General features: G+C 37.0%; 3 protein-coding genes across 5 annotated transcripts; 2 read left to right on the top strand and 1 right to left on the bottom strand.

The window, feature by feature from the left end:
* The first annotated feature begins 19851 nt into the window (after positions 1 to 19851).
* egln2 (egl-9 family hypoxia-inducible factor 2) lies at positions 19852 to 48289 on the top strand. Of its 2 annotated transcripts, none has more exons than XM_065281575.1 (6): positions 19852 to 20066; positions 20679 to 21887; positions 40324 to 40443; positions 40559 to 40695; positions 44958 to 45025; positions 45314 to 48289. In XM_065281575.1, exons 2-6 carry the CDS (start codon positions 20904 to 20906, stop codon positions 45364 to 45366), a joined length of 1362 nt encoding a protein of 453 aa, XP_065137647.1. In that variant the 5' UTR covers positions 19852 to 20066; positions 20679 to 20903; the 3' UTR covers positions 45367 to 48289. The 2 variants fall into 2 exon arrangements, with proteins under 2 accessions (XP_065137647.1, XP_065137648.1); XM_065281576.1 differs by having other exon boundaries at positions 20753 to 21887.
* Positions 48290 to 55080: 6791 nt separating this feature from the next.
* tmem160 (transmembrane protein 160) lies at positions 55081 to 59020 on the top strand. The gene is made up of 4 exons (XM_065281577.1): positions 55081 to 55338; positions 57052 to 57076; positions 57328 to 57420; positions 57535 to 59020. Exons 1-4 carry the CDS (start codon positions 55132 to 55134, stop codon positions 57834 to 57836), a joined length of 627 nt encoding a protein of 208 aa, XP_065137649.1. The 5' UTR covers positions 55081 to 55131; the 3' UTR covers positions 57837 to 59020.
* Positions 59021 to 70407: 11387 nt separating this feature from the next.
* Positions 70408 to 119542, bottom strand: npas1 (neuronal PAS domain protein 1). 2 transcript variants are annotated; one of them, XM_065281578.1, is made up of 12 exons: positions 119165 to 119542; positions 108830 to 109005; positions 104542 to 104780; positions 89381 to 89448; positions 86296 to 86385; positions 76129 to 76303; positions 75825 to 75937; positions 75547 to 75743; positions 74906 to 75012; positions 74496 to 74643; positions 72964 to 73076; positions 70408 to 72638 (listed from the first exon to the last, which is right to left on the bottom strand). In XM_065281578.1, the coding sequence occupies exons 2-12, from the start codon at positions 108922 to 108924 to the stop codon at positions 71677 to 71679; spliced, it is 2307 nt and encodes a 768-aa protein (XP_065137650.1). In that variant the 5' UTR covers positions 108925 to 109005; positions 119165 to 119542; the 3' UTR covers positions 70408 to 71676. The 2 variants fall into 2 exon arrangements, with proteins under 2 accessions (XP_065137650.1, XP_065137651.1); XM_065281579.1 differs by lacking the exon at positions 119165 to 119542 and adding an exon at positions 118445 to 118559.
* Between the last annotated feature and the right edge of the window lie 2354 nt (positions 119543 to 121896).

Raw genomic sequence — 121896 nt, forward strand, 5'->3', positions numbered from 1 at the left:
TGTTTCTTGTCTGGTCATGCTCCAAAATCCAACATGTCATGCTAGACAATGCATTCTTACTGTACATGAAGTCAGCCAACACACAGCAAAACCAAAGAGAGCCAGGAGGCTTAATATATTGGTATAACCATGAGTAAAACCGCCGAGTTGTGGCATGTTGGAAAGGCTGTGATCACAGTGAGAAAATTGTGCATTTGTCAAAATCATTTCTAAAGATTTGTGAGTTTTGTATGTGTGAGATTAAAAGCCACAGTCTTCTTTTATTCAGGATATGCAAAAAGTTGTGTTTTACAAAAAAAGGAAATTTATGTGTAAACCATTTTCATTTATGGGGGATGTATTACTATTCTCATTTTAATAAATCATTGTAAAATTGATTCATTTCGACACATGCTGTTTGCTTTTTGAAATATGCCTGAAGGTGTTTGCAGCTTATCTTTAGACATTACCCACATGAGCGCTGCTCCAGTCCCCTAAATCCAGTTTAATCTCGCCTGAGCTGGGCTTGAACAGCATGTCTACTTAAACGACCAACAAATTTACACGTTGTAACTCGACTCCCTCCCTTTCCAGAATGAGTGACTGTGCTATACTTCTCCATAACACCAGCTGAACGTGTGTCTAAAATTAAAACTGTACGTGAGTTCAATGATGTTATTTCATAATGCTAAGGGTAAAGTTAATTACCAGGACCTCTGACTCGGCACATGAGGCAAATCCTAACCATCTGATACCACACTCTTTTGCATGAAAACTTTCAACAGAGACAAGACAACATCCTTATAGTTTACAAGGCAGTTATTACAGTACTAAAATGAAAAGGAAAATTTTAACTATTTACACATTTTACACTGGCTTCATGATGCCATAGAAGAACCATTTTGTGCTAAATGGTTTCACAAAAAAAAATTAACATCTGGAGAAAATTACTGTTCAGTTATTTTTATTTAATCAGGTTAAAACTCATTGAGATTAAAATCTCTTTTACAAGAGTGACCTGGCCAAGAAGGCAGCAACACATAGTAAAAATCTACAGTTATACAGAATACAACAAAACATAAATACACACTCATAAATCACAACAACAATTTACCAAAGGATCAAACATGTAATTTGTTAAAAGCAGCTTAAACTCATTTAGTGACGGTAACGTGTTGAGCTTTAAGGTATCCTGTAGATAATTCCAAGAGGAGGCGGCATTATGTAAAACCTTTTTTCCCTATCTCTGTTCGAACCCTAGGAACTTTAAGATGCATCAAATCATTTGAGCGAAGATGGTAGCGTCCGTTAGGGATTGAGAAGTAAAGAGACAAGTAATGTGGATTAAGACTGCAAATCGACTTATAAATAAAACAATACCAATAAAAACTTCTTCGAGTATACAAGGATGGTAACTCTGCCTTCTCATATAAAATGCAGTGATGCGTTTGATAGCTACACACAATAATAAAACGCAAAGCACTATGGAAAACTGTATCAAGTTTTTTTAAATACTGTGTTTGGGCATTCATATAAAGTATATCTGCATAATCCAACAAAGGTAGAAATGTTGCAGATACCAGATATTTTCTAGCATTAAATGAAAATGAGGTTCTGTTTCTGTAATAAAAGCCAAGTTTTAACTTAAGTTTGGAAATTAATTTGTCAATATGTACTTTAAAACTTAACTGACTATCCAATACAATGCCCAAATATTTATAACTCATAACACATTCAATTTTAGTTCCTTGCAATGATAAAATTTCAGGAACATTTTTTGGTTCAGCTGTAGAGGTCAAAAACATCATTAATTTGGTCTTATCTATATTTAAAACCAGCTTAAGTTCACAAAGGCGATACTGAACAGTGTTGAATGCTGACTGTAAACATTTAAGAGCTTGCGAAGCTGATGAAGCACAGCAATAAATAACAGTATCATCTGCATAGAGATGATATTTAATGTTTGGAATGTTATCACAAATATAACAAAAATAAAATAGGTCCCAAAACTGAACCCTGAGGGACACCCTTTAAAACTGATAGGACAGATGACATAAAGTCTTTCAAGACCATAGACTGTTTCCTACCTGATAGATAGTTAGCAAACCAATTTATGGCAGAATCAGCAAGTCTAACAGTGAAAGTCTTTTTAATAAGATGCCGTGATCAACTGTGTCAAAAGCCTTTGATAAATCAAATTTTTTATAAAAATTCTGTTTTAGAAAATGTCTTTAGATTATTAAAAGGTATTAAAGGGACCAAAATGGTTCTTCTATGGCATCGCTGTGAATAACGTTTTGTGTAAGGAGGCTTTGTTTCTGTAGTGGTTTAAAGGTCACGTTCTTTCTGATCCCATTTTTTAAATCCTAGTTAGTGTGTAATGTTGCAATAATAGCATAAATAATACCTGTAAAATGATAAAGCTCAAGTTCACTGCAAGGCGATATATTTACTTTAACATAATTCGCCTTTCATACAGCGAACGGCCGGTTTGGACTACAGCCCTCTACTTCCTGCTTTAATGACATCACTAGAACAGTTTTTTGACCAAACTCCGCCCACAGGAATACAGGAATATCGCCAGCTAATCTAATGGCAAACTAAGCTGCTATTAAATCACAACACACTTAACAAACTACACAATCAGAACTCGATACGTATTTCTGAAGGAGGGACTTCATAGTACAAGGAAGACAGCGCTATACAGATAAATAAATGTAAAAAATACAGCATTTTTTTTACACATGAAACATGAACACATGTTATATTGCGCAATGTAAACACAATAAGCTTCAAAAACACAGAAAGAACGGGACGTTAAATGTCTGACACATGTTTCCGGATCAGTAAATACCATCTGCTAACGCACAGTTTGGTGGTCTGTTTTTGGTAAAGTTTATAGCAGACCTGTTTGTGTGTACGTCTGTTTTCATAGTTCCTTTTGTCCTTTTTTATGAGAGTGTACTTAATAAAAAGCTGACATAGTCGAATAAGGAACTGCAAAGTCTTGCAAAACAGTTTATTTATTAAAAATGATACAGTATTCATTTGTAAATGTTGTTATTCATTTATCTACCAGTTTTCTACACACACACACACACACACACACACACACACACACACACACACACACACACACACACACACACAGTACAGCAGACAGAAATAGCCTTCAGCGACATCCGTATTTCACTGGTGTCTGTCTAGCACCTTTCTCCACTTGTTTTAGTGTTATGCTGCAAGCTGTCAGGATGAAATATCTGTTGAACGTCACTCTGTTTTTTCACATTAAGATCCAACAATAGCTCATGTCAGTGGTTATCATCAGGTAGATCGCAGTCCCAAAATGGGTGAAAAAACAAAGCTAGATAGAAATAATAGAAAGCAATTACATTTCAGGACAGTAATACAGTACAGTACGATACAATATATGATAGCAATTTGATAAACAATTTTGCCACTGTACTGTTTACAACCCCACATATATGTGCGCAAACCCCCATCTGAATGGGATCAATCAATAACAGGGACTGGAAATAACGCAGATTTGCATTTTATATTCATAATTTCCTTTATTTGCTTACTAGGCAGCGAGATCAATACACGCGCTTACACAGACATGATTAGAGGTTGCTTAGGTCATGTGATGTTGTCCGAAAAACTCTGCATGAGACTCAACACGCAAGAAGGAATGTCATTGATCTCGCGCCTCTTATCTCAAAGCAGTGCCCTCCATCCCCCCGTGTGACATCTGCAGCGTGTCTATAGCTCACGCTTGAAAGAACAGGTGCGTCTACTATATTTACTATACTGTATATAGACACGCAGTGTTTGGAAAATGTATGGGTTTAATTGCATAATTATCCCAAGTGACTTCTTTAAAGAAAGTATGCATTTCTTTGTCAGAACTAACTTGACTTGTCCCAGGATCATTTTAGTGGAGGTCTTAACCACATATAGTTTATGTCGTCATCTATAGTTTGACAATTATTTTACAGTTTATCTAAAGTTGTATCTTTTTCATATCAAAAACAATTCTAAATGTTTGGTTTGTATAGTGTCTTATATCCACTTTGATTTTTGTTATCTAATGCAATGCCATTCATACATTTTCAAGTGTGGCATATGTGTTTATTTTTCTGTATGAAAGTATGAACAGAAATGCATGCGGCACACAAAACACATCCTGCTTTTGTGCCGTCTAATGTCTCTGTAAAAGCGCTCCCAGATTCTTTCAAGATTCAAAGGACTTCTCTGTTACTTTCACAATCTCTGTCCTTCAGTATTTCAACATGCACAAGGATATCCTGATATCTCTCATCCCCCTAGCATTAGCACAGGGATGTTTGCCAAACCGGTGTACTGAGAGAGTTCTCGTAACAACTGGCAGAACATTTTCTTGCGGTAATTTTGTGGTAGAGGAAAACCTGTGTGCCTCATGGTTCGCGGGAACACGATCTTCTGAGAGGATGTCATGGAAAGCGCAGTTGCTGCTATGTGGTAAAAAGAAGCAACGTGATTGGCTGAAGAAAATACACCCCCCCCCCTTCATACCTCAGTTCCCGGAGTCACACGATATCATTATATTACAGCAGACTTGAATCTAGAGTCTACATTTGAATGTATTTACAAAAAGGTAGAAGAGAAATGTTCTTGTTTGCAAGTCTGCAGGATATGTAGGGCCTGTAGGCGAACCGGTCTGAAAATGAAATGATTAAAACCATAAGTGAATGTAAAACATCCACTCCCAGTAACAGATGACGTGGAGAAACATGTTGCAATACTTTGGCTAAATTACAGTGATGTGAATTGTATTGAAAGACTATTAATATGAAATGGGTTCTGTGTTGTTTATGGAAGAAATAGCTAACATTATTTATAGCCTTTTATCAACAATGAGATTTATGGAAAGGAATTGTTTTACCAAAACACAAGAGCAACAAAGACGTATCCTAAAAGTAGTCACTACAACTACTATTAAACCCTCAAAGTGTGTCTGCATTTTTATGTTTGGGTTCAGTAATTTTATTTCACAAATGTCACTTTGGTCATTGGATTGGTATTTAACAAATTTGACTTTGAATTGTGTATTTCACTGCAAAACCCTCTAAGTGCATGCAAAAATCTCAACTTCTAAAAAAAGGGTCACTGTCCACTGTTCTTTCTGATTTAAAAAAGGCTAAAAAATTAACTAAATATATCCTAATATATTTGGTAAATCTCATTTAACCGGTTCAAAGCACTTGCATTTTGACGTATGTTCATTAAGTTCTTCTTCTGTTCACTTAGAGGACTTTGCTGAAAAAATCATTATGCTTTTAATGGATTTTGCCAACAAACCGGTATTTCTAAATGGCCTGAGGCTGGGATTTGAAGTGAATCTTAAGTATTTGATGATTATATAAACTGTGCCAAGAGCATTCTGTCAATATCATCTCATTTTTAACAGAGGTGCCATTTAGTGACTTTTGCTTCTGAGCGCTTCATTTGTTATTAAAATAATGTCCTCAACTGCAGCTTTTGAAACTCATTTAGATCACGTCCCAATTTATTTATGATGTCATCATTTCCACAGATAATAGAAAATCACACGAGGTTGAGAAAATAATCACAAAAATAAAATGTTTGGGTAAATTATTTCAAGTTTTATATAAATTGTACACTGTCAAAAATAAAGGTACCAAGCTATCACTGGGGCAGTTTAAAAGGGTCCTAATATGTACCATTTAGGTACAAATATGTATCTTTGAACTCCAAATATGTACATTTGAAGTACTAATATGCACTCTTTGGGTACAAAGTTTTTTTTTTTTGAAAACGTTTTTATCTCAGTAATCAAATATAGCTTTGATGAATAAAAAATAATATTAAAATAATATTGAAACTCTTATTCTATAAACTCTTGATTGATTTATGACATAAAGTGTAAAATTTTAATTAAACAAAACTGATAATAATTAAATGATACTATGTAGTGCTGTTTGTTAGTAGCCTTATTTTACTGAGGTTTAATTACATAGAGTTTATTATAAATTAATGTATTTTATAAAATGTCATAAAACTGGGGCCCCTTCAAAGCCCCCACTGTTGTAAACCATACAGTACTGACCCTCTCAGCCAGATATAAACAGATCAGAACAGAAAACATACTCATGTCAGTGTCTGTAAACACACATATGCATGCTAAAAGAAACACATAGCATGCATTGTTTCTGTCATGTGGAGGCGTCACTCGCCATCAATCAAAATCTCACAAGACCTGATCATAAAATTGGAGGGGTCCAACTTCCTTTGGGTCACCTTATGTTAGTATGTGCAACCTATTGTCAGGAGACTGATCCAAAATAACCTGCCATGTGTAATGTGACATAATCTTCATGATTGACTTTGTTATTGTGACTCTTTGACACTCTTAGGTTGAGCAATGAATTTTCCAAGTAGCTGGAATATAGAATGTACACAAACATATTACGAAACAAACCATTTTTACTGAAAATACAGTACAGTATAATAAGACTGTAATCAGATTTGGTTAAGATGCTAAAAAATACTTTTAAGAAAAGAAACATCTAAACAGTCGAGGCATCATATTATCTTTTGTGCTACGTCAAGTTAGATGGTATTACTATGGTTACACTCAGGGCTTGACACCCGCCAACCCGCCAAATGCGGGTAGATTTCGGCTGTGGCGGGTAAGACCAATTCCACTAGCCACTTTGGCAGGTTGAATATATTTTTTTAATTGCAGTTTTCTTAAAAGTTATGCCAAATGATAAGCAATGCGCAATGCGACATTGGAAACTACAACTCCCATGAGCACTCTGCACCCAGCGCAACGCACAAAGACCGTTTGACCGTCCGTTGTTTGCTCGAATTAAAGTCATTTTAGGATGGCAAAGTCAAGTTTAATTATATACAATTTATTTTACCAGCAACAAAATTATGTTGCCAGTGAAATGCTGAGTGGCTAGTAACTTTGGAAAACAACTAGCCACTTTGGCTGGGGAGCAAAAAAGTTAATGTCAAGCCCTGGTTACACTGCACCAATTGCATCCTCTTGCTAACCTTTTCAGGTTGCTATAACCATATCCTGTCACCACAATGATGGTCAAAATCCCCCTAGACCTGAAGTTTTGCATCTTTCTCAACCTTGTTTATGTGAAGACATATAGCTATACTATCACATGTTATTTGCACAATATATTGTGCAAAGTATGCACATTTTCTGCATAAATAAAATACCTGGATTACCAAATGTGCACAGACTATTTACAACAGAGACCACAATTAAAGCTACCTGCTGAATGCAAATAATAAAGTCATGTGGCACCAGTGTTGCTTCCTCTTGCTTAAAATATCATTGCATACTTTCATTATTATGAAGTGTCTACAGTATATGTTAATATTTAGAGGTTATTGCTTTATTACTGTCTAAAAAATCTCTTAAAAGATCCTAAGCAACCCTGACCCTAGCAACCACATAGCAAAATTCTGGAAATCATCTAGAACACTTGATAGCATCATGGCTGATGAGTTTTTCATGGGCATAGAAAAAGTACAATGGTGTATTCAATATATTTTTGCTCTTAATTGTATTAAGGTGTCTGCCATGAATCTAAAATATTCCCAGATGTTCCTCTTTCTGTCCAGTTGGCACATCCAAGGTCAGATTCCTAAACTTCGGTCTTGGAACCCTTTTTAATTTGTTGTAAAGTATAGTAATATATCTATAATGCAGCGACTTAAACATTTAGGGGCAGTTTCCCAGACAGGGTTTAGATTAATCCAGGACAAGACTGGTGTGCATCTTGACGCAAAACAATGGCACTGATATATGTTAAGATATTCAGTGCATGGTGTTTTTAAATTAAGGTAGCTCATACATGCATTTTAATCTGGGACTAGGATAAACCCTGTCCGGGAAACTGCCCCTTAATGCTACATAAGTTAAAAGCTAATAAAAACTCAGGGAGACGCTCCAATTTAATTTGTTTTGTTGTTTTTATCTGGCCCTTGAGAAAAAAAATAATGAGCAAGACCTCCTGGACTCCTGAGAAACCGGCAGGTGAACGACTCTGACCCTGCAACAGATTTAAAACCTGGCAAGTTGTTATTGACTTTATCCAGTGAATGAATTATCTATGGGAGTCTGTCAGTGTACCAATGATACAGACTAGTTTGAGAGCTTGTCTCCTACTGCGTTGATTAAATTCCTAAAAAGCTATTTTATTATTGACCTTTCTGTTGACTGATGCTCACGTCATAAAGACCACTGGACTTTGGGTCCAAGTTTTTGTAAATAATTTGGCACAGTTGAATGTTTCCCTGGAGCACAGGCTTGGCCAGTTTGCTCTTTGATAATGAGTAGATTGTAGATTAGGGCAATGTCAATTCCCCCAGTCCCCTAAAACAGACTCATTTGGCATTTTAATACACTGTAGGAGGTTACAGACATATCAAATGCGTTTGTTCAGGCACCCTTAAACTCCATGCATTTCTGATCAGGGAGAAGTTTAGTATGCATTGCATGTTAATTGACTAGTTAAACAGGAACAGTATCACGCTCACTTAATGAAAATGCTTTAAGAATCGTATTTTATGCACATATGAAAAAAGTATAATAGTTGTACCTTTTTGTCACTGGGACAGTACATTTTAAAAAGATCCCCTTTAAAACCCTGCAGTGTATACTTCATATACAGTGTGAGAGAATTTGGGACATTCATCTTGCATTTATATTCTGTATTTGTTTTATTATCATATGGTTTCATATACTGAGAGTTTTGAATATTAATATTAATGTGTCTTCTGTCACCTGAATAGAACTGTTTTGCTATTAAGTTTCAGTTCACCAAAAGGACACTGACACATCAGTATTTTCATCAGTAAGGGGATTTCTAAGTGGGCTATTGACAAAATTTCCACCAAATGTAGCCATCAAGCCAAATATTGAATTCATACAGATTGGATTCAAATCAGAACATTTAAGTATACAAGTTGGGTCATAATAAGTGAAATGACACAGGGAATAAATATTGAACAAATGAAGAGAACAAGGTGCAAAATGGCATAGAAAGCCAGGAGATCACCTGAAATCTGTCAGTAATGAGAGAGAAACCCTGCCCCCATCAGTATTAATTGATATCAGCTGCTTTAGTCCTAATTGATGGCCTGTAAAGGCTTCCCATTACTCAGGAAACACACAAGAAAGACTTCAAGATGGGTAAAAGCTCTCAAGATCTTTGTAATCTTATCTTTGAAAAGCATTTTGATGTAGACTCATCTCTCTTAGCGTTGCATTTCCAGAATGCTGAATGTTCCTGTGAGCACTGTGGGGGCCATTATCCGGAAATGAAAAGAGCATCCCTTCAGTATAAACCAGTCACGATCAGGTGCTCCATGTAAGATACCTGTCCGATAAGTCAAAAATAATCAGGAGAGTTCTCTAAGAGCCAAGAACCACTCAGGCAGAACTTCAGGAAGACCTTGCATCATCAGGTACTGTTGTTTCAAAGAAAACTATAAACAATGCACTGAACCGCCTTGGCATCCATGCACGCTCACCACACAAAACTCCAATGCTGAATGAAAAGCATGTTGAGGCTTGGTTAAAGTTTGCGAAAGAGCATTTGGAGAAACCTGTGGATTATTGGGAGACTATAGTATGGTTAGATGAAAGCAAAATTGAACTTTTTGGCATTCATTCAACACACCATGTTTGGAGAAGAAATGGCACTGCCCACTACCCCAAGAACACCACACCAACAGTTAAGTTTGGGGGTGGAAGCATCATGGTTTGGGTCTGCTTTTCAGCAAGGGGTACTGGCAGACTTCATATTATTGAAGGCAGGATGAATGAAGAAATGTACCAGGACATTCTGGATAAAAATCTGCTGCCATCTACCAAAAACCTGAAAATGAAAAAAAGGTTGGACATTTCAGCAAGACAATGATCCCAAACACAAGGCCAAGAAAAACAATGAAGTGGTTTCAAAGAAAGACAATCAAGTTGCTTGAATGGCCCAGTCAATCACCTGACCTAAATCCCATAGAAAATCTATGGAGAGAACTGAAGATCAAAGTTCATAAAAGATGCCCAAGGAACCTTCAAGATTTAAAGACCATTTGTGTGGAAGAAAGGGCCAGAATTACTCCTGAGCAATGCAGATGGCTGGTCTCTCCATACAAGAGGCGTCTAGAAGCTATAATCAACAACAAAGGCTTTTCTACAAAGTATTAAATAAAGTGTGTTCAATACTTAATCCCTGTTTCATTTCACTTTATTTATTATGACTCAACTTGTATACTTAAATGTTCTGGGCTGGGTTTCCCGATAACGTTGTCTCTTAGCATGCTACAAAGACTCTTAAGTTAAACCTTAACTACAAGTATACCTTTTCTAGGCGTGTTTCCCGAACTGTACCTTAGTGGGTTTCTTAAGGTATACTTTTTTACATACAATGTTACCAGGTGCTGTCCATGGCTATGGTGCTGAATGGGTTGATATCGATCGCTCGACAGTCAATTGTTCACTTTATGTAATAGGTTTCGCTGTGTTATGATATAGCGGTGTTCTTTTTTAAAGAAACATTTCAGAAATAGTTTAAGTTAAATTTATTAGGAATATCTAACAATATTTCAAATTGTAAATCCAACCTTGTATATTTTATTTTATATCAAACCTGTGCAAAACCCGCAACTTAATTTCCAAACGTATCATGCATAAACTATTGCAATGCATCTGCTATGCCTTCACTTGAAAGGATCATTTATATTAGGGGTTCATCCCAATAAGTGCGTTGCACAGGAGAATAAGGTGGGTCATGCAAGTAACCTGGCTTGGCTGTGCATTACACTTAAAATATATAAAAACAAACTGTGGTTCATTATTTCACGCATTTATTGTGCTTGGACACTGGATGCGCAAGCAGCGCATTTACAATGCGGAAAAAGCTTAATGGACGCATTTCTGGAGCCGCACCTGTCTGTTTACCTTAAATATAACATAAAAATATATATTATATAATATATAAATATATATTATGATTGCTTTAGACTTAGGCTTTGATTAGTTTTAATGTGGAAAATTTGTTGACCTTAGGAGACTATACAAGTAGTAATCAAGTCCGCAATTTATTTTGAATGTTTATAAAGAATATGCCATGCAGTTGCCTCAAAGTTATAAAACAGTTTTTAAAAAATGATGCAAAGTTGAGTTAACATCAATAATAATAATTAGGAAAATCAACAATTATGATTTTGTGATGAATGCGCTCCCGTGGCATGCGATTTTTACTTGACTTGTTTACTTGCAGCTAAAATAGCCAGTAAACTAAAGATTTAACTGCACAAATTAAATAGATTCACGGTATAGCTGCCTGCCATAGTTTCACCAACTCCTCCACCCAAAATCATTTTTTTTTTAATAGTTTCTTAAGCCTGTAATAATAGTTCGCAACTGATGTTCCTGGAAAACATAATTAAAAATCTAACAACCATCAGTGTAATGATGTCTAATTATGTGAATGTTTTATCCTTAAATTAAAAATTAGTTTACTTGAACATTTGTACTTCAACTTTTTTTTTTTTAGATATTTGTTATATAGACTGCAATCTACACAAGCTTTTATCACAGTCAGGTTTAGTTTGGGTCGGGTCAGCTTACGTGCTACAGACCAACCTTTCGAACGAATGATTACAGAAGGGATACATAACTAAGAACGTTTCGGGAAACATGTGTTAACGTTAAGGTACAGCTTAAGGTACAACTTAAGAACGACTTAGAGCTAAGAAGGTTTTGGAGAACCCAGCCCAGATTTCTTTATATAAATTTAATATTTGGCTTGATGGCTATCTGATGGAAATTTTGTGTCAATAGCTTAGAAATCCCCTTACTAATAAAAATGCTGATGTGTCAAATACTTATTTTCCCCGCTGTAACTTGCCCTGTAACAAACAAAGCAAACCTAATTGCTGATTGGTGCAAAATTAAAGGTTGAAAACAAACACAGACAATTGGTTAGGTTAAATTAGCAAATGTGACAGATGCAGAATTAGTAGCTGATAATATGGATAACATTGAGTCTGGGTTTTAAAAGGTGTTAAAAAACAGGAAATATGTGTTTGCAAGCTTGCAATGAAACTATAAGAATAGGGATTGGGGGTTTGGAGAGTGAGTTCAGCTGTCATATTTCTTTGATGATCATCAGGCTGAACCAGTATTGCACAATTCTACAATTCTTTACTAAAACAACATTATTTTACATATCTCTCTACTGTATCCATTATTTCATCTGAAAACAGTTCAATGATCTCATTATTAATTGTTTTCTTCTGTGAAAAAGACGCATGAGGGGCCAATCACCTATTTTCAGACTCTGTAGGCGAGGAAAGTTAAATCTCTCACAAATCTTTGATCTAAACTTAATTTCTGACTGTTTGTCGTTGTTACTTTGATCTCAGCATATAGCTCAAGTCCTCTTTGCAGCTTGTGAACAGCACTGCAATTTTTTATGAAATGTGCACGGGATGCTAACTCTTAAACTGCATAATAAATCTCTGATAGTGATGTGACATAACATTGTTTTGATGCAGGAAAATGTGACAAAACATTTTCTCCTATTGTTTCCCATTCAGGAACCCTATGGCTCTTTAATCTCTTTATTCAAGGCGATGTGACAGCCAATGCTGTTACTCTAACAAGTGGCCCAGTTTCAAGCATTAATCCTCATCTAATACTACCACCATGGCTAATGGATAAAGACCCATGTGTACATTTGTTCTACATTTTAGATGTATTGTTCAGACCTTAAAAACCTAGTAGAGAAGACATATATGCTTGATATCTTTAATATTAACTGAGCAAGATCACGTCAAAGATTAAAATTTGAGAGGTTATTCATATCCAATTTCCAACAATAGGAAACCTATATTTAGAAACATAAAGATAGCATTAATCCCACAACTTTACTCTATAGCAAGTGAGATATAAAAACACTCAATGTTTATTTTTTTCCTCTTTTGACTTTGTTTGTAACAACACAAAGATGAGAAAGTTCATCTTTATGCCCAGTGTGTAGAATAAAAAAATTTGTGACAAATTTTAAGTAATTTTACAAAGATTACATATTAAATTGGTAATTACCTGTATTAATCTGGCCTAGATGGCCTTTTCCCATCAAATAAAGACAATTTAGTTATTAAGAAACATATTGACACGCTTTTTTCCAAAGTGCATTTTAGGTTTATTGGTGTCCATCAAATCTGTGACTTAGCATTGTCCAGTTAAGTTGCAGTATGTAATTGTGAAAAATGATATAACACAACAAATACCAAGGGCGTACAAGAAAGCTTTCTTGGTAATGGCTGTAATATTCGTTAAATGTGGGAAGAGTGTGGAACAGTGGAATGTTGAGATGTAGGAAGGAGAACAGTAAGGGGTCACCCTGAGGGTCACTCTGGATCTGAAGGGATTTGATGCTTAACTGCTCTGTCCCATGAGAACAGGCACCTAAAGCTATTAGCTAACCTCAGTAAAACCCACAGAAAATATAAAACTGAACAAAACTTCACTGTCTAAGCCTTTGCCTTTTATGTATCAATAGGTTGCAGGCATTTAGAAAAAAAAAAAGAATATTATATGTAACATTAAGAAAATAGAAAAATGAGGCACTCCTGATAAATGTTAAAAAGCCTTTAATCAAAAATGGCTATTGTATTGTATGGCTATTTTTTGATTAAAGGCTTTTTAACATTTATCAGGAGTGCCTCATTTTCCTATTTTCTTAATGTTATTATAGGCCCTTTTTTAAAGAGCACCCTGGATTTTTTTATACATTTACATAAATTTTTTGACCCAGAGAAATATTCCTTTATCTTTTTTCTAGAATATTATATGTGTTGGTACAAACTTGCTTTTACAAAAAGAAATACAAATTGTATATACAAATTGACACCTCCATTAATCTCGATGTGAAACTAATAAGTTTAACAAAGTTGAATAAAATTAATGTGTAAAAATGCCAAAACATGACTCTAGATCACTATTCTGAACATTACATTTTTCCTGTCTGTTTAATAAAAATTTGAACAATGTTTTAAACAAATTTAAACATAATTTAAACAAATATCTTCATATCTGACTCTCTAGACAGGATAATTATAAGTGTAGGGTATGTTACTAGTAATATTTTTAGTTATCACTACTGTAACTGTGATATTTGAAATACTTTTGAGTTTAATGAGTTATTATCTTTAAATGTTTCAAGCTGACACAGAGGAGGAACTGTGGCCAACGGTCAAACTTCTAGATGATCCTTTTATAATTTGACATAATTATATCTTACCAAAATTATTTTAATGGATTTAATGCTGTTGGTCAGATTTCTTAGAGTAATAAAGAAACAAATAAATGCTGGGTTGTTTCAACCCATGGTTGGGTACAAACCTAAAACTCATTTTATGAATGATATCTTGTTTCTAATTTGCCTACAAATGCTTATAAAAATTATTTCTTTTGTACAGCTCAAAATGAAAGGAATTTGTTTACCTGAATTAGCAATATGCTTACTGCGAACTTTAATTCTCAAAAGTTGAAAAACTTCACATGAGGCAATGAAAGTTTATTTAAAAAGCATATAAAACCACAGTATTTATTCAAAATGCAAAACCTTATAAAACAAATATCATGCTTGTTATCCTAAATTGAAATAATGATCCATTTCAAAAAATCATCTAGAATTATAAGATAAATATATACACAGTTTATCTATTTACGCTACATGCTATTTTTATAAAACAAACATTCCTGCTGGCACAATGGTGATTCTTTATGGCTCACAGCTTGTAGTGTTTGAACCTACAACTCTTTGTTTAACAGCACCTGTGCCGTACCACAGCACCCTTATGTGAAGCAGGAAGTTTCCTCTTAGCTTAACCAAAACATAAACAAAGTAACCGTTGATCAAAAATGAAGTGCACATGTGTGGACAGTGAATACTCAGCATGCTAAGGGTGCATATTTAAACAAACACTGTGCATACTTGCACATAATATTGGCACAAAATAAATACACTAAAAAATGCTGGGTTATTTCAACCCACATTCAGAAAATGAAGTTGCCACTGGGGTGTTACCTTTTTATAAAGTACACTTTTGTACCTAAAAGGTACATATTGGTACCTCTAAGATTCACACTGGTACCTCATAGGTACAAATTTGTACCTAAATGGTACATACAGTATTAGGATCTTTTTAAAAGATACTGTTCCAGTGAAGGTACAATGTCTGTACCTTCATTTCAGTGCATGATTGGCAAAAAAAATCAAAATTTTCTAGTTTAACTTAAACCAAAGTTTGGATTTGGTACTTTTGTCATTTTTTGAACATTTGTACTGGTTCTAACTACTAAGTGTGGAGATGTATTAGACCAAGTGTAAAGTTGTTCAATGCTGCAGGTCTCTATTTGTTCAATATTTATCATACTCTGCCCTCTGCTGGATGATCTTGTCGGTGCAATTTTTGCATATCACCGTACCTGTTGTCCTATGCAAAATTGGTTAATGCCTCATATTTGTTCTTCATCAGCTACTGTACACCTTAAGGGTGTTTATAATTGTATCTACAAATGTCTACAGATTGTTTTGCTTGTTTCTCTATTGTCATCCCAATATAGGATCCCAACTGGGTTCCTCTCCTCCAGTTCAGTTGTTGTCTGTCTTCTGTGGACGACTGATTCACATGGAAACCTTCATCTGGAAAGGTCTAAAAGGAGAAAAGAAGAACTGGGAATAGCATACGAGCAAGCACTAAGCTGGGGCTTTTAATGTCTGAAATGTTGTGTTTATTTGTAAATAGTACATGTTTTATTTTGTTTTTCTTGGCCTTGGTTCTGAAGAGATTGTTTTTTAAATTTGATATTTTGGCAACAAACAATTGTGTTTATATAATTTTAGATACATTGTTTGTATTTTTGTTTGTTTGACAGAACGTCTTTTTTGCATATTTAGCTGTAAAAAAGTTAGTTCTACCTAGAAAAGTAATTAACTGGTTGCATTAAAATTTTGGTTTATTAGACTAATGTTAAGTCATATTTGATTTGTGTAAAATATGTATTACTTGTGTTGACCATAAAACTTTCATTAGCACTATGACAAGAAAATGTAGGGTAATACATAAAATGCTTCTTGATGTCTGCCTGCATTTACGGTTAATAATGCTTCATTATAGAAGGTTTCATCAGCCACAGGCGCGTTGCCGCGGTTACGCGTTTAGCCCAAAGTTAACTTCCGGTATGTGCTTGTTTATGTTTATGTTTATTGTCTGGCTATTACACTGACTTCTGGAACAAATACCTTGTGGAAAATAAAAACATTTTGGTTTCCAAAAGACAGTGAGCATCAATCACTGCTGTGCAAATTTTTGTTATTGATTCTGAAGTCTACCAAAAGTTACCCCCTACGAAAATTAACCATGGTTTTATTGTGGTATAAGTGTAGTAACCATGTTTTTTATGTATTGATTACTATCAGCAAAACTATGGTTTTACTATACTAACCATGGTTGGTTTTTGAAAACCAGTTCTCAAAACCATGGTTATTTTGTGCTTAACATGGTTTTACTACAGTAACCATGGTTTTTTTTAACTGTAGTGAAACCAGGGTTAATTTTCCGTAAGGTTGAAGCTTGGTCCACAAAAGGCGTTTGTTTATTTTAAATTTAAAATAAAGTTTTTAGTCCAAATTTGATGACCATTTGTTGCAATACAAGCAAAATCCAGTAGATGGCGCGAGACTGCAGTGTTGTATTCAGTTCACCGCTGCGTTGACATGAATAAGGCAAAGAAAAAGGCAAAATGTAAAAAAGGCACAGCAAAATAAATAATTAGGAACAGCGTATTTTTTGTCTTTGTTTTTTTACACACATATTGGTATGTTATTGGATATGTACACTCTAAAAAATATATTTTCATTTAGGGTTGGGTCAAAAAGGGAAGAGCCTAGTGATTTTATGATGTCAGCATGTCTCTAAGCATTTTATGAATTTATACTTGAAAAGCACCCAAGCCCTTAGCACACTCAATATATAAAAATATAGCCTATAAGAGCAGAAGTGTTACATTATATAAACACTTTATGTATTTTTCTTTGTTGGATGAACTATGATTGTACGCCAACACCACCCCTTGCCAAATGCAGAATAAGAATTTGCGAAAATGAGAGCCGTCACTGGGGTGGAACACTTTTATAAAAGTACACCATTGCAACTAAAGAGGTCATAATATACCTTATCTCAATCTGTACATAAATAGTACATATTAGGATACAGCAGACAACTCTGGGCCTGATCCGCACTAGATCTGCGCCAAAGTCAGCAGCTCCGGTGCGGATATGGCCTGGAGTCACATGCTGTCTGGTTGGTACTGCCTCAATGACAACTTGGGACCATGTTTGACCTTTTTTTCTGACAGTGTAGTAGATAATTTCAAAGGATTACAATAAATACATGCATTATCAAATTCCTATAATATATAATGTTACATGCACATTATACAGTACACACAAAATGTAATATTTCAATACATATCTTTTCTTTTAATTTATTTTAATGGACCATCGCAATCGAGTGATTTTTCCCCACATGAGATTCTAAGAAATGAAGGTTTCCGAGAATTGAAATGTTTCTGTGTCTGTTATGAAAACCTTTACGTCTTCAGAGAATTTAGCTCTAATGGTCAGCAGGACAACAGTCCAATGTTCCCCAGTACATATTAACATGACATGAGAAAACATTGTAGATAAATATAATGACAGCAGGTGAATAATTAGAGTAGTTTACACATCTAGGTCAGCGTTAGGCAATCCAGTTGCCAAGTCCCAGAAAAGTGCTGAAAGTGCATCCAGTTCATACATTTGGTGTGGGAGTCATACCAGGATTTTAGTGTAGCTTTAAAATGAATTACATCTGATGTGTATTCAGATAAACTATTGCACATTTCAGTTTATCTGTATTATTCAGTCATTTAAATTGAGTAAACATAAAAGGTTTTTGCATTTTATTAACTTGGATGACATAATTTGGTGCTGGTTATTATATATTTTTGTTACTTCAATATTCATTTGTTCTAAATTAACATTTGTTCAGTAAGGGCTGATTGATTAAATGAAATGTCCATTGGTAAAGAAAAACAATTCATTGGAAGGACAGTGATATAATTAGTGTGTGGTATATATTGTTTGTCCGTTGTTTGACCCTTATCATCAAGCTGTTTTTAAAGCAGATAAACAGCAATGTCAGGGTCAATGCTCTTTTGCAGCTGGACTGATGTTCCCCAGATGCACTAATACTGAAGAGGACCAAACTGCACATAGATTTATACAATGACTTTATTAGCCTAATATAGGTGACTCAGCTTGTGGAAACCCGGCTAAAGTCATTTTTTTTTTGTGTGTTTTGCTGTTTTCTACATAAAATCATCATATAAAGAACATTTGGAAATACAACCTTGATATCTTGATATATTGACTGAGTAAAGTCATGTCAAACATTGAAATCAATGTGAAATCAAATGTTGATGCTCTTAATCTCATAATTTGGCAAAGTAAAAAACATATTCCACATTTATTGTAAGCCATAAATATATGAAATCATCTCAAGTACATTAGATAACTATTAGGCCTACACCACTTACTACTACACTAGGCTTATTACACCCACTGTTTTTTTATTTAACCCATGCTGGGTTGTTTCAATTTAAAATGTTGGGTTGATTTAATCCATTGTGGGGTCATATATAAACATTTTCTGGGTCAATAAATCACTGTTCTGTGTATTAAAAAATATAGAGTGAGAGCAAAGAAATGGTTAAAACGTGTTAAAGTACTGTCCAAATAGCTGCTTTTCAGATTAGAAATTTTTTGGAGAGGCTGCATTTTTACATTTGGATAAGATCTTTAGAAAAAAATAACTCATGTTGTTGACTGTTGAGAGCTGAATTGTTTTGACATGACACTTGATCTTCATTCATCTTGCAAACATGAGCGTGAGCCACTTAAAGGAGCCATTGGAGCCACTAAAAACAAAAAAGCAAACCAGGTGCAATGTTTGTGACACAATAACTGTAGCCAATCAGCAGTCTATAATTGCCACATGTCATCTAAACCAGGGTTTTTATAAACTGTAGGTGACACACATGGTCAATTGGCTGTTGTGGTGAATGACATAAACAGTACTACTGATGACTTAGCAGTGACATGGCTTTGATACACCATAAGATATTTTGGAATTGCTATTAAAATAATTGTATTAATAAAATTACAGCAAAATAAAAACTATGAATATGTATTTTTGCACCATATTTCCATAAAAAATATTTTGGTTACATTAAAAAATATATTACAAATGTATTTATCATACAGTGTTAGCAACATTTTTGGTCTGACTTTGACTATTTGACTGCATTACACAAATAAAAATGATAAATAGTAAACACTCCTTTAACACTAAACTATTTTGTATATTGGCAGCATATGTAATCGATTATTTCTTTCCTTTGCAGTTAAATCATGATTTTCATATAAATAACTAAATAAATCTGCATTAAATGAAATCAAACTGCTATAAAACACTCGAGGAGATACGATCACTGTTATCTTGTTATGCGCATGGTCACGTGACGTGAATGTGCGCACGTGTAAGTGACAGAGGCGCTCATGGAGAGAGAGAGCGAAAGGGAGGGGCCGGAGGCAAGTTTACTAATCCTACTATTGTGAAATCTTCACTCATGAATATTAATTATGCTTCATGACTGGACGATTCAGGAACATTTTATGTTAATATTCATGAGCTTCGCCTTCGCCATAGTAGGACGCGCAATTTCGTTACCAGCGCAGTGTTAGAAGAGATACGAGGGCTACTTACTCTTTGTTTAGCAAGAATTGGATGGACAGAAATCATAATGTTTTATATAATGGTTTCTTTAAAAAATGTTATTTTAATAAGTGTTATTGTTTGAAGGCAGTCTGTAAGGACATGGATGGAAGCCCGGAAATTCAGTGTAACCGGGGCTGGTCAGTTGATATTGTTCAATGGTAAGCGGACTTATTTGTTATTTTCTTATAAAATTCGAGTTTGTACATTTGTGAGTGTTGTGTTATGAGAGTTGTTGTCTAAAACACCTTGCCTAGATATAACCTTGTAGTGTAAACTTTGTCGCTTATGCAGTAGACTACATATGCGTGTAATATAGAAATAAAATAAATTGAAAACACAACTGATATCTTAAGGAAGACTGTTTGACCTGTTTAAATAAAATATAATATTGATAATAATAAAACAATGAAAAGTAGATGATTTTTATGATGGAGTGTTCAGTTATATTCCGTTTTATATTCTTCATAGCCATAAATTTGCTTTTTACAACACACTACTTGGTAAACCCCACTTATTTATTTCAATGAATCGCATTATTACGATTTAAATAAGTTTAATAAGCATTTCTTGATGTTGGTATAAAATAAATGATGTGATTTAGGCTACTTTTTTGCATTTGCTACTTAATGTACAACTTCTGTTATGTTTTAAAGACATTAATAAATGTATAGCCTACTTTATACATTGATTATTGTGTCGATGCTTGCTAGTTTAGTTTAACGTGTATTTTTTATTAAGTAACCAATACTTCGTTTTACGTTCTTCTTTAGGCATTCACAAACCTATACCATGAGAAATAAACAGCCAAAGGAAATATGTTGACATGTTATTCTGTATTAAACAGCTGAAAGAAACACACACTGAGCTGTATTCGGCTGTGAAAGTTTTGGAGGCTCGTGCTAATAGCTCCGCTGTCAGGCATGTGCGGAGAGGATCGTGCGGAAAATGTGGCTTGGACGTGAGCTACGTGCGCACCCGCGGGTAGACGACATGACATGGAGATGTTGGAAAACAAGGACCTTATAAATGCACACGTAACCGAGAGTATCCGTTCAGCCCAAGAGCGAGTGCCGAATGGCTGTCCCGAGTCTCACGCAGTGAATAAAATGGGTCTTAACACGACCACGCCGGGTCACACGTCCAGATCGGTTCTGAAGGAATCGAAAACCGGTTTGCCATTGTGTAATGGAGAAGGATTAGGTTCTCCATCCACTACTACTGAAGGAACTTATTGCGATGGCCCACAATCAAACGGACTGGTGGAGACCCCAAAGCTCGGTCTCGCAACTCAACCTGATAGGTCTCTAAAGAGACCTTGTGGAGATGTGAGGTCAAGACAGGTCCAGCATCAGAAGAGAAAAGACTCAGGGTTAGGTGAAATGGGTTCTAGTGGTACTTCGGATACGTCCCATGGATCGAACACATTGCTCGAATGCAAACGGAGGAGACTAGAAACGGACCCCAAAACCGACAACGGCAAAAGTACACAGATCATTTCTTCCCTTGTTTCCAATCACCAACATAAAAACTGCACTCCTAATTCGGTCTATCATAACGGACACAAAGTGTCAGCCACAAAGCATGCATCACCCAGGCAGGTCGAGGTGCAGTCCGCTCCATCTGGGGTGACCACCAGTGCCGGATGGTCTCCAGAACACATGGCTCAGCACTATATAGTGCCCTGTATGAGGTTTTACGGCATTTGCGTCAGAGATGGCTTCTTGGGTGCTCGATTGGGGGATAAGGTTCTGGAGGAAGTGGAGATTTTAAACCGCAGTGGGAAGTTTCGAGGCGGGCAACTGGTGAGCCAAAAAAACATACCCTCTAGGAACATCCGTGGAGACCAGATAGCCTGGGTTGAAGGCAACGAGCCGGGGTGCGAGAACATCGGCTGCCTCATGGCTCACGTCGATGAGGCCATAATGCGCAGTGCAGCCAATGGACAGCTGGGTGATTATGTCATAAACGGGCGCACTAAGGTGAGTTCGAAGAGATGAGGTCATTCATGTGCTAACGCTTGTCAGTTTTTTTGGGAACTGTTTGGATATGTTAGTGTCATTCACCAGTTGTTATTTTGGGGATCATCAGTTCAAGGGCAAAATGGGCACATGCCAACCATCAGTGCACAGCTGTCATCGACAAGTTGTGTAGGGTTTTTATATGTAAGGAATAATTGACGATGGGCTGATGAATCCTAAAAAAATAATGCACACTCGAGGTGGTAATGCATACATTTTTGTTTTTCAAATAATTCAAAGGACCAGAATCAATTATTCCCCTTATACCATGGTTACTTATACCAGGGTTCTGTCCTGATTACTTTGAGGCGATGGTCCATGGGCGAGTCGCTAAAACACAATGATTGGTTTAAATTGACGCACACTAATATTATGTCACAATACCACTGCTTGTGTTATTAGTAAATATGTTACGCAACGTTTTGTACATGTATATGTAAATGCTTTGTCAGATATTTCAGAGCAATTGATGAAATAAGCTAGCCTGGTTAGCCAGACCTACATCAAGATGTAAGGTCTGGCAACTCTTCACACAAACGGCTCAATGCAAGGGGCGGGATATAAGGTTGTCCCTCAAAATGCCTCTGCACGCAATAGGATAGCGCTATGACGGATCAGAGCAACGAAGAAGGTGACGTAGTTACCGTAACCAGTCGGCAAAACTCCAAACACATCTTTCTTGCTTAAAAAGGACTTCAGTAGGGTTTATTTGCTCTTCTCTCAAAGAAAAACATAAGTCTAAGTCCTCCAGAGTCGCGGCCAAAGCCGCTTCAAAAGATAGCTGTTCGCCAGCAGCAGCAGCCATTCTCTGTTTTCAAGTAGGAACCGTTGCAGCTCTGTCGTCATCATGTTAAGCCCGCCCCACAGACGCTACACACGATGTGATTGGCCTGACCAAATTTTGGTTTTTGGACCGGTTAAGTGTATTGTGAGTGCCTAGACTAAACCCTGGCAGCAAATATATTTTGTGGCCGCTAGGGTGCGTCTAGATTTCTAGGCTAGAAATAAGCTTGTGCAACTTTCACATGCTCGCAAAGTGACACAAAAGTGCAAAGATGCAGAGAGCAACCACTTTAAATTTAGTGATGAAAGACTGAAAATATTGAAAATATTGAAAAAAAGTAGAAAATATTTAACTTGAGCGTAAAATTCGCATGACACGAAGTTAAATCCCGCGAGTAATCTAGAGTGAGTAACACGATGCCCCGCATTTTGTGTGTACGTAGCATTAGTCTGGGACGATGTAAAAACATTGTGCTCAGTACATCACACATTAGACCAATAGGCGGAGAATAGACGGTCCTTTTCGAACACATTCAACCACTTGCGCGTCTACACCAATAAAAGCAATCCGGTCGAATGTGTTTTCCACTATCTCTTAACGGGTGGACAAGTTCAAAATGTTTTACACCTCGTTTACGCCTGTATTTAGAGTCGTCCACTTGCGATCCGATCGACCAAAATAAAGCAATAAGCCCCAAGAAGCAGTGGGTTACCAGTGCATTTTATAACATCTAAGGGGCGTTGTTAGGCACAAGTGCCTAAAACCCCCTTAGATGTTATAAAATGCACTGTAACCACACTGCTTCGCGGGACTTATTGCTTTTATAAAACGGTTACTTCATATACATAGCAGGATTTCATAAAATAAAACACAAATAAGTTGTAATTACGGTACATTAGTACAAATATTAGTCTTCCGCCAAACAAAGTAGTTCCTCAGAATCAAGTGTGGCTGCAACAGAGCGCAGTTTACAATCAACACAGACGCAGCAAACACACAATGAAAATATGATTTAAGACTGTGGTGTTTATTTTATAAATCAACATTCATCTAATTTAATTTATACATTACGCAGCAACAGTGGCGCAGTGATACTTCTGTAAAGCGGTCTGAACCGTGAGGTTACCGGGGTATTTTATCCCGGCTTAGAACGCGTTTCAACCAATCAGAATGAAGAACCAGAACGAGCCGTTTTATAATGCATCTTAAACCAGGTGTAAACAGGGACAAAGTTACTGTCATACTATTTCACTGTTTTCAGCCTGTGTTTGTCTTGACTCTTGACCTTCATATAACTGTCAGCCCGAGAAAAGCTTTCCTATCAGATCTAAGATCAGTGTTTTTCTAGCCCATACACAACTTATTTTTCTGTCATGAAGGTGCGTGCAAGGGTTAGCATGCATGTGTACGAAGTCTAAAAAAGCGTAAACAGCAAAAGAGACTTGTATCTTAACATGCAAAGTTACTGATCAGATAAGATGTGAAACAATCACGTGTTCATGATTAAAATGAAAAACAGTTTATTTAAAAAATATGTGACAAATGCTGAAAAAGCCAAAGATGTATATTTTACATTACATTTATGCATTTTGCATGACTTTTTTTCAATGCTCTACTAGTTAAGCCACCCGGTAAAAGGAACAGATGTGAGTAAAAACATATCTCATGGCGTGCTAACATAACCATCAGTGAAATTGCTCAATTAGTCTGTGAAAATAGTCTCTCATAAGATTTACATAATCTCATATGGAGTCATCGACCTTTATGCTCTCTGAATCTTGTCAGCCCATAAATGCGTCAACTGCCCCTATGACGCACGTCTGGTTATTTGAGCTGGCCCGGTCCAATGGTATGTTACTGTATCATCTTCATGCTGTGTTGCTTACTAGATACAAATCAGACAGATGTATCTTTAATAGTTCCCGAGCTGTTGAATGACTGTTTATTTTGGTTTATAGCCACAACACCCAATAGCCCAGGTCCATGCAGCCATTGCTGTCCATTTCTATAGCCGTGAGAAACCTGAGCTAGATGACCTTCCTGTGAATCTTACAGTGGTGTTGGTGTGATGATCTCAGATGTTTTATAAGAGTGAGTCAGTTTGGAATGAATCTCCACAACTCACATGAATCTTCCGGCATGCAGTTACCGTACCAGCGTCAACCTTAATCTGCAGCGAATACTTTATAATTTGCAAGTGCTGTGTTAAATTCTTGAGTCGAAATAATGCTGATATCTTTCGTTTCTGTGTTTGTGAAGATAAGGCAGTCTGAATACGGTTTAGTATGAATAATCAGGTTTAAGAGAGTCATTGTTGATGTGTGCAGATACGGTATCAGTTGATAATATACAGACTAGACTAAACTAATGTAAAATACATGTAAAAAATGTATTGTAATATGAATTAACATTTAAAATTAATTAATATTTTCATGCATGTTATTCTGCATCTTATTTAAAATTCAAATCGTATTGCTTTCCTGCAGACGACGTAAACATTGGATGCTAAATAAATAAAAAATGCCCAAAAATGTATATATAAAATAAATGTAATACAAACATTACAATATGATTATATGATATTTATATAATTCTGGATGGGGTGACCGTACAACCTAAATTATGTTTATGATATCAGTGATGGTATGAGTATACTGTAAATAAAATATAGTTAAGTAGGAAAATCAACATAAAGGGCTTACTAATAGTGATTATTAAATATATTATTATATATTTAATAACAATACCACATTTTACAGTCTGATCAGAACAGCCTGTATTATTATTTTTTTCTAGTAAATGTCTTCTCAAAGCAAATAAAAATAGTAACAGGAAAATATACAAATGTAAGCACAACTTTTTTGGAAAGTCCCAAAAACCCAGTCTGTGTTATCCAATTCTCATAAATTGAGACCAAGATCATCAAAGTTTGATTTTAATCCTTTGAAATGACCTTACTTGGTCAATATTAAAGCTATCAAGGTTATATTTTCACAGAAGTTTTTTTTTACATTACGTAGGATGATTTTATAAAGAAAACAGTAAATCACTAAAAAGGAACTTTAGCTGGGTTTTTAAAGATAGGGTCACACACCCAACACTTGCAGAATAAAAATGTACACCCCTATATTTAAACACAATATTCCCACTTTGTTTAACTCTTCAATGCTGGTTGCATTAAGACTCCCTCAACAGGTTTTGTTTGTTCAGCTGCAAGATTTCTCCATCTTTTCTGTAGCTTTGACCTTCATGTAGTCGACTCTCTGCATTTATGTATTTTATTTTAATAAACCAAAAGTCTAGAAGGGAAGCCATGTCAAGCAGCTTCTGGTTGAATTAGTTTGAATATTTTTTTATTCATATAGTCCAGGGGTCTTCAACCTTTTTGAGAGCAAAGGCTACCACAATGGATAAAACTGTTTTACTTGTTTTTATTTTACTTGATATGTTTTATTATTGTTTAAAATGTTAACATACATAAAAGAAGCCAAGCTAATATAAAAATATGCAGAAAATAAATTTTACAATTGAGACTATTAACAGAATGTGCTTTGGTGGGCACTTCAGACTCTGTGCGGGCACCATGTTTGAGACCACTGATAGTCAATAATGGTCACCTTGATACCCTTGGTGATGTCTTTATAGATGGATTGCGCATATTCTTCTGGTGGCTTCACTTCTCGCTGTTATGTTAGCGTTCTATGTGCGAGTCATTTGTATAGATCAGTGGGTGTTATCATCCTGTGAGTCAAGAACCTGGTTATTGATTAAACGAAAAGATTAAACACGGTTGCAAGTATGAAACGCTTATGTACCGTTTCTCATACACGGCATCTTCACTGAGAACTCGATGCTGTCTTTACAGATTTAGGAACATCCATATCTTGCCATGTTCGAGCCAAATGTCTGGTCTTGTTTGCAGGTGTTGTGTTGGCGCTTTCTCCTGCTTTATAACCCGATTTGATCTTTTGTTGCATAGAGCCCAATCTTGTCTTAGTGATGAGTTCATAATAAGCAGGAAAGCATAGCTGTACCTGAGCGATGGCCAGTTCACACTGTATTTGAGAAGACACTTATGACTACTTTAACACCTCTTTCTGTCTAGATATATTGAAAGAGACGAGGGGTATGAGTAAACATGATGTAGCAATAGCTGACTATTACATTTTACAAGGAAAGTAATATACATTTAGAAATGTTTTATAGTTATTTCTATGTTTAAGATTTATTAACAGGATTGACAAATAGCATTTATACTTATTATTATTATTAATAATATTATTGTTATTAGACACCAATGTCTAAATGAAGACAATAGAAACGTTTTTATTACTCATCAAATTGTTCAAAATGAAATAGTGAATTGAAAATGTGCCCAATAGAAACACTGCGATTTCGCATAAACTCCCGGGTATCGCGAAAAAGTTTTTGCACTCAGGTGAGGTGGTTTTTCAAGTAACTTAAAAAATACATTTATTTTACAAAACTGCAATGGAACACCTGCAATTCACAGGTCACTTGACGTGCATAAAAGTCACATGATCATTCTTTAAATATGGCGCATATGTTTGATTGGAGGAAAATACAGAAGAGACCGTGAAGCACATGACGTTAAAATGCGGTCTCTCGCAGTATTTTGATGGTTCCCTTATGATGGTTCCATATTTTTTGGAATTAATTATCGGGACACAAAATATCATGTTTTAGTCGCAAAACATTGGTCAATGGAACGGCACCATTTCGCAATAGTTTTTATTGATATTTAGAAAATAGGGCAACATTTTTACGCAAATCTTTAATGGAAACTAGTGGCCAAAACATTTTAAGCTCACTCAGTTATTTAGTTGCTTTGCTTTAAATTTTGTCGCATTGTCAGTGGTTGCATTATCCCTCATGCGTCATTCCCGTGTGATCCTCTGGAAAGTAGGAAGTTTGCAGCCTGACTTATCTTTGATGAAGTGGATTGTTAAGCTCATATATTGGTGTGTATTTTGGCTTGTCGACAAATCGGTTGTTGTTGCAAAGCGTAAAACATCCCAATGCTCCTTTTTAGTTTCCCCTTGGCATTCTCCATACAATCCTGGCAACTAAGGTTCACTACAGTGCTTTCGGCTCGATATCGCATACCTCAGATTAAGAGTTTTGAAGGCATTGATCCTCTCTTTTTCACAGTGTAAATCGGTGCCTTTCCAAATATACAGCCCTGGATAAAATGGAGAAAGTATACATTTTTCTTCATACTATTATACATTTTACTATTTATAAGTATGTGTTTAGGTAAAATTATAAAAAAAAAATTATTCTGTGAACTACTTACAACATTTCTCCCAAATTCAACATAAAAAATATTATGCATTTATTTGCAATTAAATTTAAAATAAAAACTGGTAAAAATAGCAGAAATATGCAATTTTTCAGATCTTAAATACATTTTGAAACAACACAACACTAATGTTTTTACTTGTGGTTAAAAAATATATTTTTGTATGCTTTCACGTTGCTGTTGGACTGACTTAATTTCAGAGGTTTGCTTTTGTTGAAATTCAACAGACAATGAATAAAGGGCAAATTCGGAGTGGTAGTCCTATTTGTTTCCAAAGCTTTAGATTATTTGCTGTTATTTCGGTCTCCTGAGCTTTATCATATGAATTGCAGTTGGTAAAATAATTAGTCAAATTAGTTAGTTTTCGAGGTAATTGTTGTTTTTCCTCCGAGCACATAATTTGACCTTCTTTTACTTTATTTTAAGGTGATGAAACAGGTTGCTTGCTAGTAAGTACATTCACATAACATAGTTAACAAATCGCATTTTGTTTTTTCTTGTCAGTTTTTTTTTAAAGGGAAAGTTCGGCCAAAAATGATATTAAACCCATGATTTACTCACCCCCAAGCTGTCCGAGTTGCACATGTTCATAGTTTTTCAGACAAACACATTTTCTGATATTTTAGAAAATGTTTTAGATCTTTCAGTTGATTAAATGTAATGTTATGGGGTCCACAACCTTCAAGTCCAAAAAAAGTGCGTCCATCCTTCACAAATTAAATCCAAACGGCTCCAGGACGATAAACAAAGGTCTTCTGACGGTAATCAGCGCGGTGTTGTTGTAGAAATATCCATATTTAAAACTTTATCAACGTAAATAAATACCTTCCGGTAGCGCCGCCATCTTAGACTCCTCTGTATTCAGGAGAGAGTATTAGCGTAGTGTACGCACTTTTCTTAGTGACGTATGACAAATTCGGAGGGCGGGGGCACAGAGCAGCAGCAGAGTAGCCTCCGTAGGCTGCGTAAGCTCTCATCCTGAATGCGGACGCGACTAAGATGGCGGCGCTACCGGAAGGTATTTATTTTCGTTAATAAAGTTGAAGGTCGTGGACTATGGGTGGACCCCGTTACATTACATTTAATCAACTGAAAGATCTAAAACATTTTCTAAAATATCCGAAAATGTGTTTGTCTGAAAAACGATGGACATATGCAACTCGGACAGCTTGGGGGTGAGTAAATCATGGGTTTAATATCATTACCATGTCCACACCACAGACATTTCTTATCATCTTTTAAAAATAGGCTCCAGCTCCGGATTGGTTTTTGGGATCTCCCGACTTCCCGTGTTTCTTTCACTGATATTTCTCAGTGTTGTCTTGTGTGCAGCATGTCGCTCGGTCTCATGCAGGAGCCAATGCATGAGTTAACCACACCCACTTATTTACATTACGCGGTATACAAAAATAAAGCGAAACTAAAGAGCGTTTGAAAGCTGGGTTGAACCTTTTCCCACTGCATCAAAATAACTCTTCATGACTCTTGGGGCTAGTAACTCTCTTGTAGCCTCTCTGGTGCATTTATTGTTCCTGATCGCCCGCCTCTTTTGTTCTCTTTTTCCTCTCCTGTGCTTTATCAGATGCCTCGCTTTCTAGCTGGCCAAAATACTTTCCCGGCGTTGCCCTGGAAACAAGACGATGTAGTGCGTTGTATACTGCGAGAGAGTGAGTGTGGGAGCCTGTGGCCAGTTTGCTATACCTTGCCTTTCGTTTGAGTTTGTCTTCATCCTTATACGTATAATTTAATCTCTGCAATATGCCGTGCAGGGAAACGGCTGCAGAGGAAAGTTGGATGCGGGGGAATGAGGATAAAAATAAAGGGAACAGTGAGTGCCAGCATTCAGTCTGCAGCAGACCTCAAATGCCCCCCCTCTCCAGAGGACAGCATGTGCACAGAGAGTAACGTGCTTGTACGAGACTCGCACAACAACCATCTGTCCGCCCCTAAACATCACCAGAGTGCTGTTACATCAGTATGCATGAGGTACTGTAATGTACAGACTGTCTGTAATAACAATCAGGAACCCAAGGGCATTATGCAAAGGTAATGAGACTGTGGAGTGAATGATATGAAAGACATGGCACCAGGAGCAGACATCACCTTAGCAGACCTCACATTACCCCTAGAGGATAGCATGTGTGCATGAGTGAACTCTGCTTGTATGCGCGCACACAACAACCATCTGGGTTTTAGTCAGAACTGTGTAATGTTTTCTACCACCAAACACGCTGACACACAATGGAGAAACATTTTGGAGATTGTGAATAGTGTACAACTTTAGGGACAGCTGCAAAGTGTTATTTTAAAGTTGAACACACAAATAAAAAGGCATGCATGTGCAAGAGAATGTACACCAGTAAACCTTCCAACAGTACATTATTTTTAGTAGAAGCAAAAGTCTGCTATTTTAAAGAAATAGGAAATACCTTTACAAAGAACTGCCTTACTAATGCTACGTACGCACCAAACGCGAGGCACCGCGTTACTTGCTCTAGATTACTCGCGGCCCGCGGGATTTAACTTCGTGTCATGCAAATTTTGACGCGCTTGAGGGGAATAGCGCGTGTTTTCGCGCTAAATGCGCTGCCCATATTGCGTAATTCGCATCGCCCCACGCGAGGACTCGTCTGATTGTGTGTTTGCATTGACTTTGTATGTAATCTACTTGGCAAATAAACCACTAATGCCCATAGTCTGGTTAGGCCTTCATTATAAAAAACTGTCTGTGATAATAATGATGTGAACTTTGATTTACATGTATTTATTTTAGTTTCATTTTTGCAGGGGTTTAATCGCATCACAGTTGATCCGTAATCTGTACAGATCCATACGGCATGCGTTTCGCCGATTAATTGCAAATTTACAAAGTGAAAGTTTATCATTTGCACCTGTTTCTAAGTCTTGCAAATGTTAACATTCAAGCTCAAGAAGACACTGAAGTGCACACAGAAAATGTATTTTACATGCTTGTCAATTTTTTTATTGTTTTATTTTATTTCTCCCACCCCTGTTTTTGCTTATCAATGACTCAAAAACCATGATGTGATGTGAATCGTGAATTTTGTGATCCGTTTAACCACTAATTTTTAGTCATTTGGCACAGTAATTCAGTTAACGATAAGAGCCTCATTACCTACATATTTCAGTTTGTTGCTCTGGTGTGTTCTGGAAAATTTATGAGATGAATACATTACTGTCCAAAATGACTCAAACCCAGCATAATAAGTAACTATCTAGTTTATCCAGAAGAGAATTTCATAAAAGGAATTAAGTCATAATTTATTTGGAGTATGCTAATTACATGAAGCCAAAATTCAATTCATTAAAGGTGGCTGCTTGTAGTGATGGGCGATATGCCCCATTGTGAGGGTACATGAGCGATACATGATAGTATTGGGGGTGGGGCAGTAGTTTACCTATTTATTTATTTATTTGTTCATTTTTTACTCATTTATGACAAGCTACTTGCTTGGTGGACCAAAAAAGAAGCTTGTTTACTCTAAGGGCAACACTGTCAGGACCACAACCTTCTTAAAACTGATGCCATTAAGGAGTGGGAACAACTTACTCGCTGGTTTTAAACCCCTGCGCGCTTAACAACCTCTCTAGTGCAAGGAAATGTCAGAGCTATGCGTATTGCAAGCTCAGGTGTGAGGGTGAGTTAGAGTCATGCACATTACAAGTTCAAGTGCGAGAAAGAGTCTGTTCCATTCACGTTAAGGTCATAGCAAGAGTCCAAGACGCGCACATTACAAGTCCGGATGCAAGAAGGAATCCATGCAAGTGAAGCCCACAAACCCTCTCATGTGATGAAAAGCACGCAATGCGCAAGTTAATGTGAAACTATGATAATAGTAATTATAATTTAAAACTATAATGGGCACACATGCCAACTGTTGTCATGATGGCTCGCTATCAGCCATATGTCTTGTCTATCGGCACAAGCCTAGCTACTAGCATTGACATCACAATCATACCCATTCAAATCGCCATCCAAAGCCACGCCCCCTCCAAAGCACATGACACGCACAGACCAGGGGCCTCATTTATAAACGTTGCGTACGCACAAAAGAAGGCGTACGCCACTCTCTACGCAATAGTTGTTATTTATAAAAAGCAAACTTGACGGGAAAATGTGCTGTCCGTCACGCAAGCTCTGACCCAGGCGTACGCACAAAAACGGGTGAAATGAGAAATGGCGACACAGTCGGCAGATGGAAGAAAGAGGAAGAAACACGTGAAAGTGACAACAGTGCCTCTCATAAATAACATGAAGACTTCACAAAGCAAAAGTCTTACAATTAACAGCCTTACACGAACACCTGTTTGATCGATCAGCAGTGAAACAAAAAAATAAAGATATCGAAAATTACAACAGAAATTCAAATGAACACATATATATTTGCTAAAAGAAAAGTGAAATATGTTCTGCAATAATATTGGCATGTTGTGCAATTCATCCTCATAAAGAATATAGTTCACAGAACGAAATAATGTACAAAACTGATATTCTGGCGGAGCAGATATAGATGCAATTACATAGACAGATAGATAGATAATTAAGGAGATATACAGATAGATAGATAAATAAATAGATAGATGTATTAATTGTCCACTGGGGAAAGTTGTTTTCATAGTAAACCATATCTTCATAATCTACGGAATTATGGTATTCATGCATATGCCTTTACTGTGTTTTATTTTTGATAAAACAATGCATGGCGTATGTCTAAACCATTCAGAAAGCAACAAGAAATTACATTTGCGCTAAACAATGTCCCCTTTCCCCAACCCGTGGCAGACACACTCTGGCGATGGAGTGCTAGACGTTTTTGTGCCTCGACTTTGATGTCCGACCATTTCTTTATTTCGGCCACGGTCCGAGGTTGTGAGGCTACAGCATTTACGGAGTCTGCCACCGTTTGCCACTCAAGTGCCTTTTTTGGCATTAGTAATGCCCACACTGTGCCCTCCAAACAACATTTTTCTCCTCTTTTCCACCTCGCCAACGATAACTTCTACTTCACATTGAGTGAAGTTACGTTTTTTTGATTTCCTCTCTGTGTTTGCCATGATTTCGCAATCAATGCATATTAAATTGTGGGCGTTTCACGGACTATTTATGGACAACTATGGGCGTGTCATGAAGCCGCAAAAGCTGCGCTACATTTAGAATTGATTGTGATTTATTAAGGGAAAAATGCGTAGGATGTGCGTGCGCACGGTTTTATAAATCCGATTATTTCTGTGCGTACGCTCGTCCTATGTTTTATCCGTACGCCACTTCTGACGCAAATCCTACGCAAAGTTTTATAAATGAGGCCCCAGAAGCCTACTGTGTCATGTCTCATTCACCAGTTAGAAAACTTTGCAAATAAAGTGAATAACATAAACAATCAAAAGCAAGATCAGATGCAGCAAGTTTTCAGTTGTGTTGATGCAGTAGTAGTGCTTTTAATAAAAAAAAAAACATAAACTTATAAATATTGTTATGGTGATTCTTAAAGGTACACAAACTACATAAGCAATATAATGCGTTACTAAAATTGCAAAAAGCTAAGCAAAATTGCATTCATCCAATAATTGCATTCGGTCCTAATGCAACGATTAGTTGCAAATTTTTGATCTACACCTTTTACCGACGATACATATTTATATAAATACGCTTAGACAACTTAAAGGCAGGATAGGCAGGAATTATCAAAAAAACTTTTTTACAAATTTGTCTTTATATACCAATACAGCTCATTTTTCCATTCGGGACAAAACAAATGATTGGCTTGCGCGACTATCACTCTCTCACGTGACCATGGCACCACCCCTGTTGCTATGGGATCTGCCCACACATGCGCACACCCGATTGATTTGAACATGCACGAGGCACTCTAGGAAGAGCAAAAGAATGGCAGAGAAAGTGCATTCAGAACTCACAGTACCTGCATATCCAGTCAGCGAAGGCAAACAAGGCAAACGGAATAAACGAAGCAATCAAACGAGAGTAAATATCGCGTGGCTTTTCCTCGAGTCAACGATGCGGTAGCGGTATTGTCTCCAGAGTGTAGTCCTCATCAGAGTCAACAATGCTTTCATCACGGAAACTCTTCCATGTAAAACACTGGCTTAATAGTGAGTACTAAAAGCCATCCTATTTGTTTATATTCATAGTGATAAAGTTAGGTGTATTATTACATGCGATTGTGACATGATGTTACTACATGCACCGCGCTCCCAGCAGAGCCGGTCAGTGTCGCGCGTTCATGTGTTTTGGGGGCGTGGCTTTAGAAGAAACCCAGAAGGGAGGGGGTGGAGTGGATGGAAAAATGAGCTGTGAGATGTCTACAGACACTCGATTTTTATACTTTCTTTTTCAGAGTACTTACATTTTACTTATGCATTGGTATATAAAGACAGTTTAAACAAATTTGTAAAAAAGTTTTTTTAGATAATTGCTGCCTATGCTGCCTTTAACATAGTGATTTTTATTAGGATGTGAGGAGAGTAATCAAATCACCAACACTTCATTTAACTGTTTACTGTACCTGGTAAATGCGTTATCCAGAATAAGACATTAAATTCTTAATTTTTAATTGTAATATTGCTGTGTTTATTATAAACAATTTATCTGTGTAAGTCATTATTATTTTTTAATTGATCAACTCGGACAGTGTACTTCCACCCTCTTGTGAAGATCATTCTCTGGCGACATCAGCTAATCTGCTGCCAGTTCAATTTCTAAATGAAACGCCTACTTTTCTATATCCAATCAAAGTACAGTGAAAATACAAGTCACGGCCACCATTTTCCATTGCAGTATTCCGTTTTACTCGGAAATACGTCACAACATGGAAGTAAAGTCTATCACAACTTCCTGTTTAAGGGGACTTAGCAGTGCATGTAAATTGAGATAGTCATGTTAAAATTCAATAAATGTCAATATGAAATAAATATCATCTGCTTGACATGCAGCAGACGCTGTGCGTGTCCTTATCTTACCCTGATGTCCTACTTATCAACGGCTGTCTCATCATCAGGTTTACGCTGTTTTATCTCAGCACAGCCTGTGCTCAGTATCTACCTCCTCATCTTGACATGAAAGGAAGTTAAATGATGAAAACTATATTGTTTTGAAAAGCAGTTGCGTAATAACTGTAAATGTGAATATCAAATTGCTCATTAACAGATCTTGTGTCCCTCATGTGTGATATTAACAAATACAAAATTACCACCAATTATCATTGTTGTTTTTGTAAACAGTGATGATGTATTTTGTGGGCGTTTGTCATTCTTCTCTTACGACACAATGCCATGACCCACATTTGTTGTTTATCTTAATGCATATACCCACTGTGATACATAATCAGGTGGTTGACTATATTTTATTTTGGTTAGTAAGATAGCAATGCTAGGTGTTTGATTCTCAGTGAACACACAAACGTGTAAAACAAAATGTATAGATTGAATACACTTTCAGTCAGTTTAAATAAAAGCTAGCTAAGCAAGACTAACTACTGTATGGTCATAGTGTCACCTTATGATCTGTGGGTGTCTGAGATAATGTTCTCCTACATATCAAAACTAACAGTGTTGATAAGACTCTCAAAGCTTTTAAACGTGACCCTCAACGGGCACGGTCCATATCTTGTTAGCTCAGGCTTGTGTAACACCGATCATGGGTTTTGTACATGTTTGCTTGGACATCTACCAAAGTGGTATTGACCGCTTCTTTAGATATCACCAGACGTTTGTTTCATCCTATGAAAGGTCATGAGGGTTATTCTGGGGGATGAATATTTTGGGAAGTGAAAAACAAGGAAAGCATTAAAGGTTAATTCTTCATTCTGCAGTACAGAGCACTCCCAGTGCACTAGAAAGGATTGTAGTGGAATAATCATTCCTGGAAAATCTGTGCTTATTTTAAACAGAAGCAGACATAAGGTCTGCAATACGCTTTCGAAGTACGAATTCAGGATGTGAAAGGGACTGAAATAAAAGAGCAATAATAAAGAGCAAAGCTATAACCTACAGTGTACAGGTCACAAAGTGAAAGCATTGATGAGTAATGCAGTTCCTGTAAAGCTGAGTAGCTCTCTATTCACTATTAACATTGAAAACTTGAGTCGTCGGTGAGTCATCCTAGCTAGCTATGGTAATAGTAGCCTATAGTGTGCTTGCTGTAACTTTCATGATGATCCTGCCTCTCTTGTTCTTGCTTTTTCTAGTTTTGTGTCAGGAACATGACAGTCCCATGTTATGTGTGGAAGCACATGGCCATTGTTTGTTTTGGTGTGCCATGTCCTGTCTGGTCTCATGGCCCGCCCCCTCGTTTCCTCGTTAATTTGTTTTGATTGATTCATGCCCACACCTGTTGCCCTCATTATTTGCTCCCCTATTTAATGCCCTTGTGTTTGCTGTCCTGTGCTGATTTGTTTGTTAACGTTGAGTGTGATACCTTGTCCTTGAATAGCTGTATTAGCATTATAGTTAAGCCAAGTCTAGTTATATCAGTTTAGTGTTTTTATGGGCCCTATTTTAACGATCTGAAACGCAAGTACGAAGCGCAAAGCGCAAGTGAGTTTGTGGGCGGATCTTGGGCGCTGTTGCTATTTTCCCGGCGGGAGAAATAACTCTTGCGCCAGGCGCAAATCAATAAGGGGTTGGTCTGAAGTAGGTTCATTATAGGTGTGGTTTGGGCGTAACGTCAAATAAACCAATCAGAACGCTATCCAACATTCCCTTTAAACGCAAGGGCGCAAGTTCCATGGCGGGTTGCTATTATTATGACGGATTTACCAGGCGCACGCCAGGAGCGGTTCACAGCCGAGGAGACCCACGTTCTTGTAAGAGCAGTCAAAGACAGAGAAGTTGTTTTGTATGGGGATGGGAGAAACCCGCCCAAATCAGCGTCGGTTAAACAGGCGTGGGAGGAAATAGCCATAATTGTCTCATCAGCAAGCTGCAAGCGCTACAATGATGTCAGGAGACGGGAAATCAATTTTTTTGCACATATACGATTAAGGTCTGAACTTCCTATAACCATTATTTTTAAAGGATTTAAAAAATATTTCCTATTGATTTATTAAACATTTTTAGATTATCATTATTAAAAATTATCATTACCGCAACATGATATAACATTAAATATATGCATTTACAAACTCATATTTCGGTAATGAGAACTAAAAAGTTGTCTAGGTACTATGACAAACAAAATTTCAACTTTTATTTGGAGAGAAAAAATAAGAACTGCTCACCTGGTAGCCATCTTGAGTGTCACAGTCAATTATGTCCCTTCCAACAATTTTTTTTAATGTAAGTTCCATGAGGGCTTAAACAATGATTGAAAATTGTTGCGGAGGATGAGAAAATTGGTCTTGGACACATTTATATTCCTTATTATTCTCTTTACATTTACCAATGATCACCAAATACCACATGTTTCTTTACTGTAAATGTTTATAGTATAACATGCACTGAAGCTTTTTATATTATAGATTTTTTTAATTTATAAATATTTCCATGTCAAAAAAACCAAATACAGTCATGGACACATTGCGGTAATGAAAAGTTTCCCCTTAAATGTGGAAAAAACAACAAAATTGGTTTGTATGATGTCATTTGAAATCATGTGCAAATTAGTACATGAAGAGATGTTTGTAACTGTATGCTTCTTATTTTGATACTCTTACTCTGCATTTGCTTTTATTATCAAAATTTTTCATGACACCTCATAAGTCAATTTTGCGAGAATCACCCACCTGTCAATGTTTAAATCCTTTACGAGCATCAAGAATAACCTGCAGCAATCGGGCAAGCAAAACTGCATACGTTTGCTCAGACCCTGATGTGGCGCTAAGCACTTTCCACGTCAAAGACAGTTTGTATAAATATGGACTTTGCTGTGGATTTTTGAATACTTTACGATCAAATCTCTACAAACGTACGCTTTATAAATGAGGCTGCTGAGCACCCAAACTAAACCTGAGATATGTGGATGGTATTACTTTGATTAGACTGATCAACACATAAATACAAAGCTAATACAACTCAAATTATGGAGAAATTTATTTTTAACACAACAGTAAACTAAGTGCAGAACAAAATGTTGATGCAGGGCTGCTGCAGATAATACATCACCTTGTTTTTTTTAAAGAGGTGCAATTGTGGTTATGAGATATAATCAGGGTGCGATTTGTGAAAAATCAGAGGCGGGGATGATTTTCTCAAAGTTTATGAAAATAAACTAGAAGCCATGGGCTTATATTGATTATTCATGGTATTAAGCTATTTCTTGTAACTATTGAAATAAAATATGTTTAGAAATGTAACCAGTCCTACTCAAGCATTCTTATATTCAAACCACACATTTTAACTTTTACCACTGCATACAATTTTGTGAATGTGCATTTAATCTTTAAAAAACAGGAAGAAATGTAACATAAGGATTTAACTGTTTAAGTGTGATAGATAATTCATCAGACGCAGGGATATAAAGACCAAAGAGGGAAAAGCAAATCGCACCCTGGATTTTTTTATATTTAATTTCAATAACCACAACCAAGTTAAAAAAAAAATGTGACAGCCCTAGTCACTGTAAATAAACAGTAATCTATGTAAATGTTTTTCAAGATAACATTTTTCTCGTATTATTTGTTGTTTTATTCAAACGACATAATTGTCATCATTGTGTGAACTAATACAAATTTAGCATGCCGTAATTAAAACACGATGGGCTTTGGCTGCGTAGGAAGAAGCAGAGATTGAGAATACCAGCAGCTTTTGTCGCTCAGGGCTGTGAAAATAAGGTGGGCCGTAAATGCTTCATCCGCTATCTGCCCACGTGACGCACATCGTGTTTACCACGATACTGTACTCCGGTGATAAACTCTTAGATAACGGCTCGAGGGGTGGGGGGTTGGGGTGTTTACTCCTGGCCTTGATAAAGTCCTGACCGTATCACAGCTGGCAGCTAACAGCAGACACTGATGGCTCACATTCCTTCTGAACCCAACCGCTGCCTTGCCAAAACCAAAAACGTCACGAGCCGGATTCGAACTGGCGTCACCCGCATGTGCACCTAAACTTGACGTGTCGGGACATGTGACTCGTAGGCTCTATTGCCATGGCAACAAATGCAACTGCCAAGTCAAACACAACTAAAGTCTTTAACTCTGAAAGGACGAAGCAGCACGGTGACAGCCAGATTAAGTTAGCAGGATTCTGTCGAGGAAAAATCATCCTTAAGATTAATCTATGGTGGACAGGTCATTTTGTTGCTTCATCTAAGGTCAGAGCTGGGTGAAACGAAGGAATGTGGTGATAAACCCTTATAAACTGCACTGTCATAGGGAGTCTATCGGAGGCTGTAAAGCATTATGGACCCTCCACGTACACACCATACAGCACATGCTTTTTTTAAAGCATCAGCGTGCGTGCATTCTGGCAGGTGCCACGGTGAAATGCTTTGTCATTCTGCGGCATTAAAGCTCTTAAAGGGCCAGCACCTCGAAACTAAAGTAAAGAACCTCTAATAGTGTTTTAAAGTTGTCGATTGTTTTTAAATGCTCCTGTATAGCTCATTGGTAGAGCACCATGTTAGTAGGGAGAAAAGGTCATAGGTTTAAACCCAGGGAACCACATGCTAAAAAATATATTTTGTAATGCACTGCAAGTCGCATTGGATAAAACATCTACCAAATGCTTAAATGTAATGTTAATGCAAATGTATCTTTGTACAAAAGGTAACACGCTTATTGATGAAATGTATACCACTGTATGTCACTTTGGAATAAAAATCTGCCAAATCGTATTTTCTTGGCATTTCAGCTGCATGTACGCTTAAAGGGACACTCCACTTTTTTTAAATGTGATCGTTTTCCAGCTCCCCTAGAGTTAAACATTTGATTTATACCATTTTGGAATCCATTCAGCTGATCTCCGAGTCTGGTGATACCACTTTTAGCATAGCTTAGCATAATCCATTAAATCTGATTAGCACGATAAAATATAACCAAAGAGTTTCGATATTTTTCCTATTTTAAACTTGACTCTTTGCTTGGACTTTGCTGCTGTAACATGCTTGCTGCCGTAACACTGCTTGCTTCAACTTTCCGAAACTTGTAGGAAAAAGGAGGTGTGAGTTTGACCCAGAAATACTCTGTCACAAGCTCAACTGCTTTTTTGAAACTTTGCTTTTGTTTAGCATTAGGGTTACAACTCTTTAACTGTGTTGATAAGTCAGAATGCATGAATTAAAATTAAACCCCTCTTTAATCTCTGTTATCTACCAGGCCATGGTGGCGTGTTATCCTGGTAATGGAGCAGGATATGTAAGACATGTGGACAATCCCAATGGCGACGGACGTTGCATAACCTGCATCTACTATCTGAACAAAGACTGGGATGCGAAGGTATGATGTCACTCTTTCTCTGTTCTCTGATTGGGCATGGGTGTTACAATTAAGCAATATCATGAGCATGTGCAAACCAAACTGTTGTGTCTTTTGTGTGTGTCTGTATACGCAGGTACATGGAGGTTTATTGCAACTCTTCCCCGAGGGTCGTAACGTTGTCGCCAACATCGAGCCTCTGTTTGACCGGCTGCTTATTTTCTGGTCGGATCGGCGAAACCCACATGAGGTCAAACCAGCTTTTGCCACACGGTGAGTTTATCCACAGCTTCTGAATATCCTGGTAAACATTAGATTCAGGTTAAAGGGACGAAAGCCATTTGTTGCGTGCTCCTCTGGGTTCCTCTGGGCTCAAGGTCCACATTTGTAAACATTTCCTCTTTACACAAGCTCATCATAACCTCTCATCTATTAGACCGTCGTCCAAACACACACTCGCATACAGTATGCTAATGCACTCGTATGACCCCACTTCACGTGTCCAGCACTATTGTTCCCAGACCATTACAAACACAATTAAGATTTTATTTGATCCTGCTCTATAAATGCCACACCTGGTCAGCTGGTCTTCCTCAGGAAGGGTCTCTGTGTTGAAATGACACTTGAAACCTCTATTTTTTTATGACATTCCTTATTTAAAGACAGAAGAATGCTTTGCATATTTCCATTATGTTTTACATTACAATGTACATTGGGTGCATTTCAACCCATATCGCAGCTGGGGGCAAGGCGGGGCACAGGATGTACGCGTTTCCTGATTGTGAGAGCCTGTCGGGGTTGTCTGTAGCGTGCCGGGATGATAGACGCAGGAATAAACAAACCATCCGAATTGAGAGGCTCAGCACTCCGCGTGTGCTTCGCCTTAACCCTTACTGGGCTTCAATCTGACAATAACCCAAAACACAATGCCAGTGAGGCAGATGGGGTTAAAGGGGACATTTCAAAAGAAAATTTTAAGATGTAAAATAAATCTATGGTGTCCTCATAGTACATATGTGAAGTTTTAGCTCAAAAATATCACATAGATAATTTATTATAGCATGTAAAAATTACTACTTTATAGGTGTGAGCAAAAATGGGCCGTTTTTGGGTGTGTCCTTTAAATTGCAACTGAGTTTATCTCTGCACTAAATGGCAGCGGCATGGTTGGATAGTGCAGATTAAGGGGTGGTATTATCCACTTCTGACATCACAAGGGGAGCCAAATTTCAATGACCTATTTTTTATATGGTTGCAGAGAATGGTTTACCAAAACTAAGTTACTGGGTTGATCTTTTTTACATTTTCCAGGTTGAATTATAGCACTTGAACATGGAAAAAGTCCGATTTTCATAATATTTCCCCTTTAAAGATATCATTTACAGAATATATTTTTTTACAGAATGTTCTTTGAATTATGTAGGATTTTATGTAGACAGTACACCACAAATAATGACTTTAGCTGGGATTTCACAAACTGGGTAACAAGCAAGTAGAAAACAAGCAAAATATCTGCCAATGGGGTGAGAAAATTTTGCTTGAATTAAGTGTCATTCACCCCATTGGCAGATATTTTTGCTTGTTATAAGCACAAATTCACTTAAATTGTATATGTTTTGTCTAAAAGCTAAACTTTTTCTCTTAGGTAATTTTGCTCATCGAGAAAAGCATCTTTATTTAAGAATTTTTAGATATTTCTAATGAGTGTAATTATGTTTATGTAAGGGATAATGTGTAGGCAGCAGGTTGTTATCGCAGAAGTAAGCCCCGACAGTGTGATCATGACCCAACGCAAAGCAGGGCTTATTTCGTGATACACCTGCTGCATGTACATGATCACACTTATTACACGACTTATTACACCGCATACGTAAGGAGCATTAAATATGGATTTGAAATATTTGATTTGCTCATTTTTAATAAATGCTGACCTTCCATGAGGAAAACCTGCTTTCTTTTGGTTTTAATATAAGACAAGACGTTCAGATGTTATGAACACACTATTTGGTTTAATAATTTGTAAATTTAATGGGTTACCGTGTGTTTTGAGCGGTAGTTATCTGAAAATAACGAACCTTGGAATGTTGTGACTGGCCAATCAGAATCAAGCATTTTAGAATGACGTTTAATAAAGGTTATATTTTTTCATCTTCAATAAAAGTCCCCCTTTGCAAAATGGTACACCTGCCATTTTATCAAGCAGCTTAACTTCAAATGAAAGAACAGATCCTCTGGTTTCAAACTAAAAAATCTGGGTACGTTTCTTCAAAAATAGAAAATTTTGAGCAAAAAGCTGAGATAATTGCATTTTTGTGAAGGACTTTTGATAGAGATCAGATTCAGAGCGATCATCAAAACATACAGGAATTGTTTGCACTGAGGGAATACTTTCGGTTTTATAAGTTGGGTAAGAGAGGAATAGCGGAAATACAGATTGCCGGAAAGACTCATCGGCAGGGAAGCGTTTTCTCTTAATTGACGAGTAAACTAGTCAGTGGCGGGTAAAGCGTTATTGAAGTCTCATCCTGAGATGATTTCAAACAGTATTGAAGGAGTTTTTAAGCTCTATAGTTTTCAATTTGAACAAATATATATTTTAATCATCATCATACCTTGCAAAATGACAGCGTTTCCATAACGATGTTATACGACTACAATTTCATTTTGATGTCTTGTGAGAAGTCATTCAAAAAACTATCGATTTCATACGGCACCACGCGGACCAACATGCGGATGACATCAAAATACAGTGAGAACGGTTTGAGAACAATCGATTCCCGAATCGTTCTTGTGGTATTTTTTATGTTCTGCACTTCTGTGACGTCAAATGAAATCGAACACACCTCTTCCATCTTCTTCCTCAAACCACAAATACCATGCCAGTTTTAAAGAATAATCGTGTGATTTCTATGCACATCAGGTGAAGAATAGTTTCCATTGCAGTTTTGCGATATATTCCTATTTAGAATGTGTTTCTATTCAGAGTAATAATTATAATAATTAGTTACATTTATATAGCGCTTTTCCAGTGCTCAAAGCGCTTTACATATGACAACCACCACCAATGTAGTCATGGGCAGTAGTCATGCCCATTGAAATTGAGGGGGCATGTCCCCTCGGTTTTTTGAGCCAAATGGATTTTGCATGCAACCTCGAAATCAAAGAAGCGTCCATTAATCTGTTACTTTTGTTTAATCTGTTTAAAATGCCCAAATTATCAATTTTGTGCCGCATCCGTGTCACTTTTCAGAGATTTTAGCGTGTTTTGATTGTGTTACCTTACTTTATTCTGGGGGCAGGCGCTGCAGGCAGCGCAGTCGCATACATCATCACGGTGCATTCACACGGGGCGTAAGCGTTGACGCTTCCCATTCACTTTTAATGGGTGACGTCAAGTGTTGGCGAACTGAATTGTGGATCCGTCGGCGACGCGTCAGTGCCGTTGCTCGCGGCAGAAGTTGAACATTTCTCAACCTTTCAAGCGGCAACGCGTGCGTCAGCCAATCATATCGCCTTATGCAAATAACCTAGGCAGAGCCAGCCAATTACGTTAATGGAAGACCGGAGCTTGTGTTGTGGCCACAGTAATTGGCTGTTGGCCACGCTTCAGACAACCCTTCCGTTAAGTGTTAACGCTTACGCCCCGTGTGAATGTACCGTCAGTGTCTGAGCGCGCTCGCAAGCTTTGCTGTTGCTGCTGCATTTGGCTGTCTGAGGAATTGAAATGTGTAAGAAACGCTTACAACATTTCCAAACCCCAGTTCAGTAATGTGTAGAAAATGTATGGTTTAAAATGTGACCGTCTCGACGTTATATTAGTAGAGATTTCTAGATTCATCTTTCATAGGATAATGCAGTTGTTGTGCAAAATGCATAAATGACACAATTAAACAAGTCAATAAACAAAAAGTAACTAAACAAAACGTGCCGTTTCAGAAGTAAATATGATGCCAATACAGTATGTCATTAATCCGATTGAATAGTGTTTGATATAAAAGTTAGTCAACACTTTTATTTTGGAGGTTTTTGCATTGAGGCAGGGACGCTCAGAATGTTAGAAATGTAAGTGCCATGGAAAAGACTAAAATATAATATAATTTGTTTGATGTGTATGCACAAATTTCTGTGAGCTTTGCACACTGTGACTATTGGATGCATTTTCAATTTGCTATTTCAATTTGCACAATTTAAAGGGTAAAGGTAGTGCAGCTACAGATTAAAAGATTTTTAATATCATAAGTAACATTTCATTCAACTGACACTAAACCTTGGAATTATACTTTACATTAACCATCAGTAAATGGATATATGGGCTGTGCCAAATGCAAGAATATAAATAAGGTAAAATATGTAATATTCATAAAAAGGTCATTTTGGTACTTGTGAGAAGCTAAATATCTCTTAATTCCGTTTTATCTCTAATTACTTAGTAAATTATGGCATTAACCCCTGCTGTTCACTCCACCAATTCCCAAATTGGTAGTCAGTCAACCATCGAACCTCTTAACTGTAATTGAATTTCTGTTTTCCCACAGCTACGCTATCACCGTTTGGTACTTCGATGCAAAAGAACGAGCAGAAGCTAAAGAGAAATACAGACTGGGTGAGTTATGTTCCTTTAAAAATAGACCTAATACCTGAATAGAGGATATGAGTGGTTATTCACACCAAACAACTTAGGTTTATGTTTTAGTTGAGTTTTGATTTTGCATTGCTTTTGATGGTTATAATAAAGTCAGTGAGCAACTGATTTGATTCTTAAAGAATCAGTCAAAAAGATTCACAAATCACAATCAAGCTGTGATGAGTTAATTTTATCACCAAAACTTTTAACCAAAATTATGTTCTTTACTTTCCATCCACAATATTTTTGCTTTCTCATCCTTCTCAGCTACAGGACAGAAAGGAGTTAAGGTGCCCGTCACCCAGAGCAACGTGACCTGAATTACAGCCAGCCGAGATGAACTCTACTGCAGCCCGCTCTTGTGTACAGTAACACACCCCGCTGCGCGATTGGCCGAAGAGATGCAGGAGGCCGATCCAGTATGGATCTGTTCGTGGCTTCAAAACTGCCAATCACACTGAGTGTACAAAATAGTAGACCACTAAGTGTCAATCCAAACTCTGGTGGTCATAGCTCTGAAAGGCGGAAACTTTTCTCCTCCTGTGGAACATCAGCGACATGGAAATGGACCTGTACTGTTTATCCTTCTAATACGAATTAAAATCTGTAAGCCCACCAGTTGCTTTCTACAACCGTACATCCCTGTGTATGAGTGAGTTTGAGCTTTCAGATGGCCTTTGCCCATCCTTCGATCGACAGGAAGTGAGTAGGTGAGATCAGCAGACCCGACGTGTTACTTCCTGTTCAACCTGTTCTTGAATGTGTAGCCAGCTTAACGCTGAGTTCAGTTACAGCACTGACAGAAATAACATTATACAGCAATGCTTGTAAGTCTTGGCTTGTACGGCTCAGGCGCTGGGAATTTAACTAAAAATAAATGGCGCCTTTTGATAATGTTGTATTTGCTTTGCTTTAGAAATGACGCAAATATGGTAATGCCACAACCCTCGCTCACAAAAATATGGAACCCAATATGCACGCCACAATTCTTAAAAGTTGTGACGAATGACGCAGATCATAGCTATTTATCCATCATTTCAATTTATCAATGTCAATTTAACGTCAGTAAAACGTTGCATTTTGGTTGAAAATGAAAATCAGGTCGATGTCAAACTCTGTTTAGCTTTTGGTCACCTTACTTCAACCATTCATACTATGGACAATAACTATAAAGTTAAAAAAAATCTCTAAATATAATCCACTATTTTAAAGTCTAAATTTAAAATAGTGGAGTCCACAATAACGACACCCAACTATGACAATAAGAATACAGAGGGACGACATTGTTGGAATCACTCGGCGATAAAATGATCGGATTCCTGAACACTGTTGTCCTTTTTCAGGATGCTTGAAACCGATATTGACTACAAATCCCTATTCGGACGGGATTAGTTTTACAGGGGGACCTCTGAGAAAATCGTGCTTCTTAGAGGTCCTCTGTGTTTTTAATCCCGTCCGAATCTGCCATGTCTGTGTTTTTCTCTGACGACTTCCGGAAGAATTCCAGAGCAATTTACTTACTGTTTTTCGCCAAACTCAGAGGTCCTTTGAGAAATTTAATCCCGTCCGAAAACAAATGTCTATGTTTTCCCGCAATATCTTTTCATGAGGTATTTTGATCATTTTACAGCACAACTATCCACAGTATTCTACATTAAATGACAATGGCATTATTAAAATGACGTGAAATCAACCAAATTTCAACGTCTTTGTGACTTGCTGGGCTGAATTTTCTTAGACATATGCCAGTTTATAACGCCAATTATTTATTCATCATTTAATGAATCATCGCTTCATTTATACCCATGCATGGTACAGCGATATACCAGCGCATGCACTGTCTGACGAATTTAGGTAGTTCGTCAATAAGACAGAAGGTTGCGCTGAAAAAAAAATGAATCCCTCATCCAGGTTGTATCTTTAGATCATTGGAACCCATTGCCGAGAAAACAGGGTGTTTGTGATCTTTTTTTAATCTTTGTATGTATGTAAAATAATGAAAGACAATATCTTAGTGACTCCTCATGGCTTAGCCTTGCCTGTAACAGTGTTTCCTGCATACTAGATACAGAAGCCTCTCCCTTTAGGAAACACAGGCTGCAGTATAGTGCTCGGCTTGCGTATACTCCTTGTCTATAGGGATGCACTTAATTCAATCAATAATTTTTGAATGAGAGCTGACAATCTCGTTCTCACCTCAGTGAGGTGCTATATAGTAAAAGAGATAAACACAGGGCTCTCCACAAGTAATGGCAACATTTCTTATAAGGTGACTCTTATATCAGTGTATATTTGTGAATGGCTGTGTTCGGAAAGAAATACGACTACTGTAGTGTACTGTACTGCATACTCCAAAGTACACATTACATGCTGGTTTTGTAGTAGCGATGACCAGTTTAAACAAAGTTATGCTTCAGTGTCATCACATTAAAATCTCAGAAATTATTTTGCCGTACCGATGTCTTCATTTTTGGTAGACCGATCGAGTTTGACTACTATATTGATTCTGATTGAAGTTTAATAGATTGTGGAATACAGTTTCTTAATATTTTGGGAAATATTTTAGGTCATCTGTTTATCTTTTCATAAACAAACACTATGCACAGTGTACTTATTTTACTGACTGGTATGGTAGTATGCTTTTCCGAACACAGCCACAGTCTGAAAACTGGGAGCATTATAATGGAAGAAAAGAGTTATGCAATGAACTGGCACAGGACACAATATTCTTATTAAACCAAGGGAACAACTGGATCATTTTTCTTAAATCTTTCCATAAGAGAGTGAGAATATTGTACTGACCTGTGCTATGTTTGAATCCCATTGGCGGTCAGAGAAAGCACTTTATAACAGTGTGTGTGGTGTCTGAATGAGCAAGTAAATGTAGAAGATGTGGGAAGTAAATGCTTTTTTGCGCCATTTAACAGTATGAATCTTTAATCAACTGAGAACAAAAAATAGATGTTTGCCTAATCTTTCTAAGTTTTACAGTATTTAATTAAAGCGTGTTGGATTTTGTAAAACTGACATTTGTGTTTTTTCTCTTTTACTTATTTAGATATAACAATATCTAATTATTGAACGAATATGTAGGGATCAACAAATATGAGTCAACTCTTAAACTATTACCCCGCCTGGTCCTAATTATGGTTGTCAAATCTTATATACCAATAGCTAATTATAATTTATTTATTTTAATATGACTGAAGGCATACCTAATAAAGGCTTTTTTCATTCCTTCTCCTTTTTTTTTTTTTGACTAAGTGACTGGTTTGCCTGGGACCTTCTTTTTTGTCTTTGGATCTTTCCCTAGAGCACCTATCACGAACTCTATATTCTACCTGAGCGCCCGGTTGAATGCTTGCAACCAATAGCTAATTATTGTTATATGTAAGCAATACGGTACGAGAGGCTGTGCTGTATTGTGAATAAGTAACGGCTGAAGGGCGTTGTTAGGCACGATGCGAAGCGGATTGCTTCAGCCGTTACTTATTCCCGATACAGCACTTGTACAATAAGTACCTTTTTGCTTTTATAAAATGGTTACAACACAATATTAGATTGAAAAAAAATTAGTGCAACTTTCATGAAGTTAAATCAATAAAAAGCATTCCTTCCGCTAGAAAAAATAGTCCCTGACCATGAACAAAAATGTGTTTCAATCACTGATCTATATAAATGACTGGATTGCGCATAGAACGCCTAATGTAACAGCGTGAAGCCAGCGCAGAGTTCGAGCGGGCATCTTGGTATACCCAACCGGCAGAGGACGTCATTGACTTCCATTCAAAATCAGTATCTAATTTCACCCGCTTTACAGCGTATCAGTCACACAATGTTAATTTTTAGGATATGTGTACGTAAATTAATAGTTCATTCTGGTGTTATTTGCAATGTTTTAATCGGGCAGGATAATGGATTTATAAAAAAAAAACGTTAAGGTGAGTGTGTCTGTTGTATTCTGTTAATGACACGGGTATAAATAAAGTTTTTTTGACATTCAGCTACACGGTCAGTGTTATTTCTCTGAATAAGTTAAGGTAACTTAAGTTAAGATAACATAATTACAAAACCAGCAAATGATTGCATGCACGTATGGTACAAAGTAGGCTATGATTATTTATTTAGATTTCAGAATGAGCACGTTTATTGTCATTAATACTAAATATGCTGCGGTCTGTCTGCTGATCTGATACTGTAATAAAGATGAATGTATAATAACGGTTTAAAAAGCAAAATGTACAACTTTCAGTAAATAACTATGTCCATGCTTTGGACGTTTGTGTTGTAATAATGTACAGGGAGACTTCAGATATAAAAACAGAGACTAGTAAAGTGATGTTTTATCATTAAAATCTGATAACGTCCATTGATTTAATAGAACGTTTGGGTATACCAACATGGCGGCGCGGTGGCTTCACAGTTGTGGCGTCATGCGCAATCCAGTCATTTATATAGATCAGTGGTTCCAATGTATAAAAGCTTAAATAAAAACAACACACCGATACGTGTGGTTGCTAAGGGTGTTGCTAAGAGCGCAGTGATAAACAGAACCGTTGGGTGAAGCGGTCATAGCAGTGTTTTATCGTGAATAAAGGATATGGAACTAACCGTTTTATAATAATCTTTAACCTAACCTCAAAGTTGTACATTGTTACGTCCACAGGGCTGTTGAATGCTTTTTTCTGATTGGCTGAGAATTTTTTTTATTTGTATATAATGCACACCTGTGGTGTAAGGCATTACCACCTTGTGTGTGCGTTATTTTCAATTAATTCAATGGCCCGTCATCAATTATTCCTTACTTGACTTGATAGGTTGATATTTACATTTACATTTAGTCATTTAGCAGACGCTTTTGTCCAAAGCAACTTACAAGTGAGGTAAACAATAGAAGCAATTATGGCAACATAAGAACAGCAATACATAAGTGCACTGGAAATAGTCTCATCAAGTCCAACACAATATACATAGCCAAGGGGTTGTTAGTAATTGTTTTTTTTTTTTTTTTTTTTGAGTATTTCTAATGTGACCCTGGACCACAAAACCAGTAATAAGGGTATTTTTTATTGAGATTTATACATGATATAAATATAAGCTTTCCACTAATGTATGGTTTGTTAGGTAGGATATGCTAAAAAAATTTGGCTGAGATTCAAATTGAGAATCTAGAAAATATTGAGAAAATCGCCTTTAAAGTTCCAAATAAAGTCCTTAGCAACACATAGTACTAATAATCAATACATTTATATAGGAAATTTACAAAATAACTTAATGAAACATGATATTTACTTACAGTTTTTACCAATTGCTTACACACGTTTTCAAAACTAAGTCTCCTTTTTTCAAAACTCTACACACAATTCTCAAAACTGCACACACAAAATGCAAAATAGCACATATCTCCTTCAAAATGCAACACTGCATTCAAAATGCCACAAACACGTGTCAAAATGAAGCATTTGCATCAAATGGCAAACACTTCTTTCAAAATAATACATTTTTGGATATACCATGTAAACACTGCTGTTCTAAATCTAAAGCTCTTTGGTCTTTCATGGGCTTATTTCTACATTTTAATACAATGTTCTACAGTGAAAGTAATCTGCCGAGAGGGGTAAAAAGTACACCGGAGAAGCCAATGCAATGTAGAAACAGAAAATATTTATTAGTCCAAATATTACTGTTGTATACATTAGCATACAACAAAACTATAAACATGTAAACCAAAAGTATATTCTTTACAGTAGAATACAGTAAATTGTGTGTGGGGTCCTGTTCCAGGAATTGGCAGGGGGGCATGCAGATTGACAAAACAGTGACCTTTGACCTATTTATAGGCATATCTATACTACTGTAAAGTAAAGCAGTGATTGGTTAGTGATCAGTAAAGCATTTAGTGTTTGCACATGTGAGGAGTGTGTCTGTGTGACCTGGTGAATGAGTGTAGCATTTTGATTGGTTGTGTTTGGAAAAGGAAAGCAAGTGACTTCCTCATAGATCTTTGTGTTTTAGGTAGAGAATTGTGTGTAGTGTTTTGAAAAAAGTGTTTTATGCAATTGAAAACTGAGTCAAAGGCTGAGAAATAGCTTATGGTTTTGAAGATTTGGCATGTAGTTTTGCACTTTGAGTGAGAGGTTTTGAAAATCGTGTGACATGAAAAGATTTTGTGTGTAACCAATCGTAAAAAACTGTAATATACTTAAGATTTTTGGCATAGGAAAATCGATAATTTTGACTCGTGCAATGTATTGTTATTGCTACTTATGACTGGTCTTGAGGGTCACATTATGTCACTGAGAAGATACAATTATTTATGTTTGCACTGAAATGAAGGTTAAAGAAAACACAAAATCACAACTTTATCAACTTGTCACATGTAAAAGAATATTGAACCTGCATGGTGTAGTAATATTAAGAAAGGCTGTTTCAGTTTGAGCAATCTCGCACTGACAGTGCTTGTGTTTTAAAGAGGATGCAGATGATCCTTGGTCAGCATAGTTTTAAGATGTAGGAGAGATATTAGTCTTGGAATGTGTCGACAAACAGGAAGTGTTTTCCTTATCCGGTCTGAATGCTGAGAGAGTTGACAGTCATTCATCTTATCCACTGTGTGTGTGTGTGTGTGTGTGTGTGTGTGTGTGTGTGTGTGTGTGTGTGTGTGTGTGTGTGTGTGTGTGTGTGTGTGTGTGTGTGTGTGTGTGTGTGTGTGTGTGTGTGTGTGTGTGTGTGTGTGTGTGTGTGTGTGTGTGTGTGTACAGTACTCCCCTTTGTTTTTTGATCTTAAATCTTTGACATTACAACAGAATACTTCTTTGCAGCTTTCAGATTGTTATCTTCTAAATGTCAACAATGTGAAATAAACAAGAAACAAACCTGTTGCCAGCTCTAAACAGAAACATATAATGCAAGTACACACTGGGAAATAATACATTTATGAATGAAAACTGTTTAGTGACCAAAACAAATGACTGTGTTTGTTTCTGAATTCAAATATTTTCACAATTTTAATCATTAACAATAACAACCATAAATGGAAATTGCACAAGAAAAAATTTAATGCTAGACTGTAAAAAGTGAAAGTTGGTTTACCTTAAATATTTATTTTAATTGGTAAAGCCTAAAAATGTAAATTTATTCAACTTAATTTTTTTCAGCTGAAGTGAAGCAAAACATTGTAGGTGTTTCCAAAAAAAGTACTTTTTTTAATTGATCCAACTCTTCACATTTTGCAGTTTATTTATCAAAGAGGAAATGTCCTATATTTCATTTTAAACATGCTTTTCTATAGAAGACAAATTTGATTTTAGGGGGTAAATGGTTTGTATTTTTATAGTTTATTAGTTTAGTCTGCAACAAAAAAATACTGTACTGAACATAAAATGCAGAAAATCATTCATACAGCTGCCTTAAATTTTTGAAGATTAAAGGGCACCTATACCAAATTCACTTTTGCAAGGTTTTGGACATAAAAGTGTTGACAGTGTGTTAAAACAAACACCCTACAATGAAAAAATCCTACCACTACTTTTTTTGTAATCCTCATTAAACCATAACAGTCTCATTAGACATGCTGTTTTGATTCTCTTAGCAATGTGATGTCACACTGATAAAGCCCCGCACATGACCGCTGACTGACAGTCTTGTACTACCAGTTTCTGCCCTCTGCAAGTTATATTCTGACATACTCAAGCTAATAAATTTGTCTTATGATATACAGTACTGTGCAAAAGTCAAAATGCCACCATCAGCAGCTTTGTTGTTTTATCAATGTTTTAATGTCCATTCATATTTTTTTTCACTCTTTTTTAAGATACAAACAGAAAATACAGGAAATATGTACACAAAATTAAAAACAAAACAATTTTCAGAACTAAATGTTTTTTTCAGGCATCAGTCAGTATTTAGTGTGACCTTTCTTGGCACGAAACACATCTTGAGCTTTTTTGAGGAAACTGAATTCCTGAAGTCATTCGATTAGAATTAGAAATTAGGATTTAATTTCATTTAGGTTTAAGAGATCCTGCAGCTGCCTGCTATTGATCAAGTAGAAGAAGAAGATAACCCTAAATACTTGACACTTGACATTTCTGGTTGTATTCTAATAAAAAGACTGAGAAATAATTATATATGATCATTATACAATTGCAAAAAAAAAAAAAATCTAATGGTAGCATGGTGGCCTAAGACTTTTGCACAGTACTGTATATATTATTAAACTACTTTTTACTACGTTTCCCCATTTTTACAAGTGGACAATGTATCGTGACAACCTTGAGGTTCAGATCTTTTTTTTTTTATAACAAAGGGAACTCGTTCTTTTTAAACATTCCTCACACACTTACATACAAACACTCACAGTCCCGTCTTTCCTGTGACCCCCCTTCTTCCTCTCCATGCTCCTCACGCTATACAACCATCAGGTTATTCAGGCGTGGTGACCCACAATCTCACAGGATCACATCAAAACAAAAGACCTCAGCAGTGAGAGAGGCGGCCGGAAGGGGCCAACATGCACACACTCACAAACAAGTGTACACTATGTACAGTATGCTCTCAACAACCCATACCAAATTCATTCAAACAGGTTTTCTAATGTTTCATTGCACTTATATTACAATGCAATTTAGACAAAAGTTTGTTACTCCAAAATTGAAAATATTTAATTTGACTAGTTTTTCTTAACAGATTGTCCAAGTTGATGTTTTAATACAATGAAAGTAAAAGATTTGAAGTAGGTTTAATATTGACAAATATTTATATATAATACTTCTCTGTTCTTTGGCCACACAATTGGTGACAACATGGTTACAGAAAACTGCATGAGTTGTGCAAACATATTCTGTGATGCTTGTATGGTCTTTCTTCTACTTTTTGCTTGACAACCCCTGGTTTCACCTAATTTTATTATATGGAGAGGAGCTCAGAGGAACGTTGAAGAAAGAAAGTTTAAAACACAACAGTAAATAATGAAATGATTTTCATTTGTTTGGGTAAATTATCTTTTAAAGTATAGACATGGACATATGACCTTTGACAAAGTTTCTAAATATTTTTTGGAAAGGCAGAGTCTTTATGCAGTACCTATGTGCAGTGTAAGTCCACTGATATTTATCGGTCATGTGAAAACTCAGCTTAGTTTTTTTTTTTTTGTGATTTATTGTTTTCCACATAAAATCATCTTACTGGGTTGAAAATAACCCAGCATTTTTTAGAGTGTAAAGAACAGTGTGCATAAATATAACATTATCTATGTAAAATATTAAAATAATGTGAAATAAATTTTTGACATCAAACTTTTGATCTCATAATTTATAATAAGACTTGTAATAAACTTTAAACATAAAACATTTTTTCACATAAAAAACGTACCATAAAAAATTATATAGAAGTCCCGCCTTACAGTAAAAGGGCCAATCATCAATCGCCAAAGACTGTGAAGTACTTACCAACATGTGCGCATGCGCAGTTGCTGCTGCACATTGACTTTTTAGCGCAGTTTGAGCTTTAAACGCAGATTTCACGGTACAGTTTATGTCATATTTAACAGTTGACGAGGAATACGGTGTTATATTGTCACATTAGGGAGAGACTGTAGAGAAAACAGTCTTCACATATTCAAGAAGATAGGTCTTGGTCTTGTAAGACTCAAAACTGCCCGAATGCGTTAAAAATATGTCCGACAAATGTGATGACTTGTTTTAATCTGGACTTTGGTCCCACTGAGGACACGAACCTGAATGTTTATTGTGTTTTGGCACCATCTGGTGGACAATCTATTTACTGGCTTACAAAGTCATTGCTAACCTGTATAACGTACCTAACCTAATTTATTATTATTTTTTAAACATAATGGTATGCGGCAACAAATGTCAAACATTTAACTACAATTCACATGAGATATATTTGTTAAATATACGATATGTACATAAAACACACAAGGAAGAATACATAGATGGCGCCACTCAAATTCACGCGCACTAATGTGTACACGTTTACGTCTTTACACGCGCACTTGTCTGCAGTGTCAAAGGTCATAGGCCGTGTAAAGGTCGTGTTTTGGATTCATTTTCCTATCATAAACAATGGCCTCTATAAGTTGGTTAACGTGTAGGCGACTCGTTTCTCCGTTCGCCCAAATTCTGCGGCGGCCGGTATCACAGTATGTTTGGGCTCCGGCACGCTCCGTTCACCGGTCGAGTGCGCGCCGCGCGGTGGAGAAAAACCCGCTCAGCCGAGCACGAGCACCGGAGCAGCAATACCTCACTGAGCTGGATAAAGCCGATGCGCTGGTAAATACATAAACACTTTATTCTCCTTTTTATTTGTTACTTTTAATGTGTTGTTTACATTTACAAATAGTTATAGCATCGTGATAGAAATGTATTTGACTGGGACAAGGATACAGCGCATATGAAAAATTTCATAGTAAGTTACATATTAAAGTGTTTACAATAGTAAACTTTTGTAAAATTCCTACATACTATCTGTTACAGTATTTTTAAACCTGACTCTGAACAATAAATGCATAGGGCCGTAGCAGCCTAGTGGAAGGGGGTGAGCCTTTTTTTTGTCAAAAGTGGTCCTTTTTTCAGTTTTCCTCTTTTGTATTATATTAATTATTTTTATTATATATTATTTTAAAATTATATATTGTTATATTATATATACTGCTTGGATAATTTTTTATTTTGGGGATTAATTATTGCAGGGCTCAAAGCTAAATATTTTTTCTACTGGTCCTGTCACTTGCCCCACTACAAAAAACACCACTACATTAAAACAAGCCTTTTTAGGCTATTGTTTTAATTGGTTTTGACCCGTATCAAGGTCTTAACCTTATTATGTTCACCAAAAACTAACGAATTTTTTAGTACAATAAGAACAAATAATCAAATTATGAGCAACAGCACAAATAAATACAACGGAACAAACATACAAAAAACCCCATAAAACAAAAATATTTTTCAGATTAATTTAACAATACACTTAAATTGAATTGAAAGTAATCCAAAGTAAAGTATAATAATATTTCATTCAATGTATAAATTAAATGTTGATATATTTTTAATAAAGTAATCCGGCAATAACAGCGAGTGATCTTTTTTTCTTTTTTCTTTGGTTTATCTGATCTGCTGTATCTTCAAGACCTGTAAAACACGGATTCAATACTGCTACACAAACAACATTTTATTTCTGAATTGTTCACATTAACTTAAGACAACAGACAGTGTTTATTAGGATTAGGGATGCATAACGATTAATCGCGATTAATCTATAGCAGAATAAAAGTTTTTGTTTACATCATATATGTGTGTGAACTGTGTATAAAAAATTTGTATAGATAAATGCACACACATGCATGTATATATTTAAGAAATGTTTACATGCATATATACATTTGTATATTAATGTATAATTTATATTATATATAAATATAAATACTTAATATGTAAATATATATGTTTCTTAAAATTATACATGCATGTGTGCATATTTATATATACATAATTATTATACACAGTTCACACACATATATAATGTAAACAAAAACTTTTATTCTGCTAAAGATTAATCGCGATTAATCGATATGCATCCCTAATTAGGATAAATGCGGCACTTTGAAATCATTTTGTGTATTGTATCAGATGGAAATACCATGATATGCGAGATATGACAGCATGCAGTGACATCCAGTGGTGCAGAAAGGATCCGGAATCCGGATGCTCCGATCAGGATTTTTGCAGCCCATACCGAGTACCGATTTATTGTCTTCATGATCAGCCAATACCAATGCCCGATACTGATTCCTTAAGCTGATATGCAAGCTCTGTGATGACTGTAACTGTTAAAATTTCGAGTCATTTAATGCAAAGATCCATGTTCAATTCAATTCATTACTATAACTAGGAAATATCTTGTTATTCAGTGGTGTCCATACTGTTTTTAAGATTTTTTTGTGTCTTAAAACTCTAGATCTAAATTCATTTCAATTTCTTTTTTAGATGCTGCGGAAGTCTCATGAAACAGGTGAGAATATCTTATGTCCAAATGATTATTGTCAGATAAAAGATCCCATAAAGCAGATGTAATGACCCACATGTGAGATCAGAATTTAATCTGAACATAACAGAGCTATACTGGTATATATATATATATATACTAATATATGTGTGTTTACAATATAAGTCTATGTGGCAGCAAAACTGTTTCAGATGCTGTCGCTGCTCATATGCACCCTTTTGATGAATTTAAGCAAGTATTGTTTGCTTGTATTGCAGGGTTTTTATCGTGGTTCAGGAATGGTTTGCTGGCGACAGGGATTGGAGTTATAGCCTTTGTACAGAGTGATGTGGGCAGAGAGGCTGGATATGGTACGTAACCATCTCATGTTTGTGCTTGCATACAAGTGTACTTTTGGGTAAACCAAAGTGCTCAATGAAGCATCTATGAAGGTCTGCTTTCTGAATAGTCACTTCTCCCCACAGCGTTCTTCATCCTGGGCGGAGTGTGCGTGTCATTCGGCGGTGCATCATACGTGGGCAGTCTTCTGTCTTTGCGGAGGATAATGCTTCTCTCGGTACCTGCCATCCTGCTTCACACAGCTGTGGTTTCCAGCGTCGCCCTCTTCTGGCTCTGTGCGGTATCGCTGTATATCGGCCGCCTGGAGGTGGAGATTATTCATGATGACGATGAGGAGGAGCAGGGGGGAATTGAAGGCGAGGAGTGCGCCGACTGCAAGGCCCGACGCGAAAGACGTGGCGCTGAAGAGAAAGGCCAGGAGAAGTGAGACAAGAACTTAAATCACTGACCGAGGACCAGAACTCTTTATTTATAGGCTGTTAAAACTGCTTTACTAGAAAAGAAGAAACCGGTCTCAGGTCAGCGTAGAGTGCTGGCTTGCCTTCCACCAACATTACTTTATTGGTTTCAGTGAGATTTGGTGATTATTATTATTATTAAACATGAGCTATTAAACATATGCTGTCCCATTGGTTTTAAAGGGTGAGTGCCATACATGTATATTTTTGTTGTAATATTATTCTCTGGTTGTGAGATATGAGTGTTTAAACATGAAACGTTTAATCTACAGTATAGCTGAGCGCTCATGTATGACAATCAGGTTTAGCATCAGTTTTGGTTGTAAGATGCTCACAGTTATAGTGACAAATAACTTTGATATTAAACTAATAGTTTAGCCAAAATTGAACAATTCTGTTGTGATTGATTTATTTCAAGGATTTACCAAGCTGATCTTTTCTATACAGTGAAAGTCAATACAGCTATGGTCACAATTAGCTTTCATTGTATGGAGAAATTAAGCATCTTGGTTTGTGAAAACATTGTCATTGTTGGTTAAACTGTTTCTTTGTCATAAATCCTGTTTGTTTAAACATTCTTTATGTGTTTAAGCCCTGCTCAGGTTTCGAAGATTCAATTTTAAGTGATTCGCTCATGTCTGTCACAATTCATTTCAGATATTTTACTCTATTGAACGCAGTCTGACTCGATAACATCACGCCATCAAGAGTTGATTAGAAGAGGCGTATTCTCCATTGAACTCTTTTCAGTGGTTAGATTAGAAATCCTGACATCTTCATCTCATATGTCGTCATTTACTTTTAAAGGGGTATTGACGCATAAAAATGTGTTCATTTATCATGCATGATTCCAAATTGTACATGTTTCTTGTACTGTTTTTGTTTTTCAGCTTTTGTTTTAATGCATAATGATTTGAGAGATAGGCATGCATGTGTGTACAGTACGAGGCCACACATGTGTATATAGACTCACTCTATGAGAGTGTTTGGTTGGAGTGTTTCTACTCCTCTGTATGTTTACGTTTAATGATCGCACATTGCTTTGATTTCTTTAAATCTGTTTTTTTTTTTTTTACAAACTATGCTGGAATACAATACAAGCCATGTTCCTTTTTTCAGTTTAAACTGTTGTCAAATACATATATTAAATTGCTCATTTTTACTGTCTGTTATTTTGGTAAACCTATTAGTGATGTTTAATGAATAATCTGGCTTTAAGTCGAGCTGTGTGGCAGCATCTTAAACAATTTGTTGATTATTACAGAAAGTAGCATTGATCACTGTTAAAAATTTAAGTAATCTCTTTTCCTTAAATAATATAAAAATATTAGTTAACTAAAAAAGTTGTGTAAAAATGTTAGGGCTGCAAAAACGATTAACCGTGACTAATCGTTTGCAGAATTAAAGTTATTGTTTAGATCATATATGTTTGTGTACTGTGTATATAATAATTATGTATATACACATGCATGCATATTTAAGAAATATTTACGTGTGTGTATAATTTATATTTTATATATAATTAAAAATACTTAATATATACATACATTTTTTGCTTAGTTGCAATTAATCATTTTGCAGCCCTGATTTTTTGTCAACCACATTTAAAAAAAAAAAAGTTGAATTATCTAAAAATGTTAAGGCAACCAGGTTATTCTTTTAAGTTGAACCAAACTTTTGTTACAAGCGACACAAACGTTTTACAGAAAAGTGCTCACAATGGAAGATTAGGGTCAAAACAAAGCATTAAAATAATTTTCTGGTCTATAATAATAATAATAATAATATAATGGTAACACTTTACAATAAGGTTCTTTAGTTAATGTATTACTAACATGAGCAAATCATGAGCAATACATTTGTTACAGTATTTATTAATCTTTTTAAATGTTAGTTAATATTAATAAAGTTTTTAATTGTTTGTTCATGTTAGTTCACAGTGCATTAACTTACGTTAACAAGATTTTAATAAAGCATTAGTAATTGTTTAAATTAACATTAACAAAGATGAATAAATGCTGTATAAGCGCAGTTCATTATTAGTTTATGTTAACTAATGTTAATTAATGAACCTTATTGTAAAGTATTCCCAGTAAAATTATAATTTTATTATTATTCCTGTCTTAGGCAAAAAGCAAGAGTTTACATCGGAAATATTTACACAAGTTTAGTAAGCAATTTTACACTGTAAAACCTAAAAGATAACTCAAAACATTTAAGTAAACCGTTTGCATTAGTTTTAAAACACATACATTTGAGTACTGTGAACTAAACAAATTGAGTCATATGCAGTTATGCACTTATATTGAAGTTCACACTACTTAAATATAAGTGCATAATTGCACATGACTCAAGTTCACAGTACTTAAATTTATGTGTTTTAAAACTTAAGCAACAGGTTTACTTAAATGGTTTGAGTTAAGTTAACTGTTAGGTTTTACAGTGTACTGTACATTATACTTTACATAAATGATTTTGCAGGTTTTTGGGAGCCTCGCTCAGGAATGTAAACAACAAATCATTAAAAAAAGAAGTGTTTATGCTTTACTTTTTCATAATTTATTGCTGTCATAAGGTTTTATAATAGTTCCAGTTTTTCTTACAAATTATCAAAACTTTAAATCTGGTTCTTAATGATAATAATAAACATTTGTGCCCTAGTTTACCTTAATATTAAGCTTGCTTTTGTGAGAAAAAAAAACATTTCATAAAATGTAACCAATACAATACATATGCTGTACATAAATCTTAACTTGTTTCGAATTTGGTAGCTTTTTCCAGTTCCTTCCAGAAGACAAGGCACCGGGTTAAATCATCTTGTTTCCCTGTATTAGTTGTTAATTAAGGCTGTGTAAGTATCAAGTAAGTTAAAGAGTCAAAAGTGAAATGAAACATGAGTGCAGGTTGTGTCAGATATCAAGGGCAGGTGTCTCCTCTAGAGGGAGATATTCATCCTAACAGACAGACTGTGATGATCTGTATTCGTGTGATGTGTTTTAATAGCGTACTGGGAATCTGAAACACGTGAATCGTTTCTTTCATTACTAGTTACACTTTTGTTTGCACATCTTCAAAGGGCTGCTTATTTATTTGATTATATATTTTAATTCTTGTCATCCAAAGATTTCTTTCTGATTTCTTGTCAGAGTTTTCAAAGACCTCGGATGAATCCTCAGAGAAATTACAGCACTTATCTGTCAGCATCTAAATAGAGTTAGAAATTGTTACTGGTTTGTTGTATTGTACTGAAACACATTTTGAATTTTGTCGGGGTGTTAAGACGTGCAGAGAGAGATGATTGCTCGTGTGACTTTACATCTAAAGTCTGTCTGAAAAGGCATTCATACACATGTTCCTTTATCATAATAAATGTCCTCTGTTTTTCTTGCCGAGTACCGTGTGACTATGTAATGCATATTTATATGTAAATGCGTAAGAAAATTATATAAAATCCATCATTCTTCTAAAACCGATGACATTCATTGTATGTTGATTGTGGACGTTTATTACGAGGTTACAGACTATTTGTTTATGCATGACCTTCAGTGCTATTTACAGTAGATAATGAGTCTATGAATATGTACATAAATGGGGCTAAAGGGCCAACTATGCAAGCACATTTGTCTCCTGCAATTTCTGAGAAGGACAGGACCGATGTTTTAGGGGTGGTGTGAATTCTCTGCTAAAGGTAGAAATGTCAGGTTAGTGGGCTTCAGAGGTTAAGCTGACAGCTTTGAAACTCTTGTTTCCCAAGCTACCAGCAGTTCACAATTTAAATTAGATAAACTACATTATTAATATAGTAGGACACTGTAGATAGCTAAGGTGTGGGTACTTACTGTACATCACACAAAGTCATGTCTGAGGTACAATGTTTGCTTTAAATGCCTCAGCTTAGATTATACCATCAAAATATGATGTACGTCAGGGTTCCCCAAATCTTTCCCTGGAGGGCCAGAGCACTGCAGAGTTTAGCTCCAACCCTGATCAAACACACCTGAGAAAGCTAATCAAGGTCTTCATGATCCAAGGAAATCACAGGTGGGTCATTTTGATTAGGGTTGGACCTAAACTCTGTAGTGCTCCGGCCCTCCAGGGTAAGATTTGGGGAACCCTGATGTACGTATTAGGGAATCCCAGTGTTTATTTATAAAAATGCATATAAAACAAAAAAAGACTTACAGGCAATAAAGCATACATTAATTGTAATTTTGTCTGTTTTTAATATTTGTTGATCCTCTTTTGTGACAATATTTTGCAGTCATTAGCTGGGTTTCCATCCAAACTTGATGCGAATCTTTCGAAAATTCGCATAAAAAAAGAAAAAAAAAATATGTGCGTTTCCATCAAGTTGTTTTGAGCGAATGACGGTGGTATTGGGTAACCTAGTAACCAACCGTAAACAAAACAATGTACGCGTAGAAAATGTAGACAGGACTACATGTAGTCATGATGGTGCATTTTATTAATTTATTAAGCTGCACTGCTACTAAATTAATAACTTGCCCCATCGTGACTACAATTGTTCCCATTTTCTAAGCGTTCTTGTTGTGTTTTACTGTTGGTTACTAGGTTACCGATACCACGTCGCTCGCTCGAACAACTTGATGGAAACGCACCTAATGTGCATTTCTTTGTTTTTCTTTTTTTTTTGTGAATTTTGAAAAGATTCGCTTCACTTTTGGATGGAAACCCAGCTATTGTCTCATGTTTAATATTTTGCCAAGTCTCTTTTCATAGCTGAGCTTCAGTTTATACTTCAAACACACCAATATAACATGCTTACATCTTTTTAAGGCATCTTTAATAAAATATAAAGAGTTAAGATGTCAATTGTTTAAAATTGGACTTTACTTTGTCCACTACTATATATTCACTGCAAAAAAAAAATGACTTTTTTGTCTTGTTTTCTGTAAAAATATATAAAGAATAAGTTAAATTAAGATGCATTTTCTTGATGAGCAAAATGACTTAGTAAAATAAGTATATTATTTAGACAAAAATATAAACTTTAAGTAGTAAATTAGTGCTTAAAACAAGCAAAAAATCTGCCAATGGAATAAGAAAAATTTTCTTGAAATAAGTTTACTTTTTTCATAAACACTTAATTAAGAACATTTTTCTTATTCCACTGGCATATTTTTTTTTGCTTGTTTTAAGCACTACTATTTAGCCTACTACTTAAAGTTTATTCACAAATTCACTTTCAAGTTTTATATTTTTTGGGTCATTTTGCTCATCAAGAAATACCTCTTAAGATATTTTTACTGAAAACAAGACAAAATAGTAAGAAAGTCATTTTTTGTAGTGTTGTCAATTTGTTCGGGGGCAGTAGCTTTCAAAATACAGAATATCAATGTACAATTGTTTACATAAATAAAAAAAATACTTTTAATTGCTTATAAGTAGCAGCATTTATGGGACTACAAAAATCTATTCTGTGTATAAATAAACATCATGAACCATCGAAACTAATTCACTAAAATAAACAAGACACATAAACCATTATTTGGGATGCGAATATTTTAGGAGCTTGTGTGTGTGTTGTTCCTTAAGTTTTCTCATCTGTACAACTTTCGCAATCCGGTGTATTTTGTCACAATACTGCATTAAATTTTAAATAATACACTTCTTTTGATCAATTTCATATCAACATGTTGTATGTTACTAAATAAATTTATTTTAATGCCACCAGAACACACTTTGTCCAGTATCTTAATGAAAACACATCTAAACTTCACACACATCCAAACTTTTCATGTCACAGATTCACAGGAGATTGTCTTCTGACATTAAAGCTATGAAAATTACCCCACCCTCAACCCATCAGAGTAACATATGTCCATCCTTTTTCATACAAACACATGAAACGTTTGACTATAAATGGTGTAGGGACTTTTCATAGTGACGAATGACAAATTCGAACGGTGGAGGCACAGAGCAGGGAGCTCATTCGTCTTACATCACTACAAAAGTGTGTACACTACGCTGAAATTCTCTCCTGAATCCAGATGGCGCCATTACCGGAAGCTAGTTATTTCCGTTTGTAAAGTCTTTATTTATCCCCATGGAGCTATGTGGATTACTTTCGTGAAGGATGGATGCACATTCTGTGGACTTGAAGGATCTAGGGCCTCATTTATCAATCATGCGTACGAACAGAAGTGTGAGTAAAGTGTGCGTAGAAACAGTTTTACGCAAAGTGTGAAATTTATCAAATTGCACTTACACGTAGAAATGTGTGTAAATATACGCACACCTCGGAGCATGCGTACGCACAGAATCTAGTGGTAAAATAGCAATACATAGGATCATCCCCAGTATGTAAAGAAGTGTGCATTTATTATCGACAAGCAGGTTTTAAAAACAATTAGTGTTAATATAGTAACAGCAAACCAGTGTTGAAGTTAATGATTTATTTGTGATTTGTCGTCAAATTGGTGTCTGCCACTATAAATGAAAGCTCGGACAAATGCTCGCAATGGCTTATCTTGCGTAATTGGAAGACTTGGCAAATCATCCATTCCACCGGGAGCACGTTTTCAAAGATCGGGCCGATAATGCTGGTTATATGCGGCTGTCCAAGGTGGAAAGTTCTGTCGTTGTCTGTCCTCGGCAAATTTGTTTTCTTGTGTTAGTCATTCCTCCCGCACTTAGTGAACCAAACAGGATGTGTTATTAGGAAACTCGATTTCTTTGTCTGTAAAGTTCCTCTTTTTCGCTCTCTTTACCATTATTACGGTGAGGGAAAAAGCACAACCACGTGACTTATAAAGGGAGTTGTTTTCACCATATATGGTTCATTGGAGGCGTTTCGGAATGCAGATGACCATGAACGTGCACGAGCATGGTGCTTAAGAACAAATTCGATTTATCATCAAGGATTACTGCTAATGTGTGTACGAACCACGTGTGCACGTTTGATAAATCATTTTCTACGCACTGTTGATAAATGAGGCCCCTGGACCCTATATTCATCCATTATAAAAGCTAGGACATTTTCAAAAATATCTGAATATGTGTTCGTATGAAAAAGAATGGATGTATGTAACTCGGATGACTTGAGGGTGAGTAAATAATGGGATAATTTAATTTTATCCAAACTATCACTTTAAAGACCAGGAAAAAGTCATTTCCGACAATTGTTCCTAATGTTAGTACATTTTTTCCTTATTCTGTGTTCAGGATTATTTGGGCGGGGTTAAAAGGGTGGCTCGATGACACACTGAAGCCACCGAGCATGGCCACGCCACTAACACAACCACGAGCATCGATTCAAGTTGTAGTGTTATTTGAAAGTTAAGTGAGACGGCAGCGTTTGAGAGCACAGTTTGCTCGGTTATGTAAAATAGCTGTGATACAATGAACCCTGTGTTAGTTTGTGCCCCGCTCACCCCCACTTGTTGCCACAAAGTAGCTTGTTAATAGATAAGCAAGTCTGTGTAGTTCATCCCTGACACTGCAATACAAAAATCAAGAAATAAGTAAGTCAGAAATTCCTCGTTCTTATCTATCCTATTTTAAAACTCCTCATTCTGTGGTGTTTTGGTGCAGTTTGTTAGTTACTGATTCCGGGCGTGTCTCAGTGCAGTTGGCCCGCGGTCTGTCTGTTTCTCCCTAAGTGTGCGCTGCTCTGTTTCACATTCAGGGCGTTTGCAGGGGCAGACACACGGCTAAAGGGCACAGTAGCCTACCCAAACACGCATCCCTGCCAGCCAGACTTCACGCACCTGTGTTACATAAACTGAGTAACACACAACTGCAGGTTGATTTTGTGTTTGTGTAACTTAAGATCACTAAAACCTCATCGGTTTCCCGTACTACGCCTATAAAATCTGAATAATTCTTCTTTATATGTCAGTCTCATCCTGAGAGACGGGCGTGGAGGGTATTTTAGAGGAGAAACTTCGAGCTATTGTATGCACACGCACACGGTCCGGCCATTCGCCTTTTTCTTCCCAACAACTCGGCTGCTTTAGTATGCAATTCCTTTACTCGTCAAGAGGGAATGATCTTCACACTAATGAACTGAGGCCTGCCACTTGAATGTAAAACAGGTTTTAACCCGTCTTCAATGTCAGAGCCCCTCCCTTGGGTTTCCTGAAACAACACAACATCACCGCTAGCAGCACGCTCCGCGTTTCAATCACAACGTCTGCCTTTGTCTCGACCCTGCGGCCTATTACTGATGGCGGACCGCTTACCGACTTCGCTTCAAAGACACGGACAGAGAGTTATAAATCTGTACACGGATTATGATGAACGCCACTCAAAAGACTTTATTTGGAGCGGAGAGGAAGAGTTGACAGTTTCGGGTAGCTTACATGTGTTCCCAGAGGGAGACGATGTAGGAGCGGCTTATCACATCAATCCGATCCATTATCTTTCATCTTTTCTTTATTTCACTCTTCTTTTGAACTTGTTAACACGGGCCGGTGTGGATTGCAAAATTTACACTAGATAATAGCTTGTTAATCCCTTTCGAACGTTCGCTTTTTCAGTCCAAAAGCAATTCCCTTTACACGATTCGAGGCAAACGCTGGACTTCAAATGTTTATAAGCCTGCAACTGGTGTTTGTTTTTCGACTTTGTGGTTTAAACTGATACATAAAGAAGTATTTCCCCCCAAAACTGACTTTTTGTCATTCATGTCGTTCTTAACCGATGTGGTTCAGTATGACTTTACTGTATATAATAAAAATGTACAGAGACCAGAATTGTTTAAATATATAAAGTAGCCCATACAACCTTAAATATTCAACATTTTGGAGGCCTTACGATAGCTTGTGTGAAAAAGACGAAATATTTAATTCATGTCACTAATTCAAATTCTTCGCACCTATAGTTCCCAAAACTTCGTGGTTCACACTTACACAAACTTTGGCACATTTGGTGCATACAAAAAAGTGTGATGTATTTAATGTGTTTAATTGTGTACTTACATTATCCCAAAAGTTCCCAAGGATTTGTAAATCCAGAGAAATTGCTGTTTTAAATAATGGTTTGTCCCTTGTCTCCTTTTATTAATTGTTACCCTTTAAGTTCCCTTTAATCCACACTATCCTCACTTAAGTCCATGCCTCCACTCTTTCGCACCACCTCAGACCATAGATACAGTGGCAATAAAATGTATGTGAACCCCTAGGAATGAACTGGTTTTCTACAGTGATTTGCCATAAAATGTAAGTCACAACAATAGACAAACACAATGTGTATAAGCTGACAACACACAAAGCGGCATAACTGTAATTCTGACATGTCTACATTTGTTGAGTGCACTTAAATGTGCGCACACACACAGACGGAGGACGAATTTCAAGCGCCGCTACGGGAAGGAGGTGCAGCATAAACGCTCCACATAAAGTCAAAATTACGTTGTTGTTCACTGCTTTATTCACCAAATGTATTTTAAGGGACTACAGTATGAGACACAGTACCGCAACTCCCTCTCAAATTTATACATCAAGAGTTATGATCTTTGAAGGGCGAAGTTGGACCGGACACATTCAACCGCATGTGCGTACAGAAAATTGCTCACTTTAGTGTCTTTTAGCGGTTAAATTGTTTAAAATCACTTAAGTGTTAACATTTGCAAGCCTTCGAAACACGTGCAAATGATCAACTTTCACCCTATTTAAATTTACATATTAATCCGCGAAATGCATGCGAGCAGAACGGTGCATCGTGATCTATATGGATCACGTATAAACTGCGATCCGTTATACCACTAATTACTATAAAAAACAAACATCTTAAAATACTTGACAGCCTACAATATTTCCCTCTTATGATTGAGCTTTAGAGACTTAGGCTTGAGTAGGCTACTTGCTGGTGGCAAACTTCTCATTTCTCCGATGAGTCAACGACGACCGGAAGTGATATTCATCGAGTATTTGCACAGAAATCTTGTCAAAGAACGAAAAAAACCCTTTATTTTAAATAAACGTTTCTGTTCCCGAACATATATTTTTTGAAAGTTTTTGGTTACGTTTCTTTTCCTTGCAAAACATCAAAAGTTTCTGGTTTTCTTTTTCGTTCCATGAACCGGTTCAAAGCCTTGCTCCTGGGTTCTTCTTGACTTCACTGAGTATTCTGCGTTGTGCCTTAGAAGTCATCTTGGCTCTGCGCTCACTTGTAGGAAGAGTAGCTACAGTATTAAATATAGACAATTTGTCTAACTGTCGACTGATGAATGTCTAAACATTTTGAGATTGTTTTGTTTCCCTTTTCAGCCTTATTGAGGCAACAACTCTTGATCAGATATCTTTGGAGAGGTATGGGTCATAAGAGCTGATGCTTCTTAAGGACAGCAATCTTAAAATGTTTGAGTGTCTTTTATCAATCAAAGTAGCACTAAACCACACCTTTAAACTCATTTTATTAATAATGTATTAATTTGCCAGTTTCTGACACAAATTAGCATTCATTAAAGTAAAAAGTCTATGAGTTCACTTAAATTTTTCTCCAGCACTCTGAATGTTTAATGGAGGTTTTTTTTTTAAAGACACAAGGAAACTAAACTTATTTGTTTGTTGTCAGCTTATGCACATTGTGTTTGTCAATTGCTGTTACCTAGATGAGGATGAGATCACATTTTATGGCAAATCACTGTAGAAAACCAGTTCATGCCTAGGGGTTCGCATACTTTTTCTTACCACTGTATATATCTAAATAGATGCCACATTTGGCAGATTCAGACACATAGCTGCTAAGTTCGGAAACCAAGGCGATTTTAAACCGTAGTAATGAGACTATCTCCAATATTGAAAATATTCAGCAACGGTGTTGAAGGATGATTTTGCACATGGCTTGTATTAAAACATATTAAAAACAACACATAGACATATAACAATAAAACAATAAATACAACATAATAAAAACCAAGTATTCGATGAATCTACTAGCCGACTATTATGACTCATACCTTAAACGAAGGTGCCCAGCATATTGTCAATTTCAAAAATCACACATTAATAAAAAAATGCATGTGAAATGCAAAAATACAGTAAAAAAATGTAAATAAAAAAATCACTGGAGATAAATGACAGATTACACAAACAAATGCTCCATTATTGTAATAGAGTTTATTGTTGTGGTTTGGATTATCATAATAATCATTTTTACAGTGTATCGTTTTCATTTAATGCTCATGATGCTGTATTTCTACAAACCTCTCATCATGAAGAAGTTAGATTCACAGTGGTTCAAGTCAAGAGGACATCGGCTCATGAGGTGATGCCTCTGGATTGACTCTTACTCTCTCTCTCTCTCTCTCTCGATTATTTACACGTTCACCCGCAATCACAAATAGAAATAAAAAGACCATCTCACATCATTTAGTGCTACTAAAACCCACTTATATATGATAATACTGCATGGCCAGAAAAACACACAAACATACACAACAAAAAACTTGGAATATGTGCACATGATGAAGCAATGAGGTTTTGTGATCATAAATGCAATTGCATTGTGTTCTCTTCAGTGTGGTTTCATCAGAAATTGATATAATTTTTATGGTCCGAAACACCTGATGCATAAAGTTGTTTTGTTTTCACAAGTGATGCTGGATTGCTTTCTGTTGCTTTCATGGTTCACTTTGTTTTTCATCTCCTCAACTTTATGTGAGTCATTGAAAACATATAAACATGTACTGTTAGGTTCCAAATTTACCGTTAAAATAGCAAATTTGAGATGTAAAAGCAGAAAATAAACTGAAAGTGTTCAATTAAAGGTACAATCCTTAAAGTTACATCTGAGGAAAAGTTGGATTTCATTAAAATCAGAACACCCACCTCAAATAAAGTTGTTTAAAACCAGACAAACACACACGGAAACACCCCGTTTTTATTTCTTGAGCTTTCCTGTAAAGTCTTTGCCCATCATATACTGTGATTTTTGGTGAAATCTGTCATCTCTGACTTTCCAAATTCTAAAGGATACCTTCCAGAGATTCACCGATAGTAAATTTTCCCATCGATACCGATAACCGACTGATATCTGCCAATACTGATGCCAATAGTTTGGTGGTTATATTAACTTGCATTAATTCAATTCTGAAGATTAAATTTTCTCAATGTTATTCTTTCGTATAATGACCATTAACATTAAGCATTCATCTAACGATGATTCTTTACATTTTCTATACACAAAGCTCAAATGTATTGCATTTTCCTGTTCTCTTCTGATTGACAGGATATATTCGCCATGACTATCAACTGCTTTTAAGAGGGGCATGAACATCAAAGTTTTTACGCCGGTGGCTGGCATATGTTTTCAATTGATTCCAATGGAAGCTTGGCATTTATCAAAAAAGCCAGCAGCTGGCTTTTTTTCACACTGAAAGCCAGCGCTCAGCGTTTTTCCGCGCTCAATGCGAGAGTTGAAACACTGAAAAAAATTATTCATTCAATTTACTCAATTTTTTTAAGGTAAGTGGTTGCAATCAATTTATTTAGGCTACATTTAAACAAACGTTTTTTTATTTTATTTTACTTTACTAATTTTTTTTGTTTAAATGTATAGCTTAAATAAATTGATTGCAACCACTTACCTTTAAAAAATTGAGTAAATTGAATGAATCATTTCATCACTAAAACCAAGCAACCCATCATACAACGCGATTGATAAACAAAGAAGTATCACAGCAACCAAAGTCCTCAGCTAAAGAAAGATGGCAGTCAGTGTCCACCCCCCATTTTCATCCGCATTTAAAAGCTTTGGTGTGCACACCCTTAAACTATCAACCGATACCAATTATTGAATGAAATATTGGTGCATTCCTAATATATTCCATTTTAGCCACTGCAAATCAGGGTAAAAGACTGGGATAAAGTACTGTAGTGACATTAAGTTACACAATTTTAACTTGTTTTTATATTTAGTTTTCAACTTTATAAATAGTAGGTTGAATTGATTTCCAAACCAAGTTGTTTTACCTTCATGCTGCATTATTTTTTACAGTGCACTGGTAAGTTTGCGTGAGGACAGTTTGCATGACATTCACATATTTGAGATTTGATTTGAACATTAAAGATTGCACCTTTATATAACACATGACAGTGTTCTCCATGCTTCGCTGGTTCTGCCACAAACGCTGTAAACTTCATTCATGTGGCTTTACAGTAGAAGAAGAAGAATACAGGTTGAAGTGCTAAGTGTCTGCAACAATATATCATAAGTGCTTGGACGTGACATATGACAAAAAGACACACATAATCACCCCAAACCCAACAAGTCCCAAATTACAAGAAGGTTAGTCCATGATTTCCGCTCATGACTTCTGGAGTATTTTGGAGCCTTTGCATGTATGAAGTCTCTAAATTCAGTGTCGTCTATATATGGCTATGACCTGGAATGAGTTTTCTTTTCAAGTGATTCTTTCATATGTTTAAAGACAATTGTCCTTTTTATAATTTTTTACAAAAAATGAAAATTATATAGTGTTCAAAAGTTTTCAGTATCGGTACGGTCCCTGTAAGGGGACCTCGGCTGTGCTTTCTCATTAGGAATATCTGTTTTTGGCAATTGCCCACCATGCTGATGGTCCATAATTGCATTGTTTCGATTCAAGGGACGCACGCCTGGGCCAAATAAGTACCATAGAGGGCCCAGGACAATGTGTAATTGCATGATGTCCTTCATATGTTCAGTATGGCTTTAACTGCTTGTCTAGAGAGAGGAAGACAAATAAACAGAGACCAGTGAGGATTCTGGGAAGACTGGCAAGCCTCAAGTTCTCCTCTAGTCCCATTTGTAGTGTTATTTTCTTATTTAATAGCACCAACTCTTTCTCTCTCTTTCAATCTCTCAGTCCTCTTCCATTCCAGCCGCACCCCTCAGTCCGTTCATACAGAAAGGAAGAGTCGGAGGGAACGCTGGTTCGGTCGGAGAGAAGCCACTGAAGGGTGGCAGAGACGTGATCCTTTGCAGGTGAGGAAAGAAAGCTGGAGTTTTGGCCATGTGATCTGAGCGATGACCTTCAGCGTGGCCCGTAGGCATCTCAGGCGGGGCGTAGCGAATGGTGCTGGGGGCGTAAAGACTCTGAGGCCCTTGGGGTCCGAGAGCAAGAGGGTGAAAAAGCACACGTCCCGCCGCTCCACTCGCAGTCAGTCTCTGGAGTAACTCGAAGTCCGGAGCGCGTCCTCCGTGAATGGACCGATCATCTCTGAGAAGGGGCGAGGCGGAAATGGGTGGAGACAGAGTCGGGGAGGGTGGGTTGAACAGAGACTTGGGTGGAGCTTCTGTTGGAGGCTGGGAGGGCGGACTGCTTCCATTGGTTCCTCCACTTGGCGCATGTGTGTTGGATGGGGGCTGGCTCCATCGCCCCCCATGACTGGCTCCCATTACTTCCTGTTCAGTCTTGATATTTGATGCTGAACTGGCTACCACACTCTTTAGATGCTGGATCACGGCACGACCGTTATGGATTTTACCTGCCGCATTGGTACCGTTGCCTTGTTTGGGAGACCCATCCTCATTCTTCACATGTTTGCTGCTAGGGGGATGGTTCCATTGACTTTCTCTCTCTTCCTCCTCCTCCTCGCTGTCACTGGCTTGGTCCGATGAGGTACATGGGCTGTCCTCTCTCCGACGGAAAACCTCAACACGCCTCCTGGTCTCTGGAGGACCGTTGTCAGAGTCAGTATGGAGTGGTCTCTTTCGGTTCTCCTCTGATTGGCTAGAAACAGAGTGGGCGTAGGTTTCCTTCGCTTTACGGTCTGGTTCGGCCCTGGCCGGATTGCCTTTTAAGGTCTGTGTGACTGTGGAACCTGAAGAAAACGTATGAGTGAACTTTAAATGGTTTTAGCTGTAGATCATGTAGATCAAGTTCTCAATCCTGGGAGAAAACCAAGTTACTTTTAACTTGAGAAGGTGCTTTACTGCATTTTAACATGGCACCAGACGTGACAGGGTTGATAATAAAAATGACTATAATATACAGCCCCAGAGTATATATTATATTGCTTTTTTAATGACTTAATAGATGACTTAAGGGAGTTCACAATTACGTTTTAGTTGTCCCAAAAACCTTCTTTACCTAAAAAATGGATGGCGACCCAAAAAACCTTGAGATCCTCTGGCTTTGGTACATACCTTGTGCCTTTGGAGAATGGTGGCGTGGGGAGGAGCTTACTTGAAGCCGCTCTGCCCTCAGGCTTTCTGGGAGTTGTAATAAGTCCAGAGGCATGTCTGCCAGCTCCGGTCGACTGAAAATACAGATCAAAGAGAGTAAGCGCTTCTCCTTCGAGAGTTTTACGCATTTAATCATTTAAATGCTAAACCTTGCATCAGTGTTACATAGAAACTTAACTATAAACATTACGCTGCTTTACATAATGTTTCTTAATGATTTATTACAATTAAATCACACAATAGAAGGTCTGCCAGCTCTTAAATAGGCTTGCATTTTTACCTGTATAATCCCCAAACCTAGAAAGACAGCATTTTAAGTCATCTTAATATCGTGAAGGCTAGATATGACACTGAGTTTGGGCAGCATTGCATGCCTCCATAGGAGAAGGCTATCCCAGCATGCATTACAAAATTTACATTTAATTTATGCAAGCAACTAAATGTTGCATTTGATGTATGTGTTCCCTGGGAATTGAACCCACAACCTTGGGGTTGCAAGCTTCTGAGCAACAACCCATGATTGGGTAAATGTGGACAAACTCAACCTTATGGTGCTTTTCCATTGCATAGTACCCCATGGTTTGGGTCGGGTCGGCTTAATTTTGGGGGCTTTTCCACTGGGTGCAGTACACAGTACCCGATACTTTTTTAGTACCACCTAGGTTGGGGTTCCAAACGAGCCAAGCTGATAACCAAAACATGACGCGAAAAAATCATCACTGCCAGCGTCATCGCTATAATGTAAAAGATTAGCTTTACCTTCATGGTAGCTTGCGCTGTCTCGAGTAAACCTGTTGTCATCTGTGCTTTGACAACCAAGAACACCATACCAGTTTGTGGCGGCACATTCGTGACGCGCCCATCTGCATATATGATTAAACGCAACTTAAATGAGGTGACCCGACCTAAACCGTAGGGTACTATGCAATGGAAAAGAGCCATTAGGGTTTAAATTAACCAATGCTGGGTTGTCTTAATTTGAAATGCGGGATTGTTTGGGACAAATAATGTTAATTTTAACCAGTGATTGGGTTTGTACATATTTGACCCAACCATTGGTTAAAAGAACGACCCAGGATCTTTTAGAGTTTAGGCAACAGGGCATCTCATTAGGTTTTGAAACAGAGCTCCAGTGAAGCGAGAGGTACACATTTGTGACACCCCTTTCCAAAAAAGCCCTTCTGAATGAACATGTCTCCAGCAGGGTGCTATAGAAGTTAATTAGCTATCGTAATTACAAAACTAATTAACTAAAACACCATTCAGCCAGAAAATGTTGACATCCATTTGGTGTAATTATATATCACTAGTCCAATTATCACTGAAATTCAGCCAATTTTTCTGACTCCTGGTCGTGTAGCAAAGATTAAAACACGGGGACGAGACGAAGAGCGCTGACGACAACCTTTAAAAGTGAATTAACATGTTTTATACTGTAGCACAACAATTCAAAACACAAGCACGCGAGATCAGCTGAGGTCAGTGAGTCTGACCTGAGTACATAGTTGACCCAGATGACGTTTCGCTCGTGGGGCGCTTTGTGGTTGATGGACACGGTTGCGCAGGACTGAATCCAAAGATATCCCCCTCGCCTCTGCAGCCAGCGATAATACCCTGTGACAACTTGCCCCTTACGCAGCACTACGGAGAAAAATGTAAGACATAAATGTAAGGAGCTTATCAAATTCAAAACACAAATAGCTTTAAAAAGTCCAATACACAATTTGTTTATATGGGTAGGGGGTGCTGTTTTAAAAATGTAAACAGCAAATTTGGACTACTCTATGATCTTTTTTAATTATTCAGTTCAAAATAAACATGGTTTAATGTACAGTCCCTGACAGCTTCTCTTGTATCACCATTTTTAGATACTATGCAGAATATAATACCCTGACAGACTTACAGTCTTCGTGACTTTGCCTGACGGTGTCCAGATCTTCTGCATGAATGAAGTGATAGCAAGTTTGTCCAACCACATCTGCTGGACTGAGGTCCATATACTCGGAAATCCTGCAAGATGCACAAAAACAGTGTTAAAGGCTTTGTCTAAACATAACGTTCAGGGTTCAACAATAAGGACGGCCAGTGTGAAGGATTATATACGTATATTAAAGGTGCAGTGTGTAACTTTTAGAAGGATCTTTTGACTGAAATGCAATATAATATCCATAACTATATTATCAGTGGTGTATAAAGACCTTACATTATGAACTGTATTGCTTTTATAACCTTAGAATGAGACGTTTTTATCTACACACACCGCGGTCCCCTTACATGGAAGTCGCAATTTTGTGCCGCCATGTTTCTACAGTAGCCCTAAACAGACAAACTGCTTTACAAAGCGCATTTTGTCACTACTGTATTTTGATTTAGACGACAACATGTTTGTCCTGTGGTGGCTACCGTAGCTTCTCTATGCATTTTTCGGTAAACGATGGACTGGTTGCAATTCACGATCTCACTGCTAGATGTCGCTAAAATCTACACACTGCACCTTTAAATATTAAAGTACTACAGATACTTAAAGGCATGCTGGAAAGTTACCTGTTTTCACAGTAGGTGACTTGTAAGTCCATGTTGACTCGAAACACAAACATTTGACTTTCCATGCGCACCTCATTAAGTGTGGAGGGCGGAAGCGTGTGAGCCAGAGCGACTAACCCCATTGGTCGATGCAGGGGGCGGGAGGAGCCTGGCACGAGGGCGGGCCGACAGCGAATTCGACCTGTTACATGAATCACCTGATGAGGAATAAAATGAGCAGTTTAACTCATTACGCAAAATAGATATCCTTTGCTAATGGTGTATGTCACAGGACTCACTTTATAACCGGAGGATTTAACATGGAGGCCGCGTTTGGTAAGGGTGGATTTCATCCGGATGAAGAAGCCGCGTTCTGACAGTTCACTGACCGGAGAACAGGGACTGGACGGTGCTACAGGACAAAATATAGAGATTTGAAAAAATATGCTGACAAGAACTGAACAACAAATAAAAAACAATTGGCGTCATGCATTTATATTTGTTACAATATCATGTTTATCGATCCATCTAAAAAACAAGTTTTATGGGAAAATTATCCAGTGCATTCATGAATAGAGCCGTGGACTTCTGATGATGTGTTACCTGGTTCTGGAGTTCCTGCCAGTGAAGATGTGGAGGCGGAGCTTGAAGCACTCTCGTGGGACGTTTGACATCCCGCCTCCGCCCGGAGGTGTGGCCTAATGCCAAGACGCTCAGCCATTTCGACATGATCCGCAGGGTGGATGTAATCGAACACACTGCTACCAGTCAACTCAACCTGTGCACGTAATAGCACATTAATACACATGAAAGATAGATCAATACAATAACAGTCATAGGATACAGGAGTGCAGTGCATATATAAAAACATGACACAGGATCACTACATATTGGCTAACAACCAATGAGAGACCTTGAAGAACATAAAATCATTTATATAGACCTTACTACATTTGTAATGCGCCAGTGTACAAACACACACATATACACACACACGATCAATCCAAAGCAAACATCAGAGAGAGAGAGAGATAAAAGCAACACTACACATAAAACATTAATTTCAGCGCAGCATGACCTACACTAAATATTCTATCTTCTGCACATTACAAAAAATATATAAGAAACTCTGAAAAGATGAGCTTCATAAAATATACAAACTGACTGTCATGTCTAGCCTATCACACAAGGCATACAACATAAAAAACAATATCAAAATCAATAAGATTATTAAAAAGAATGAAACTTCTGTTAACATTTATTCACCCTCATGTCACTTAAAACCTGTGTTACTTTCTTTTCTGGAGCACAAAAGCAGAATCCATTCAAGTTTTACTTTTCTGCTTTCTATACAACTGCAGTGGATGGCAGACCGGCTCTATCGAACTCCAATGACAGCAAAAAATACCCAAATGCTTTACTATACTACACTAAATAATATTTCTTCTGAGATAAAGATCAACATATATCACAAATGTCTCATCTGGAGTTTTAAAAGTGATCTCAACAGTCACAAACATGATTTCAGACTTGGCAAATCTGAGCTCAAAGTCAATATTGAAGATATTATTATCAACTCAAAAACTTCTTATCAGAATTTTCCCAATCCAGATTTATTTCCCAGTACAATATATAATATTTTTAAACTTGTAACTATATTGTCTTTTTGTTTCTCTTTTTTTTCTCCTAGGCAATTTTAAGAAAACATTGACTAAAGTGCAATTTATAGTCGTGCGTAGGTTTTGTAAGCTATGCGTAGGCTATACGTAGCTCTGCGTTGCCGGACAACTCGTCCATTCTATGCGTACCGCAAGCGCTGTGATTGGTCCGCTAGAACCCTCCCATCAGATCATCATACGTATTTCTGCTAACGACGGTAAAAACTAAAGATGGGTCAAGTTGAGGAGTGATCAAATCAAGCTGCAACAATAATCGCTGTCCTTTTACCTCCATCACAGCAAATTTTTTAAAATCTTACACAACAAACTGTGGCTGCTGCTTCTTCTTCTTCAGAGGGTTTACTGGCCAATCACCAATTCTTCGTCTGTTTTAATGGTACTGTTGTTACACGCATGGATACTTTCTACTAGCAGTCTGCATGTGTGTTTACACGTCAACCTGGATGTATATATGAAAACCTACTGTACGGCGTCGAGGCTACACCATAGGACTTACTCACAACTATAAAGAGCCCTTAAATATGATATGGTGTCATGAAATTATAGATGGTTTTAGCGGCCACAATAAAAACAAAAAAAATTTGTGGCCCAAACTTAACTTCCGGTACACTTCTGCAAATCAGTAACAACAGCAGTGATCCATGTTTACTGCCACTCCTCTTTTGAAAACTAAACTTTTTTCCACAAGGTATTTGTTGTCGCTAGTCAGACCGGTAAATAAGCACAGATCAAAAGTTAAAGGGAAATTCCGCTTTTTTTGAAAATATGCTCATTTTCCAGCTCCCGTAGAGTTAGACATTTGATTTTTACAGTTTTTAATCCATTCACCCGATCTCTGGGTCTGGCGTTACCACTTTTAGCATAGCTTAGCATAATCAATTGAATGTGATTACACCATTAGCATCACGCTCAAAAATAACCAAAGAGTTTTAATATTTTTCCTATTTAAAACTTGACTTCTTTGTAGTTACATCATGTATTATATTAAAAGTTGTTATTTTCTATGCAGATATGGCTATGAACAATATTCTCATTTTGGCGTATTAATCAAGGACTTTGCTGCTGTAACATGGCTGCAACTTTGGGCCAGGCGGATAATGTCGACAATGCATGTGCGTCTTATTAAATTATCTATACCAGTGGTCTCCAACATGGTTCCCGCGGGCACCAGGTTGCCCGCACAGAGTATGTAAGTTGTCCGCCAAAGCACATTTTATTACATATTTTTATAATATTGGCTTTTATTATGTATTAAACAATGATAAAATATCAACAAATAAAAGAAAAGAAAATCAACAAGTAAAACTTTTGAGTAGACTATATATACAAAAAGTAGCCATCCAGAACTGTTTTATCCATTGTGGTAGCCCTTGCTCACAAAAAGGATGGAGAACCCCGGTCTATACTATACTATTTTATATACCATGCTATGCTATGCTATACCATACCACACTATAATATATTATGAATAACTTTGCTGTTACACGTTTCTAAACTGCTTTGGATAAAAGTGTCTCCTAAATGTCTAAATGTAAATGCAACTATATACCTGTACATGGTTACTTACCGCACCATACACTGTTAAAGTTTCTGTGTGCGACACACTTAAAATTAACATTAATTTCAACTTTCTTAACTGGTGAGGAGTTGCTATAAATAATCATTTACATTTATTTATAGCAACCCCTCAATTAGTCAAGAAAGTTGAAATAAATTGTATATTCAAGTTGATTCAACTTAAAAGTTTAAGTGCAACAGAAATGTTTACAGTGTACTTAAAATTTGCTGTAATTATGCAGCTGGTTGCCAGTAACTTACTGTAGAAGATAAAGACTGAAAATGTTTCACGTTCATTTAACTTTGAACAAACTGTTGCCAGTAAATAACATAAATTAAAATCTACAGTAAGTTATTGGCAACCAGCTGCCAGAAATACTGTAATTTCTACAGAAATGTTTTACAGTGGACAATATTAACAAAACTGTGTTATTATTATCAATGTTGTGTTAATACTACAGATATGATAATATTGTAAACAATAGCGGATTGTTTACAATGATTGTTTCAGTGATCTTTGTGCACATCCACTTCCAGTGGATCATAATGCCAGTTCTGCTGGTCCAGATTGAACTGAAAAGTTGTTAGGATAGGTATGTAAAGGAATGATGAGGTTGTAGAAATGTTGTAAAGTAAAAGTACAGATAATTTGAAAACAAGGGTAAAAGTCAAAAGTATGCACTATAAATTCTACTTAAGTATAGTACAAATACGTGGAAAATGTACTTAAATACGGTAACAAAGTATTTGTACTTCGTAAACTTACATTCCACCACTGCCTAACAGGATTTTAGATACCTAACCTAACTGCGCCGGAAGTAAACATGCACAAAGTTGATAAGTCCCGCCCACGAAACACAGAAGCGTGATAATCCCCTATTTAGCAGCCATTTAAAATTTTTCTTTACGAGCCACAAACTCTCTTTCTGCCTCCCTACTGTATAAAAAATTACTTGGCCAAAAATAAAAAGTAAACAAGACTAAAGATGAATTTGAATGATAGTATTGTTTTACACCTCTAAAGATATTGTTTAAGATATATTGTAATATAATTCGTTATCATGGGTTCTTTTGATATTGTGACAGCCCTGAAGTGTTCTGAACCATATATAGAAACTTGGTGTCAGAAACAAAACAAAGATTAAAAAAAACTTGTATAATAAATTGTATTTCATATAAAACTAAACATTAATTATCTGATAAAATGCAGCTCTTTTTGTATTCCAAAGAATACAGTTCATTGACAGAACTACTCCTTTAATAAATACTTAACTAGTACCTTACTAGTAAGAATGAAAAACAGGTAGGATTTGCATTCACGTGACCTCTCGATCTATAAAAACTAATCTGTGTGGGTCAGATTTCATTCCATCTTGATAAAAGGCCGGTTTCTCCCTAACACCCTTGTCTGTGGGACACAGCCATTTATTATGGGATTAGATCCATTTACGGAGGGATTTTAAAGGATTTTCCGCTGGCCGTCAAGGACACTAATGTGTGTGTGTGTGTGTGTGTGTGTGTGTGTGTGTGTGTGTGTGTGTGTGTGTGTGTGTGTGTGTGTGTGTGTGTGTATGTGAGGTGGGTCGGGTGCAGACAGCGGGAAGAGCAAAGAGAGAAAAGGGACTGAGCGGGCGAGCAAAGAGCCGGGCTGTGTAATGGGGGATCAGTTGAGGGATGAATCGTGAAGAGTCTGGTTTTAAGCCCGTGTTGGCTAATTGAGAGATAAAATTAAAGGTAAATCTAACAGGCAGGTGGTCCAGATAGGGGAACTTAATCTGCTCTATAATGCCTTGGAGAGGGATGTTTAACCTGTTGGAGAGACCCTGTTATGAGACCTTATGAGGTATAAAAAATTCATCAGACAACATGAACCTAGAACCACACAGAAAGAAAAGATGGAGATACAGAAGTTAGAAAAGATTGTTGGTACAGTAAGTGGGTTAAGAAGAGAGAAAGAGAGCGATATAAATAATAGCTAGGCTTTAATATGTATGAGGCGTCCGGGCAGTTGTCCACAACACTCTCTCAGTGTGTTTCTGACTGATGGGCGAGGAGCGAGCGAGGAGGAAGAAGAGGAAGAGGAGGGGAGGAGGCATGATGATGGGTCTGAATACTAATCGGCCTGAGGGATCAATTTCCCACCCCATACGCTCCTCTGTATTTCCCTGATGGCTTGGCTTTGGTCAGTGGGGGGGATGAGAGGCTAAGCTCCCAGACCTCCATCTAGGCCTGGAGCTTTTGGTTTTTCAGGACGAGCAGGTATATCATTCCGTTCTCAAGGTTTCTGACCTTGTGTAATCCGCCTAAGGAACCCTACTGTCTTTTGAGAGGTCATGAGGATTAACGAAAGTAGATGGGTTCATCTACAGGGGCATATGATATGGTGTTATGACCTTTGACTCAAGGTAACAAGCTGGATCCTATTGTTTACAGTTAATGTATTCATTTCTCTTGTGTTGACCTCACAGAAGCCCACATACAGGTTGAAATGTATATGGACAGCAGCTATTTACACTTAGCGCCAGTAGTGCTAGATACTATTTACACTAAGTGCAAATAGTGATGGGGCACAATGTAACTACTTTCCATAGTTACACAGGGACGAGCAATCTGTGTTTTTGGTCTTTTTCTCTTACGGCCAGAAGATGATCTCCTGTGAATTTGCAAAAAGGTTTAATGTGTTTTCGGTAAGATATTGAACAAAGAGTGTTTTGGAGGCATGAAAGTAAATCCAACATTGTGTTCTACGAGACATATCGCTACTGTAGATGCCACTAAAGATGTTGAGTTTTGTGCGTCTTTTATAAACTTCAGTGGTCCAACCAGACATTGGTGGGTGCATATCTAAATACATAAATAGCGTTTGCCAACAAGGGACGCTAGTGTAAATAGACACTGATATAAACGCACGTGACATTGCAGTGAATTTCCAGTCTGGCTAGTGGCGAAACTGATCTCATACCTTGTTGGAAATAAAAAAATTGGTTTGCTAAAGACAAGGGGAGACAACAAGCATGAATCACAAGTGTGCGGAGAGGTTTGGCAGCCAGGCAAGAATTCAAGGACCTGTACTGTAGCTAACATTAGTAACATTAGCTCAGTGTAATTGATGATCTCATGGAAAGTCGTATTATAGTCACAAAAAAATGTATTAATTTATTTGTGTCCATGGCAAAAAAATTCAGCTTTTTTGTGCCTTGAGCACGAATGTCTTTTTCGTATCTTATGATCGCACAAATTTCATGTCCATGGCATGACTTTCTTTTTCATGTCATTTTATGTATTGTTTTCTCATTGTTTTCTCCTATTTTCTTACCATTGTCGCTTGGGGTTGGGGTTATCACTTTCTGTTACATTTTTAGATATCCAAACTGAAACCCCAACTCCAGACAAGAATAGTTTTAAAAACGGAAGAAAAACATGTATAAACCAATACATAAAAGTGAGACTGTCCTCCAAAATATAAAGACCTCATAGGCTCATAGGTCGTTTGTGCAAGCACCTTATTACGAAGTTTGTCCTCTAGCAGCAGTAGCTTTTACAACCTGTTGTTACGTTTTAAGGTTTTCGCATTATACATCATATTAGACACCTTTAATTGAATGAATTTGTAAATGTAGAAACGGTTTCATAAAAATGTATGGTTTTTAATATATTTTTATGGGGCATCTAACCCCACCCTCACCCTTACCCTAAACCCAACCACTTCTCAATCATATAAACCACAACACGCAAGTAAAAGTACAGTCAGGTATTTATTGCATAAAACAGTATAAAAGTTTTACAAACCATTGGCGCTGCAAACCTTGCGAACTGAAGCCATACGATTACTTTATTTGAAGAACGCACAGTCAGATCTCATTCAAACATAAACCAGCATGACATAGTCGCTCACAAGATCCAATAGCGCTTCACATTCTTAGCTGACGTAATGATGCGATCGGTCACGAGACACACGAGAGCCAATGCCGTTTCACAATCATACATGACGTATCATCGCTTCTTCTGGCGGCAGTTTTTGAATCAGTGTACGTCCGGATCTGATATTTACATCGGATTGTCATCACTTTTGCATCTTTTCTTCAAATAAATCGATCGTTTGACCTCGGTACACTTGGAATATTTTAAGTATATTTTTAAAAAGTTGTGACTGTTTTTGTATGCTGTGTTTATATCATATAATAAATAAATGGGTATGTTATTTGCCCTACAGTAAATGACTGAATAGTGTAATGTGTAATAAAATGCAATTAATCCAGTTCATGTCATCATAGCAAAATCATACCCCGAAATATCATTTTATCCCCTAATATATTAAGTTTCACCTGCTGCTGCTGGAAGAGGCGCTAATTTAGTAAATGCATCTATTGGTCGTATTTGGAGAAATGGACAAACGACCAAAGCAATCGCATGGGTTGGATAAAAGTACATCCTATCCCAAACCCCAAATCTAACCCAAACCCCAAGCAACAATGTTTTAAAAATAGAAAAAAAAGGCATAAAAACGACACGAAAAAGAAAGTCGTGTCATGGACACAAAAACTATTTATAGAAATTCGTGCTGAGTGACACGAAAAAGACATTCGTGCTCAAGACACAAAAAAGCTGAATTTCGTCCCATGGAGACAAATAAATTAATAAAAATTTTTGTGACTATAACACGACTTGCTGTGAGATCATGTTGCGTTAGATATGATATATGAGCAGAGGTTATTTTACTTGTCATTTATTTATCTTGTTATCATAAATAAACTTCTGTAAAAGGACTCTGTTGATATTGATTCTATATAGAAGTCTACCGAGAGTTGCGTTTAGTCCACAAAAGCTTTTTGTTTATGTTGTTGCTGCGGAAACCGTCTATATATAATATTTAAATGTGAATTTATGAATTTATTAAAAACTTTTGATTTGAAAAGTTATTTTTTTAATTAAAAGATAACTTTAAATAATAAAATCTAAATAAAGTATTTTTTTAAAATATAGCTCCTGCTCATAATGGAGAATCAATTATGTTTCGGTTTGATGTCCAGCTGGTTTGGCTCTCTTCAGTAAAGGCCGGGACATTGTAGATTAATCAGATTGATCTCTGTAATAACATAATGCACAACAGCAGGATGCCCCCAGCAATGACACAACTTAAATGAACACACAACTCTTCCTTTATCATGTTCTCAATAGAGTGCTACAGACCATAGAGAGTAAAGACTTTAAAGAGAGATCTAACATGAGCACAGAGATTGTTAAGTGATGATATATTATGTGCTTCTGTAAAAACCATAGATCAGGGACTTCCACATCGATCTTAAAGAATGAAGTCCAATTTTCACAATTTCTGATGAAATACCACACAGAGAGATCATGCTGGATCTTCCTACATGTCAAATGCTGATAAACGAAAAAATAAAAAATCTGGCTGCACCGGAACATCGACAGCAACTGTCACCTGCCATGAAGCACTGCAATTGATGTAAGAAAGGATCTGTTTAGACAACACTAGCTATATTTGGCATACATGACAATGGCATTTTGGGGGCCTGGCAATGCAAACTTTTGAAAATGGCACAGGTTTTTGAAAACAGCAGTTCTGTCGTCTCTGTGTAAGCAAAAAAAAAAAACAACGTAAATTTGTGAAAAGCGATATCAGGGGTTTCTGTATAAGACAATGTTTGACGTTGACATGCATAATATAGTGTTTTTGTAGATCCACAAAATGCTGTCACCTGTATGGGACACTTCAAAAACACAAAGGATAAACATTTCCATTTATACTACATCATTACGCTATCATATGTGTGAACCGGGATCGTTTTGATAACATTGCTATCAGTGCGTTAAACGTTTAAAAAACGCAAAAGAAAAACGTTTCCGTACTTTTATGTTATATATTGCATCATTCCAAAAATGTACTGTACACTCTTACAATGGATGTGTTAAAAACAACACATTAGTGTTGATTCTGGGACAACACACTAAATGCGTTGTCCCAGAATCCACCCATCTTTGTGTTATTATTGAAACAACACATTTTGTGCTACTTTTAAAACAACTTGTGTTTTATTTCAACACAAAATCAACACAATATGAGTTAAAATTACAAATAATGTGTTAAAAACTTAACACAAAAAGATGTGTAAAAAATTAACACATTCTTTCTAAAAGTTTATGCTTAAAAAATACTAGATCAAACATATTTTTATATTAAATTATGTCACAGCAGTGTTTCACTGATGCATATTTCATAATAGAATTTAAACACACCATACTGTAATTTCTCAGATATTTAATAGCTTTAAACCAATGTTTGTGTTGTTGTGATTCATTGTGGAGTTTGTTGTTTGGTATAAAGCTTAAAATTTGACCTTTTTTAAAATCCATAACAAGTGGTCACTGTTGTGCTCAATACCACTATCTGAGAACAACCCTTCTTTTCCTTAACCAACCAACCAATCCCATTCGCATCTATTTTCCCTCCTAAACTCACAATCTGCCCCCGAACGTGTCTGAGAGTGTGTTTGTGTGTGTGTGTGTATTCTTTTTTTGACACACAATCAATGTGGCTTTTAAGATGTCTATCGATTTGTTCCCGAGACAGACCCCGGCTCGCTGGAGCGACGCTTTGATTGCTGTGCGAGTAATTACTGTTATTATTTATGCATCTAGGTGAAATGGCAGGACTTAACATTCCCCTGTACAAGAGGCCACAGGCAATCAACCCGGAGAAAAGCACCTGGAGAGGCGCCGGGCTCAAGAGACAAAAGAGAAATGAGCACAGGGACACAGGGAAATTTTAACATACCTTGTTTATACGCTCTTTAATTCTTTTTTGCATTCGTATATAAATATGAAGCATACATTTATATGGGAATGTGACATGAAATACTTTTGGGAAGTTACTATACTTTAAACTGCATCTAAAACAACGTGTAAAGTTTAAGATAGTCCAAGTCTTTGGAGAGTCTAAATTCTGGGGGAGCCTCATTTTAAACATTTGTAAAATAAATCTTTGGTGTCTCCAAAGTAGTTATGTGAAGTTCTAGCTCAAAATATCATATAGATAATTTATTATATCATGTTTAAATTGACACTTTATAGATGTGAGTAAAAATGTGCCGTTTTGGCCCTTTTAAAAAGCAAATGAGCTGATCTCTGCATTAAATGGCATTGTCGTGGTTGGATAGTGCCGATTAAGAGGCGGTATTATCCCCTTCTGACATCACAAGGAGAGCCTTCAATGATCTATTTTTTCACATGCTTGCAGAGAATGGTTACCAAAACTAAGTTACTGTGTTGATCTTTTTCACATTTTTGAGGTTGATAGAAGCACTTGGGACCCAATTATAGCACTTATACATGGAAAAGTCAAATTTTCATGATATGTCCCCTTTAATGGTCTTCATAGATGTTTATCTAAATTATAAAATGTACAGTACTTTTAAAACTTCATTTGTCACACCACAGAACAACTTTAAATGTTTAATGTTCCATGGGCACACTGTGTGTAATTATTCATATGTAGCATGTGTTTTCTTCTCACCTGTGAAAGACCAAGATAGATGGACACAGTCTCTGAAATATAAAGGAATCTGCCTTCTTGACTGACCACAAACACAAATCCATCCAGAGACTGCAAAGAGAAAGACATACCTGGCTAAAACACACAGACTGAAAAAATCTTTATTATAGAAGTCAGGTGGATCACACTGTGTAACATCAATTTTTTCATTGATAGCAAAAATGTTGTTTCACACAGTCAATCATAATAAAACATTATTTTCTTCTTTCCAACCACTTGCTGAATACTTTCCACTTTCGTGACCCACTCGATTCCATATAGAAAATGTGGTTTCACTTTAAAGTAAGGTTGTATTTGTTAACATTAGTTAATGCATTAGCTAACATGAACAAACAATGAGCAATACTTCTACAGTACTTATTCATCTTAGTTCATGTTAATGTCAACATTTACTAATACCTTTTTGGTAACACTTTACTTAAAGGAGTGTTCATAAGACTGACACAACACCTTCATAATCATGACACGTGTCATGAACATGAAGGAGATTATATGCACGTTTATGACAACGGTCATTAAGTTTCATTTGTTCAGTTATGTCATTTTTAATGCAAAGATGACATTGTTTGACATTTGTTATGACAACTTGACATAAACCAATACATCATAACTTGTCATGACTACTTGAAATTACCAAGAAAATATAACATAAATATTAAAATATATAAATATTAAATAATAATAAATATTACCAGTGATAAAAATTGAATTTGTCATTAAAATGCCATTAAGTGTTAATACTCTATCAAATAGTTTTATAACAGCGTCATGAATATTTTTCTTGACCTCAACTACAGTGGTACAAATATAATTTGTCATTAAAATCTCATTAAGTGTTAATACTTGTCAAATAGTTTTATAACAGTGGCATGAATATTTTTCAGTTCATAATGTTTTTTTAAGCTTTCCTTCAGGTGTTAGAGGAATAAAATCTATCATCCAATAATAATAATAACAATAATAATAATTTTTTTTTTTATAAAATTATGTTTTATTGCATCTGGAGACCGATTTACCTAAAATTAAACGAAAACAGTACAATAATGAGTTAAGCCATACAGTGTTGGGTCCATATCCCTCAAAAACAGTTTGTGTAAAAAACATATTGTGCAAAAACAGTTAATTATATTAAATTAATTTAATTCAATTTAATGTTTTGTTAGTTTTTTATTTTATGTAAGAAAATTTCATAATCCCCTGCGTGAGGAAGAACAAATTCTGTTAGTTGTCAGTTTTTTCATGTATTGTGTATATAAATAAAGTTAAGTTAAATCTTTTGACGTGTCTGTTGCATTATGTTAAGGTATTTAAATTATTTGACAGAGTATTAACACTTGTTGACATTTTAATGACAAGTTCGATTTGTAGCTCTGTAGTTGAGGTCAAGAAAAATATTCATAATGCTGCTATAAAACTATTTGACAGAGTATTAACACTTAATGACATTAAAATGACAGTTTAACATAAATGTCAACCGATAAAGCTAGGTAGTTTCTTAAGTTTAATAATTATTCTGCTATGTCATGTTTATGACATTTATGACAAGTTATGTTGATTGGTTTATGTCAAGTTGTCATAACAAAGACATTTCAAACAATGTCATCTTCACATTAAAAATGACATATTTGAAGAAATGACACTTAATGACAGTTGTCATAAATGTGCATAAAATCTCCTTCATGTTCATGACACGTGTCATGTTATGATTATAAAGGTGTCATATCAGTCTTATGAACACTTCTTCAAGTAAAGTGCTACCACATTGGGAAAGTCAAACACTGTAATTGTTAAAATTAGTAATGCACATTGAACTTACAATAACAATTGTATTAACATTAATAAATGCATTTACTAACGTTAACAGGCACAACCTTATTGTAGAGTATTACCGAAAACATTTGACCTTTTTCATTTCTTTTACTTGTTGAATATCCCGTTCACACATAACATCACTTGAGTAAAATTGGCCTTTTCATGTTGACTTTAAAATACAGTTATTATACACATTATTATGCGCAGTGTGTTGGATTTTGGATCAATGAGATTTTAGTGTGGGCAATGCAACTCAAGACTTGTAATTTTATTGTGCTCCTTCACACGTGTAACACTTCAAATGTAGTTACGACTAAAAAATATATCCAACCTGAGCACTAAAACCACACTTCACTGCTCACTAAGAAAAATACAAAAATGAAAACCCAAACATTTAGAAACTAAATGTGTGGTCCATTTGGTCTGTTTTATATCCCTCATTATTTATCATCAAGTAGAAATGTATTCAGGCTCATGCTGGTTAAAATAAATTGTTGTACACCAGGACAGCAGTCATAAGCGTGTGTATGATTTCATATACAGTAGCCATCACATTAAAGAACTGCTTTAAAGAATCATATTAATTGTAATAACACACAGGGACGAGTAAGAAGCAAAGTGGCCACTTTTGATTGATGTTGTGGCAATGGTAATTTATGCAAGTGACAAGTTCACTATGCAAATGAGAGTGGACGCAATGGTGGAAATAGAGAGCAATTATCTAGTTATTACTGACAGAGTACCACACAAAGAATCATAAGTGTTCATATGAGTTTTATCAGCACCCTTGCTCTCTGAACATTTAACAGTTTTCTCAAGGTAACCTTCTCATTACAATGCATTTGCCCTTTATCCTTTTTAAAGATTTACAGTAGCCTATTTATTTACAGTAAGTTTATTTACAAGAGTGAATTAAGTGTCACATAATTTTGAGGACATAATGTAACAGTCACAGTACTACATTACACTTAAAAAAAATAATACTATGGTTCATAATCATAGGCGAACCAATTTAAGTTCTTTATAGCCATATAGAACCATAAGCATAGCATGACAATAGCATCACTATATTTATAGCACTTAAAGTGGTTCCCTTATAATTACGAGCCAGTGAACCACCTTTAGTGATTTATTTAGCACCATTTTTTTTTGTGTTTAATATAAAAAAATTTATTTTTCTCATTAAAAGCTTAATTTGCACATCTGTATAAATAAATAATGCAAGAGTTTGTACCTGTAGAAGATGAGCTCCCAGGTGATGCTCAAAGATATCAGTGGCCAATGAATGACTTGTTCTTCGCACTACAAATAAAAAGTCATGGACATTATGAGAAAGCAGTCACATGAGTTAAAAAACACTTAAAATAAAAAAAATCATTTAATATGAGATTTTAGGAGATTTTTATTGAAATGATGTATAATTAAAATTTTAAATACAATTTAATACATAATAAATATTTATTCCTACATAAAACACACAACAACTTAAAACAACGGATCTATTAAACATTCAAATCAGTTTCAAATGTAATTCTTAACTATTATTAATATTACATTTTGCAAAAATGCCACTTTTGCAACAAATGTAAACAGTGAATTAAATTAAACTTAATATAACTTCCATAAACTTAGATTTTAGACAAAACAAAATAATAAATAAGATAAACTATAATATTGTCAAAGCGTCTTGCAACCATTTTAATGGCAAAGTCACACTAGTATTACACTAGTATTCATAATAGAAAAAACTTGTGTAAATAGGATTAAACAGCTTTCAAAACACTCTCCCCTTTTCCTTACTGGTTTTTAGATAAGCCACTGCTGTTTACTGGGCTGGTGACAGCCGTACACACACATGCTAATTTACTAACACCACACAATAGCAACCTGGGCCGCCTGTCATCACAAAACAAACACATTTACAAATCGCACAAAATGACAATCGTGGTGCATTTCAAACATGCCTCGCTCTGATCTTACACAGTGGAAGCCCAGTTGAAATTCCCTGCACACACAGCAGGTTGTCTGTGTATGCGAGTGTGCGCATGTCGCTCTGATGGTTGTGAAAATCAATAACTGTTTTGAGTGGAGAATACAGCGACCAGACGGTGAGCTCACTTCACGGAGCCTTTAACTGTTTCAGTCAGAATATAACCATGCATTTCCGTGAAACACAAATGGAGACGGTTTGTAGAATACACTGGACGCTATTTTCCACAAAATAGAAGTTAATAGGACTGTTAAGCTAAAAATCTAAATAAAACATTTAATCAGGTCATAAACTGTAATTGTCAATCGATTACAATATATTGGACTTTAACAAAGTCAACGTACACCGTAAAAATGCTGCAAAACTTCAAAACAAAAAAAGTTTTATTAAATAACATAACATTTGAAGGAAGTTGAAATAGTTTAGCTTAATTTGTTAAGTTAGGTGGCTTTCACACTGACAGTATAGTATGAAACGGGGAAGGGTTCGTGTTATTGATAATGTGAATTTTTAACAGACCCGGAGTGCACTGGGATACCGAACCCAATGCTACCTGTACGAGGAGATCTAAGTTTGTTTACCGTGCTCGTTTCAAGTGAATGTAAAAGCTGGCACTCGGGTGCGGACTCGTCCAGTAAGTAAAGTAACCTTGCGCATGATGACATCATTCGTTTCCACAATGCATGATTACAATGCAGGTACCAAAATAACTGCATGATGGAAAAAGGTTGGACTGGAGATGCAAATGAATTTCTTGGCATTAGCTGTCTCCTTAAAAAAAAGTTTGAGAACAGCAGAAAGCTGCTTTCCCATGGTCAACTGATGAACTACACATTGCGATGCACATACGCCAGTTGATCTCAAACTAGGAGACGGGAGATGGTCTAAGGGGGACCCAGTTTTTTACATTTTAAAATACATGAATGAATCATAAATTCTGTGTAATTATACCTCAGAAAAATAACGCTACTAACCAACTGCTCTACATTGCATAATTTAATGTTTTGCTTAATTTAAATTCTAAGTTTGAGATTTTTGCATTGTCAAGATTTTTATTTGGGGGAGCGCACTGCAAAAAGTTTGAGTACCACTGACTTTACTACTTAAATATCATTCCTTATTTATTGTGCAAATTGCTATCATATGCTATTCTTTTTATAGCTTTAAATGCGTTTGTAGCTTTTTTGGCATATGTGACGTCCTCTGCACAATGTTTGATTGATTGTAAGAGCAACATGAACATTTTTCAAAATTCTATTTATGTGTTAAACAGAGGAAAGAAAATTGTACAATTTTCAACCAACGATGAAGGAATTTTCATTTCTGGAACAACATTTGGACAAATCACACATAAACAAACACATTACAGAAATGTGTCCCTGGTCACACACCCCAAAATGCAGTGGAGATATAAGAATGGGGTCCCGTCACAGGAATATCAATGAGTCTGCCACATTCAGAGGCCTGAAAAGGGGGTTTGGCGCAGCAACCAGGATCACTACTGTGTAAGAGTGTGTGTGTGAGGTTGGGATAGTACACAGAGCGCTGCTTGTTCGTCTTTAGGGGTCACATGCACGTTGGCGATTGAATAGTTAAGCATCCCCCCACCCGAACACTGAGGGTCTTCCCACAGACTTTGAGTGATGCAGTCCAGCTATAGGGCAGGGCTGACAGCCACACCACCTGATGGATGGACAATGGCCGGCCCTCGTTTCCCAAAGTCAGCTGCAACAGTAGAGGCTAATGCGAAGTCGAACCCGACCCAATAGGGTGGACGGGGAGAATAATGACGTTGTTTCTCAGCCTTAGGGTAAACAGGATCTATTAGTAAAAGCATATCGAGCATTAGTAGTGAATTCTTTCTAACTATTTAGGTCTTCAACAGGGGCATATATACAAGCATATATTGTTTCATCACCTTAACTCTTTCAGCGCCAGCGTTTTTTTTTAAAGTTGCCAGCCACCGCCAGCGTTTTTCATGATTTTCACCAAAGTTTAATGCCTTCCAGAAAACGTTCTTCTTTAAATATATAAACATACAATATACCAAATGAAAGAACAGACCCTCTGCTTTCAAGCAAAAAAAAACCGTTTCATCCTACCTTCAGTGGTTCTTTTGTAATCAGCTTTTGAATATGGGTAGGTTTCTGCAAAAACACCACATTTTGAGCAAAAAGCAGAGATAATTCCATTTTTGTGACGGACTTTTCATAGAGATCCCATTCAGAGCGATCTTTAAAACAGACACAGACATGCAGCCGCTTGCCATAGGGCAATACTTGCGGGTTTAAAAAGTTGCCACCTGGTGGATAATAGCAGTATTGCGGAAAGACGGAAAATCTTGTCATTGGCGGGGAAGCGTTTTCTCTTAATTGACGAGATATCTCGTCAATGGCGGTGAAAGAGTTAATAGTTTCACCTTATATATTTTTTTGTAAAATAAATTTTAATGTGAGTTAAAATAAAGCCGAAACCAAAACTAAAGTTCAGCTATGCAACACTGAACATCAATTAATGATCATACAGTAACACGTTATAGAAATACACCAATACGGTACGTTATTGTAGACCGCATTTTTATAAAATTTAAATTGTAAGGAAATGGGGGGGTTTGCCCTGCCTTTATATTGACTGAGGGGACCCTGATGCAAGATATTAGGGTCTTTAATCTCATTTGGAAAATGAATGAGCTTCCCCCATGGAAAAAAGACAAAATCTTTTCTTTTTAAATACCAATTTCTTCTCCCAGACAGCAATGAGATTACAAGGAAACTTTTTGTCTCCTGCTTTTTAGATGCATTTTTCTGATAAACAAATCTCACACGTGTTTACTCAAGAGAGTTTAAGAAGAGACCGACTCTACAATGTGTCAAATTATACTCAATACAATTTTGCAGCAAATTAAATTATGCAGCAAATGCATCCAGCTATCAACATACATTTTATACCTTTATAAATTAATGCTAATTAAGTCCAAACCCCTAAAATATTGACAAACTCAACTATTGTGTTTAAGCTATGCTGGGTTGTCGAGTCAAGTATGGACGTAGGTTCATTCAAACCAATGGTTGTTGGTTTGGTCCATAACTGACCCAACCATGGATTGAAACAACCCAAGATTTTTTACTCTTTTACTCTCAACAACCGTCTCATTTTAAGAAGAATTTGCAAAGATAGATTTGAAACAAAGCTAAACCCTATCTAAAAACTCCTTACTTCTCAAATAATAAAGTAGTCCTATTTAATCAGAGCTTGAGACATGCGGGTCAGCTTTGACGAGGTGCTCCTATGTTACCGCTCTACCACAATAAAGAGCAGAAAGACTAAAGTACTTCTCATCCACACACAGTGCAAGCTCAGATCTCGTCCCTTTCATTTCTTTACCCCCACCGAGCCAACAACCTTTTAACCAAGTTAGAAGGTTACTATGGGAACTGCAAGGTTGGCCTTTCATTCCACATTAGTTTGCTCAATCAAGTTGGCTGATGGGAATCGTAGGCCGATCACCTAGCAACTTGTTTACAGGGCGGTGGATGTGGAGTGGCACACAGCCCCCACCTCTAACCTCAAGGATAGAGACAGGAGCAATGATTCTCAGACAGGTGGAAAAAAGAGAGAGAAAGTGTCTCCAATCGTAACGTCCCTCTCCATGCTGCAATTATCCTATCACTCTCTCTCATTCCCCCTCTCTCTCTCTCTCTCTCTCTCTCTCTCTTTCTCTCTCTATCTCAGCTGTTACCTCTCTCCTAGCACGGTCGAACATAATTTGAGTGCAATTAACGTCCCTTAAAAGCCCTCAGTGCTTTAAATGCTTGGAATTAGGGGAGGGAGACAGACACATAGAGCAGACAGGAGAGAGAGACTAAGAAATGAGCAAGAAAGAGAAAGACAGTGTGAAAGTCAAAAATGAGACAGCCTAAGAGAGAGAGAGAGAGAGAGAGAGAGAGAGAGAGAGAGAGAGAGAGAGAGACACAATACGAGGTTCTAAACTTTTTCTCTCTCTCTTTCTAATGTAAATGTAAACTAAAAAATTATATCAACATAACAGCAATAATCAATGTTGACATTATTACTTTTTTACAAAACAAAAACTTAATTACATTCTACAACATTGATGAAAGAGTTGTCCTGATAACTTTGCTAGTATTTGCTGCACAATTCATAGGTTACATATACATTATTTAGCGTTGAAAACCAATATCAACATATTGACTATATTGAGTGGGGGGTTAAAACATATATGTCTAAATGGCTATGCTCTATCTTTCAATCCCTTATGAGATTTTTATGGGATCATGCCCCACGTGTTATTATAAAGGGTCAATAGTAAAAGTGAAACTAGACTAACTAACAAGGAACCATACAAAAATACTGAAATGGAATTAAAGCGTGCTTGTTTTGAACTTGATCTGCATTCACTGCAGGCTAATATATGTGCATGTATCCTTTAAAGGGCCATGGATCTGACGGTCTGACATAAAAGGTTTAATCACCCCATTATCCATAAAGACTTTCATTCCCGCAGCGGAGCCTGCACAACTACACACTCACACACACATGCCTACGATGCATGCATACGCGCAGCGCATAAAGACAGATGAAATATCACTTTTTTGTGCCACAGCCATTTTACTTTTCCTCATGTCGCTCATCGTCTCTCCATTACTCCTGGACTGCCCCTCCCAATCCCTCATTCCCTCTCTCTTCCTCCCTCTTTTACTCTCGCCCCGTGTGAAGGTCACGCAATTGATTTTTTTCTGTCTATTCATTTTTCAGTCCTGGTTTTGAAACGTGGGAAGCAGACAAAAGCTGTTTCCCCCCAACCAGCGCACACAACCTCCCCTTCCCCCTCACGCTCACGTCGGTGTCACCCGATTACTCCACCCGGCCAGAGCGCCGGTCCAGGGTTCACATTCCAGCGGTGTGCCGTTACTGTAACAGCTCGTGTTTGCTATGGACAACTTTTATTTACTAACAGGTGTGACTCCAAATAGTCCTGTTATACAAAGCATATTGAATACTGTCTGCATGAACGAATAATTAAAGTCAATCTCCTATCTGTTCTCACAATAGCAGTGAATATCACCTGTAACCATAGTAACATTGACTAAAGTCACATCAAATACGATGACTTTCATAACTATATTTTTTCATAATTGCACAAAAATGAACCCAGCTGGTGTACATTCACTAGTTAAATTTTTTACATTACAAACAAAACAACTGAGCATCTGCCATTTATGTGAATGGGTATGCTAACTGATAGCTCTGTATAGCCATCATAAACCTACTTGATCCTGATTTTATGCTGATTTTCAAATTCTTTCTCTGTGATACTATTCTTTATTACATTAGCTCATCGGAATGCTTGATTCTGATTGGCCTGTTGTGACATTTGCAGGTTTGTTATTCACAGATAACAACCGCTCCAAACTAATAACAATCAGTTAACCGGATGTTGCAAATAATTTTGACCGGTACAGTTTAATATTACACAAAAATGTTATATATAAATATATACAGTATATGACATTATATTTACAAATGATTAAACAAATAGTGTGTTCGTGACATTTAAACATCTTATCTCAAATACCTTCACATAAAATCCACTTTATCCCGGCCTCAGGCCATTCAGAAATAATGTTACCATGACGGTTTTCCAGCAAAGTCACAGAAGAGGATTTGGATGAGCGACAGCATATTTACGTGAAGGTGCAAGATGGTTTTTTACCTGATTAAAGGAGCTTTACCAAATATATACTTTTTATAATATTAAATATTTTATTTTATATAATATTTGTTAAGTACCAATGAAATGACACAAGTACATTTGGGAAAATAAGGCATTTTAGGGCGTACTCGCACTATCCAAACCAAACCGAGCTCGGCCGCTCAGCGCCGTACAGCGCTGTTCTAAAAAAAAAACGAACACATTTTCTGTGAGTGTCCGCGGCGCCCAGCTATGACTCAGGAAGTTGCTCAAATCCCTATCGTGCCACTCACATAGTTTAATATTCATCATCAACGATTAACATTAGCTGCTAACTTATATTTTGCATTTTGAAGTAGAGGCTATCTGTGTAAGCTCGCGCTATTTAATGTGCACTTCCGGTTCTACGATACCTCCGAGTTGTCCTAGACGCGACTTGATGTGGCGCTGAGCTGCGCGTCTGGTGTGTGACACCCTTAATAACCTTTTCATTCCAATACGGTATGTCGAACGTCACGTGACCAAAAAACTGGGTTGAACTGTGCATTGACTTTGATAGCTCCTAAAGGCTTCATCTATGAAATCAGCACCATGTCAGCGTAGAGCATACAGAACCGAAAGCAATCTACTATGTTTAACAAGAATGCGGAAGTAAGTTATAATATATATATATATATATATGTATACCCTATTAAAGTGAAATTACTGAACCTAAACATAAAAGCCTATACATAAACAAAAAAATCAATAATTTAAAATGAAAACGTGAGAAGCACATAGGGGCAGATCACACAAACCTCGTTTATGGCAATTGCAGGCACCTTTTTTGAATGATTTTCTATGGGCTGCGAGCGTAATGCAAACTGTTTATGCCTTGCGTTTTTTGCCGCCTGCCGCAGAACTAGGGCTGGGCAAAAAAATAGATTTTTCGATTCATCGTTTTTTAAAAACGCCACAAATCGATTTTTTTTATGAAATCACCTGTTCCTGATTGATCAAGGAATGTGACTGTTTTTACTCTTTTCAGCATATTGTGCATTTTTCATCTTGAATCAAAATTGTATTTTATTTACATAATTGTGTGCATTTGAAAATTAGAGATGGTTTCTGTTTAAATGTACCCAAGTGTACCTAAAAAATAAAAAAAGTGTAATATACAGGTTGGTGGCAATTTTTTTTCTTTTTATTATTTACCCACTTGTAAACTTCTGTTCACTGTTTTTTTATAAAGTATTTGTATTAAATCTATATTTATTGAGTTGAATCGAGAATCGAGTATAAAAACCAGTCCGATAATCGAAATCGAATCGATCCGATAGCTTATGAATCGAAATCGAATCGATCCAGAACATCTGAATCGATACCCAGCCCTACGCCGCACGTGTTTTTGAAGGAACGCTGAGATCGGAAAAGCAGACGACGTCATTCACATCTTTCCATTGTCCAATCGAATGAGGGGCGGGCTTCCGTTGTGGTGACGGACGTTTACAGTTGTTTGGAACAACTGGACTGCACTTACTTATTGTCTCCTGGGTGTTTGAACACCTCTCACCCTCGATCAAGGTCTTAGCAAGCATCCTCTTATTAAAGCTTCTGCTAATATGACAGATAACAGCAAAGAGCAATCACACTTGAATATTTGACTGACAGGACAGCTGCCTCGGTGGTTGCCTAGCAATATAAAAAGCCATGCCGCACTGCCCTTTTTAAAGTGACCAAAAAAGGGCAGTGCGTTTCCAGGTGTTTAAAATATGTTTGGTGTGATTGGACCCTTAGAGGGTTTTGCATCTGAGACCTTCTTTTTATTACAAACATTCATGTCATCATAGACTCTTTGGTTTCATTCACTTTCTAACAGGTGTCTTTTTCCACACAAGCACACTATACACAGCCACACACATTTTCACACACATCTAATTGTAGCAAAGTTGTTTCCCCTCAGTAATAATGGCAATTAGACAACCCATGTAATTATGTTCCCTTCGTTATATAGTTAATTTCTGTAATTACAAATCACACAGATAATTTCTTTCACCCTTTGTGTGTTTTTCTTCTCTCTCCTGCATTACTACATCTGACAGAGTGGGTGTGGACAGAAGCTGTGTCCTAAAATACAGAATATACAGTGAGTTGCTGACTTAGACAGAGATGTTACTCGTTATAAGTACACCTAAGTTTACCTTTTGACTAAATTGTGAGGCAGCATTGCATGTATATTTTATGGAGAGTCAAATCCCAGAATGCAATGTACTGTAACAATGTCAGTGAACAATGGACTAAGATGAATGCTGAGAGTGTGAAAGAGACTAACTGTGCGTTCACACCATGGTAGAGGCGACAAAAACGCGTTATTCGCGCGTAGTTGGATGCTTGAGCATTTTGAGTTTACTTGCTTCATTCACGCGTGAAATTCTAGTCATTCAAGACATTCACGTGGAAATCCACGTAATGGGAGGGGCTTCTGCGACTCTGTTCGCTCCCTTTATTCAAGTCTCTACTAGAGCAAGCTGCGAATATCCACCAAAGTTCATATTTTTTAACTCGCGTCTTCTGTGCCATGCATTCTGCGCCATTTGCACATACCGCGCCACAGTATGCCTATTCGTGTCTTTGCATTGACTTAACATGTAAATAATCACTTGCCGCCTCTTTCACATCTGGTGTGCAGTGTTGTTTTCAATGCATGTCATTTCTGCATATTTTGCGTGAAATCTGTTTTTAGCTAAAAGGTATCAGCAATGCTGCCGCTTCCTATCCTTGTTTAGGGTCAACACAGTCTCACTCACGCCCACCACCCGGCTGCCCCCATGCCGCGAACGCGCACCAGATTTCAAACAACAACACACCTGCGGCTGTGGCAAGTTCGAAGGACCGCATATAAACTGACGCCAATAAACTGAAACGACGAGATGATTTATGGACATACTTTCAGTATAATCCATCAGACAGAAAAACGGAATGCATATTTGGAGACGACGGTAAAAGTGGCCACAAACTAGGTGGGAAGAATACCACCAACCTCAAGCGGCACCTGAAGGCTCATCACGCTAATATTTTTTAAAGGTAAAAAAAAGATCTTCTGAGGGTAATCCACGCTGTGTTGTTGTAGAAATATCCATATTTAAAACTTTATTAATGAAAACAAATACCTTCCGGTAGCGCCGCCATCTTAGTCGCGTCCGCATTCAGGATGAGAGCTTACGCAGCCTACGGAGGTTACTCTGCTGCTGCTCTGTCCCCCCGCCCTCCGAATTTGTCAAACATCACTAAGAAAAGTGTGTACACTACGCTAATACTCTCTCCTGAATACAGAGGAGTCTAAGATGGCGGCGCTACCGGAAGGTAGTTATTTACGTTAATAAAGTTTTAAATATGGATATTTCTACAACAACACCGCACGGATTACCCTCAGAAGACCTTTGTTTATCATCCTGGAGCCGTTTGGATTTATTTTGTGAAGGATGGACGCACTTTTTTTGGACTTGAAGGTCGTGGACCCCGTAACATTACATTTAATCAACTGAAAGATCTAAAACATTTTCTAAAATATCCGAAAATGTGTTTGTCTGAAAAACGATGGACATATGCAACTCGGAGAGCTTTGGGGTGAGTAAATCATGGGTTTAATATCATTTTTGGCCGAACTATCCCTTTAATCCACTAAAACTTGACTAAAACCTTTTTGTGTTTTCTTTTCGTTGACTAAAACTTGACTAAAACTAACAATTTTATAAGTGACAAAAATGTGACCAAAACTAAAAGCATTTTCGTCCAAAAGACTAAGAATAAAACTAAAAGGGCTGCCAAAAACAACACTGCTGGTGTGAATTCCACATTAGATGAATGCCGTCAGAGGCGGGATGTGGGTGGAGCTAAGGTGTCTGGTTGCTGAAACCACGCCCGCCTAGCTCGACTGTAGTGACAGCAACAGCAGTTCACCTGTCACTCAAGTGGCCATGCCCTTAATTATGCAGAACTTTAAGGCTTAATATATTTCAAACTAATGAGTTACAAAAAAAATTCACCCCCTCACAGTTGTCATGAAGGGCAACATTAGCTATATAGACCAAAAACCCTTTTTATACCAGGCTGTGAACATATTTATTTCTGCTGTAAAGTTAGGCATTGGGGGTCTATTGGACATGGGATTGACTCCCTTTTGTCTTTAGAGGACAGTCGATGCTTTGCAGTTTAAGTTGCTTGTCCCCTACCATTCTCTCTCCAACTCCTTGCTCTTCTCACAGCATCCTCACCCATTTAAGGTGCATTTTTCCAAATGATGGTAAGGTAGACTAAAGTTGAAAAAGGGAGGGTTCGTGACCCTTAAACCAGATTCCAGACTGTGAGATAAACTAAACACTAATGGCTATTTTTAAAGGGAGGAGGAACAGCTGGATATATTTTTGTATGTAGTTATGTAAGATCAGAAGTTATGTCAACGTATTGAAATAGGTATGCATTTCTTCTCTCCACTCAGACTACAGCATTTGCGTTACTGCTTATGGAGAAGGTTCCTTACGTCACTTATTTGAGGTTTTATTTCCATCAGTAAGTGACAGCAAACAGAGTTTAAAACAGAGCCGGTGATATATACAGACACAGAGAACAAAAAGAGACATTCGTCCGAGTATTTTAACAGGACTGAACTGCAGGTATAATGAGGTTGGCAGGTGATCTTTGTAAGGACCATCTCTCAGAAACAGACTTTCTTGCTTTGGCCACTTGTTAACAAGCGAAGACTCTTTTGTTCATCCCCACTAGCTTTCGCAGAGCCCTACGCGCAGTATGCCACTAATTGGCCATTAGATCTATTGTTCACTACACAATTGAGATAAGAATGCAATGAATGACGGACTGCACATGAGAAGCCAAATGGCCCCGCTCGAATTAAACTCAAATGAATGAGCCCCCCTCAGAAGAGACATAGGAAACAAATATGATGCTTTTGGCTGGTTCTTGCTTCCACAAACAACGTGACGGTGTGCGTCAGGAAGTTGATAGCAAACCAGCGAACGCCTCATTTCAGATGAGTCGCGTTTAACTCTGCATGACTCGAGCGATTACTCTTGTGGCACAATCTCAATTACTTTTCTCTGTGTGTGTGTCGTTCAGCGTGTGCATGTTTAAGCCTCCTCTCGCTCTATTCTCTGCATTCTTCTGTGCGATTTTCAACGTGAGAGTATCCCAAGCGACGTACATAGGCGACCTATAAGACAATAATAGCCTATTCCATTTAAATTCATAATTTAAATTAATAACGCATTTGTATTCACCGACAGGCCATCACCGCTGTGTTCGAATTGAGTTTTGCTGTGGTTCACTTGAAGCCATCTCCTCTTTTAATGGTATCTCAAATACAAATCGACGGTGAGATTGATGCATTCGATAAAAGCGTCACATAAATCTGCCTCAAAAATATGTGAAATATAGTGGAAGACCTCACATTTTAACATAGTCGTATTAACATGCCAGTCTTGTTCAAATATACCATAGCACTAAATTAATTTGCATAATCATTTTAATGAAAATTTGAGGCACAACTTTAGATATCTCTGTAAGTAACACTGTTGCCTCACATCAAGAAGGTTCCTGGTTTGAGTCCCGGCTATGCCAAGAGGTCTTTTTGTGTACCTTACATGTGTTCTCCCTGGTTACTGCTCTTTCCCCAGAGCCCGCATCAGGTGAATTAAAGTCAATCAATTGGTGAGTGTGTGTGTCTGTGAGTGCCCTGTTTGTCATTTATCTAAGGTATAGTATATGCCTGTACTTTAAGGAACTTGATGCCATACGATATTAATCCTTCTTTGCACTGTGTCAAGCAATGCCATTACTAATGTATATTTATAGCCACAGGTCTTCATATGTTTTTGGCTATTAGAGTATTGATTAACAGCATCGATATACAAAAACGTATGGCATTTAATCTACTCACATGAAACTACAAATATGACAAACTTTCTGCACAAACACTTTCTAATAAGTTTGAATTTCTAATATTAGTAAATGGCATTAGCTAACATAAACTAAGAATAAGCATAATAGTTTTCTAGTGTTTATTAACCTTTGTTAAAAGGATCCAAAAATGAAAATTCTGTGATCATTTACTGACCCTTATGTTATTTTAAATCTGTATGAGTTTCTTTAATCTGTTAAACATAAAATAAGATATTTTGATATATGTTGACGGTACCCACTGACTAGAAAAAACAAACAATATGTAAGTCAGTGGCACCGTCAACTATGTACTTATCTATGTTAGGGCTGTCACTTTTTATTCGATATTCGAATATGCATTCGAACATGACGTGAAATATCCGTATTCGAACTTTAAATAAACCATCCGGTTTTTAAAATGACATGTTTAGCGCATTTTTCACAGTAACACCTCGTAATGGGAAGGAGGCTGAGAGTGAGACCGACGACAACAACTGTGCGCAAGAAAGGGAATCAAATTGGACCAAAAGGAACCTAATGTGCATGTCAAGATAGAATTATAGTTTGTATATAAAATGACATATTGTTTATAGTGTTAAATAGTATAGCAGAATAAAAAGCTTGTGTTAATACGTTCGCATTATGAAAATAGCATGTATGAAGATAATTTCATCATTTTTACAACGCAATGTAAACTTTATATTAAACAACAACACGGATTTGTCTTGTAAACGGATTTGAAGTGATCATGTGCTGACTGTCGCGCGTCACATAGACGACAAGTGAGATCTGCTTAACTCAGCGGTAAGTTTAATTTCATCTCAAATATTAAATGGTTTGTGCTCTCTATCATTAAAAACGGGCAAGGAAACAGCACGCGCAGGGTTAATGTACTTGTCAATGACGGCTCACAAACCCGCGGGATAGGCTATGTATGGGTGCTTGTTGTCAATGAGATTTCTTCTCACAAACACGCTCAAGCGCGTAATATGTGTGCTTGTCAATGACGGGCATTACATCCGCGGAATTCCGCGGAGTTTTCTGCCGAAATCTGCGGGCGCGAATTCCGTTTGGGCTTGGCTATATGCCTTACTTATGCTGCTGTTTAAGTTGTCACGTTATTGTTTGTTACTGTTCTGAATAAGTTTGTTATTCATAAGTTGATAACCTGTTTCAAACATTAAGTAAAAAAAGTAATCCAGACAGCCCTGTTTATGACTGGCACTGTTAATAATTTTGTGATTGAATCTCCATTAGGGTTTTTTTATGCGCGCGGGGGGGGGGGGGGGGGGGGGCTAGATATTCAAATATATTCGGATACATTGCATGATATCCGAAATCCGTTCGAATTTGATTTTTCTCAAAAGTGACAGCCCTAATCTATGTGCTTACAATAGGGGTGCAACGGATCACAAAACTCAAAGTTCGGATCACATTACGGTTTTTGAGGCACGGATCGGATCATTTTTTGGATCAGCAAAAAAAAGGATGGGAAAAATCTAAAAAAAAACAAGAAATTATAAACATTTATATAAAAAAACAAAGTTGCACATTAAAGAAGGGCTAAAATCATAGGTAGAGAAATCAAATGAATAATAACACTGCATTTATTGTATTAATTAAATATAATATTTTTTTTTAAAGGTTCAGAAGTGATTTTCTCTTTGTCTTGGGTTGTTTGATTAACATTAATGACAAAAACTTAAGTATGTTAATTGAGGTTACTGTCTCTTTAAGACCAAATAAGCACAGACTGGGTTTCTGCCTGTAATCTATACATACAGACTTTAGACATAAACAAATGTTTTTATTAGAAAAAGAATACTGTGGAGATCATTTTGTTTGTATATGCCCTGTCAAGAACAGAAAGATTTTATCTCCGTGTCTGCACTATTGAGTGCCCTTTAACGCGCGCGCGCGCACACACACAGACAGAGTTACAAACGGCGCAGCATAAACAGTCGTCCCACACAAAAACGTTACGTTGTTTTTCATTGCTCTATTAGCCAAATGTATTTTAATACACTACAGTATGAGAGAGAGTAGCGCAACTCTCTAAAGTTTACACATCGAGAGTTCTGATTTTTGAAGGATGATTACGTCTGACTCAAGCTGGACCGGACGCATTCAACTGCATGTGTGTTTGTGGGTAAAGTAAACTGCTCATTTTAGCGCCTTTTTGCAGTTAAATTGTTTAAAATCACTTGAATGTTAACATTTGCAAACCTTTGAAACCCGTTCAAATGATAAACTTTCCGTGTTTAAATTTACATATTAATCCGTAAATCACATGCGAGCCGAACCGTTGGTCTTGATCCGTTGCAGCACTAGCTAACAATATCTTCTTTTGTGTTCAACAGAATTGGTGAGTGTGTGTGTCTGTGATCATTGCTGATAAGAAAATACGTAAGAAATAATTGACGACAACGACTGATATTACCCACAACTCAGGGCGGAGTTTACTTTAGCTACAAGGAATTAACAAATTAAATAAATTATGCATCACTGAATCAATAAATTAAACTACAAAGTTAAACATGTTATGATAAATAATGAATGAAGCACTGCTTAAATGCAACGAGTTGTATTATGATGTTTGATGTCAGATGTCGTCACTTCCATTTCACCTTGATGTGTCCCACTGTGTGCATACTGTGTTATTCTGCACACAACAGTATGCACTTTCCCAACACAAAAACTATGGCATAGTATAAGAATGCGAATTGGTACCCAGCTTTAGCGTAATGAGGAAGCTTACCCTTATTGCAGTTGTTCTCACCCTCCAGTAGAGGGCTCCAGGGCGGGTCTCCTTGGCTGGCAAAGTGTCTCATATGCAGGTAACTGATGGTGAGTCGGATGATGGAGGCTTTGTCCAGCTGGCTTGTGATTGCTCCGGGAAGGGGGAGCATTTTCGCCAGCTCAAAGAACTCGAAGTTCTCTTTACCCCGCCGTGAACGAGCCGCATTGCGTGACTTCTCCTTCCTCAAGTTTTGCAGGCTAAGAAGAGATGACGGTGATTAGACAATGATAAAGTATGATACAGTTGATTCAAGTTGTTTTTCTTTGCCCCTAAAGTAGTGTAGTGAGGAATCCACATGCTACAATCCCTTCACTCTATTGTGGTACTAAAACATTATTTAGTTTGACTGGCACAACTAGCTCGACATAACAACACTGCCACAACCAATTGCGAGTGTTTGGGGTGACACTATCTGTTTGTCCAGCCAATGGCAGCTGGGAGTGTTCAGAAATCTTATAATTCACCTTGAAGGCATAAAGATTCAAATAGTTGCTTTATATTTACATATACTCAAACACGTTCATCCCAAATGATTTTTCCCACTATACCCTCTACTGCAATATGTCTTCAATTTGTTAAAGGTTTTTCTTATGTCTTTGCCAGCAGGGTCTCTGTCAACCGTATACGTTTCAATTTTTCAAAGCATCTCGGGGGCATGATGGCTGACCTGTGATCAGCTTTTTGTCAGTTTACTCTGGCTGGTGGGAGGCCTGATCTTACATCAGAGCTCCTGCACCATGGTCTATCCCAAATCCAATCGCTTCATTTCTTTCCCAGGCTCCCTCCCGGGTGGTGAGCCCCGGTCTTGATTGAGGAATCAATGGAGGGCGGGGCTGTCTCAGAGGCTGTCGCTCTGATTGGATATCGACTCGCTCTCAATGGGGCCTGAGTGGTGGAATTATGTTGTCACGGCGACTTCACAATTTGCGTCTGCTCTGGAAGACGGAGCCGAACATGTCCCTCTCTCCCTCTCCCTCTCTCTCTCTCTCTCTGTCTCGTTCGCTCTTTCTGCGTTTGTGACATTGATTCTTATTCATCCTGCAGATGCACGGCAAGTGAGGGAGGGCTCAGGAAGAATGTGTATGTGTGTGAAAAGGGGTATCGAGTGAATGAAAGGGAACTGCCAAAAAGCTTACACAAAAGAGTCAGTTCCTTAAATTGAAAAGAGACTAATTTATTTGTTTAGACAGGACTACGCTGTGTTTTAAGGGACAGACTGTATAAATCAGCTAACTTATGTGATTTGACATTTTAACGATTTAAGTTTATGACCTGTGTGTGTCTGTTAGCCTGCAGTACAAAGCTAGATGTGTCACAGTGCACCGCTGTGTGATTTCTTGGTGTGTAAACAGCTTTGTTCCAAGTAGAAAACGCTAAAGCACCTCATCGTTGTACTAAAACGACTCTGGAGAGTTCGATCAATACCGAGTCATTGATTGTGTTTAGTTTTTATATCCTCCACAGCTGAGTGGACATTAATAATTCCACTAAAACTTAGTTAATCTCATGCTAATGGAACCGAACGGTTTACCAGGTCCCCATGGCAGTCGCAAAAAGCAATTAAATTGTCAGCTGTGTGTTTGCGAAAATCCTTTGTTTATACAATGGATCTCTGGTCCAACATTTACATTTATACATTTGGCAGACGTTTTTATCAAAAGTGACTTGCAAGTACATTCAAGGCATAACATTTTTGATTATTGTCCTTTTCACAGAAAATTTATGGAAAATAAATTGAAAATGTGTTTGATTTTGGTTTATTCACACTGCCAGTGACACACATCCCATAAAGATCCCATGTGACATGTAATGTAATTGTAAAGCTTAGAGTATAGTTAATTTTGTATGGGTTTGTGACCGTACATGCACAATCAAACACCAAGCCATAGTTCATTTATTCGTACATGCACACAGATGCAGACGCGTGCGCATTGTAACAAAGTGGAATACCTTCTCCTGGTATACATAGGGGTGCACGGGGCAAAAACTAACGCGGGGTTAGTTGTAACACAGACTGTTTACATTGTTGCACAAGGTTGAGCGTTTTGTTTTTCCAGTATTTTTTTCACGCTGCCAAAAGACAATCTCACGCAAATTACTGGAAATGTATGATGATTTCCAGAGAGTTATTGATGAACGAGTGTTTTGGTGACACGTAAGTAAATTTTTTCATCATATGTTTTTTTTTTTCGGTTTTTGTTGGGTGTGTAAGATACCAAATCCAAAGCCATGTCATATTAATCAGTGTCTTGTTAAACACAGCATCGTTTTGAAACATGTCTGCAGCTCTTAGCTAATTTTTTGGTGGGTTTGAAAATATTTTAACCAGCGGGGTTAATTGTAACGCTGTGTTACAACTAACCCCTCAGCACTTACGACATGAAAAGCACTAACGTTAGCGTAATTCTTGCCGTTCTTTTAAATAGGCTAAACACGAATGATTGCTGGCTGCCAACAAAATAAATGTGGCTGTCTTATCAAAAATCATGTGTCAAATTTATTTTTGTTTATATCTTTAATATTGATTGAATAAAGATTGAAATCATAATGAAATGAATGGCTAAAATCAGACTTTGATGCTCATTATCTCAGAATTTGATTTTAAAACTGTAGTATGGTTATTACAGACTGGGTCACATATAAAAAAAATCATAATTGTGCTGCTTTTTCTAACATATTTAGACATTTGTATCCATTTATAATTGAACTATTGTTAGAAAAGGGCTGGATGAATGAAAACAGTGTGGATAGCTGTCTATTATAGACAGATATATAAACAATATCCACTTCAAGTATATAAACAAAATAGTATTGAAATATTTGCCTGCAAACTTAATTTTTAGCAAGTGTTACAACTAACCCCCTGCCTGTTACAATTAACCCCACCTATGGGGTAAGTTGTAACGTTTGCACTTCTGTCACGTTTGGTGTAATTGTCCAAGAATGTTAAGTACTAGAAACAAACGTTAAATGTTCATTAGTAGCAGAGATGTGTGTGTTGCTTGTGTAAAAATATAATTAATCAAACTCAAATATTTTTTGAATGATTGAGCCAAAACCAAAAAGTGTTAGGTTATGCCCAGCTCTCCCCTACTACATACTCCTTTACGCGCATGCGCAACCTATGCGCACAAAGTATGCATCATTACATAAACCAAGCGCTGTACGCTGACCCTTGCGTACATGTAAAAACTGAACTATACTTCAGGCTTATTCATGCACTTTCTTTAGTTTGCTTATAATCTGTGATTTCTCTTTCAAGAAACCACGTTTGTGGGTTTTTTTTCTGATTGGATCATAGACCATCGTGTACTGCGAACGATCTTAGGCCGGTGACACACTGGATGCGTGGCGTATCTGTTGCGTGTCAGTTGCGTGGCGGCTGCGTCGCGTTTTCTGTGTCTGTACATACCAGAAGCATGCCTGACTCGGCGCTGACGCGCTGCTGTTGCTATAGGTGACGTATATTTTGGCTGGAAACGCTTCCAAGACGCTTGCGTGTGGCGTGAAAAATAGGCATCGGTTCTATTTCTAGCAAGCACGCGTTTTCCGCGTCTCATGCAGGCAGTCTGCAAGCTCTAACCTGTTAACATGGAAGCCGAATTAAAAACGGACACGCCACGCAGCTGAGACGCTTACGCCACGCATCCAGTGTGTCACCTGCCTTAGCTTCAAGGCAGATAGTGAGGAGCAGATTTGGGCTTCTTTCCAGTTGACAGATATTTTTCGTTGAAAATGTTGATCTGCATTTAAAACCCTAATTTCAAAGAGCTGAACGGTAATTACATTTTTGCAACCATACACACGTCATAACTATGGCACACTCTTTATAGCATTGTTCTTGACTTTTGTTCACACAAGATGCATTCTGGGAACGTTACTGCAATGTTCTAAAGTAGTTCCTAGGATCAATTCCAGAACATGTCTACATTCGCAAAAAAGGCCCTCTGGCAATTTTATGTCAATTTTATGGGTTCAATGCGCTGTATGAAAGGGGTTTATGCGTATTCCCTGGCACCTTTGCAAGCTAACACAGCTCTAGTAATTTAAATACAGTCATGGATTCTGATTGGTCAACATAATGTTACAGCTATGCTAATTATGCAAAACCCCTGTGATATATAAAACTTTAAATCTAGTCACAATTAAAGAGGTCACCATAAAGAATCACAATAAAGCCCAGCATCACATATTTTTTGCGTAGCTAATGCTTCAGTGTGTGTGTTGAATTTGTGGTTGTCCTCACCAGGGCAAGGTGGGTGGTTTGGCGAGGAGTCCCTGAAGGAAGTCCCACTCCACGCTCACACACTTCCCCTCGCTGACGAACGGCATGGCCGCCATCACGACCCTTATGGGCCGCCACCTCTAACTCAGGCTGTGATTGGCCGAGGCTATGTCAGTCCGAGACCCCCAACCAAAGAGCTGCAAAAATGGAAAATTTAAATAAATTAATTTAGATGAGCAATAACAGAGACACATTGCGTAAATATTGCAAAGGTTTTGGGTTCGAAACCCAAGAAAACACCCATACTAATGAAAATGTATTTATTTACAGTAAATACCATAAACTTGTAAAGTATGTTAAGTATTTGTAGCAATTACTTATGTGATGAATCTTTTAATAGCCCATAGGTATGCGTGTGCTGTATACATTTTACAGGTTAATTCAAACCAATGGTTGGCTTTGTCCATATTTTATTCAACCATGGTTTAAAAACCCAGCAATGTCCAATTCCACTCTTTGGCCCCAGTGCCTGTCCTGACCTCAGTTTGATGACATTTAAAGGGCCAGCGTGCCCTCCAGCTGCGTGATGCCATACCCACGGGCACAAGATGCCTGCTGGCCAACTCTGGGTAAATCACAACACTGTCATACTGTCTGCATGCCACTACGCTTACAGACCCCTTTGACCTGACCTGGCACTGCACATACTGTACATCCACACACACACACACCACTAGCAACTCATCATGACATCACCGGATTAATCATATGGGTTCGATCACACCTCTGACATGACACTGAACTTGTTTAAAGCCTTTGATTTCAGCTGATCCAAGGTCAGCCACTACCAACATCATCACAGCTTAACCATGAGCTGAGAGTCAGTATCTGATGTGCTTTAAGCTTATTAATCTATACATATAACTGATTATATATGACTTCACTCTGCTCAGTGATGTTGCCAAGACATATGCACAGTCCCATGAGAAAGAAGCAAAGAGAAAGAGATTTCTATAATGCCACTTTAATTGTTTCTGCTAGACGGCAATGAGATTAAATGGAGAGCAAATGGAGACTTAGGGCTCGTGTTTCTCAAACACTAACCACGTGATTTCACGTGTATTTCTCTCTAGTGGTCAGTTTGGCCAAACCCGTTTAGTCAATCTCAATATGAACCCAACTATTACTCATTCAATTTACCCACAACCAATGTCTTACCTTGCATCAGGTACACATGCAAAATTACATCAATTAAAGTCCATCTTTCTAAACATGTAGTTCTGTATTGTGGAGTTACACGGTGAACAGTTTTCCACATTTCACATTCAGGAATACTTGGGTGAGCATGGCCCCGCCCCTAAAACAATTGCAAGCATCCATTTAGGTTGTAGCAGTATTTGAAAGTTGAGAGAGATGGCAGCTTTCCCACAAAACCGCTGTCTGGGCGTGGTTTCAGCGCAGACAGCGGACACGTCCCCAGCATTTGTTAGCAGAGAATCTTGAATGTTTTTCCAAGATTTTGTTAACTTGATTTATTGACCTGCCAATTTTTTAATCATTCAAATTTGTCTGTGTGGTTAATAACAAAATTTACTGTGGTGTGACAAGAACATAATATCAGACTTTCAATAAATGACACATGAAAAATAGCATAACACATCACTCGTCAGAGAATCCACCGCTTATAAGTAATCAGAAGAGCACATTTACATCTAAAGAATGAAAATTACACTGTAAAAACTAAAAGTCAACTCAACTCCAACCATTTAAGTGAACTGGTTGCATTAGTTTTAAAACACATACATTTGAGTTAGTGCTGCACAATTAATCGCATCGCAATCGCAATCGCGATGTCAGCCTGTGCGATTATATGACCGCAAAATGTTGCAATTATATTAAATAAATAAATGTGTGGACTTGTTAACACAAACTTTCTGATAACAGTTTGATGATTTTCCTTGCTGTTTAAAAAAAAGAAAGAAAAACGAACAAAAAAAGGCAGTGCACGTGTGGCATGCTTGTGTGTGGCGTGCGTCGTCACTTGTGTGTGCGCAGTGCGGAAATACCAGAGCGAAGATGGATGCAGAGGAGATTGACAGTGATCTGGTAGCTAAAAAAAAACTACGTCTGTTGTATGGTGGTATTTTGGATTTAGGATTACTGACACTGAGCAGTTGCTACATCACGTGGCAATACGAAAACATTTCTAGTTTTACAAATACACATTTTAGCATTATCACTAAAATGTGTGTGGATTTTCCTTAAAACTCATCAAGTTGACTCATGATACCATTTATTATAATCGCAACCGCACATCGCAATATTAGCATCAAAAACCGCAATGGGAAAAATTACCCAAATCGTGCAGCCCTAATTTGAGTACTGTGAACTTAAACAAATTGAGTTCACACTACTTAAATATAAGTGCATAATTGCACATGACTCAAGTTCACAGTACTTAATGTATGTGTTTTAAAACTTAAATGGTCTAATGCAACCGGTTTACTTAAATGGTTTGAGTTAATTTAATTGTTGGGTTTTACAGTGAATTAGTAACAATACGCTCTCACACCACAACAAAACCGCACACACATACTAATTTCTGGTCTTTAGCTTATCATTTCTTATCTAATCGTGTGTGGCATCTCTCTTTGCATCCTCACTATCTCCACAGACATAATGGAGGTCCTGTCCACCGTAATCGTTCAATTAACTCCACAACCTTGTTGCAAGGTGTGTTAAAATTCATGCCCTTCGCAAAAGGAACACTCAAAAAAATTAACTTTCACTTTTGCCAATTTTACTTAATTCTTTCATGTTGTGATACCTAATAAAAAAATCTATTCAACAATGTGAAGTTCATGTAATCTAATTCATTCAAAAGCTTTACTTAAAATATATTTGTTCAGCCAACATAACATTGTTGCATGAAAGTAACAGACTAATAAAAACAATACACAGTCTAAAAAATATTTCAGCTGCAACATAAACAAAACAAGAAAAATAAATAACAAGCAAATTACCTACAATCAAAGCTAAAGCGTATCAACTACTGTACGAACCTGAGCTAACGTATGTGTAAAATTAATGTATACAATGGTAGCTACAGATATATACTAAAAGCCACAAAAAAATGCAATTTAATTTAATTAAAGTGAAAATAATTTTAATATCTTATTAGTTGAATTGAAATGCTTCATGGAATGTATTTCTGAAAGACCATCAGAATGATTTGGGTATTAGCTCAGGTTTGGGGTTGTGTGTTTGGCGAGCCCGTGGCTGTTTGTTTTCAGAGGGGATGGTTAATTAGAGCCTCCAGCTGTCAGAGATTCATTAGCGTGCTCCGCCCCTCCCTATGGAGCCGGCAAATGGGGAAAATGAACGCATTTAAGTCCATCCGCACGCAGACAATACAGCACGTCTATTAACTGACTTTCACACAAACTCCCAGTCGCACAACATTTATCGGTCCCACGTTTCCAGGCTAGATATAACACTGCCATTACGTTTTAAATGTCACATGTGTGAGAATCCGTGAAGGACCTCAGGAACATTTTGGATTATTCATTTTTTGTAATGCACGGTGACTCTGGTGACTTTGACCTTTGAATGGCTTTGACAGAAGAAGAAAACAATTCCTGTATGTGGCCATTGGCCGCCTGTTTTCTCTCTCTCACACACACACACACAATTTCCTGGCACACACTTTTTTTCTCTTAATAAATGTAAACAGCAAACAGCTGTTGTGAGCTAGACACATCGCATAGCTTTCTCTCTGTAACTTTACAAATGCAGCTTTTGACTAAAAGAAGAGTAGCATGTGTTAACTTTTGATGTGTCATTTTGTGTTAAAACAAATAAAAGTGACAACATAACTTGGGTTAAAAGTTAAAAATGTGTTGTTCCAATAAAGCACAGAGATGTTTGTATTTTGGGCAACGCATTTAGTGTGTTGTTCAAAAACTAACACTGATTGTGTTGTTTTAAACACATATGTTGCTTGATTGATATAATACTACATTTAAAATTAGTATATATATCACTTAAAGGTGCAGTGTGTAATTTTTATAAGGATTTCTTGACAGAAATGCAAAATAATATACAAAACTATATTATCAGGAATGTATAAAGACCTTATATAATGAACCATTAAGTTTTTATTACCACAGAATGAGAAGTTTTTATCTACATACCGAGGGTCCCCTTACATGAAAGTCGCCATTTTGTGCCGCCATGTTTCTATAGAAGCCCTTAATGGGCAAACTTATTTTACTAAGTTGTCTCCGAAGATGACGAGTTTGTCCAGTGATGGCTACCATAGCTTCTCTATGCGTTTCAAAAGTGAGGGGTGAGCAGTGAACGGAGCCATCGGTTGCAATTCGCAACCTCACCACTAGATACAGCTATAATTTACACACTGCACCTTTAAGAAAAATCACATTTACACATATATGCTTTTATCCAAAGTGACTTACAGAGCTTTAAACCTATACATTTTATCAGTATGTGTTTTGTATACATGACCTTTCGCACCCTTAAAGTCCCAATGAAAATAGTATTTCTCAATAAAATATTGCAGTGTTTATTATAAACAATTTAGCCGTCATTTTTTATGCACATGCCCTCATAAACTTGAATCAAAATTTGAAAATGTACTTCCTCGCTCTTATGGGGATTGTCTTGTTTTCCCCTCGATGACATATATCCGAGTAAAATGGTTTCTGAAATGAAAAAAGTAGGCTGGGAATGTGTTTATTGAGCATGAATTGGCCTTGCCCTCCCGTGACTGGAATGAATTGAGATTGTTTTGCGTTTTTGATTAAATAATTTTTTTCAAACAATGAAGCTCACAGATCAAGTCATTTGTAAAAAAAAATCCACATTATTCCACAAAAAAATTTGTTTTTAATTTCAATTTCATTGTAACGTTAACAATTTATATGTAACTACACGAAAACTTTTCCAAAGGGGTAATTTTGTGTGTTTGAAGCACCTAAAAAGAGCATTTCAAGGAAAAACTGCAGATATGATGTATCGCATGTCACATTCAATTATATTTGCCTTCAAAATTATTAATCAGATGCCTTTGAAGTGCAAATACTTCAGCAATATATATACTGCATGTAGTTTTTCATCAATAAAAGGAGCCGTTTCAGCAGAATACTAATTTCTCTTCACATCTCTCTGTATTTGAAGTCCAGCATTAAGAAGTCAGATGTTGTCTCGTTTTCTTCTAACACTGATAAATCAACACCGTTTCTCTCCCTATCTCATTTATCCGGACCTCTCTCTCTCCCTCGCTCTGGCTGGACACGGATTTGGTGCTTTACCATTGACCTTGGTTCCCCATCATTCCCAGTCCAAGGTTCCTCACAGATTCGGAGTCTGCATCTTCACCTGATACATTAATTATCTAATGCAATCAATACTACATTTGATTAGGTCAACCTGACCCCACCCACCCCTGACCCGCCACAGACAGAGAAGGTAAAAGGTGGATTGGGTTCTCGACCGCCCAGCACAGACAAACAGTGATCTCGGTCTCTGAGATGCTACACATCTCTCCCACACAAGCAAATACGTTACTTGTTTACAAAAACATATGTTTGCTAATAAAATCAATCGTGACTCGTGGATGAATTAATGAGAAAGAAATAGAGAAGTATTTCTGTTTTGTAATGCTCAAATGCTTTAACTTTGAAAACTTAAAAGATGCATCAGAAGACTAAAAACAAACATATTGAAGACATTGCAAATACATTCACTGGTAATCCGTGGGAATTTATATAAAGATTGTAAATGCAAAGTAAGACCGAGTCCAGATCAGCATAAAATACATACTTATGCTTACCCACAGAAAAGAAAAATTACAAGTAAGATCTTCTGAACAGCAATGAAACATAGAGAGCATATAGTAAAGCTCATTCCTAAAAAAAGTCTTTAATAACCCCTCAATGTCTGCTCTAAAGTTTTAAAACTCCTGCATAGCTCAGCGCAAAAGACGTCAACAGTGTGACCAACAGTGTTGGGGAAAGTTACTTTTAAAAGTAATGCATTACAATATTAAGTTACTCCCAAGAAAAGTAACTAATTGCGTTACTTAGTTACTTTTCATGGAAAGTAATGCTTAGATTAATTTTTAGTTACTTTTGCGTTACTTTTTCTTGGCTGAACCTTGATCTCTAAGGCCTTGCAGGTGTTTTTTATGACTGAAAAGTTTTGCATTCAGAAATTGCATATTTCATCACAAAAATGTTGAGCGCTGGCCTACCATTTCAGCTTTTGACAAAAACTGTTCCCACACAGGCGTATACGCAATACGCATATGTGTGCATAATGTAACTATACGTTCAGTTTAAATCAGTACATACTTGTTTATCGAATTAATTAAACTAAAAAAGTAACTTGCATTACTTTTTTTAAAGTAACTCAAATATTAAAGCAACACTAAAGAGTTTTTGCTCTTTGCTCCCCCTACAGGTTGGAAGCGGAATTGTCCATTACCACTGTCATTAATAATTTAGCCTACTGCAGCAAAGCTGGCTCTGAGTCTGCTGTAAAGCAAGTTTTTGTAGTTTTCACTCAAACTTCAGGACCACGTTCTTTAGTGCGGTTTTGGCCGATAGAGGGCTGCAAAGCGAATGTGAAAGTGCCGTTCACCCTGTTTCGTGTGGATGAACGACTGAAACTTTTTTGGAAACGTTATTTTAAGGTAAAAAAAACCTCTTTGGTGTTGCTTTAATGTGTACATTTAAAAAGTAATGCGTTACTTTACATGTTACTTCAGAAAAGTAATATTATTACGTAATGCACGTTACTTGTAATGCGTTACCCCCAACACTGGTGACCAAATGTTCAAAATGTTCAAAGTGAAAGGTTTTTCCAAATCATTTGAGGAACAAGCTATAAAAATATTCAAGAGAGCATGTTTAGAAATGTTTTGACTTCTGCATGAGACATTTTCGAATACAATTCAGCACTGTTGCAGTTACAAGCAGCTTGCATTTAAATGTTTAACTTGTTAAGTTTTATGAACGATTCCATTATGTAGTATTTCAGAAAATCTGAACCGAATGCTGCTTAAAAATACACAAAACCACACAGTATTTCTCCCTCAGGCAGGGCAAAGATTTTCAAACACACACACACACACACAGGGTCAAATAACCACACACATTTATACACATGATGTCAGAGAAAAGCCCAGGGTCTGTCCACTACACAACCACATCATTGCATCTAAATGTCCCTGTAGCATCGAATATACCTGTGACAAAAATGATACGTTGACCAAGGTTATGGACTATATGATGGTTATATTTTTTTACAGATGCATAAATACTGTATGAATTCAGAATTTCTCAAAATGTGTGGGTCGTAAAACAAATCTGAATATGTAAATGTAAATACAGTATGTAATTGTAATTGAGCACTAATTAGATTTTTATCATTGTTGAAATATTGAGGACATTCACCCCCTCTAACTGTAAGCAGCCTGCTATAATACAAAACAAATGCATTCCTGATTCCTAGATCGAGTAAAGCAGAGAAATGTAGTATACGTAATGTTAAAATTAGTATTTATAGTATTTTTACAGTAACACTAATAGTGCACAGTGGCAAAATTGAATGTTTGAATGTTGCTGATTTAAATAATAAAAACATTGTGCTTTTTTACAGTAGTATTTCTGTAAATAATATGTAAAAAAAATAATATAATATGTACAGTAAATCACCATTGTAGGAATCAATAGGAATTACAAAAATTCAAAACTTAAACATTACGGTAAATTGATGTAGGTGCTTAATTAAAGGGGTGCTTAATTAATTTTCCTATTTTTCACAGGAAAATATGTGGCTTTAATAGAAAATAAATATGACCACATACAGTATGATTGAATTAGGACATTGGCTGGAATGACATTTTAAGCAATAGGTCAAAAGCTTTTAATAAGATCACATCTCTCTGCCTGGAGAAAGTTGAAGGGGTCGCTATATTGACAGGAGCTCTTGTTTGTTTGTGTGTGCGTGTTCATAAAGGCATATCGATGTGTGTGTGTGTTGAGTATATAAATATCTGCGTGTGTCCCTGAAGAGTCGGGTATGAGTGGCAGGGATTGGTTATGTAAGGAGTCACAACGGGTTGCAGTGGACAGCCTGACCACAGATCAGGTCAACCAAGTGTGACACCAACAGCTTCTCACTGACACACCACTGACACTGTCTGTCACCGGACCTGTCTGTCCCACTCTGAGTGTATGTGCGTCTGCTCTTTTTATGGTCCTATAGCTTCACCGTACATACCTGCATAACTATCAATGCTCAATTCACGTCCCTCTTCTGATCTCTTATAGATGTGATTGCTTTACTAACAGGATGGCAGGCAGCTGTGATGTTGAAGGTTACTTTGATAATTTAATAATGTAGCATTAGTGAGTACTGACCAACCAGAGCTTTGGCCATAACAATGCTCTTGGATAGCTAAAGCTTGGCGTTAGTCGTGCATGGGTCACGGGTTCGAACCCAGGGAACACACATACTGATAAAAAATCTATACCTTGTAATGCACTGTAAGTCGCTTTGGATAGAAGTGTCTGACAAATGCGTAAATGTAACCAACTGTAGTAGACGGTAATAGACAACAAATTATTTCTTAATAGCTTATTACACCTTTTCAAAAAAGCCGAAAATATTAAGCAACAAGTAGTTTCCCATTAAAACAGTACAGTCTCCCAAAGATCCATTCATCCACCTTCACAATGTGATCATCTCTGCTATCCTAAAACTAAGTGTCCTGAACAAGTTTTCTACTTACAGTATGTGTTATGGAAAAAGAGCCCATTTTCCCATTTCCATGATCTTAAAATAATACGACATAGCAGCAAGACCACCACCAATTTTGTGTAGTATAGAATAGGATTTAGAAAAGGAAGATACACATTATTAATGTATATTTTGGTTACATTTTGTATGTAAATGCACTGTTTTACTGTTATTGCTAAAATTATCATAAATATTAAGATGAAATATGTTTAATGGGAATACCATAATAAAGTATAATCTATATATTTGTGCCATTATTAAAGGTATTTAAAGATTAATATGCATATAAGCAATAAAAAAGATGTGTGAGCAAACAATTTAATCATTATTATTAAAACAATAAGCATAATAACAAGAAATGCACACATTTTTTCTACTATTAGAAATTGGCTGATTGTTTAAAAACATGAGTCAGAAAAACGCATCAGAACTCATGTTGTTTGATTATTTTGAACTGGGTGACATTGCAGTTTGTACGCTCTCCACTTCTAAGATTTCACAACATGATCATTTGAAACAAGAAGTAAAAAGCAAACCTTTCGCTATCTATCAATATTGCCAGATGTCATTCTAATATCGATATTGACACTTTAATTTTGTATTGGTCCATCCCTAATACTGTAACAACATTGCCAGCCTTTCATTTTGAGTCTGCTTACTCTATTCACAAGTGTTTCTCACACAAAGTTGACAGCCAAAAACTGAAGTGCAGTTCTGTTGAAGTAACATTATTACAACAAAATTTAGTTCCTCCTATAATACCATGCAAATCCCAAATTTCATCATGAGAAAAAAAGGTTAATATTTACCCACCCTTTTAAATTCTAATACAAACGCAGTCATTTAAAAGAGCCAGTTAAATCCAAAGACATCAGATAACAGAGCGCTGCCGTCTCCCAGCCACCATTCACCCTCTCCCACAGAACACGCTGTCAATGCAAAAAGCTTTAATCTTGTAAAATCCACTAATGAAGTGAGAGATGATGTTTAAGAGCGAGCGAGGCGGTCCGCACAATTAACCCCACCGGTTCCCCCCTCCGCTTCAATACCACCGTCATTGACGGATAAGGACAAGTGCACTTCACCGCTTCACAGTCTACGACACTTTTCCCAAAAACTTTCCCAGGATACCACCGAGCATCAACAAGTTTATGGGGACCCTACTAGTGCAGGAAAAATCAGCTTTAAATCTGAAATTATATGACGGTAGTACTTTGTAATTACTAGGTACCAGCCCTGAACCTAACCCTTAACCTAACCCTAACCAATATTAAGTACATTGATTTACAAGTATTTTATTGGGTAAATACACTCTAAATATCAAAGTGCTACCAAAATGACACTGAAATGATACTGTGTTCCTATAATTTGGCAAAGTGTTGCATTTATTATCATGGGTTCGATTCCTAAGAAACACAAACAGATAAATAAAAAATGTACAAACAGAATGCACATTAAGTCGGTGAAAATGAGCAGTAATACGTGTGGTTCATACATGTGCAAGTAAACAAGTTTCCCGGTAAAGCGACTCACCTGATGTGCATGTCCAGCGCTGAGCGTCAGATGCTCTCCTCCTCCTCTTCCTCAGATGTCTCCGGATACCCGAACCCTGACCCTCCCCTCCACTCAATTCTAGGGTCCGAGACCCGTCGGGCTCCCTCACACACACACACTCACACTCAGGGGGTGACAGGGGGGTCAGACGGGGCCAAGAACAAATCCCAACTGCCGGCACAAAAGAGCGGGCGGACACACACAACACACAGCTGCTGCTGGAGTGTGAGAGAGTGAGCTTGTGTTTGTGGGCGGACGGCGGCAGTGACCACACTCTCGCTCTCCACCTCTCTCACTTTCCCACCATCCGGCTCGGGATCGTCTCAGATATGACTTGAGCTGGAGGATGCGAGCCTGTTTCCTCATCTGGCATGCTTCCCTATTTGGATCTCTCTCTCTTTCCTGGTAGAGCTTCTATTCTTTTCATTTCCTCTTGGGAGAGCTGCACGCACCGGTTGTCCCTTCACCCTCTCTCTCTCTCTTTCTCTCTCTCTACTCAATTGCTAGTAAATATAAAAGAAATGCTTGTACAGCCTCAGTCTCTCTCTCTTTCTCTCTGTCTCTCTCACTCAATCTCCCTCTCTCGCTTTCTCGTTTCTTTCTCGTTTACACTCCCTCCTCCCCACTGCCCCTCAATTTCTTTCTCACTGTCAAAGCTGCCTTTCAAATGCTGATTAGCACACAGAGTATTGGGGGGGGGGGGGGGCTTATGGCTAACATTTGGCTAAAATTCCTTCACATAGTGCAAATAACGAATCATAATCTCAGTCTTTTTGTTTTGTTTTGTAGAAATGCAAGTGCTCGTGCAAGACTTGTTTTTTAAAGAATAGGCCCGTAACTAAAAGTACGCTCTTTCTCTTTTTAAAATTTTTCTTTTAGATGTATTTATACTCTTTGCATTTGGCAGACGATTTCGTCCAAAGTGACTTACAGTGCATTTATGCTGTATGTATGTTTATATCAGTATGTGTGTTTCCTAGTAATCGAACACCTGACCTTTACATTGCTTATGTTTTGTTGCTTTAAATATCACCACTGTTTGGCGGAAACCTTGTATTTTCGCATTTTGTTATTTTTTCGTACTATTGGCCATACTTTCATTGGCCAGACCGTTTCTGCTTGTTTGTAGCATAAGGTTCAATAATGAAGAAAATTTACAGCATTTTCTTTACTCAACAAAGACATGTAAAGTAAATACAGTACTGTGAAAAAGACTTAGGCCACCAAGCTACCATTAGATTTGTTGTTATTGCAATCGTATAGTGATCATATATAGTTATTTCTCAGTCTCTTTATTAGAATACAACAAAAAAACAGGAAATGTGTGTGTAGTATTAAAAACTGCATAAAAGTATAAGCTAAAGTGTCAAGTATCTAGGGTAAACTCCACTTGACCAATCTCTGCAGGATCTCTTAATCCTAAATTAAATTAAATCCTAATTTCAGAACTTCAGTCTCCTCAAAAAAGCTCAAGATGTGTTTCGTGCCAAGAGAGGTCACACTAAATACTGACTGATGCCTGAAAAAGACATTTAGTTCTGAAAATTGTTTTGTTTTTAATTTTGTCTAAGTATTTCCTGTATTTTCTGTTTGTATCTTAAAAAAGAGTGGAAAATAAATACGGATGGACATTAAAACTTTGCTAAAACAACAAAGCTGGTGATGGTGACCTAAAACTTTGGCACAGTAGTGGAGAAGTAGTGGAGAAGACCTAACATAAAAGTCTAAAATTTGTCATTGAGTCAGTGGGCCCTATCTTGCACCCAGCGCAATTGACTTTGTCAGTGACGCATGTATCATTCGTATTTTGCACCGGCGCACAGCGGGTTTTTCCCTCCACAGACGCACGTCGGCAAACTAGGGAATGAACTTGTGCTCCCTGGGCGGTTCAGCGCAAAAAAGGAGGCTTGTTCCGGCGTAAACCATCCCTGATGCTATTTTCCAGTTTCAAAAAACAATTGTGCCACTGACCAGATAAAAACTAGTCTAAACTCAGTGGCACGTTGTTCATTATGCTATTTTAAGGGCGCATACTTGACCATAATGTATAGCGTGCACAACGCGCACACACTTTGCTTATCTAATCTACACAGATGCAACAGTTATTTTTGCAAATCATAAATTGTTACAATAAAAAATATTAACACATGAGATAAGGGGAATCATAGTGGTGAGCATTGTGGTGATAGTTTTTATTTATTGTGTGGCTGCGTTAAAAAATGATCATGCAAATAACGATTAAAATATTTTCATAAGTTTGTTGTGTGGCTGTATTACGCTTATTTTATGTAAATAATAATTAAAATGTTTTCATAAGAAACCTTAATGTATGTGAACTTGATTTGTAAGTGTACTTTGGGGTTGGACTGCTTGCGTTTCTTGGCTTTCAGCGGTGAGGGTGGACACAGCGATGTCCTCTGCTGGCGTCAGGTCCTGTGTAGAGGCAGATCCACCTCCCGTTACACGGCGTGACTGATTTATGCTGGCGAGCTTGGGATTCCTCCGTCTCCTGATATCATTGTAGCGCTTGCGGTGCAACGTCCTGGGGATGCCAGCTGATGAGACAATTGCGGCTATTTCCTCCCACGCCTGTTTAACCGACGCTGATTTTGGTGGATTTCTCCTATCCCCATACAAAACAACTTCTCTGCCTTTGACTGCTCTTACAAGAATGCCGGTCTCCTCGGCTGTGAACCGCTCCTGGGTGCGCC

Source organism: Paramisgurnus dabryanus, chromosome 8 (assembly GCF_030506205.2).
Source record: "Paramisgurnus dabryanus chromosome 8, PD_genome_1.1, whole genome shotgun sequence".
NCBI classification, from domain to species: domain Eukaryota; kingdom Metazoa; phylum Chordata; class Actinopteri; order Cypriniformes; family Cobitidae; genus Paramisgurnus; species Paramisgurnus dabryanus.

Coding starts and splice junctions, on each gene's coding strand:
- egln2 (XM_065281575.1), top strand. CDS start 20,904: ATGGAGATGTTGGAAAACAAGGACCTTATAAATGCACACGTAACCGAG. Junction 40,444..40,558: donor ACAAAGACTGGGATGCGAAG/GTATGATGTCAC, acceptor CTGTATACGCAG/GTACATGGAGGTTTATTGCA. Junction 45,026..45,313: donor TAAAGAGAAATACAGACTGG/GTGAGTTATGTT, acceptor CATCCTTCTCAG/CTACAGGACAGAAAGGAGTT.
- tmem160 (XM_065281577.1), top strand. CDS start 55,132: ATGGCCTCTATAAGTTGGTTAACGTGTAGGCGACTCGTTTCTCCGTTC. Junction 57,077..57,327: donor GCGGAAGTCTCATGAAACAG/GTGAGAATATCT, acceptor CTTGTATTGCAG/GGTTTTTATCGTGGTTCAGG. Junction 57,421..57,534: donor GGGCAGAGAGGCTGGATATG/GTACGTAACCAT, acceptor TTCTCCCCACAG/CGTTCTTCATCCTGGGCGGA.
- npas1 (XM_065281578.1), bottom strand. CDS start 108,924: ATGGCGGCCATGCCGTTCGTCAGCGAGGGGAAGTGTGTGAGCGTGGAG. Junction 89,449..104,541: donor TGAGAACAACTGCAATAAGG/GTAAGCTTCCTC, acceptor TTTTATTTGTAG/TGCGAAGAACAAGTCATTCA. Junction 75,938..76,128: donor GGCAGGAACTCCAGAACCAG/GTAACACATCAT, acceptor TTTGTCCTGTAG/CACCGTCCAGTCCCTGTTCT.